The 135,604-nt window shown below is 48.8% G+C and overlaps 1 protein-coding gene across 1 annotated transcript; it reads left to right on the top strand.

Moving 5' to 3' along the window:
* Positions 1 to 32,427: 32,427 nt before the first annotated feature.
* WNT9A (Wnt family member 9A) lies at positions 32,428 to 84,267 on the top strand (the record flags this gene model as incomplete). Its single annotated transcript, XM_082302371.1, has 4 exons — positions 32,428 to 32,522; positions 68,964 to 69,223; positions 73,537 to 73,799; positions 83,794 to 84,267. The coding sequence occupies 4 exons, from the start codon at positions 32,428 to 32,430 to the stop codon at positions 84,265 to 84,267; spliced, it is 1,092 nt and encodes a 363-aa protein (XP_082158497.1).
* Between the last annotated feature and the right edge of the window lie 51,337 nt (positions 84,268 to 135,604).

Below are 135,604 nucleotides of genomic sequence, written 5' to 3'. Positions count from 1 at the left end.
AGGCACAGCCTGCTTTTCCTGCTGTGCCCAGAAGGCCACTGGGAGGCTCACTGGGAGCACTGGGAGCACCAGTAAACCCCCACCAGGCAGCTCTGCAACCCTCCCCAAAGCCAGCCCTGGTGTGGAACACCCAGAGCACGTGAGAGACCCAGATACCAAAACACAACTCAACCTCTTCTGTCTTATTGAGGGGAAATTATCCAAATGCTGGGATTCTGGATTCCTGGGAGCTGGGGTGCTGGAGGCCAGGCTTTGTCATGGGCCTGTTCACTTGTGCCACATCATTCTGCTTCCCTTTTTTCACTTTTAATGTCCCTGAAGACTGAGATCCATCTCAGCCGTGCCATCCCCACATCCAGGAGTCACAGCAGCACAAAGAGTGACGATTTGGGTCGATATCCACCTCGTCAGTGTGGGGAACGAGGCAGGAGATGGGCAGCACCTGGCTCGTGGTGTGACTCAGGGGCAGAACTGGTGACAAGGTGGCTTGTGGTGACAAATTCATGTCCCCTCGTGAAGACAGGCCCAGCCGGTTTGGCTGTAGCTGCTGCCCAGACGTGGAGCTTGGCCCCACGCTGGAGATGGGGTTTTTCACTAAAAGGATTCCACTTTGCCACCTCCCCCTGTCCAACCCTCCTTGGCTGCCCCCGGAGTCACGGAGACCCTAGAAACTCATCCCAGTGCAGACACCGGCCTGTGGAGGTGGGGTGAGGTCCTCCTGGAGCTGCATTCCTGTGTTTGGGATCTGCTCTGGGCTCATCTCCAGAGAGCTGGAGCTGGCTGAGATGCCCACAGGCCGTCGCCCCTTCCCTGGGCCCCGAAGAGACACTGATAGCACTGAGCAAATCAGGGGCAAATTTGGGCGCGTTTCTCAGCTCTTCAAAGAGACGCCCTCAGCTGGGAGGGGGCAGCAGACATGAAAGGGAACAGCAGACATTTGACATTGCCTGAAACACCTCTGGCTGTGGCCACCATGTGTCCAGGTTATTCCATGTGTGACTGGAATTTTGGCTGCTCCTGGATTCCCATTTAAAAATTTCTGTGTGAGTGTGTTGTCCTGTGATCCCAGGGCTCCTAAGGGAAGTGGAGGAAGGATAAAAGCACGAAATCCAGTGCTGGAATGTCCCCAGGAGGGCAGGAGGGATCACATCTTTCAGCTGGATGGAGGCAGAGCACCCAAAGAGCTGCACTGGGGTGCCCCAGACCTTTGGCAGAGCGGAGCGGATCTGCCGCGGGTGGTGACCCTTTCCTTCGGAATTTGATGTACAGGCTTCTGCTTTTCTGCCACCTCACCCTGGGTGGGAAAAATGTTATTTTGAGGAGGATGTTGTTATTCCCTCTCGTGTTTTGTGTGCCCCCAGTTTTTTTCCACGGGCGCCTCTGCTGACCCTTCCTTCCATTCCAGGCTCTGACAAACACGTCCTGGCAACCACGGAGTGCTTTAGGAGGGCAGTAGGTGACGAAGGCAGGGCTTGAACGGGTGGTGGTGGCTCTGCTCCTGCCTTTGTGACGTGCCTTTGTGCCAGCTGCATTCCTCTCCCTGGGATGGTCACTTCTTTAGGACAGGACACCTCTCCTGATAGGGCCTGAAAGACAGCGAGACTCGAGGAGCGATTTGGGGCTCTCTGCCACCTCTTCCTGCTCCTTTCCTCCATCTCCTGTCCCCCGGCCACCGGGATGAGGCAGAGCCACCTCCCCTGCCCGTGTCCCGCGGGAGAGGTGGGACTCTCACCCGTGTAGCTTTGGCCCACCTAGTGGTACAGCGGGAGAACAAACCTGGAGAGGGAAAAGGAGGGGTGAAAAACGCACCCAGAGCACGGGGATCTGCAGCACCGGGGCTCTGCTTCCCTTTCCCCACCCCAGAGGAGCTGGCAGGCACCAAAACAGGGAATATGTCCGTGCCCCTGGTGGAGACACAGGGCTTTCAGAGAACTGGTGGGTGGAAGGGTTGGAGGGACTTGCCCTGGAAGGTGGGGGGATGGACAGTGGGTGCTGCCTCTTCTCTGGCCTCCTCCGTGCATGGCCAGTGCTCTGGGCTGGTGTCACCAGGCAGCTCTTTCCTGTCCCCTGCCCATCGACAGTGGCGACAACATCAGCCCGGCCCTGACCTGCCCTGAGGCAGAGCAGCTTCCCAGGCAGGCAAAACATCTTCTGTTGGCCATTGGGAATGACGGGGACGTCACCCAAGTGTCCCCTGGTAAGTGACAGCAGAAGGGAACCGACCATGGGACTCCAGTTCTGTCCGACTGCAGGAGAGTTGGGAAGTCCAAGAAGTCAGTGCCACGTCTTTGTCCAGATAAACACCCCCTGTCCTCATCCCTTCCTCCCAAACCCACTGAGTTGGTCACTGCCATCCTTCACAAGTGTCCAAGGCCAGGTTGGACAGGGCTTGGAGCAGCCTGGTCTGGTGGGAGGTGTCCCAGCCCATGGTGGGGTGGGGGAAAACGAGGTGATTTTTAAGGTTCCTTCCATTCCTTCTATGATTCTGTGGCTCTGTGATCTTCTCCAGAACTTTCCACAACGTCTTGGGGTCGAGGCAAGGGGAACCAGTGCTTGGCTGATGGTGAGGGACACTTCTCAAGGTGGTCTCCACCAGCAAAGTCACTCTGTGGAGATCATCCTCTGAAAAACAAGTGCTGCGGAGGATAATTTGGGATCTTCCTTACAGGATGAAATTTGGGGAAAACCAATTTATTTTGAAGGCAAATCAGAGTCCATAAGGAGCAGTCCTGCTTTTCTGGCACATTGGGAACTGCAGAATCATAGAGGAAATCACCCAAAATACGACCTGAGGATCCTGATCAGCGGCAGTTTTCCCCTCAGGAAATCCAATAAACGCAGACATGACCCGAGCCCTGCGTGTGTAGTGTGTGTTTGCTCATGTGGAATTTCTCCAGGCCAGATTCAGATTAAAAACCCATTAATCAGCAATGGAAGCTGATAATCTCGAGGGCCCCAAACCTGCTGTGAAGTGTACAAACAACCATTCATAGGAGGGTGGGTGCCACTGACGGAGGAAATGAAATCTTTCCAAGAGAATAATAACATTAATAATACTGCTACTAATAAATGTCACCTGCTTGCTTTGAGAGAAGCATTTTAGGGTCAGGTGTTCGGGCTCCTGGTGGGGCAAATCCTGCATCCCTTTCTGGACACATCCCTATTGCCAAGTCTGAGCCTCTAAAGGGATGGCAGCTCATCAAAGGTGCACGTGCAAAGGGGCTCAGTTCCTTGGAAATGAAGAGACTTTGGTGAGTGGAGTGAAACATCCTTTGAGGGTCCTCGTTTTCTGCCCCCCTTTAATTAACTATTTCATTAACTACCTTTGCCTAAATGCCCAAAATCCAGAAAGCTCAAGTCCAGCATTAATTGGAATGAGATGGTTTTTAATGTCCCTTCCAACCAAAAATGTTCTATGATTTTATGAAGATTTCCTCCAAACTCACGCTTAGAATAAAGATTGGCTTTAAAGTTGCAGTTTCTTTACTCTGCTCTGTCTGATTTCGCTTTATTTATTTTGAGGGTGGAGATATACATTGGATTAGGGGGAGAAAAAAGAGAGGAAAGCCAAGTGTTTGTGAGACAGAAAGAACAATAAGAGGAACAGTTATTTATTAAATCATGGATGCACTGATGTTGAAATTTTCTAATCCCTTTCTAACACCCAATTCAAATCACTCCCTTTCAAAGGGCTGGCCACACTCCTGCTGCAGGTGCAAACAAAGGAAAAAACAAATTTAAAATTTAAACCAGAATTTGATCCCTTTGTGAACTCGCTCCTAACCCCCCTCTTTGAAACTCAAGTGATAGCATCGCTTGAGATGAATGTTGGGATTCAGCCTCGTGTTTGCAAATCAATATGCATTTTAAACAGGGATTACTCTGGGCTGCTGACAAGCACTGGACTGAAAAACTGCCCAGACTGGAGTGTCTTCTCTTCAGCCACAGAGCGAGTTAATTAAGATACATTAAAATCACTAATAGGAACGTGGGGTACAATTTGAGAGCACAGGAGCATCTGCAGTTACTGCCTGATATTGTAGCAGTGCCTTGGTCAAGGTCTTCAAACCTTTTAAATGGGTTTTAAAACTGCAGAGTGTTAATTTTTTTTAAGGTTAATTTTTTTTTTTTTGCATTAGTTTTTTTTTTTTTTTTTTAAAATGGCCTCATGGGAAATATCACAACGGCAAAGTTGTGGTGGCATGGTGCACCCACAGGACGGGCAAGGGGAGCTTGGAGGGGGCCAGAGCTCTGCCACGAGGTGGGAAATGGTGAGATAAGAAATAATGAACAACGAAATAAATAATGAGCAATGGAATATCTCCCATGCACCCCAAAATTCACTGTCAGGGGCTGGCTGAGGGTTGCCGGGTGCTTTGCTGCAGGAGACTCTCCTGCCAAGAGAAAAAGACTTCTTGCAAAATTAATGGGAAGATCTGCCTGCACCCAGGGCAGGAAGAGACCAGAAGGATTTGGCTGAGACAGTTAAAAAAACCCACAAAACCCCACCAAGGTGCTAAAACCTCAGTCAAGTGAGGTGTTGACAAAGGATCCCAGTTGATAAATAAACAGAAAGGAGCTCTCCCTTGCAAAGCCTGAATGACAAAGAGCGAGATCCAGGAGCTGGAGAGTGTCCCGCACCATTTTCATCACAAAAGCTGATGGTGGGGGGCAGGTTTTAACACGGCAACAAGTCTGACTTTCTCTCCCTTTCTCCCTCCTTTTTTTTTTTTTCCCTTTTCCTTTTTTTTCCCCCCCTGCCCCTCCCTCTTATAAACAGAGAGGACAAGAGGTCATATCCCCGGGGTTTAAAGAGCCACTTCTCCCCCCTTCCAGGGAGGGTGGATGTTCTTTCAGCCTGTTTACAAATTAGTCAAAGTTATGATGTCTTAATGCACTTGCCGGGTGGCCACCTGTCCCCAGCTCCCTTCTGGTGCCTTTACTTCGTGTGCAGGAGTGACACCTGCAGATGGTTTCTGGCCCAGCATCCAAATCCACGGATTAAAATGGGGCAAAACGCCTCGAGTCGGGTTCCTTGCTGCGGTGTAAGGAGTGGGGGAGGCCAGCGCCTGGGTCTGCAATGTCCACCAGATGATTTGGGGAAGGGCTGAGCTCCCAGGCAGGGACCTTGATGGATTTGGTGCTGTTCATTCCTAGGGCGGAACGAATTTAAGTTGAAAGAAGGTTTAGATTCGATATTAGGGAGAAATTTTGGGCTGTGAGGGTGGGGAGGCCCTGGCACAGGTTGCCCAGAGCAGCCGTGGCTGCCCCTGGGATCCCTGGAAGTGTCCAAGGCCGGGTTGGACAGGGCTTGGAGCAGCCTGGGATAGTGGAAGGTGTCCTTGCCTGTGTCAGGAGGGTTGAAACCAGAACACCTTTCAGGCCTTTTCCAGCCCAAACCCTCCTATGGTCCTCTGTTTCTACTGAGGGAATTTTGCCATGGAATTTGGAGCATTTGGAAGCAAAAGCTGGGGCTGCATCTCTCTGCTTTGCTCCCAGCCTCGTGTTTACATCACCAAAACCAAGCCCACATCCTCCCGTTCATCCCGCTGCTTTAGGAAGCTGTTTCCAAGCCCTGGGCACGAAGCAGCGTGGCTTTAGCAGCACGAAGTTCAGTGGGAAACGCTGCTACTGGTGCTCGGTGCACCTTCCCCCTTCCTCTGTGGGCTCCCTGATAAGGGCTGAGCTCCCTTTTCTCCCGGGGGAAAGGAGGCAAATGCACTAATAAGGTGTTTTTTTTTCCCCCTCCCCTACCTGTGCCCTTATTTTCATACAACTTAATCTCCCCGAAACTTTTATCTTCCTGCCAGCGGGGGCTGGGATTGGCCGAGGGGTTCAGAAGTTGGAGGGGAGGAAACGAGCGGATGGAGATGCTCGACATAATCAGCTAAACCAAGTTTCCCAAGGAAACCAGACTTCAAATGCTTCACAAGTCTTGCAGGAGCTGCTTACAAATCCCAGTCATGAGCCAGAACCCCCGGTGCCAGGCACTGCACGAACATATTCCTGCACACAATCCTTTCCCCAGGCCAGTGCTGAGGAGTTTAAAACGAGGAGTTTAAGGCACGTCGAGGTTGGCAAGCGCCCGCTTTTCAATATGAATGTGGAGCAGCTCCCTTAATGTGGGTTGGATTTGGCTGCAGTCTGCAAGGGAGCAGAGCTGGGCTCTGCTGGAGTTGGTTTTTTTCATGGGAATGGCAAGGAAATCACAGGGCTTGATGAACTTTGCCTCTTAACAGCCCTACTTGGCTTCGGTCCTGCCCAGAAATCCTGCTGGCTCCATGGAGTAAGGAGGGAGTAAAATCTGCAGGGCTTGGCCCCATTGGCAGCTATGTAATTCAAAAAAAAATTTTTAATAGATATATATATATATATATATATATTTTTTTTTTTAAGAAAAAAAAAGATTATACTCTGCAGGTAGAAAAAGTGCTTGGGTCTTCACAGGGCACGGGGTCACACACGTGCCATTGCTCTGCTGGTCTCACACCAGGGATGAGCTGGTCCAGAGTCTGGAAAATGCCTTTACTCACCAAGGCAAGTGTTAAATCCTGGAGCTGCAGTGGGACAAAAAAAGGTTATTTCTCCTTTTAGGCAGTGGTTGAGCTCCTGCAGAACTTCCCAGGAATCAGTGGACAGGAGGAGAAAGGAACTTCCGTGGCAGGAAGGGACTGCACAGTGTCGGGGATATTTGGGTGAGTTCAGAAGTCCTGGCTCTCCTGGGAGGATTTGGCCCATCTTTTCCCAACCCTGCTTTTCCCAGAAAAGGGAGTGCTGTGCTCCCATCCCTGAGTTTGGTGGCCCCACTGCCTGAACTGGAGCTGGATCTCCAGCCAGCGGGTAGGGAAGCCCTGCAGGCGGTTCATGGATGGAGTTCATCTCTGTGAGATGTTTCCCCATCCTCTCCTCACCTTCTGTCCCCCTCAGTGGACTCCTGGGAGCTGAAGTTGCACGAATCTGACTCTGTAAATTTGGAAGACATCAGGAAATTTGAGCTCCAGACATCAGGAATCAGCTCCTTCTGCCTCTGCTTCCTTCTCCCAGAGCTCATAAGATTCTAAGGAATCAAATACATGTGGAGTCACGAGTTACTTTCCAGTTTCTGAGCTTTTAAGAATAGGTGGGGAAGGGGGTTTCTGAAATGTTTTGCCCACCATGAAATTTGATGTATATTTGCACCAGAAGCTGTTGTGTTGTGAATAAACCCCAAAATACCATCAAATATTGAGGTATTTGGTAATTTAATTGAGAGATGCAGACATTTGGGGCCGCAGTGCCTGAAATGGAGAGACTGCCAGGTATGTTCAGGTGGGGTTGGCAAGCTTGGTCCTAAAGAACGCAAATTTTCTGAAATATTTTTATTTTTGGAAGAAAAATCACAGTTTTAATGACTCCTTGAAGCTCTTCTGAAGAGCAGGAGAATGAGGCCATTGGGACAGGTCCCCACCAGCTCAGTGTGACCAGTTAAGGGAAGGTGTGGAGGAGCTGCTGCTGCGAGAGGACAAGAAGCCACCTTGTCCAATTCCTTTTTGTCACATGTCCCCACCCAGGGGCTGCCTTCCAGCAGAACCTGGACACTTCCCAGAATCACAGCAGTTGGGGAAAACCTCTGAGATCATCGAGCCCAAAGCTTAACCCTGCACTGCCGTGTTCACCACGAATTCCCAGGTGCCGCTTCCTGCGGTTTTGGACGCGGCAAACCCTGGAACTCCCTTGGCCGTGAGGGACAGGGAATTTTTAGGATGGGGGGAGGAAATGAACTCTCGGGAGCTTTGCACCCTCAACCACCACAGCACAACTCCTGAGCTGGCCTTGACCTCAGGTTTTTAAGGTTTACCTGAAAATCCTTCTCAGGGCTGTTGTCCATCGTGGGACACCTTCCACTATCCCAGGGTGCTCCAAGCCCTGTCCAGCCTGGCCTTGGACACTCCCAGGGATCCAGGGGCAGCCACAGCTTCTCTGGGCACCCTGTGCCAGGATCTCACCACCCTCAGAATGAAGAATTTCTCCCTAATATCCCACCTAAATCTACTCTCTTCCATTTTGAAGCCATACCCTTTGTCCTATCACTCCAGGCCCTTGTAAACAGCCCCTCTCCCTCTTTCCTGTCACCTCCCTTCAGGTCCTGGAAGGCCACAATGAGGTCACCCCAAAGCTTTTCTTCTCCAGGCTGAACAATCCCAATTCCCTCAGCCTTAACACCAATAACATCCCAAAAAAACTACACCACCAAAACTCCCTGGAAGTGTGAAAACATCCAGCAAAGTGAAAAAAAAAAAAAAAAAAAAAAAAAAAAAAAAAGGCTTTTCAAGCTTTCTGTGTCATCTTGGATGTAGACGTGGCTTCTCACCTCCTTTAGACTGAAGGGTTGCCATGGACTATGAATATGGGAGGGATTCTCCAGGGTTCAGGGTGATCATGGCTCATGGAGAAACCAGCAGCTGGCCAGAATTAAAAAAAATGGCAAAACCAGCAAGAAACCCCTGAATTCTGCTGAGAGAAATGGAAAGATGAAGAGATGGGAAGAGCAGGAAAAAGGAAAGGAGGACCAGAGGGAAAATGCCACTTTCGGTTAAAGTCGAGGAAGAAGGAATCACCCAAGTCTTATTTGGTTAAAAAATAGGTGATGGACGTGGAAGCAAAGTGGTAAAAAAACCTCGTGATGGTTTAGGCTAAATTAAATTGGGGTTTAATTATCACTGTGCAAATGAGACTGGCTGATGTCACCAAGCACAGGTGGCAGGTGATGTTGCCTTTGAAGAACCCGGGTTGGTGGGCACCACGCAGGGTTTCTGCTCCAAAAAAAGCTGTGTCCTTGATGGACAGCTCCCTGTGCAGGGATGATCCCCCAAAAATAGAGAAATGGAGTCAGAATAGATCTAGGAAGAAAATGGGAATAAGGCTGGGGGGTACCTCGTGAGATTGGCTAAATGTGAAACTGTTCAGCTCCACTCACCCTCTGTCAAAACAGAAAAGGAAGAGAAAGAGAGGCAGAAAAGAGGAGCAGGTTAAAAATATCAGGGGCTCTTTGCTGAGGGGTGGTGAGTAAGAGCTGCAGACAAAATGAACAGCAGAGAAATCAGTCAAGAAGCTGTAATTTGTTCTGACTCACGATCCAGCCCAACGGAATTAAAAGCAATGAAATGAAAACCGGTCAAAGCAGCCACTTCTCTACAGATGGCTGATGATTAAGCCGAGCAACTCACTGCCACAAGACAGCTCGGGGTTCTAATAATAAAAGAACAAACCCCAGAAGCAGTGAAAAAGCAGTTTGATGCTTTGATAAATCAAATCATTCCAGATTTTGTTTTGGAGAAGTTTAATAACACCTCCAGCATGGCTTGGAGTCTCCGGGTTGGGCCTTTCATCCTCGAGGATGTCCAGCCTCAGGTTTGGTCCCTGCTGGGTGTGGGGCTGCTCTGTGATCCCAAAGTGATGGCACTCGATCCCAAGTGCCAAAATCACAGCTAAAATGCAGGAGATCTTGCAAATAAATATGATTTTCTTTCCCCCATGCTCAGTGCATGAGCATTCATTGGCCACCAGGGGTAATTATAGAATATTAATGGGTATTACACTCAAAATTAAAAACCCACATCCCAGATGAGCACCTGCTGTCCTGTGCCCATCTCATGGGCACCCTCAGAGAGGTCCAGTCTCAGCTTCTGTTAAAATCTTGGGGATCAGACCATCCCCCAAAAATTGCAATAAAATTCCTCCACACCTCAAAAATCAAAAATTAGAAAACTGACAAGACCAAATTAGTGAATAACTTGTTTTCCCCAAGGATTGTGTTACTTGGTGAGATTTGGGCGGGAAAATGCAATAATTGAAAGTCACATTGAGCCATATAATTTTGGAAAAAGCCTGATTTCTCACACTGTTATTAGGGTAGGCCCTTACAGTCCCAAGCACCATGGCAGCCTTGCTCTGTGGGACAGGTTGGGAATGTTTTTTCCAACTCCTCTTTGGAGTCTGATGAATTTTGAAAACTTTGTCTCAGGTTTTTCAAGAAAAACTTGCAGAATGGGAGGAATGTCCTATGACTGCGCAAAAAGCTTATTTTTAAGATGTTTTCCTCCCTTTTCCAGGGCTGTCTGCCAGGCAGTGACCACCACCATGGCTTACAGCGCTGCCCTTGCAGAGGAGATGGGGAGTGGGTCCCTTCCTTCCTCCTCCTCCTCTCCATCCCTCAGGATGCTTTAGCCAACACCATGGACAACATCCTCTCTGCTTCCCAGGCCCTGGGATGCCCACTGGGGATCCCAGAGAAATCCCACTGCTTGTAGAGCTGGGGAAACCAGTGCCAGACACCAAGGACCAATCCAGGAGAGGACCTGTCGGGGTCTGTGGATGTTCTGTGTCCAAAGGGGCACAGCCTCGCGCTGGATGTGCCTCCAGCACCTCAGGCCAGCTCTCCAAAGATGTCCAGGTGTGGACACCCAAGGAATGACGTTCCATGGGTTCTTCCATGTCCTGAGGCCCACATTCTCACAGGCGTCCCTACATCACCTGAGGCTTTTTTCCCCTCGGGATAAATACACGTGGTGAGAGTGCAAACATTGGGTCAACCATAATTGACCAGAGTAGTTGATTACCTCCTTTAATTGCTGTCGCAAATTAAGCCCAGTTAAGTGCTCTGCTTGGAAATGATCTTGTGGGACATCACTCAGAGCAGCAATGGGTCCCTTTCTGTCCTGGAATGAGAATTTTTTCCTCACCTTGTCACAATGTTAATTTTTTATTTTGCTGGCTTTTGTTATCATGGAATCCCAGAATGGTTTGGGTTGGAATGGGTTGGGCCCTAAAGACCATCCCATTCCACTCCCTGCCATGGCCAGGAACACCTTCCACTATCTCAGGTTGCTCCAAACCCCATCCAGCCTCGCCTTGGACCCTCCCAGAAATCCAGGGGCAGCCACAGCTTCTCTGGGAAATCCATTCCAGCCCCTCACAGGGAAGAATTCCTTCCCACAATCCCATCTAAATCTCCACTCTCATCTTGAAGCCAGTCCCCTTTGTCCCATCATTGCTTTGTGTCCCCTCTCCTTTTGCAAGGAGGATAAAAGTAGAAGTCATTTTATAATTGTAAATTAATTATGGGCAGGGTGTTTTTCCCCTCACTGTCTTGCAGCAGCGAGTTCCACCGATGAACAATGTGTGGAACACCGAAGCGTAGGAACATCTCTCAGGTAGGGATGGGAACAGCACTGAAACCTTTTAGCCACTGGCTCCCAAACTGGCAACCACAAACTTGTCCTTCTCACCCTTGGCTGCTCCTCACCTGTCAAGAGCTGCTAAGTGTAAACGGCCACCGCCATCTAGTGACCGTGGAACAGCTCCCAGCTCCCGAAAATTCCTTTTCTGGCTTGCTGAGGGGCAATCACGATGGAAATGAGAAATGAGATGAGCACCTGGCCTCAGGTGAAGAACCTCAGCTTAAACGGAGTCGCGGGCGAAGGCATTTTGTTGTCCCTTCGTCTGGCATTTCCGGAGCAGGTGGGAAGGGAATCTGAAGTTCACCAAAGCATCCCTGGATTTTTAGGGTTGGAGAAGCCTTCTAAGATCATAAAACCCAAGCAGTAACCCAGCACTGCTGTGTTCACCACTAACCCACGTCCCCACACGGCTTTTGAACACTTCCAGGGATGGTGACTCCTCCACTGCCCTGGGCAGCTGTTCCAGTGCCTGACCACCCTTTCTGGGAAGAATTTTCCCCTAATATCCAATCTACACCTCCCCTGGCCCAGCCTGAGGCCGTTCCCTCTCCTCCTGTCCCTGTTCCCTGGCAACAGAGCCCGACCCCCCCGGCTGCCCCCTCCTGTCAGGGACTTGTGCAGAGCCACAAGGTCCCCCCTGAGCCTCCTTTGCTCCAGGCTGAGCCCCTTTCCCAGCTCCCTCAGGAATTCTCCAGCTCCATTCCCTTCCCTGGACATGCTCCAGCCCCTCAATGTCCTTCTGGTCATGATAGGTCCAAAACTGACCCCAGGATTTGAGGTTTAGCCTCCCCAGGACTGAGTACAGGGAGTAAGACCTGAATAGCTCCTGTCAATGGTGCCTCCAACTACCGGCCCATATTCCCAGGAAAAGCTGTCCTGCCCATGGAGAAGGTGATTTGGGGGAGGGGAGTTATCCCTCTTTATCTGTTTCAGCTGCTCTGGTTGAGCTGAGCCACACAGCTGCAATAGTTTCAGTTATCAGAGCATTAATTAATTGATTACATTGATTAAATTAGGTGAATAAGTGATTAAATTAAAGATTAAATTAAAGACCACCATGTGGGAGGAACCCCCTGCTCAAAGGAGGGTAATTTCAGGGATCTGCTTCCCACCTATTCATCCTCCTTTTCCTGAGAGTTGAGTTCCTTCAGGATGGCCCCAAGCCACTTCTCAGATCCCAAATTTTAGCCTCACTCTCAGCAGATTAGGAAAATGGGCCTGGAATTAGAATTAGCCCTGGATCGTTCATGGTGGAGGCTGAAGTGAGTCGATGTCCTTGGGCTCCATCGCCCTCTGAGAAGCCCAAGCTGAGCTGGCAGAACGTTGTGCAGTCACCTGATACTGCATGGACACGGAAAAGAGGCGCATTCCCAGCCCTTCCAGGGACGGTATTTCACCCTACACCTGCACGCAGCCCAGAAGAACACAACGCAGAGCTGAGTGTGAGGTCACACGATGTCGGTGCATCCTCTGGAGAGCTCCCTGCCCAAAAAGACCCTAAAATCTGCTATTCTGCAGTGCCCAGCCAGAGATCCCCGGGCTGGAGCTGTGCTGGGAGAGGTCTCGTTTGCCAGAAGATGGCACTGGCTCTCCATGGAGCCGCCTGTGGAGCAGCAGGTGCATCCCAATCCATCCCAGCTGCTCCAGCTCCTCAGCTTGCCTTAAAACTCATCCCCAACTCGCTCCTTCCCAGGGATCCCGCAGGTTTGGGGTTTCTCAGGAGCCCCAAGGGCAGCTTTATTCTCACCCAGGTCCTGGAATTCGCAGCTTTTCCCACAGAGCGAGTGCAGACCATGCAGGGTGGATTCCTCACTTGTAAATGTATGGAAAAGCCCCTTTTTTTTCCTTCCTGCAGCATTTCGTTCCCTCGACTCAAAGCCTTGTTTCCCAAGGAGAAAAAGCACCTGGAGTAAGTGTAATCAGCTTGTAATCAGATTATTTTATTTAATTGCTGTTTATCTCTGCACTGGAGATGTTCATCTGCCTTTCCAGCTTCTAGAAGCCCACGGAAATCATGGGAGAAGTGGAAGACTGAGGGTTTTTATCTTGACATCAATGACCAATTTTGATTTTAACGCGCTTTGGAGCTCCCTGTGCTCCGGGTCGGCTTCTTGGCCAATAGATGGGGCCATTTCCAAACCCTCCACCTGGAGATCCCTCAGAGCAGCTTCTCCCAGTGCCCACAGCAAGGTGGCTCCGGAGTCTCCGGGATGAAGTTTCCATGGGCTGTGCTGAGGAAAAGGTGTCAGGAGAAAGGTCAGTGGAAAAGGTCTTGGAAAAGACCAGCAGGCAGGCAGGAGCAAGTCTCCAACAAATCCCGTTCCTCCCATGATGAAACCTGCCAGTTCTGCCAATAAAACCTGGAAAAACTCCCCAAGGGCAGTGTTGGTTCCTCAGAGGAGCAGCAAGGCTTTCCCAGCCTGGAGAACAGCACAGGTTTTCCCAACCTTTTCCACGCCCATCAGGACCATCCTCTCTGTTCCTGAACTTTCTGCTTGTGGGGATACAGGACTTCCCTGTGCCTTGAGAAAAGCTGGTTATTAATAATTTAGTGAGCCATGGCACTTTGAGGAATCACAGGTTTCCCAGACTGGGGATCTGGGACCAGCGAAGAATCCATCAGAAAGACAGAAAAAACCCAATTTTTTCCTCACATTTGGAAAAGCAGAAAAAATGGAGAAACACTTGTTGCAGAGGCAAATAAGAGCCCTTCTTTTACTCCGTCTTCATCACTTTTAATCCCTTGCGCCTTAAGACCTCAACTTGTAAAAAGCAAAATAAAGGTATTCAACCTTTTACAGCAGGAATTTTCCTGCTGATTAATAATCCTTAAATATTATCCAGTTGCCAAGTGGAAGGGAGCAGTGCTGGCACTTGCTTTGGCCTGCCTGGGACCATCCTGTGTGTGGATTTAATGGCCTGGGCCACTGAGTTCTTACTCACGTCCTGTGGGAAGGAGAGAAAGCCCCCAAACCAGAGTGAAAAACCCCAAACATCAAAGGAAAGCCCAGCAAGCAGCAGTTTTAGCCCAGGACAAGGCTGAGTCACGCAGCCATAAGCCAGCAGCACAGGTAAGATCTAGTCCTGGAGTTTTACAAGGCTACTGCCAGTCACACTTGGAATCACAGAACATCCTGAGCCGGCAGGGATCCACGAGGATCATGGAGTCCAGTTCCTGGTCCTGCATAGGACAACCCCAAAAATCACACTGTGGTTTAATAAGGGACCTCTAGGGAGAAAATACCCCAACTCTGCACCGTAGGAAAGGCTGTGTTACCCCAGTTCTTCTCTCCCATCAGTCCCCATGTCCTTCACCTTCTCCCAAGGCCAACTGGTTCACCCAAAACCCTCTTCCCAAATTTTAGGCTCCTCCTATTGCTTCAGGCCCAAGCACCGGTTTTGAGTAGCAAGGCCACCTTCAGCACCTAAACCTTCATTCACCACAAAAGCTGCTGCTGGAGACTTATCCCAGCGTTTTCCAGCTTGGCCTGCCAGTCCCAGGCTTTGCTGCAACTTGCAGGAGCACTTAAACTTTCAGCGTGGCTTTGCTTCAAGACAGGACCTGAAGGAAGGATGGACGAGGTCCAGCCTGTGCTGGAAGTGCCAGCGAGCCTTGGCCGCCTCACACATACTTTGGAGGATTTAAAACGAGTGCTTAAATGAGATGGGAATTACTTTTATCTGCCCAGCAGCCCAGGCCAGCAGGAACACGCTCCTGGGAGCTGCACACGCCTTTTTGGCTTCTGAGCGTGCCCCAGTGGAGGAACGCAGGGCACGTGGGATCCTCCCTGCAGGAACCCCGAGTGCTGCAGCCTCTCCTCCACGTGGGACCACACAGAGCTGGGGATGCCCACGGCAGCCCCTCCTGCTGCCACCGTGGTGCTCTGGAGACCCTGCCTAGCCCCGGCCTAACTAGGACGGGTTGGGACTGCAGTTAGTGATAATTGCAGAAAGATGGAATCATGGAATATCCTGAGGGGGAAGGGACCCACAGGGATCATCAGTTCAGCCCCTGGCCCCACACAGACACCCCAACAATCCCAGCCTGGGCATCCCTGGCAGCGCTGTCCAAACGCTCCTGGAGCTCTGGCAGCCTCAGGGCCTTGCCCATTCCCTGGGGAGCCTGGGCAGTGCCCAGCAGCCTCTGGGGGAAGAACCTTTCCCTGATCTCCAACCTAAACCTCCCCTGACACAGCTCCAGCCATTCCCTGGGTCCTGTCACTGTGACAGAGAGAAGAGATCGAGAGCTGCTCCTCCCCTTCCCCTCAGGAAGAAGCTGTAGCTGAATGATCCAGGCTGGTGGGGATCTCAAAAAGTGCCTGGTTGTGGATGTGAGACCCTCGTTTGGCCTGGAGGTGGGATGCAGAAAGAATGTGGGCATGGAGGGAAGAGAAGACCTGGGCTCATAAAAGGGGATTAAGAGGGGCTTGTGCGAGGTGATCCTGATGATCTTTGTGTTTTTCTCCCTCACTGCTCTTTGCCGGGCTCAGGCTCACATCAACAACCACCACTGTGCAGAGGAACCACAAAGTCTCTCAGCAGATCACCCCAAGGAGACCCCAGCACCTGCTCTGGGTGTCCTGTGCCTTGCCCAAGTCTTACCCACACCAATCACAAGTTTGAGAGCGGGGCCATGCTGAGAGCGGCCGAGTGGTCAAGGGGCCTCTGCAGGCGATTTGTGTCCTTTCTGTCACTTCTTTCCTGCTGAACCCAGCACTTGCCATGTGTGAAGCATCTCAGTGTGACAAAGCTGCACCTCCTGCACCCACAGAACCACCTGAAAATGGTCCCAGGACCTGGGACCCCACTGAGCTTGGGTGAGGAACCATCTCAGGAGGGGATGGTGGCAGGGGATGCTTCACTGCTCAGCCCCTGAACTGTGGCCTGCTCTGTGTGAGTGCTGACAATGATTTACAGGCCAGGAGAGCTCTGCATGCCCACACACACTGCCAGGGGCCAAAATGCCCTTGCAAACTGCAGCTACACGCCCTGGGAGCAGGGCAGGGGATGGGTTCTGCCTCTCCATCCAGTGCCACCATGTGAGAGGAGAGCAGATTGCTTCCCTTGTGCTCCTCGTGGAGGTCTAGGAACAACCAAAACAGGGCAGAGGAGGGTGGTGGGCACTCAGCTGCAGGAGGAACCTGGGGTGAACCCTGCCCACCAAACAGGGCATCGAACCTGCATCAGTTTTAGAGTATCTCACTGCATTTGGAGCTCAGGTGTGCCAGGCTGCTCACAGCACCGCCTGTGCTTGCCCAAAAACCCGAGGTCTGAGCCAGGATCCTGTGCAACTAAATAAACCAAGCTGGAGCATGGACAAAGCCCACCCAGACACCCCCACGGTGTCCCCGCTCCAAACAGGGGGGCTGCCCCAAACCGGCTCCTGGGAAATTAATTTTACCTTAAAATACTCTGGAAAAAAAGAGATCCCATCCAAAACCCCAAAGTATTCATATCCATATACAAATAGACAAACTCTACACCTTGCTCCAGATGTGCACAAGGTTCAGGCAACCACAAAAACCTTGGGAAAGTATTCCCAAGCAAAAACCACCCGACGTGTGACTCGTGCCCACGGCCCAGTGTCCTGATGTGACTATTTTGGAGGCACATAAACAAACCTGAGTGCCCGGCATCTCCAGCACACACAGCAGAACATTTTTCTGCTATCCTGGCCTCGGAAATGGATTCAAAAAAGCCAGAAGATGAAGGAGAGTAAAAGTAACGTGGAGATAAACTGGAAACTAGTGATCAGGGTGCCTCTCTGGCAGCTGGGGAAGGAAAGATGCAAATGCAGAGCCACACTTGGTCTGGTTTGCGGCTCCTTCCAAGGTCAAATTTCGCTTCTCGTTCCAGGTCCAAGCTGAGGGCATCAGGCAAAGATGTGCAAGTTATCCAGCCCCTTGTGGACCTCTGGGAGCCAGGAACCTCCCAGAACAAGGCTTTGCTGAATCCAGCAAATTCAGGGAAGTTTTCCTCACATTTGGGCCATTCCGTGTAGCTCGAGGGGGTCCAGACATGAGCAGGAGAAAGGCAGTCCAAGACCACTGGAGGGATTGCCCACGTGTTTGGTGAGGGGGTCAGACCCCCCCGGACCATAATGAAACCTTAGATTTCCTCTCACATGGAGACCCCAAATCTCAAATCAGCTGCCTTAGTGTTTAATGTTGTCCGAGACACTGTGGGGCATCGAGGACATCCACGTGAGCCCGACCTGCAGGACATCAAACCTCTTGGATGTCTGCATCCAGGTGGGAAGGCAGCTGGAGGCCGGTGGGGCATCCCACGGAGGATTTTAGATGGCAGGAAGTCGCTGTGGATAAACCCTACTGTGCCTCGAGGTGCAGACACCAAGATTTAGATGTTTCAATGTGCATCCAAATCCCACTTTTTCGAGGTTTGGAGGTTCATCCAAAGGCTTCCTGTGGCCAGCAGAGCTTTAGGGGCAGTGATGAATGAGGAGAAAACAGCCAAATGGGTGAATTTCTGGCAACTGGGACCTGGGGGTGCTTTTCCACCCTCTGCATCCTTTTCTTGGGCATGAGCTCTGGCACCAGGAGTCTCCTAAACAGTCATGAGCTGCCCTGGGCTGCTGCCAGATTCTCCTTTGGCCACAGACCTGAGAGCCCCAGAGCTCAGGTTTTATTGGGAAGTGATAAAATAAAACCATTTGCTGCAGGAACATTCAGAAGGGGAATCCCCAAGGATCAATGTCAGGAGTTTTACCCAAGCTGGTTTTGCAGGGATCACGTGGTCAAGAGCAATGGCTTCGTAAAGGACTGGGAGTTTAAACCCTGAAGCTTTTTATTTACCTGAAAATTAGTGTGGCAAACAATTTAGAGCTGCTGGAGAGAGAAACCTGGCTGGGGACAGACCTACTGGTTGCTTTTATTGGTTTGCAATGATCTGTGCTGGGCATTTTTGGGGATCATCAGCCTCTCCCTTCCCTGGAACAGCCAGGAATTTTTTTGTTAGGATGGTGAAAAGAAGACAAAAAAGCTTTAAAAGAGTGAAATGAGGAAACTGGAGACTGGCTACAGGAAGCAGCAGAGTGATCTGCAGGGAGGACTGATATAGAAACGACTGATGGATGGCCAGATCACAAATTTTCTGTACCTTGCAGATTTCATCAGCAGAAAAGGAGCTGGGATTTGAATTGAAACTGAAGTTCATGGGCTGGACCCTCGGAAAAAGGACAAGTGGCCTCACAAAATGTAGCTGGTCAGACTGGAGAAAGCTCCTGTGCCTCTCATCTGCTGCTCCATCCCTGGAAGTGTCCAAGGCCAGGCTGGAGCAACCTGGAATTGTGGAAGGTGTCCCTGCCCACAGCAGGGAGTTGGATGATCCTTAAGGCCCTTCAAACCCAAGCCATTCTGTGATTTTGTACCAGGCATTAATGTGCCTTTAAGGTCCTCCTCGGACAGGTTTTTCCTGGATTCCCAGTGGAAAACATCAACCTGGCAGCAAGGGCTTGAAATCAAAGGAATTAAAGCACAGGTGTCTTCCAGGGGATGAGATCCCAAAGGCTGGAGGGTTTGTTGGGATTGGATGGAGAGGAGCTGGGCACAAACAGAGGGGACAAACAGGCAGGTGTGGACTGTGTTTATTTTAAATAGGTTAATTTTTTGTGCTGGCAATGGTTTTTTGTGTTACTTTGCATTTCTCTCATGTCAGCTTTGTCTTTGCTCCCTTGTGTAAAATACCCTTTGTTTTTCTGCCACTTGCCGCGGTGAATTTTAGCTCCTGAGTGAGTTTTCTGGGTGTCCTGAGGTTCCTGGGGTTGGAAGCCAGGCTGGTGATTTCTGAGTGACCCCTCCACGCCCGAGCCCTGTCCCTGCTGCTGCCAGCCAGGCCTGCAGACAGGTCACACTAATGTTTAACTCCAGCCTGTGTCACTGCATTCAGAGCCTGCTTTCCCTCCCCTCTGGACAAGTTTATTCCCTCTGCTCCCAGCAGTGCCAGTGGATACAGTGACCCCATCACCTCTCGGTGTCCCCCACACCAAACAAGGCTGTCCCTCCACTGCCCTTCACAGGGCATCTTCTGAGAGCTCTTTTCATCTCAGCTCCTGGGCTCTGACCCTCTCCAGGGGGGCCACATCCTTCCTTGGAGCAGAAGAAAGGATTTTTGTTAGGAAGAACAGGTGGATTCCTGTGCTGGGATGAGGATGGGGTCCTGAAACAGGTCAGATTCAGGGCTGTGGGGTGAGAGGGCTCTGACTTCCTGTCCCTGAGCAGAAGAAAAGCCATCTCTGTTATCCTTTGATGGCGGATTTGCTGCGTTATCTTCCACTTGCAAGGTTGGATATTTCGGTCAGGGCAGTGAGATTACCTTTATGACTGATGGTTATGATATGGTGATTATGATTATGATGATTTTATGTTTTATTATTATCTACAGTTGTAATTATTAGTATGATTATTATGGTTATGTATTTTATTATATACTACTGTAATTTTTGGTATGGTTATGATTGATTATTATTGATGATGATGATGATGATACCAGATTAATATCATCATCTGCAGTACTGTGCTGTGGGCATTGTCCCACAGGCTACTCCAGGAATGCAGAAACCTCTGGCACAAGGGCACATGGAGAAGTTCCTGCCTGGACCCATGGCAGAAAGATCCCTGCCAGCTCAGGCTGGCTGTGTTTATCTCAGTCTAATTCCTCGAGGAGAAACATGTCCCATTCCCCCTGATTTTAGAACCTTCAGCACATTTCCCCCCCCCCGGAGACAGGGACTAATTCCTGCTGCCAATCCTCTTCTCCGGCCTGGTGGCCACGACCTCTCCCCAATCATCCTGTGCAACGTTTGCTGCTTAACAACAACAAAACCAGCTCAATGACAAAAGAATCCGGTGCTGGTGGAGCAGGTGGGGAGGGAACCTGCACTTCAAAGCTTACTCATCCCTGCCCTGGAAGGCTGGAAGTACTTCCCAACTTCCTCCGGGGAGGAACAAACACTCCAAGTGTTTGCAGACAATTCTCCTCTTGCCTCTCTCCTTCTGGGATGATGACAAAAAGTCAAGGCCGTCGTTCCTGGAGTGGACTTGAAGAGTGTTGACCCTGCTGAGTCACACGGATCTCAAGGCTGCTGAGGGCAGTCCTGTGTCTGCTCTCTCAGCCCTGAGTGGCTGAGATGTGACTTTTTCCCTCTCGGGTGTGGTTTCCCGGTGTTGGGCGGCCGGGCTGTGTGTTTTAGGAGATAGGAGAATTGCTATATCCTGCTCAGGGTGATGGGAATGGATCAAGGGGAGTTGTAAAGGACATGTTCCCAGTGTATTGGGGTGGTGTTTGCTCCTATCAATTCCCTGTGGGAAGGCACAGATGCTCTGGAACTGACCATCTCAGGGGAGTGAAGTGGGATGCTTAGTTTTGATTACGTGTGGAATCAAACTCCTGTCAAATTAGGGTGAATCATAGAATCACAGAATATCCTGAATTTGAAGGAACCCACAGGGATCATCCAGCCCAGCTCCTGGCCTCACACAGGACACCCCAACAATCCCACCCTGGGCATTCCTGAGGGCATTGTCCAAACACTCTTGGAGCTCTGGCAGCCCCAGGACCGTGCCCATTCCCTGGGCAGCCTGGGCAGTGCCCAGCACCCTCTGGGGGAAGAACCTTTTCCTAAACCCAACCTAAACCTCCCCTGGAACAGCTCCAGCCATTCCCTGGGTCCTGTCACTGTCAGAGAGAGAAAAGCTCAGTGCCTGCCCCTCCACTTGGGCTGAAAGTGCACATTTGTCACTGCCACACAGAGATGTTCCGGTCAGGATGAAATAATGAAGTTTGATATTTACTGAATACACTAAGGGAGAATATTTGACCCAGAGGCTCCTTCCTTGACACTGACAAACTCTGATTTCTCATATGGATGAGTCCAGGTGGCCAGGTAGATGTCCCCAGGGACACAGCAGATGTGGTGCTTGGGGACACGGTGCCAGTGCACCTGTGGCAGAGCTGGGCAAGTGGTTGGGCTTGATGATCTCAGAGGGTTTTCCAACCTTAATAATTCCAAGTTCTTCCAGGAATTGAAATAGTGAATGTCTTGGGGTGAGTTTATGATGTGTATCCCCTAGCACTTCTCTATGCCCAGAAATTAATTTTGTGCCTTTCTGCGCCTGTAAACTGACCCTGAGAGGGGGGAGAGGAAAAAAACCCGAGCAAATTTCTGAAAGCAGATGTTCAAGGACACGGACACACACTCCTCTGCATTCTCCTGCTGCAGCAGCAAGAGCAGAGGAAGCACCCTGCTTGCTTTCCAGCCAAGCTTTCGGCTCCTCTTCTCTGGAGGGAGACCGAGAGTTGAACTTTGTTTTCCTGGGACTTTGGCTTTTCCCTTCTTCTCTTCTGGACTGTTTCAACATCAGAACACACCAGGAGAATTTTCCACCGGGGCCCCGGAGGTGGGCCCACACCGACCCAGCTGCCAGGAGGAGGAGAGAGACCACACCTATGGAAGGACTCTGAAATCCTCCCAGGTTTCTCTCCACGGCGAGAGGTTTTATTATTTAGCATTGTTGTCCTTTTCCTGTGTGTTTGTTAAATAAATAGTTTTTTATCTCTTTCACTTTCCTCCAAGAAAAATTTCTTTTTTCCCGAACCTGGTGAGGCAGGGCTGGTTGTAACCTGCCTTCTAGCAGAGGATATTTTCCTCCAAATTTGTCCAAAGAGGCACAGTGGAGTATTCCATGTGTTAGACATGCCCAAGTGAGAGACACCTCCAAAATCACACCAGTGAGTAGAACTGGACCCCCTGACTGCCCCACAACATCTCTGATGGACCTGTTCAGGTGTGGGGTGTGATGTGCAAGGACTTGCAATCAGAGTAAGAGCAGATAACACTGAGACCCTGAGTGGTGATGGCCCTCAGTCTGACTCGCTGCTAGAAGAGTTTGGAGTGAGTTTTGCCCGTCAGCTCCCAGCCATTTGTGCGAAATCATCCCACCTGCTCTAGGGGAAGGTGCCCAGCCCATGGCAGGGGGTTGGAACTGGGTGATTTGTAGGGTCCCTTCCAACCCAAGCCATTCTCTGATTCGGTGATATCTGATAATCAGCTCATTTAACTCTTCCACAATCATGTGGGGTGGCAATATTGATTTTACGTGGATCTCTGCGTGTTTCTGCTCTACACACCTTGTTGCTTGTGCGTGCAATGTGTGTTTGTACAGACACATACGGATTTATGCGTGGTTTTGCTCACGTTGTAACCACCACAGCCTCCCAGCCTGGCACTTTCCCTCTCCCTCCGTGTCCCAGTGTGAAATCCTTTCCCTGCTCCCGCCGGGAAGTCAGCCTGTCACATGAACCGCAGGCCAGGAGCATTATCTGCCTGCCTTTCCTCGCTGAACAATGTGAGTAGATGATTAACCATTAAAGCAACACACTTTGCTGAGCCATTAACCCGAGAGGAAGGCCTCTGCTCCGCTGAACAATGGGTTCCACACAGAAACCAGCCCTGCCCGTTCATCCTGGAAGTGCCTCTCCGACAGAGCCGGCTGGATTTTGCCACAGAATGACTCGGTTTGGGCTCTCATGAAGCCAAGCCCGTGCTGCTCCCCACCTTTCCATCTGCCCCTGGAAGTTGATCTTGCCCAAATCCATGCTTTGGATCAAATCTCGGGAGGCTTAGGAGCTGCCACTCTTTTGCACGCTGCAGGAATGCTGTGGGGGAATTCAGGAGCTCCTAGACCAGCCAGATTTACTCATCTGGAGGCATTGGCCAAACACATGGGACGGAATTAATCATTTCTCTCTATCTAATAATTACTAATTAAAGCCTTTTTTGGGGATAATGGTGTTCCATCCCATCCTGGCTGCATCTGTCAGATTCATCCCCAACCAAACCACCACAGAATCACTGAAAGGCTTGGGTTGGAAGGGACCTTAAACACCATCCAGTTCCATCGCTCCTGTGTTTTAAAATCCACCCACTTCCACCTGGATGTGTGTTTTAGAGTCCATCTTTTTGTGTTTTAAAGACCATCTAATTCCATCATTCTCGTGTTTTAAAGACCATCCCATTCCATGACTTTTATTTTGGGCTCATTCACGCTCAGCTGTCCCATAATTATCCCCTGTCGTTCTCCTTGGCGGGTGCCACTGGAAAATCAGGGAGTGATGTGATAATACAAAGGAGGGAATTCTTCTGTTTGGATGTCATCAAAATCAGGATGTGACACAGAAACTGGATACTGCGATGGGAAGATTCCCTCTTTTTTTTCCCCTTCCAAGGCGGGTACATGGATACAGACTGGGGGGATGTTCTGCAATGGGTACATTTGGTACATGGAATATTCCTTTGGTCACCTCAGGCTTCCCAGGAATGCTGAAACAGGAAGTCGCCCAAAGGCAGAGATCCCTGGAGTTGCATTTGACTCGGATTTCTAAAGTTCTTTAGTACAGTGGACATGAAAGCAGAACACAAAAGATTTCTTTTGGGGCTGGGAAGAAGAGTGAAAAAAAGGGTGAAAATCCTGCATTTGGAGATCCAGTTTTGGGGTGATTATGTTGGTGCTGGGTTTATGGTTGGAGAGGATGATCTTGAAGGTCTCTTCCAACCTTGATGACTCTGTGAATTGAATTGAAACTTTGAGAAAAACATTTATTTGAAACAAATCAGGATGAACTCCCCTACATACCGAGCTTCATCTCTGCTTCCCCCCACAAATCCCTTGAAAAATTCCTTGTCAGGTTAAGCAAATATATGACAGCAGTCGGAGTTTGGGCCAGATCTGGAGCGACCCAGTCGGTACCTCTGGGATGAGTATCCTGCCCTGGAGTGTGCACATCCATCCCAGCTTTCCCCTGGGATGGGCCCTGCTTCCCACTGCTCTGCTTCCCAACCATCCACACCCCCCGCATGGTGATGTCACATCCCAAACACCCACCAGGCAACACAGGTGGGCACATCCAGCCCTGTGGGCACAGAAACCGGGATGCTCCAAGATTCCAGGGCTTCACGTTGTCTCCCGAAGTGGATTTGGTGTTGAGCTGAGGCAGATGACAAAGGGTGACAGAGAGCACAGAAGGCCCTGGCGACACTCAGATTTTCCCCAGCTGTGAGTTACCTGCTGAGAGCTGGAGGTTTTGTTCTGTTGCTTAGCTGGAAACAAGCAGGGAAGGATTTCAGGGATGTAGCAGGCTGGGATGGGCTTTGCCAGAACTCGAGCTGCAACTGGAACTTGTAAAATGATTATTTCAGTATTTTGGCTGGGCAGGGAGGCAAAACCACTGGCAGCAGACAGGTAGAGCAGCAAGAAAAATACACTCCACAATCGCAGAACGGTTTGGGTTGAAAGGGACCTTAAAGATCATCCAGTTCCACCCAGGGACACCTCCCACTATCCCAAGGTGCTCTGAGCCCTGTCCAACATGGTCTGGGACACTTCCAGGGATCCAGGGGCAGCCACAGCTTCTCTGGACACCCTGTGCCAGGGCCTGCCCACCCTCACAGGGAGGAATTTCTTCCCCATATCCCATCTAAACCTCCTCTCTGTCAGTTTGGATCCATTCCTCTTTGTCCTGTCACTCCAGGCCCTTGTTAAAAGGGATTTTGGATGTGACTTTTCTTTCAAAAGGCTCATTTTACTCACAGGAGCAGGGAATCACTCATAGGAGCCTTCTTCTAACTTGGCCAAAACCTGGCCGTGCTCACAGACCAAGCCAGGTGACAACACCCAGCTCCCAGACACTCTGGCTGGGGACCAGACAGATGACAACCTTCAGGACAATGACATTTCAGTTCCAGCAGGAAATCATAAGCCCAGTTTCAAAGAAAGCAAAACACGGTGAAATAAAACACTTTTATTAGCACGAAACGTCCAAAAAAAGTGAAATAACACCACCGGCATCACCCGTCCTCTAAAAATAAAAGCAAAGAGAGAGAGTTCTCAGCAGGGCTGGAAAATCCCCGACACGCTTTTGATGGGTGGGTTTGATGTTGTGGCTACAAAAATATTTCTGCTCCGTTTGTTTCTGGCTGTTTTGCAGCTGAAGGGTTGCCAGATCTCTTGGCTGGATCCCTTTTCCTTTGGCATTCCGTGAGATGGGATTGCTCATCCCAAAAGGCTTGGAGAGACGGTGGACTCGGGGAATAACTCCCCTAAATGTCCTAGAAATATCCCAACGTTTTGAGCCACAGCAACTGTCAACAATTTCAGAGAAATAGCTTAAAAAAACCCCCAAAAATTTCATTTTTCTCCAGAATTTTGGACATGGAATAGCAGGAGCGAGGAGCAGCATTTTTCCCATTTTTGTTGAAACAAGTGTGGCTGTCCACAGGATGGAGGAGCACGGGGAGGACACGTCCCTGGGGACTCTCCTGCCATCCAGGAGCTGCTGGGGAGTGGCTTTGGACAACGTGGGTCTCCCAAGGGACAGGCTGAACCCAAAAACAGGCAGGGGAAGGGTGACAGAAGGAAGTTTGGGTAGGTTTGAAATACCCAAAGCAGTTTGGTCTTTTTTGTCCTGAGGCTTTCCAGCAAAAAGTGAAACTGGAGAACAGAAAACGTCATTTTGGCTCAGCCTGTGACATCCATGGGAGCTCAGTTTTGTTCCCATCTGAGGGCATTTCACTCCACCCTTTCCAGCTTTTCCTTTGCACACAGGGATTTTAGTGTAATTTGCAGACAAAAAGGTCACATTTTGAAATATCCAAGGAAATCTGTTGATGTTTTGGACCTGCCCTTGGGAATACTTTCATTTTTTTCCCCCATAGAAGATTTCTCCCACCTTTTGTGCCGCCCACGGAATTTCAGCGTGGATTTTTTTGATATCTTCTCTTCCCTGCCAATCTCCATTCTCAAAAAATTCACTATTAAAAGACAAAACAAAAACCAAAATCCCAACAAAAGACCAAAACCAATCAACCAAGCAAAAAGAAAAGAGGAAAAGCACTGCCCAGTGCTGCTCCTCATCCGCTGTTTTTTTATGATTTTTTTATTCTTGTTGTGCTAAAAACTGATCAAACATCCCATGTCCCTTCCCAGTGGAGCCAATGGAGGGAGGATTTTTAATTGGAATCATTTTATCAGAGCAGTAATCAATTAGAGAAACTTCCGAAAAAACCCCACCAAACCCTGGTGGAATGCAGCCCCCACAGACAACAGGGATGGTTGGAAACTGTTACAAAAAATCAACCAGAAATGAATTTGTAGATATTTAAAGAGGTTTCTGTTACCTCTCTCCGAGGTGACAGCAGTGACCACAGCCAGGGACAGCTGAACTCCAAAAAAACCAGCGTCTACTCCCCACTTTCTACTCTTTTTTTCCCCTTTTGTTTCCTTTCCCTTTTTTCTCACATTATCTCATCTCTCCTCTCCCCTCTCAGGGAGCTGCTGTCAAGTGGTTTAATGGATGTTCAAGGTCAAAGAGCCTTGACTTGGGCATCTCCCTGGCCACTGCCATCAGTCCCTGAGAGGCAGAGGTGGGTGACCTGAAGGACAGAGGGCCAGGTCACCTGTCACCCTCGGGGTGAGTAAACAAGAGGTCCTGGAGGAGCAGAGTTGTCATTGTCCCCTACAGATCTGCAGAGGGCATTGGGATATTTACCCTCCCCATAACCCTTGAGCGTCCCTTGAGCGTCCCCCAATTCCTGCCCCCACAACCTCCATTTCTTAATTTCTCCCTTCCAGTCGCTCTCCTGCCACCTCCAGTATGTCCCCAGTAAGCCCAGGAGTGTCACAGCTGGGGAATGTTTCCGGGCTGGCACTATAATGGAATTAATCAGCTGGGAGGAGGTGCTGAGCTCACACAGGGGCTTCTCCCTCCCTGTGCACAAATCCAGGTCTGCCTCTTCCACCTGATTTTCATCAGGAAATGACAATTTTCCAACTGTCCTCACAATCCTTCAAATAATGGCTGGTTAATCCACGTGTTTTCAGAAGTGGGAAGAGTCCCAGCTTCCTTGGTGCTGCTCCTTCAGACCTAAAAAATCCCTCCTGCAGCTCTGCCTCACAAAACTCCTTCCTGAAGCGCCCCATTGTCATAAAGACAAAGACCTGACGTTGTGCTGGGATTAATTGTATTTAAAATCATTCTGGTGCAGACTATAAAGTCCATGATTCTCCATGAAATTACCAGCAGAAAGGTGATTTCCAGGTGAAGAATTCCTCAGAGGGGCTGTTTCGATGGTGTGGATGCAATGAAGAAAAAGCTTTGCAAGGGCAGAGCACGACTCTGGAAGGGTGTGCATGGAAGCAGGAGGCGAAAAAAAGTCCCTTTTTAGGTACTTTAAAAACTTATTTGCCAGCTCTTGGAAACATCAGTGAAAAGAGATGGGCTTGGTGCCAGAACAAAAGGATTGGAGCTTAAGAGAGGCAAGAAGAGAGAAAAAGAGGGTCATGAAGATGCTCCAAGGGCTGGAGCCCCTCTGTTCACCTGGCAAGGAGAAGGCTCCAGGGAGAGCTCAGAGCCCCTGGCAGGGCCTAAAGGGGCTCCAGGAGAGCTGCAGAGGGACTGGGGACAAGGCCTGGAGGGACAGGACACAGGGAATGGCTTCCCACTGCCAGAGGGCAGCGATGGGTGGGAGATTGGGAATTGGGAATTCCCTGCTGGGAGGGTGGGGAGGGGCTGGGCTGGAATTGCCAGAGCAGCTGTGGCTGCCCCTGGATCCCTGGCAGTGCCCAAGGCCAGGCTGGACATTGGGGCTGGGAGCAGCCTGGGATAGTGGAAGGTGTCCCTGCCCATGGAAGGGAGTGGAATGGATGAGCTTTAAGTTCCCTTCCAACCTTTTCATGCTTCCATGGTTCTCTGTGCAGCCACCTCGAGCTCATTTCATACAAAAAGGCAAAGAATTGGTGCTTCCTTCTGTTTAACTTGGAAGCAGCAGCTTCCTAAATTAGAGGGAAAGGGGAAAAAATCCTGCAAATCACCCCTTCCTCTTCTTGCACGAGGTACTTCCAAATTATTTTATTCTGTCTCCTGTAATCCACTGAGGGAGGGGATCTCTGGGGGGAGGGGGGCTTAGGGAAACCTCCACCTTGCTGAGATTTGAGGGGCCCTGCTGGGGGTCATTTTGACCAGCTTGGTGCCCTGGCTGATTCTGTTTCCACCAGATTGCCCCATTTTGAGGTGGATTTACAGAGGAGCAAGGGAAAATTGAACATGTGCAGCCCAATGAGCCACAGCTTCGGGTCCACAGATTCCAGATGGATCCCAGATGGATCTCAGAGGGCAAAGCTGGTGGCTCCACACCTTCTGCAGCAGGGGACACACTCAGCCTTACAACACCCCCATATCCCTAAGCCAGCTCTGCTTTGCATGGGAAGAGTGGGCTCCAGGATGGAAAGCTGCTCTCATTTGCTTTTTGTTTTCCATAAAACTGCAACTGGCTCCGGAGTCTTTTGTTCACTTGGGAAAGTGGGAAGGGGCAGGACTGGGGACCAGGGCCACACTGCTCCTTATTCCAGTGGTTTGCACCATCCAGAGCCCTGGGGAAGCCGGGATGCTCTCAGCATTCCAGCTGAAAGGAACAGGCGTGTCTTGAGCACAGTTTTCCCCCTCAGAATTATTGACCCAGGGAAGGGATGGAGCCGTAACAGCACCAGTAGCTGGAGCTCAGAGCTGTCCCCAGGGTGACTCTTGATGGAAAAGAAGCAGGAATGTGGCTGCCAGGCCATGTGTGGTCACTCGAAGGGAGGAAACACCTTGGAAGTCCACATGGTGGTGAAAAGAGTGCCTGGAAATGCAGGAGGCGGTGGCAGGGAAGGGTTGCAGCGTGATGCCAGTGGAACAGACGCTGTCCCGTGGGCAGGCGGCGTTCCCGGCCCTTGTCTGTTATTTCAGCCTCTGTCCGGAGGGCAGAGAAATGCCAGGCCCACTTCTAATTCAGGAAACCGAGGAAGGGAAATGTGAGTGGCTGCTCTCGGAGGCGATCTGCCGGGAGGAAACGCCGCCGGAGGCTTCTCAGCTATCCCGGGAACGGCCTCGGACACCCAGCGCAGCCCAGCCCAAGCCTGGTGAGGTCCCCACCTCTCGCTGCCGCGCTTGGGTCACTCCAACCTGGGAGTCGCTGCCAAATATCTGGTGGGGAATCCATGCAGGACTGGCAGTGAGGGATGAGCGGGATGAGCTCACGGGTATTTTCCTTCCCTCTCACCCTGCTGTGAGTCAATCGCCCCGCTGAGCTGGAGTCGCTGCCCCGGAGAGGTTGGGTTCATGCGGAGAGACCTCCATGGGCAAAATCCCGAGCTCTCCGAAGGGAATGGGGAGGGGAGGTGGAACCTGGTGTCGCACTGCAGAGAAAAAACACCTGGAGCAAAGCCCTAGGGGAGTCCTGACCAAACGATGTGCTGGGATTCCTGCAAAAAACACGTGGATGGGAGTGAGGGCTCCTCCGGCATGGGGAAGCCTCAGGGAGCTGAGTCATGGAGCAGGAAAACATGAAGTCACCCTCCAGAGCCTGATGGGGTGGGCACAGCAGTGCTGGCTGAGATCCTGTCACCTGAGCTGCCGTGAGACAGTGTCACCCGCAGGGCTGGGACACGGCGCTCACCCCGGCTCCGGGAGCGGGATGTCGGGACCCTCCGCAGGGTTCCAGACCTGGATCCTCACAGGTCACTCCCACAACCGCTTTGCGGGCAGGAGCTCATTCCGTGGGGTGGGGTTAAGGGGAAGACACAGGGCTTGTGCCGATGCCAGACCAGAGGTGACAACCGCTCTGGGTCTCCGTGTCCAGCATTATCCCTGCACCCGGCACCTTTTGATCCCAAAGGAGACAGTTTTGACCCTTTGGAATTGCGACTTAAACCATCCAACTCCTCAGCTGCTTCCCCCTGGCTCTGCTGTGTCTCCCCGGCTCTGCTGTGTGCCCCCCATCCCGGACAGAGAAATTCCCACTGCCAGAGCCGCGGCACTGCGCCTGTGTGGCACTGCCCTCTGCTGTCGGTGGCTGTGGGGACACCGCCCAAGGCCACTGCTCTGAGGAGAAACACCGAGATTTATGTCACCCGAGGGATTCCTGAAGGACCTGGAAGCCGCAAGGCTGTTCCAGGAGGATGCTGCATCCATGGGCCCCAGGCATGACAAGCACCAAAGCCCCAATGCCTGCTTGGGCTTCCCTTTTTCCCTGGCTGGAAGCAGAAGTGGGGACTATTTTTGGTGCTGCCTCACTTTGGAAAGAGTCACACACGCCCAGGGCATCACCCCGGATCCGGCACCTCGCTGTGGGCAGAGAAAATGAGTAACAGCGAGGGTCTCACTGCCTTTCCATGACCCACCGCTCTGCCTCGGGGCTGCCTGGAGGAACCGGAGTTTCCTTCCACGTGCTGGGATCACCAGCTTCTTGGGGATGTGAAAAATGACTCTTAAACTGCTTTTTTCCACCACAGAAACGCTCAGGCAAAGCCTGGCAGTGATAACATTGCTCGTCCTGCCCTCCACGTACAGCCCTTCATTGCCTTTTCCCAAGCTGGAAGAGCTCGGGTGGCAGGATAAGGACACCCAACATGACTCCAGCACTGCTCCTATCTCCCAAATTCTCCTCGAGAAAAGGCCTCTAGATGGGGCTTTAATGCAATATTGCTCTGGCCTCTGCCAGGCTGTGATGGCTTCTCACCCCCAGCACCCACGGGGGGCTGACTCGGTGCCACTTCACCCCAACTGCCGGGATAAGGAAATGGAGATATTCCCAGATTTTCCAGATACTGGTGAATCACGGATTTGAGGACGCTGGATTGGATGTGACACCCACCCCAAGCAAGTTTCAGCCCCCATCCCAAAGGGTGCTGATGCAGAGCCACAGTGGGAGCCCCACATCCCAGGTACGAGTGGATGTGGGAAGCTTTGAATGGTGCTTTTCCACGAGGCCGCTTTATTTTTTTTTTTTAATTGGCAAAAATTTGGTCAGGAACTGGGCTGAGATGTTTTATACATTAAAAGATAAAAAAAATCTTTCCCCTCCCACCCCCAAAATAAACAGAATCCACAAAGTTTGCACAATGCTGGGAAAACTGGAAATGCCCGAGGGCACGGTCAGTGGTGAGAATAAATTCACCGAGCTCCCAGTGTCACTCCAGGAGCTATTCCAGGACAAAAGGTTCATTGCCATTAAGCCATTCCTTGTGTGGCTCGTGAATTGGTTTGTCCACAGATTCTGGGGGTCAGAAACACCGATGACCCCACTCTGAGCACTCAAGCATCTTGCTGCTCATCACACACCCAAATGTCACCTGCTGGGCACAGCTCTGTGGGGCTGAGCTTAAAGCCCCGGGGATGGCGGCTTTGGAGAGCCCAGTGGTCCTCCTGCCTCTGTCCCCACAGGGACACGGGGTGGCTCAGCAGCGTGACACACGCACACGCTCAGGAGGGGAACCTTCCTGTTCTTGGGTGCTGGAATTACCTCCAGGATGACGATGGCAGTGACGTCGACAGACCTGGAAAAACGCTGCCAGCGAGCCCGGCCAGAAGGGTGACATTTAGGGCATTAACCACTTCCCACCCGGGGTGCTCGCTGTCCTGTCCCTGCGCTGCTCACAGCAGTGTGGGTGTGCACACGAGCGTGCACTGCCTGTGCCTTCCCACATCCAACCTCGGCACGGCTGTCCAGATGTGGCAAATCTACCCCTTGCACAGCTGCCTGCCCCTGGCACATCCAGCCCTTTCACGACTGCCTGACCCTTGCACAGCTGCCCACATATGGCACATCCACCCCTCGCACACGTGGCCCTTGCCCGGCCCCCACCCCAGGCACATCCACTCCTCGCACAACTGCCCTGATCCTTGCACGACCACCCATCCCTGGCACCCAGCCCTTGCACACCCCATTCTTGCCCAGCTGCCCACGCCCGGAACATCCGCGCCTTGCACACCTGGCCCTTGCACTACTGCCCATCCCTCGCCCAGCCGCCCACCCCTGGGGCACACATCCCTCTCACGACTGCCCATCTCACTCAACCCTCGCCCCCCATCCCTTTCGCCCCCAGCCGTGTCCCACCATCCCGGGATCCCCGTTTCCCCACTCCGCTGCCGGCCCTTCGCGCTCTCCCCGCCCCGCCGCTCCGTCCCTCCTCCCGGGGCGTGTCCCCTGGTCCCACCCCGCCCCTCCGCCGTGTCCCGCCCCCCCGGCGGCCCCTCCCCGGCCCGCCCCGCCGCCGGTCGGGCTCTCGCCGCCGGCCGCGCTATAAGAAGCGGGGCGGGCAGCGGGGCCGCAGCGGGCGCGGCGGGGGAACGAGATGAGCAGCGCCGGCGCCGCTGCAAGATGCTGGATGGACACGTCCTGCTGGGATGGCTCTCCTCCTGCGCGCTCCTAGGGCTGCTCGCCTGCGCCCCGCGGCCCTCCGCCGCCTACTTCGGGTAGGTGCCCCCGCTCCTGCTCGTCAACTTTTGCCCGAGTTTATTTTTTTTTTTTTTTTGATGCTGAAGAGGTTTTGCGCCTTGCCCGTCCCGCCCGAGGTGGGGATGCTGCCGTGCGCCTGCGGGCACCCTCCGTGCCTCGGTGGGCGCGGGCATCCCCTCCCGCGGGCGCTGACAGCCGGCCCGGGACAGGGGCAGCGACAGCGCTGTGTCCGCGGCTGTCCCGCGTCCCAGCGCTCGGAGCCGGGCGCCTGGAATCCCCTTGGATTTGCCAGTCGGGACCGGGCTCTCCGGGAGCCGCGGGTCGCAGCCCCCCGGGAGCTGCCGGGCTGTGCCCCGGGGCCGCGGGCAGGAGCTGCCGCGGGCGAGCGAGCGCTCCGTTCCCCCGCTCCCCGCGGGGGTGACCCGCACGGAGCGGACCTGTAGCGCACCAGCCGCGGGCTGTAACCCTGTAACCCCCGCCCTCCCCCAGCACGGGACAGCCCCAAAAAAACTCCTTTTCCCCCGCAATTTAAGCGCGTGCTTCAACACCGGGCGCTGGCGAGCGGGTGCTGCCATCCCGCCGGCGGCGCTGTTGGTTGTCTGGGCCGAGGGGTGCGCGGGGCGCTGCGGGGCCGGGGGCTCCGCGGGTGCGGGCGCTGCGCGGCCGCCGCATCCCCGGCGCTCACCTGTGCGCGGGGCGGGGCGCGGCCGGCAGGGGGCGCTCCCGGCCCGGCGCGCGCCGCGCAGGTGGATCCCGATCCCGATCCTGATCCCGCTCCCTCCCATCCCGACCCCCGTGGTTTTATCCCCTTTATCCCACTGGCCCGTCTCTGTGGGGCGAGCTGGAGGAGCCAAATCAACCCTCGCCCCGCTCCTCTTCAACGCCCCCCGCAGCCGCGTCGCGGGGCCTCAGCTCCGTGCGGGGCTTTCCCTCTGTGCTTTATGGGGTGTCGCTGCCTCTCATCCTTAATTTTAAACCATTTGTCCCAAAACGTTGTCGGTTTGAGAGGGGAGTGGGACGCGAGCACCTGTGTAAGAGGTTTTGGTGTAAGTTTACACAAGAGTGGTGATTCTTGCTTTTTTTTTTTTCCCCCGCCCCCCCTTTTATTTGGGATGTTGTGTTGTGACCACTGGTAGGAGCCACTGGACCAGCCCTGGAGAATGTTTTAGCAGACTTGAGGTTTTCCCCCCTTCTTTCCAGTAAAACAAATCCTGGTGTTGAGGCTTGTCCATTGCTTGTGGTCTGGCAAACTTTTCCAAACAGTGCTACTTACATCTTCTGTTTCCAGCTCCAGAACCGTTTCACTTCCTGCTGCTGGGGCTGGTTTTCTAAGGAAACAGCCTGTCCTGTGTGTGCAGGTTTTTAGGAAAAGCCCTCTTCTCCCTCGGCAGTGCACAGAGGGCTGTTCCCAGCCCGTTGGCTCGTGTCTGCCGAGGACCACCGGCACTGTGCAGCCGAATTGTGCCTTGGGGACTGACAGGCTTTGGAAGGAGCTTGGCTCTAACTCCCCTATTAATCCCTTCTGTGCTGGTATCTGCTCTGGAGCAGCAGGTAACTCATTCCAGCTCCTTCTGGGATTTCTCTCCTGGCTCATGGAGGTTTTAACTTAAGAAGGGACATCCTGAGCCAAGGGCAGTGTCTGTCTGTCCTGACCGCTCTGGGTTATTCTGTCTCTGTGCCGCTGCTGTTTCTGATTTGAGACTCCCTCCCTGGCAATAAGGAGGGGAGAGGAGATGCTGCCAGATGTGCACCCAGCCAGATGTGCGCTCCAAGTGCTGCTGGGCTGCCGTGGTGTGCAGTGGAGTTTGCTTATTCAAAGCATCCTTGTCTGTGGTTAAAGCCCCAGCGAAGGAGCAGCATCTGCTGCTGATCCCCTCTTTGTTCTTGCAAGAGGCATCGAGCAGAGGTTGCATTTGCTGTGCTGCTGGGGACACAGGGAATAGTCAGGGCTGAGGTCCTAGGTCCTGATAATCCACAGCGAGATCCAATAAATGTGTGTGGAAGAACTGAGCCTTTCTGTCCCTTGATAAGGCAAGAAATCCTACCTGGTAGAAGCTGGATGTTCCTGCAGAACTCGGTGGCTCTGCAAGTGCCCTGGGAAGGCTGGTATTGATCTTTTTTCTTAGGCCAGGTGCGTGCAGGAGCTGCTCCAGGTGAGGCAGCGCATCTGTTCATTCTGATAAACCCTTGCTAAAAACCTGGCTGCATCACCTGAGCTACAACACGCCCTCCAGGCAGGGGAAGGGATGCTCCTTTTGAGTCCAAGGCATCACCAAAACCACCTTTTGGTGGCCTGCTGGCCCCTCTGGGTGGTGACATCCCTGTCTGGAAGAGGTGGTGGGGCACAGAGCGAGGCTGTGCTAAACAGATGTCACGCTGGGGCTGCAGCTTGGCTGCTCCCTTCCGCAGTCTGGAGGGGGATAGGGACAGCTGTGGGTGATCCCTTCCCCCCACCAGCCCCAATGTCTTATTTCAGGGAAAGAATTCCGTGTCTCCAAATGTGCGGGCTGGTGGGGAATTAGTGCCCGGGGACAGAAATGGGGCATGGTTACACGATAACGAGATTGTGTCAGCATGGAGTTATGTCTGTGCCTGTCCTGGGGGGCGGCGGGAAGGGATGCTGGGCTGGGAAGACCACGGCTGGAGGCTGCTGCTTCCCTGGAAGTCTGGCTCTGGTGTTCTTGGAGGGATGCACAAGCAGCCAAGTCGGACAAGTGCCCTCTGGAAGCAGAGTTTGGGGGCTGTGTGTAAGTTAAAGCCTGGGCACAGGTGGAGCTCTTGCTGCTGTTTTGCTCCATCCCCAAGCTGCCTGACTGGGAGATGTGCTGAAGGTGATGGTCCAGGGAGGGATGGGCAGGTTTTCCCTTTTCCTGAGGGGAATTCTGGCAGCCTGGGTGTTGCTGATCTCTGTGGAGCAGGAGAGGAGCAGGTGCCAGCCTGGCCTGGAGCTGCTCCACAGGACCCGAGGTGATGCTGGTGTGCAGCACTGAGCAGAGCTGAGACCCTGCAGACACCTGCTCAGGAGGGGTTTTTAGGGGTTTGGCTCAGCCCTAACTCCTGGGAAATAGTTGGAGGAGCCTGGCTGCAGGGATGTGGTGATGCTACAGCTCCAAAGCCTTGTCCGATAAGAAACTTCTTGATGGAAAGGAGAAAGCGTGTCTGCAAAACTGAGCACAGCCCTGCTGGCTTGTTGTACGCTTAGAGCTGCATATCAGGTGACTGGGGGTGAATTTTGGGCTAGGATGGCTGTGGGAGGCTGTCCCAGGCTGAGCCTGCACCAGAGGGGGAGGCATTGCCTCGGGATCGGTGTCAGCCTGCTGGGATGCACTGGCTGCTCCAGAAGTGAGGCTGCTTTTATGTCCAGCCACGGCCTCTGCAGCTGGGCTGTCTGAGCACTAATTTGCACCATATTCCAACTGGCTGCTGGGGGGAGTTTGGAGCAGCCCCAGACTGCCGGGATCCCTGAGAAAGCATTGCATTTCAGTTTTCCTCCCTGCTCTGCTTTCCCGGTGCCTGACACGCTCTGGGCGTGGACACCGCCCCTCCCTCCTTTTCCTCTCTCAAATGTGGCCGGGGGTGGTGGAAATGCCAGAGCGGCATCTGGGAATTGTGTTGGGAATTGCGCCCTTGGGCTTTGGAAGCTGCAGATGACGGGATTAGCCATGCTGGGGTGACAGGCAGGCTGAGGAACTTCAATCCTGCTGTGTCCTGTGCTGGTGGGAAGGGAAACCAGCCCGTAGGAGCCGCTGCTTTCCTGAGCGGCCCGATCAGTGGATCTGAAGTGACCCGGGCCATAAATCAACCCCCCCCCTCTAATTCTGGGTGTTCTGATTTAGACTCTGATTCAGTTTTGCTGCACCTCTTTTTAAAAAAAAAAAAAAAATTAAATTCTTGCTGGAAGAAGTGTTTTTCCTGCAGGTTGGGATTTGCTGTGCTTTCCCTACAGGAGCAGAAGGATCCCAGCAGCTCTGCCCCCCTCTGCAAACACTTGTCAAGACAGTAGTAATGTTACAAGTGGCTCATGCTTACATAGTGTTTATATTGACAGATTGCAATGTTCTGCATAAATGTAACTGATCTGTCCCCTGCACGCAGGCAACAGGAACCCTCAAATGCTCACGGGGGGAGAGGGAGGGAGGCAGGGGAAGCATAGCTTGCCCTAATTTACCAGCACACCGCTCCTGGGAGCTGCGCTGTGGCGTTTGGAGTGTGGGAAGCGCGATGTATTTTTATTCCCTTTGGCAGGTGCAGAATAGGTGCCCTGCCCTGCTGTAGGATAGAAACCTCGGCGTTCAGGCTGTAGTTTTGTTAAGAGAGCCTTAGAAAAGCGCGGCTTGTTAGACTGGAAGGGGTGCTCAGGAGCTGTGAGCGCTCTGGGGTGGGTTCCTGAGCGGGGCGAGAAGTCACCGTGCGAGTTCCCGAGCTCCGTGTGGCGTCAGCTGGAATGTCACCTCCAATAAAAGCAATCCCACGGGCTCTGCCGCCTGTTTTTCCAGCAGGTGGGACTAACCCAGCCGTGGCAGGTCCTGGGTGTGTGTCCCTGTCACTGGAGGGTGGTGTGGGGCCACGCGCCGGCGGCCGCGGCCTGCGCGCTCCTCCACGGCGTGGCCAGGCCGCGGTGGCTTTGCAGACGCACCCGCCGCGCTCTGGCGTGTGTGAGATGGAGCAGCTGCTTCCCAGCTTCCCAGCACAACCCAAAAAAACAAAACCTGGCCTCGGCTGGCGGGGCAGGAATGCGGCACGCAGGCAAACACAGCTGGAGCGGCCGGAGGCAGCGCCCAGAGAAGGCGGCTTGGCCATCCCGCCCTGAGCGGTCCTGCCTCTTGTCCTGCCTCTTGTTCTGCCTCTTCCACACGGCTCTGCTGGGGTTAAGGTGCTGGATTTGGGGTTTTCCTTGGAAAACTGGAAGGGTTTGCCTGGTTTGTGTGGTTTTTTTTTTTTCCTCTCCCTTGCTTTTTTGGAGCTGGGTGAATTGTCACTGCTGCGAGTCCTGCCTGGCTTCTCGCCCGAAGTTGGCCTCTCTGGGTCAACTCAAAGCAGTGTTTAACCTCCATTTCTTTGGAAAGAGAACCCCGTGCCCAGAAGCAGCATTTGCTTTGTAGGCGCTTGGAAGTGGCCCTGGATTTGATGATGAGGTGCCACAAGGGTGGTGACAAAGCCAGGAACATTTGGAAAAACAGCTGTGCCAGGCCTGCATCTTCATCCCTGGGGAGCAGGATTAGTCCCAAATCAGGCTGGGAAGTACCTGGAAGCTCCTCCTGCCTGCAGAGGATGGAGGAGCATTAACTCAGGCAGGAATTAGTATTTTTTTGGCTTAAGTAGTGGATTGATTACATTGCTTGACATTTTGGAACCACTGCCTTGTGCCTCAGTTTCCCTCACCTGGGGCAGTTTCTCTCTGAACTCAGGTTAATGATGAGCATTGTTGCAGCCTCCATGTCCAAATACTGCATTTTTCTTTTTCCCAGAACTGTAAATGACACCTTGGAGGGGGAAGATGGCTTGTTAGGAGAATATTGAGTGGATACCTGGCAAAGCAGGAGGCCAGTGACTTCCTTTAGCCTGACTGGCGATGCAGAACCAGAGACCAGGAATCCACAGGACTCTGGTCTCCTGCTGAAAGGCCTGGTCAATGATTAACTTGATTTCTGGAAGCTGCTGACAACAATAAAAGGGAGTCCAGCCCCACAACCCCAACACAAAAAGCCCCTGAGTGTTTAATAATTAAAGGCCTTGTGCTTTATCGGGGTAATGAGAATCGCCTTAGGGCTTATTCAGTGGCAGGTAATTGAATTAGGCTGTGGGATCGGGAAGGGGGAGGGAGTTAAGTGGAAAGTCTGGAATACTGCACGGAGAAGCCTCCATGATGCTGCTCTGTCTGAATCTTTCTGACCAGAGCAAGTTTTGTCAGTTTTTTGCTGCTTTCTTCGTGCTTCTGTCTGGTCAGTTCACTGTGCTGGCAGACTTGGTGTAGTTGCCTCTTGGAGAACCGTGGAATAGTTTGGGTTGGGAAAAACTTTGTCGTTCCAGCCCCTGCCATGGCTTCCACTATCCCAGGCTGCTCCAAGCCCCGTCCAACCTGGCCTTGGACACTTCCAGGGATCCAGGGGCATCCACAGCTTCTCTGGGAATTCCATCCCAGCCCCTCCTCACTCTCACAGGGGAGGATTTCTTCCTAATACCTCCTCTAAACCTGTTCTCTTTCACTTTAAAACACTCCCACTTATCGCTATCTACCTGTGTAAAAAATCCTCCCCATCTCTCTTGTAGATATTCCTGGTCCAGGGGTGCTCCATTCCATTCCTTTCATTTAAGGACATGCTGACAGTGTCGTTATTCCTAATAAAGGTTGATATTTAAACATTCTTTAAGATTTTTTTTTTTAGTGGAAGATCTGGGTCAGAGGAAACTGCTGAACTTGAGATATCATGGAGGTGTCTGGGCAGCCAGTGGGGGTACTGGACCAGTGGACATCACTGGGGTTTCCATGGAGTGAGGCATTTGTGGTCCAGAGCTGCACAGGGGTGGTGGGACATGGAATCAAAGGTGGGGTTTGCCTTCCCTGTCTCCTGTTGCATCCCTGTGCCCTGATGCCTTCTAAGAGGGAGTTAGGTTGGAAGGGGATTTCGAAGATGTTAAATCAGACTATCCTCACTGGGGGGAGAGTTTTGAACCTCAGAACTCTGGGGTCACCAGAGGTGGGAGGACTTCTGCTGCCAGAAGCTCCATGTAGGTGCTCCCTGCTCCAGTTATGTGGAACAACGTGGCCCCTTCAGGGCTTGGATCCTGTGGCCACCTGAGTTCTGTAGAAGAGAAAGGGGTCAGCTCTTCCCTGATGTTTGAGGAGAGGACTTGGTGCATTAGAAGTGTCTTGATCTGCTCTGTTTGTGCCCCTGTGGTTCCAGCTGCCTCCTGAGAGACCCCTCTGGGGTGGGATGGCTCTGAGTTCATGCTGAAACCTTTTGTTAGACACAAACTTCCCAAGTTCCCAGCTTCTGGGGGGTGTTGGAGCAATCCAAGAAGTCTCCTGGACCTGGTTTTCCAGCCTCAAACCTGCTGAGCCTCTGGCTCCCCTCCACACTGCCGCAGCCCCTTCTCTCTGCAGCCAAAAAAGCTCTCTCGTGGCCTGTGCTGTGTTCATACGACTGGTTCCTCGGTCTGAGCACAGGACCTGTTGTTTGCACTCTTAAATGGTCTGGGGGGGCCACAGCTCCTCCTGCTGCAGAACGTGGCTGCAGGTCCTGGGCCAACATGAGCCGGGTAGGATCTGTTTTCCTGACTTTTTCCAGAGCTCAGGAGCCAGCTCAGGTCAAGTTGAGAGGACCCAGAAATTATTAGGATTATTCTTATGGAAAGGGTTAACCCTTTAGGAAGTTTTTTTGATGTCAAGATGCAAATTTTTTTTTCTCCTCTCCTGTTTCTAACTCTGCTTTTTAAGGTTCCTTCAGATGGTGGCTGTAAGTGCTAATGAGCCTTATCTCTCCAGATACTGTCATAAAACACACTTATGGAGTTTATCAGCTCAGCAAGCTTTATGTTTTATTGTAACGTGTGTTTGCACTTCCCTAAGTGGAACAGGGAGTATTTTGACTCCATGGATAAACACAGCAGTTACAGGGTTTGCTGGAGCTGATAGAAAAATCTATCCTGATTTTTCTTTGGGATATTTTTGGTTGTTTTTTTTTTTTTTTTTTAATTTCCCCTTCTTTTTTCCCCCTCAGCTCTTGCCGGGAACTCTTGTTTCAGATGGATTAGGCAGCTCCTGCATGTCGTCTGTAGCCTCCCAGTCCGGTGTGATCATAAATAATTATTCTCTAAGGTGTGGGGAATATTTTATTTATTCAGTTGCTGAAGGATTTTAGGGGAAGAGAAAATGACAGGTTATAAAATATTGAGCTTTTTTTTTTTTTGGGGGGGGAAGAACAGAGAAAAACATCTTTTCTCTCCATCCACCACAGAACATGCAAACTCAGCAGTGTCTTGACAGTAATGCTGAGTCTGTGCTGGCTTGGGATGCAGCATGGAATACCCAATTTCTGTTGATTCCCAATGAGCTGGATGGGAGTTGGCAGGAATTTTATGAGCAGATTCATTTGGCCTAGGTGATTAAAATAGTGTTAATTGGGAAGCCACGTGGTCGTTTGGGGTGAAACTTGCTCCGATTTCTGCATTTGCCACACACTGGATGGAGGAGTTTCCCAATTGGAGCAAAACTTTCCTGTCTTGGAAAAACTTCTTGGAGTCTTCCAGAGAGTGAAGCAGCAAAATCGGCCATGGAGTGTAGCAGGAGGTGGCTTTTTGTGATGTGGGGATACACATGATTTCCCCTAGACATGAATGAAGCACTGAAAGAAGCCCACAGGGATATCTGAGCTTAGCTTAAAACTCTTCCTGATGGTCCTGGCTGAGGCAATCCTGGGAGGAACAGGCAGAAGTTTAACCAGAACCTTGGTCTGCTGTTGAAACTGTGGAGCAGCCTCCCAGCACAAGGGGGTCAAGGCACTGTTGTTTTCAAGGCTCAAATCCTTTTGGAAGAGGTCAGTTGATGAGCAAAAGAGAGAATAGTCAAAAATGAGCTTATTTTGAAGTACATGGGCCTGTGTTGAGTCTGAGCCCTGTGTGATGCACAGGAGGTGACACAGGTGACAAAGATGAATTGTTCTGGAGCACAGAGCTTGACACTGGGATTTCTGCTTCTGGATCTTCAGCACCTCTTTGCTCTGGCCATGGAGACACCTTAGAGCTCCTTCCAGTACTTCAAGGGGGCTCCAGGAGAGCTGGAGAGGGACTTTGACAAGGGCCTGGAGGGACAGGACAAGGGGGAATGGCTTCCACTGCCAAAGAGCAGGATAAAATGGCATACTGGGAAGAAATCTTTCCCTGTGAGGGTGGGCAGGCCCTGGCACAGGGTGCCCAGAGCAGCTGTGGATCCCTGGAAGTGTCCAAGGCCAGGCTGGATGGGACTTGGAGCAGCCTGGGCTAGTGGAAGGTGTCCCTGCCCCTGGCAGGTTCTTCTCATGACTTGCTGGGGTTTTTGCAGCCTTCCCTCACCTGATCCTAAAAGGAACAGCACAGAGGCATCGCTGTGCCCTGCTCCTCGTGGTTTTCCTGCAGCTAATTCCCAGTGTAGAACTCAGTGGGAACCCACTGTCAACCCCTGCTGAGTTGGGGGCGTTTTTTTTGACTGTTTCAATATCCTCACTGTCACCTCCTTTTGCAGGTTGATTATTTTTTTTTTTAAAGATCGATGATCTGATGTTCAGTGTTGCAACAAAACAAAGCCAGGCAGCCCTGGGGGTGTGACTGCACTTTTTTATTTTTTAGAGATTGCAGCTGAAGATTTTAGGTGAAGGTGGCTCTCTCCAGAGGACCCTGTGGGGCTTTCCAGCTCTGTTTTAGGACCGCTGTCAACAAACACCTCTCTCCCTGAAGTGTCCGAGGTGTGAAGTTTAATTTTCTGGGCGCTGTATGGTTCTCCTTGGCTGTGGCTGAAGCTGAGCTTGGGGTGGCTTCGTTTTGCCCTGGTGACCACGCAATGCCACACTTGGGATCTGTGGGAGATCCCTGGCAGCTGCCTGCTCTCGGGGTGAGATTTTTGGAGTGGATTTACCGTGCGGGGCCTTGGTGCTGGAGCTCCTTGCTGGCTGCAGGAAGGGTCGCTGTGTTGTTTGCAGGAGCTCTGCCAGATTCCCAGAGGGGGAACAATTTTGTTTCTCCCCAGATCTTGCTCTGGGCTCAGTGTTTGCCGATTCCCATGGAAAACCAGGCAGTCGTGTCTCCCATGGGCACAGAACCTGTCCTACAGCGGAGGGGGGTGAGAGCTCATCAGACAAAGCCTTGAAAATTACTCAGATAATCAAAGAAAATGTGTTTCCACTCGGGTTTAAAAGAAAGGCCCCACTGTATTTTGGTGTTTCGCAGCTTCTCTACATCCTGCTCAATGGTATGAGGTATCCCAGCCCATCCTGGTGGGACTGGGAGCCAGCTCAGTGATTGCACTTGGGATGAGTGTCCGCCTTGGACTGGATCCACTGGTGTTGGCTGCAGGGCCTCTCCCAGGGCAATCCATGACTTCACGGACCTTTCCCAGCTCAGGAACATGGAGTTCAGCTGCTCTCCAGTGCTGCCCATCTCCTCTGACAGGAAACCCAATCCTGCAGCCCAAAAACCCCTCTGGGGACAGTTCACCAGAACTGATACTTGATTTGAAAGAACTGGCTTGTTTGGCTTAATCTTGACAAAATTCTTTTCTAGCCCTAATCCTCTCTTAGCGTAAGGTGAGATTGTGAAATACCTGGCAAACCTGGAGCTCAGCTCTCTGTCTCTGCATCTCTGGGCCTCTCTGCAATCCACAGGTGAGGGGGGTAGGGGTGTTTCCAGCCCCTGCCGAAGATAAATCTCCTGCTGGGAGCAAGCAGGGAGCTCTTTCCCAGTCTGTGGTTAACAAGTTGATCTGACAGGCCAGAGGTGAAGCAGCCACTTGAGCTGAATTACAGGCTCTGACCAAAGATCCAACACTTCCTCTGGCTCATTAGCACAGCTGTGTTGCATCCCTGGGGACTATTTCTATCTTCTGGCTTGTCCCATGTTGACTCTGGAAATCCGGAGGCTTAGCATGAGTTTGGAGAGAGGGCTGGAGCTGAAGAGCTGCCCTTGGGAGGGTGTGAGCTGCACTGAGGAAGGCTTTGAGCAGCCCCTGTGGTCAGTGTTACGAGCTGTAATGTCCTCACTGGTTTGTGGAGCTGAGGAAAATGGGTTTCCAGGCAGAGTCCTGCCTCTCTGCAAGGTGTAGGATGGATGTTGGGATGCTGCTTGGAGGGGAGTGGGGCCAGCCATAATTCCGCGCTTGCAGGATCAACAGCTCCCCTGAGCTTGCAGAGGGATCAGCAACCCTGAATTGATGTCATGGAGATGCTGTAAAAGTGACTGCAGTGTCCGTGGGGATTTTGTGTTCCCCGTGCACAGACTGGGTTCAGCAGGGCTGTCCCAGGCATGCAGGGTGGGAGGCAGCAGGGTAGGAGAAGGGCATCCTCCCTCAGCGCTGCACCCCTGGGCTGCTTGAGGCTCATGGAAAATCTGAGGCTGGCGCTGGGAGCAGGGAGCTGAGCTGACAGCCGGGCCTTGGCTGACTCACGGGGACAAAAATGCCTCAGTTTGGGACTGCACGGGCTTGGTGACCCCATTGCACGATGGCTCTGGGTGTTCTTTGCCAGGGGCTGGATGTTCCCCCTTACAGACTGGGGCAGAGAAGTGGGGGGTGACTCCCTCTGCTCCCAGAGGCTCCAGAGAGCTGGAATGAGGCGAGTTGCTCCGAGGGATGCTCTGCTGCTGCTGGACACATCAGGGGCAGAGGCAGGGATGGGTCAGTGGCCTTGTCCAGACAGCTGCTCCTCCCTCCCTGCCTGCCTGCCTGCCTGCCTGGGGCTGCTCACTCTGCTCCCAGAGCTCTCTGGAGGCTCCTTTCAAGTGCTTGTGATTGCAGTGGCTCTAAAGCTGGTGCCTGACCCGTCTGGATGTGTTCAGTTTTACCCAGCTGTGGGTGAAGGGAGCAGAGTTCACTCAGGATCTGCGTGGTTTTGGGTGCTTCAGCTGGGAGACAGGACTGTTCTCACAGTGAGCAGGCTCTGAGCTGAGTCAGGGATTTGGTGCACATCCTTTGGCTCTTCTTAGAGCCCCAAAGGGCTGTTGGACTATGGATTATATCTGGAAATGCCCTCAGTTCGTGCCTGACAAAGCAGAGCCCGCTGGGTTGGAGTTTCTCCTCCTGTTGCAGCAGTAAAGGGGATCCAAAGACAAATTTATGGGAGTCCTCCTGCTGACTTGGTGAGCTCTGAAGTGTTTAAAAGCAGGAAACACCAAGCTTCAGCTCATGAGGTCTGGCTGCAAAACAAGATGAGTGGTGCAGGCTTCACTTTCGGGGTGCAGCGTTGCACCTGCTCTCCTTTTCCAGAGCCTGGCTGGGAGATGCGTGGCTGGATTTGCAGGGCAGCTGCTGCCCTTGCTTCAAGCACCAGCCACACGTTGCTCTTGCTCCTGTCAGCTGCCCGAGCTCCTCTGTTTGTGTGTCTAAAACCTGAAGGCTGGGAGAAGGAAGAAACCTGACCAGTGCAATGGAAACCTTCAATTCCCCGCAGTCCCAGGAGGAGAAGAGCAGCTCCAGGCTGGAGCTAGGAATGAACTCCGTTTGTACACTGCCTCGCCTCTCCAGGAGGAGCAGCAGCCAGGAAAAATATCAACAGTTCCATTAAAAAGTCTGCTGGTTTGCTAAAGTAGTGGAATAAACATACCTGTAGGTAAAACAACCCGAACCGCACAGGAAACATTAACGGGAGCGAACACACGCAGCCTCGCTGCCTCTCCCTGTGGATCTCGCCGGTAAAAAACACTGCATCCATGGCGATGGGGACATCAAACAGCAGCTGGGGGGATTATTCTTAGCTGGGGAAGAACTGCCTTGCGTGAAACAGGGGCTCGGTGCTTTCCTAGAAAGGCTCAAACCTGGGCTGAGCCTGCCCTGCGTTGCTGCCTGGTCAGGGGCGGGGGGCTGGAGTGAAAATCAAGGCAGGATGTGGTTTGGGGTGATTGGTAGCCCTCTGTTTGATTTTTTTCGTTGCCCCTTCGTGGCTTTCTGATCCCTGTTTCTGTGGGAATGGTGTGAGGCTGACCTGCTTTTGCTCTAACCAGTGGAAAGTGGGAAACACCCTGGGAGCTCGCAGAACAGCGGGGTGGGTGTGGTAGCGCTAAGTGGAGGATCCAACCACCCCCAGCCATCAGTGTGGGGTGGAGCTGGTCCCTTCCCACCTGCACAGACCCCAGATGCATCCTCTGACCCCTTCGGGACAGGGGGAATGGAGGCAGACCTGTATTCCGTGTTTCAGTGAGGGGACGTGAGCCTCGAGCGTGGCTTGAGTGGGAGATGCTGCCAGCACTTCTTGGAGCAGTGAGCTGCCCATAAAACCCAACTTCCCCTTGGCCATGCCCAGCAAATATGGTCCGCCCAGCAAATCCGTGTGGAAAATGCCTTTGGTTGCAACCAGATGGCACCTGTCAAGCACAAGGAGACATTTCTATTAGTGCTCTTATTGGAGTGTTTTGGATCCCTCCCAGGCCAGAGCTGTCCTCCCCGAGGCAGATTGATGGGATTATTGCATGCTAGAGACAGTCCCAGTGCTCCCAGGCCTCATCTGCACAGCCACTTAGCACAACTAATCTGAACTGACTTTTAAAGTGGATTAGTTCAATTACTCTTAACTAGCCCTGGTGGAAACACTCTCCTTGGGGATTAAAAATCGTTAATTCACTTTAACAGACTTGATTTCAATGCAAAGCAGGCTAAACAGGAGACACTCCAAAACTGATGTGGTTTAACCACCCCACTTTGCATTCCTGGGCTCGATTCATTCCAGTTGAGAGTTGCTGGAGTGTCCCCTTACGGGTGACTAATACAGGCAGCGTCTCAGATAGAGAGCTGCAAACGCTTTACCTCAGCTGATGTGTGAACCCGCTCCTCTGAACACCTCCTGCATCTGCTGAGCCACTGCTTAAAATCCGTGCTTTAGAGGTGTTTACTTTCCTTTAATTTTTTTTTTTAACTTTTATTTTCTTTTCCTGATGTTGCCTTTTTTTTTTTCTCCCCTTTAACTCTTCAAACCAAGCTCTTTGCTTTTTTACTTAAAAATGCAGGGCAGGGAGCCACACGTCAGCTTTTCCCTGCTGTCCTGAAGTCTCTGGATGAACTGGGAATACTTGACCAACAGCACACTCCTCCTACAGCTGAGGAGTTTCTCTCCAGTTGAGGGTGAGCTGTGGTTGTGAAAGAGTTTTTGGCCTCTGTTTTCCTGAAGTTTGAGTGAAAAACAGTCGTTCCATGTGGTGCCCTGGATAATTCTTGCTTCGGAAGGAGCTGGGTGGGACAGGGCTTTTCCTCTACACTTGAAGTGTTGGATGATGTGGGTGTGGAGGAAGAGAGGGGAATCCTGCCAGTGCCAGGGAAGATCCCTGAGGGGAAAAATGATCATGACATTATTTTTTTTCCCTTCATGCTGATGCTAAACATTTTCACTCTGAAGGGGAGAAGAGGTAGCACTGACCCCCTCTGCAGATGGGGCTCTTCACTCTTGTCCTCATGCCTACACCCCATTACCCGATCCAATACCAGCCTGACCCCTTGCCCTTCCCACGAGACCCCTGCTTTGGATCCAGATTTAATCCCTGAGGAGCAACTTCCAGCAGATTGTGGAGGGAAAGGTTGCTTGGCACAACTTTGCCACCTTTCCTGGGGATGTTGGCCGAGGAGAGGAAGGGTTAAACGCAGTGACCGAAGCGAGTGCCAGCATTGCTCTGGGTAAGGCTTCTCCGGCGTGCCAGAGCAAGGTTTATTTTACTAACAGCCCTGTGTAACTTCACCCTCCCCTCCTGCTTAGGATATTTCAGCTCCTCTCCTTAGTTCAGCATCACTTCAGACCTGGGGGAGCAGTTTGGGTGGCCACAGCAGCAGCTGGCAGCCGTGGAAGGATTTTTTTTTTTGGGGGGGGGGGGGGGGGGTTGGAACAAACCCTGAGTTTCTTTAGATTGGGTTTTTCACGGCTCTCCTGAAGAGTCCCCGCAAGGCTGTGGAGAAGGGAACAGACACTGCACACAGGCAGGACATGGATGCTGCTGCTGCCCTGATGTGCTGGGGCTGTGAGACCTCTCTGTGCTGCAGCTCAGAAATCCCTCAAAGGCCCCTCTGTGCTGCCCTGCAAAGGCTGTGTCTCGCTTACGGCTCTGCCTGAACCCTAAGCTGATTTAATCTCCTTTTCTTGCCACCAAGGAACTCCTCCTTCCCTTTCCACAACAGCCCAAGGACATCACCAAGCTGCTCCTCAGTCCCTGGTGGCCTTCAGGCTTGGCTGGGAGCTTGGCACAAGCAGTGACAATGTGGCTGCTGCCGTTGTGCACTAAATCTGGTTTCTCTGGTGGAGTTTTCTGGGGCGGTGATGGAAATCAGTGGCCAGATTTGGGGAGGTTTTTTCTTGTGCTTATCATGGAATGGGTTGGGTTGGCAGGAACCTTAAGGATCATCCAGTTCCACCCTCTGCCATGGGCAGGGACAGCTTCCACTAGCCCACATGGCTCCAAGCCCCATCCAGCCTGGCCTTGGACATTTCCAGGGATCCAGGGGCAGCCACAGCTCCTCCACCCTGTGCCAGGGCCTCCTCACCCTCACAGGGAAGGATTTCTTTCTAACATTTAATCCAAATCTCTATTCTTGCTCAAAGAGTACCCTCAGAAAGAAATACCTTCTTTAATTTTAATTTTTAATTACCTGAGCCAAGAGCTCTGCCTCCTGAGGTTTTGGTGGCAATGCCTGGTGAGTTTAGCACCGTGAGGTGCTGCTGTTTTCTTCTTTAAGGCACAAGGCTATTAACTTCATCTTTAGTGTCTCTTAAGACTTTTTTGGGGACAGTTGCTCTGGGAAGTACTGAAAACAAAGACTGTTGAGAACACATCGATTTTGTGTCAGTGTCCAACCTGTAATTTCACTTCTGAGAAGACACTAAGGTGTTGCTGAGAACTCCTTCACCCCAGGACAGGTTTTTATTTGGGAATTATGCTGTCTTCCAATCTCAGGATCTATAAAGAGGTGCATTAATACGTCCTGCGAAACCTTCCCCTCTCTTAGGGATACCTGGGGGGGACCCCCGTCCTTGGAAGTGTTTAACAGGTTGGATGGGGCAGCCTGAGATAGTGGGAGGTGTCCCTGCCCATGGCAGGGGGTGGAACTGGATGATCTTTAAAGTCTATTCCAACCCATTCCATGATTCTCTGCCTGTTCCAGGATAGCTTTTTGGAGGCCTTTTTGAGGTCAGGCTGATGAAGTTTGAGTTTGTGACCATCACCTAAAGAGGGAGTCCAACAAGCTGCCTTCAAGGCAGGAATTGCTCACATCCAAGAGCAGCCCAGTGGAGTTGTCCATCCCTTGTGGCTTCCTGGGGGGATTGTAGAGCTCCAGAGATGCTCTTGTAAGGAGTCAGGAGCGCTGGGAACCTAAATGCAAGACCTGGGAGCTGCATTTTAGACCCACATTAAAGGATTTCGCTTGCAGTGCCCCTTCTTCCATCGTGTGTTGCTGTCACCATTGGGTGGGGGTAAAGGATCTGCTGGAGTGGCCCTAAAATGGCTTTTCAGTCAGCAGAAGATACCTGGCAACACCTAAACTGATTTTTTCCTCCCATAAACCTTAAATCTGAGAGATCTTGACCCGTGCCATTCATGGGATTGGTGAGGTTTTCCTTATTTTCTGTGCAAGTTGCCCCCTTCTTTCTACTCCTGCAGCTTTTCCACAGGGATGGAAACTCTCTGCTGCAGGAGAGCCTCAACTTCCATCTACAAAAAGGAAATAGTCAGTGTCAAAATTGGGAGTAGTGGATCAAGTGAGATGCTGGTGTATGGATTTTATGGCTTTTTGTGGTTTCAGGTTGGGAGGGACAAACCTAGGAAGGTTTGAAGAACCTAAGAACTTCTTGAGTTCTTGGATCAAGTGGTGGTTGGGTGGAGGAGCTGAACAGAATTAAATCTGGGGTAGAATCACAGCTGCTGCCACGTCCTCTCCCTGTGACTTTGAGGACCCAAAGGAGAAATTTCTTTTCAGTGATTTGGAGAACATCATCCTTCTGTTTGGAATTACCGGGGAAGATGTTGGCCTCATCTAACTGGACAAGAGCTTGGTCTGCAAACTCTTAAAATCACTGAAAATCTCTGCTGTGGGATTTATATACATCCTGCTTAATGGGTTCACACTGGAACACTTCTTGATCTCTTGCTGCCCTGTTTTCAGCAGCCTCTGGGCAACCTGAGGGCCGTTGCATTTAGATGCCAGGATAATTTGGTAAGGATTTGTCCTTTTTAATGGTTTCTTTCCCACCTCACTCTTTAAAGCTGCTCTAATTCCATGTTGCCCTAATTGTGATATGCAAACTTTAAAAAGAAAATCGCAGCCAATGTACTTTAAGATCCTTTTGGGCAAGCAGCCCCCTACTTAACGTGATAAATTTGGACAGCTTTTCTCACTAAGGAAAATAAAAAGCTTTCCAAATCAAGAAAATTATATAAGCAAATCCGATGAGTGTGCTCTAAAATTAAACCTGCCTCACAAGCTTTGGGACCTTTAGTGTGGAACCAGTGCTGGGGGTTTTGTGGTGTTTTTTGGTTGGGGTTTTGGTTTTTTTTGGTTTTTTTTCGGAAGCTGTAAAACCTGGCTGGGGGATGTCCAGTGGTGTCCTGACTTTCTCTCTGGTCCACCCGTCCATTTATTATGACCAAATGTGGAGGAACATAGAATTATCTGGGACCATCCTTGCCCACGACCCACTTCCCATCATCCTAAATGAGCCACCATAGGTATTGGCACAGAAATTTTATGGGAGCACTGCTTGACTTGTCCTGTTCCTTCGTGGATCTCCTGCCATGCAGCATCCAGAGGCATGACTGTAGAATTGCAGTATGGTTTGGGTTGGAAGGGCCCTCAAAGGCCAACTCATTCCAACCCCCTGCCATGGACAGGGAACCTCCCACTCTCCCAGGTTGCTCCAGGCCCTGTCCAACCTGGCCTTGGACGTTTCCAGGGATGGGGAATCCACAATGCCTCTGGGAACTGCAGTGCAGTTGTAGCTTGGTGTGGATTTTCTGTGCTGGAACAGAGTTGTGGTGTCTCATCATCTGTGACCCAGACTGTCTGGTGGGAGCTTCCTAAACCTGGAGCTATCAAACTGCAATGGGCACTCTACAAATGATAATTATTCCAGGATGAAGGTGGGATAGAAAGGTTTTACTGGTCACTTTTCCATAAATCCCTGTCTTCTCATTCCATGTGCATTGGGAAATTCCCTTTTCTTGTGGCTGTCTTCATCCTCCCTCCCATTGTCTCACCTAAACTCTCCTCCACTTTGTCCAAGGTGTGTTTTCCTGTGGCACGTGGCCAAAGTTGCTTTGGAGACCTTCATTCCCTTGGAAGAGCTCAGCATTTTCCTCCAGGAAAGCAGTAAACAGCTTCCTCCTGATGGAAGTAAGGGTCCAGGCACTGATCTCCTCTCTGGTGACCAGTGACAGGATCCAGAAGAACAGCAGGAAGCTGTTGAAGGGTTTAGGTTGGAGGTCAGGGAAAGGCTCTTCCCCCAGAGGGTGCTGGGCACTGCCCAGGCTCCCCAGGGAATGGGCACGGCCCTGAGGCTGCCAGAGCTCCAGGAGCGTTTGGACAGCGCTCTCAGAACAGGGTGGGATTGTTGGGGTGTCAGTGCAGGGTCAGAGCTGGACTGGATGATCCCTGTGAGTCCTTTCCAACTCAGGGTATTCCATGATTTGAGCATCTCCATGAGGTTTCCCTGTTGGGACTGTGGTACCAATGCCCTCCCAGGTTGGAATGGGAGGAAGGAAGATCCTCACCTCTGCATGAAGTTGTTTTCTCCAGCCAGAGCACGAAATTAATTGACCTTCTTGGCATTTGTTCTGAGGGGTCTTTGAGCTGTTGATAGCCTGGGGTGACCTTTAGGGGTTCATGGCACCTTTCCTGGCCAAAGCCCGAAGGAAACACCTGTAAAACCTCATCTTTTCACTCTGTAGGACCTCACGTTGTGCTCTTAGTTCTTGCTGCCCCCACCAGCTGTGTCGGCTCGGCCTCCCAAGGTGTTTCCATGCGGGGAAAATCTCCCCTGATCCTGTTTGACTCCTTTGTCTGCAGCCTGGGGACAGGTTTCCAGCAAACACACGGAGCGGTTGTTAGCGTTGCTATCCTTTCCCGCTCTTGTTCTTGGCCCTTGGTCTTCCTGAGCTCACGCAGCCAGGAGACACTGAAATCCCGACTGTGCAGAACACAGGATGGATAAACATCTTAATCTCACGGATCCCTCAATCTAAATGTTTTCTGGGGCCCTCCTTCAGGCAGGATTAGCCGGGAAACGGCCTCCCAAAGGTCGTAGCCTTGCTCTGACCCGCGCTGCCGCTCAAGATGCTGAACGTGTGTGAAAGCCTCAGCAAAAGGCCTGAGATGCCATCACTGTTCTCCGAGGCTCCGGGGAGCATCTGTGTGTCCTCTTGGGCTTTGGGCTTTGGTCTTGGAGCTCTGCCTGCCCCTGTTAGCCATTGTGATAGCGTTGCCTGGAGCGCCCAAATGTGACATGTAGCAACTGGCATTTTGGCTACACTTAAGTGTAAGATTTTTCCAGTGTAGGTTTATATCTGGTTTGTTTTTTTTTTTCCCCCCCCCCTCCCTTCTTGCTCAAGTGTGTGCACATTACTGCTGTGATTTATTTTCAGGCTCCAACTTGGGTTTTATCACTTGAAATGCTTTGGAAACTTGGAGGGCTTTTTTTTTTTTTTTTAATTAGCAGCAAGGCCCTCTTTACCTCGGAGGAAAATTCCAGGGTGAAGAATGCTTTTGATTCACAAAGAAATTAGCCTAGAAAGGTTTTCCTCTTATCTTTGTGTTCTTTGGGCATTACTTTCCTCCTCGAAGTTGCCATTTGCTTTGCTGAAGTTCACTTTGCTTCTTGACAGCTCTAGAATGGATCAGGGTTTGTTACCAGAATGTCGAAGCCCTCAACATGGATATCCTTCAGCAGAAAGTTGGGTGGAAAGTCACGATCCAGGGAAAATAGTCTTGAGTTCTTGCTTGAAGTGACACAGGATGGAAGAAATTAATACAAAGAGTGTTTTTGGTGATAAACAGCAATATTTTTGTGCTAGCATGGGTTATTCTTGTTCCCTTCATCCTGAGACCTGTAACAATGAAGTAAACATCTCCCATCGTTCCCTCCCGCTGAAATGTCTCTCCGTGATTCTGGTTTCAGTGTTTTTCATTGCTCCAGCCGCCTGTGAGCCATACGTTGCTGGGGCGCTCTCAACCACTGCTATTTTGGGGCTGGAGAGGGGTAAACTGGAGGGATTCCTTTCTCCACCACCAGGAAAACAAACGGCACCCTGGGGATTGTGGTGGAGCAGGAGCTGGCAAAGCCGGCGAGCTCCTGCCGCTCTTGTTCCTGCGGTTCAGGCCACGGCATCGCTCGCGGGGTTTCAGGGCAGTGAGGTGTGAGATCTGCGGGTTGGTGTCCCTGGGGATGCAGGGCAGGGGGTGCTGGATCCTCCCCAACCCCGGGGAGGGCTCGGGGGAGGTTTGGCAAGAGGCTCTCGCAGGGATGAGCCACCAAGGCTGGGGGTGGGACAGGGCTCTTGACATGGGGCCAACGGGAAAGTCTCGGGCTCAGAGAGAGGGGCTGGGGAATGTGATCCTGGCTCCCAGGGAAGGACGTGGCCAAGTTTTGTCACAGAGCTTTTGGGTTTCAGCTGCTGCTTCAGCAACGTGGTCGTGCAGGATTTGCTTGAAAAGCTGGGAATTCTGCTTCAGTTTGTCCAAGAAATCAAAGGGAGAGCTCACCCTGGGGTGCTTAAACTCCAAACTTCCTTGAATCTCCTGAATTTCCCTTCAGTTTACATCCATACCCTTCCTTTTAGATGTGTTTTGCCACAGGATTCAAGGAAAAAAAAAAAAAAAAGACTCAGGCGAATTTGGAGTGCAAGCAGGGCTCAGCCAGATTTTAACTTCTTTTGCCCTGAATTGTCTTCATATTGAGTGGGCAGCTCTGGTCCTGCTTATGCTCCCTGCTGGGAAGATTTATCCACAGGCAAGTTTTTCTTTAAATTTTTTAAACTGGAAATACAAGTCTACTCTTGCTTCAGTATCATTATTCATATTTCTTTGAGATTTTACTCTAGCCGATCACCTTTGTGACACTTGGAAATCCCTTTAGATCTTTCTAGGTTTATTTTTTTAATATGGGTTGTTTTTTTTTTTTGGCTTATTAACTCTAATTCTGATAGGCTCCATGTAGCTGTGCCCTGTATCCTCCTGGGAATAATGACTCAGTCTCCAGATCCACAGAAATAGGTGGGATGTGGGATTTGTACAGCTAAGCCCACGTGCATTTTGCAGACAGATGGAAACTCCATTTCAGGCTGGGGCTGCTCTGGTTGTGATTAGCTCTAATGAGCATCTGTTGATGGAGTAGTTCAAGAGGGGTTCTCAGTGTTCTTTATCCCTGCTCGTGTTGGGATATCAAGAGCTAAACTGAAAAGGGAGGATTCAGGTTGTTTGTGAAGACTTCCAGCAATGATGTCTTGCTCATGGGATATGCCCAATGGGGGGCTTTAATTTTTATTTCCCTTGTTGTCGTGCTTCCCTATCGGACAAATTCCACCTGCATTGTCAAAAATACTCACTTTTTATTTATTCATGCCCCAGGATTTCCCTGGTGTGTCTGTACCCCCAGGTATAGGCTGGACTTCCCTGGAATTTGCTTGTCCCTTGTAGTGCTGGACACAATTCCTGGCAAATCCATGAAAAGCTGAGCGTAGCCACCAAAGTGCATCTGCAGGTGAATCCAGCTGTAATTTGTGATTCCGTGCCAGCACCTCAGGTATCTGGAGACACCTTTTACTGCACAATTACTGCTAATTAAGAGTTCCCAGTTTAATTTGGGAAGCTCCAGAGGAGAACTGTAGGAGTTACCTCAATCATCCTCTCCGTGCCTGCGCCCTGCCATGGAATTCTGTCCTGTGCTTCCATGCGAGGTTTGTTCTGCAATTCCTCACCTCTTCCACTGAACAGGCAATTACTGAATATTTCTTTACTGTTCTCATTAACTGCCTGGCCCCAGGGCTGATTTAGAGCACATTATCCATGTTCTGTATTCCATGGAAAACACATTTGGGTCCTCGTGGGTGTTTTTAAGGTGCTGTCTGAGACACAGAGCTCAGAGAAAGCTGTCCAGAGTCCACTTTGCCTCCAGCATCCCTCCTGATGCTGAAAGTCAGCTTTCCTTTAATTACTTTGGAGTACTTGGGATTATTATAGGTCATCCCATATTTAGCTGTCACACCAGGGAAACCTAAAGCCTGGAAAATGAGGAATGCTGATGACTTGGGAACAACTGTGAATGTTCTTTCCCTGAATTTGCCTTTTATTATGGCACTACGAGCATGAATTTTAATTCCCAAGAGTGAGTTCGTGCCTCCTGTTGCCCCACTGCCTTCTTTCCCTTTAGTTATCCTGAGGGAATGAGGACAAGATGGGAATGTGGAAAAGGATTCTGCTCCCTTGCAGAATATGGCCATTTTTCTATTCTTTTAACTGGAATTGAATTTCATACATGGAGTTATGCTGATGTTTCCTGGCCCTGGAGTTACTCAAATACAGGTAATTTTTATGTAATGGTTTTGTTCCTTTTGCTTCTTCCACTCCTACTTCCCAAAGGAATTCACAAGGAATAATTTAGACACCAAACCTTCAAATCTCTTCATCTCTTTCACAGATGGATTCTGTAGCACTCTGGATTGCAGAGAAATTTAGGGATGTAGATAATTATTTCAAATGAGATGTCAGCTAAATGCCTTTGAATCTTAAAAAAACTGATTCTCGCGGCTTGGATTGGGAATGGATGCTGTGTTTTCAACACAAGCAATTTATGTTGTGAGGCGGAACGTCCTCTTGAGTCAACGCTCTGTGCTGAGTGCAGAAATTGCACCAGTTGTCTTTGGCTCTTTCCAGTTGGCTTTTCCCAAATGTGTTGATTATTGGGATATCTCTCAGCTGGGACTTCTGGCCTCACTGTAGTTTCTCACAGACGAAACCTAACGCCCTCCATTCAGCTGCAACTCAACAGTCTTTTTAAAGGAAAAGATTCAAACCCCATACTGGAGATGTTTTGGAGAATAGATCCTCCCCCCAACCCCCATTTCTGAGGTCTAAAGAGTCAAACTGTTAAGGCAAAGGGAAATCATAGAATCACACAATGGTTTGGATTGGAAGGGACCATAAAATCATCTCTTTCCACCTCCCCTACCATGGGCAGGGACGTCTCCCACCATCCCAGGCTGCTCCAAACCCCATCCAACCTGGCCTTGGGCACTGCCAGGGATCCAGGGGCAGCCACAGCTTCTCTGGGCACCCTGTGCCAGGGCCTCACCTCCCTCCCAGCCAGGAATTCCTTCCCAATACCCCATCTAACCGTGCCCTCTGGTAGTTTGAAGCCATTTCCCCTTGTCCTGTCCCTCCATCCCATGTCCAAAGTCCCTCTCCAGCTCTCCTGGATGGCTTCCTTTAGGTATTAGAAGCATTTTCCTTTTTCCTCAAGTTCTTTGGGACTTGGAGGTGCCCAGTGTGGGATATTGAAAGGACACAGTGTTAGAGCATGGCAGCTTTACTGATCCCTCAGTGCTGTTCAGCAGGTGAAGACACATCATCGTTTTTCTGGGTAACCCATGATTTAGGAACTGCCTTTCTGCTCCACTGTTTTTCTGAGCTTTTGCTGTGTGTTTTAGGAAATGGGAACTCGCACAGATTGTTCAAAGGTCTTTTGGGGTAACTCTAAACCTGTGGACCCTCTTTCCATGAGAGTTTTTCCTCAAGGTACTTCCTAGCAGGTTTTCTTGCACTTTTTAATGAGAATTGAAAATGTTTCTCCCTTTGAGGCACCAGGGAAGAGGGATGCAGGGATTGGCAGAGGAATAAGAGTGTAGCTCTGCTTTTGTTGGGACTTCCTTCTCAAGCATGACCAGCTTGCAAATCAAATGGTTTCTTTACCTGCTCTGCTGCTCCTGAGGTCACCTTTTTTTAGGCAGCGGTTGTAACTCGAGGCTCGCTCTGAGCTGGTTCTTGGAATTGAAGTGAAACAGTCCCAGTTTGATGAAGGATGAGTCTCATGGAGCTGGGGAGCAGCTCTCAGCTCGATGAATATGGATGCAGCTGTGGCATCCCACAACTCCACATCCAGCCCTAAAGCCAGGCTCTGTCCCCCCCCCCCCCCAAAAGTAACCCGAAATCTCCCAAAACACCGTGAGGAACAGCTGCCACATTCAGGGAGGATTGGGCTGGCACAGCACACAGTGACATAATATGTCTTTGGCCTCTGTAATCTTTTACCCCTTCCACCATCCAGGCACACAAGAGCCGATTCAATTCTTAATCTTGGTGTAAGGAAACCACCTCGTGGTTTGTGTATTTGAGTTGATCTAAATTGGGATGGCAGGAGCTCTTGAATCCAACAGCTTTAGGCTATTTTAGGTGGTGAAAATCTGCCACTGGCACTATGGCAGGCATTTATAAGTAACAAGCTAATTATGTAAAATGCACACTGTCCACTTGTTAAGATCTTCTTAAAGTTTCATAATCTAATCAGAATCTGCTAGGTATAACACCTGGCTTGTTGTCCTTCCCCCTGGCTTTTTAATGCCACCTTGTGGGGTGGGTGGGTGATCAATACAGGAAGGAAATGCTTTCCTTAATACTGGTTGGTGGAGTGTGCCCCACGTGCTGCTTTAATGCAAGGCACAAAGGATTTTCCTTTTCATTACTGAGCACAGATGCATTGCTTTGAAGTGGATCAGAGAATCAGAGGTTGGGTTGGGTTGGAAGGGACTTTAAAATTCCACCCCCTGCCACGGGCAGGGGCACCTCCCACTATCCCAGGTTGCTCATCCAACAGGCCTTGCACACTTGAGGGATGGGGCAGCCACAGCTTCTCTGGGAAACCTGTGGTGGTGCCTTATAGGGAAGAATTTCTTCCTTGTATCTAATCAAGATATTTCCTCTTTTAGTCTAAAACTCCTGCTTATCCTAGCACTGTATAAAAAAAAGGCTCTCCCTCTTTTTTTCCCATTTTTTTATGGGTGCTATGCAGTCCTGTCTGCTCAGCAGCACTCACAGAATAAAACTGTAGCTTTCCCTGGCCTGGAGTATTTTGGTTAATGTGGCTCTTTGTTCAGACAGACTTTATGTAGTATAAAAAAAACCCAGGCATGTGCTGAACTCAGCAAGTATCCTGAGGGTGTTCACCTGAAGTGTTGGCCAGGGTAGGTCTGGCTGAGGTCCTTGCCAATGTTCTGTAGTCAAGTCACATTCAAAAGGTAGCTGAAGTCTGTTAAAAACATCAATATTGGTCTGTTTGTCCCCTCTGATTCACCCCTGTCACAGCATCTGCTTCCCTTCCACCAAACTGGGTGTGGATCCAGCCCTTGGAGGAGGGTGACGCCGCTCCTGTGGCACTGTGGGACACGGGCCTGTGCTGTGGTGGTGAAGGACCATCAGGAGGTTGAGGGCAGATGTTCACACTGTTTGTTCTTTCCCTTTTCCTCTGCTGGGACAAGCTGAGGTGTGGAGGAGCAGGGCTTTGCGGGCTGGGGGAGTCCCAGGGCAAGAGCAGCTCTGGGGGGGAGGGCAGGGAAGGAAGGGCCACGTGGTGCCCCTGAATCTGGAGCCGAAAATGGTTTGTGGTGTTGGTGACTTCCTGAGAAGCTGCTCCCGGGTACAGCAGCCAGAACTGGTGGCTTGTCCTTATCTCAGTTTGAAGCCTTGGCCAGGGCTGCTTTGTTTAGCTGGAGATTTGACCATTAAAGTCTCATCTGAGGCTTGTGAAGCCTCAAGACTGCAAGGCTCCTTCAGGAAGTCATTCACGAGACACCTTTTGTCATGGGATGAGTTTTCTGCAAGAGCCTTTGGGTGTCTTCCTGTGGAGTTTTCTGAGGAATCAACCTCTGTGCTCACAAGTGATTCCCACAACCCGTGTTGGGGCTCCGGATGAGGATGAACTTCCACCACCCCATCACCCCAATGCCTCTTGTGCATCCTGCTCTGTCCAGTGCCCTGAAAGTTTGTTTTTTCACCTGTTTAGTTTTGGAACCTGCCACGAGGATAATGTGACATTAGAGTGGAAAAGCTATCGGGGCCATGCAGGGGAGGAATTGCAGACCCGTAAACTGCTCCTAAAATAGCTGAGATGATGTGTCAAACCGCCCAACCATCCCAATCCTCCACGAGCTGACCTCCCAGGGATATCCAATAGGGGCTGGTAACATTGTGAGGGGAGGGGGGCTGACCCCCCTCCTCCCTGAATCCACATGCTTGTTTCTAGAAGTTGTGATTTATCCAGAAGTTGACCAAGAGCCAGTCTCTGCTTCCAGCTGGGACCTCCAGGTCCTGGATATAAAACAAGGGCTCGGGAAGGAGGAAGAAGCTCATTCTCCAGCTGTTTTTCTGTCCCAATGAACTCGATGAGCTCTTTGCACTCGCTGTGCTTCCCTCAAAGGTTTAATTTCATTTGTGTTGTCTGGAGAGTAAAGTTGACTTTCTCTTTAGCTGCTGCGCTGCTGGAGCGTGTGTGTGCGCACAGGGATATCTCCAGGCAGCCAGGGAAGCTGCTGCCTTGGCTCCAAGGAGTTTCTTCCCTGGCTGCCAGGCTCTGTGGTCTGGGCAAGGGCAGCTCTGTGGCCGCAGCATCTGCCGGGAACAGATGGGGCAGTGTTCGGGATGGACGGCACAATTTATCCCACAGATGGGATAAGGCAGGGACAGGCCCACGCCAGGTCCTGCTGCTGCAGAGCTGGTCAGCCTTCACCGTCCAGAGTGGACAAAAGGGCTGGCTGAGGTGTTAGGGAGACAAACGGGAATTCAGTGGGAAGTCAGATGCATTCCCTGGCAGTGGGAGAGTGACACTGACACATGGCCGCGGGAGCCGTGCGAGCCGTGCCCACAGCCCGGCGTGCCCGGGGCTGCCGTGGGTGGGAGCCGTGCTGGGGCCTGGGAGGGTGGTACTGGGATTGCTCCAAGTCCCAGTGTCCAACCTGGCCGTGGACACTTCCAGGGATCCAGGGCCAGCCGCAGCTTCTCTGGACAACCTGTTTTTTCACCAGCCAAGAACTTTTTTGTAACACCTCATCTAAATCTCTCCTCTTTATTTAAAACCATTCCCCCTTGTCCTGTTCCTATCTTATTATCTGTCAAAAGTCACTCTCTCTCTCTCTTTTATAAGCCCTCTTTAAGGCCCCAATTGCAAAAACATCCATGTGGTGTGTGCTTGCCACCTCTGGGGCTGTTCTTGCTGCCATCCGAAGGGTTCCAGAGCGCAGGCAAGTTAAATGTTAAACGTCCAAATGCTGTGGCTGGAGCAAGAAGCATCTTGCAGGTGGCTGGGAACACAACAGCTGCCATATGGGGTCAAAACAAAGGTTTCTCCAGCCAGACTTGGACCTCTGAGGGATCCAAGGAGAATTGGGACCAGTGCTGTGGCTCCTGACGTGTCCTGCTCGCCCCTGGCAGTCCGTGGTTCAAAGGCTTCCTGAGCCCTTGTGTTTCATCACCCATCTGGATGAACCTCCCTTTCCTGAATTTGTTTGATCCCTTTTGGAGTCTGTTCATCATTTTGGGCTTCACAACATCCGGAGGCAGTGAGCCTTGACGTTTAATGATGTGCAGTGTGGAAAAAAAAGGCTCTGTTCTCAATGTCTGCCATTTATTATTATTATTACTATTTTTTGAATGCTGTGCCTGGTCTTGAGTCAGAAGGTCTGATCCCTGCAGTGCCCTGAGCAGAGTTCTCCCTGTGGAGCTTCCAGCCTTGGCTGGACCTGCAGGATTTGGTCAGGCCCTTGTGGCAGGAGCTTGAGCTGTGGAGAGCCAGAAGGATGGGCCGGAGGTGCTTCAGGAACTGGCGTTGCCCTTTTTGAAGGAATGTCCTTGCCCCCTCGGTGATGTTTCCCCATTCCTTCTTGGTAAACCTGATGGAAGAAATAAAAAGCAGCATCAGTGCAAGAAGCATAAGGAACGAACATTTATGGGGTTTTGGGGTGCCTTTGTTTAGGTTTCAAATGCCAAATATCCTTTGTTCTGTGCAACTCTTCCCAGAAAAGGGAAGCTGGTGAGAAAGACCATGAACAACTTGGATTTTCTTTGCTTGGAACAACAACAACAACAAAAAAAATCACTATTTCTGCAGGTTTATAGATGACATTTTGGCTTCTAGGAATTTGGGATTTGTGGTAGGAGCAGATGGAACAGTTTCCATCTGGCTCAACTTTGTCGCAAGAAAATCAGGCCACTGAGCACCTGGGCCACTTCCTTTGGTCTCCTGTCTTTAAAATCTGGTATAAATACCTCTGCTGTGTTCTGCCATGTGATCCATGACCTTTGTGGTCCTTTCCTGGTCCTCAATCCCACCAAAAACTGCTCAAAACCAAGGCAGGGATGATCATGGATGTTTTCTGTAAGTGGCATCTAGAAATGTCCTTCATTTTCTGTGTCATTTTAGGTTAAAAATCATTGACTGTCTTGAGTTGGAAGGGACCTGCAAGGATTGAGTCCAGCTCCTGGCTTTGCACAGGACACCTCAACAATCTCACCTTGTGCCTGAGAGCATGGATTTCTCTAACCCTATGTCAGGGATGGAGCTGAGATCCTGGGATGAAAGGATATTCAGTAGTGTAAAAAACAAACCCTAAAACCCACAAACTCTTCCCCCCTCCCCAAAAACAACCCAAGCAAAAGCCCCAATATTCTGAAAATCTGTCTCTTTCTGGTTTTTGGGGTTTTTTTTTCCTCCCCTCTAGACCATGTGGAGTTAATGGGTTAAAACAAACTTTTTATTTTCTTTGGGTTAATTCTTCATCTTCCATCCCACTGCTCCCCATTTTCCTGCTTTCCTGCACCAAAACTCCCAGCTCCATGTTGCCTACGCTTGAGTGGGCTCCAGGCCAAAAGAAATGATGCTAGGCTAAAAAAATGAATTAAATAAAAATAAGCAGTGGCTGGGCAAGGAGCAGGGGCTTGGATTGGGGGTCCAGGAGCTGTCCAGCCAGGGAGGGGACAGTGTGGGGGGATAACTCCTGGCACAAGCTGCCAGGGGCAGAGCTAATGCCTCTTAAATCGAGAGTGAAAGCCCCTGTTGCTGCCTGGCCTGTGCATTCCATTGGCACCGTTCGGTTGAAAATCCTTTGTAAATCTCCCTGATTTCTGTTTCATTCTTGAGAGGATGAAGGGGAGAGGAAACAACCTTTCCCTCGCCACCCTCTTTCTCTGCTTCTGCTTGTTTGTGGACAGAGCGCATTGTTCCAGGGGAATTAGGTCTTCGGGCTGAGATGTTTTCCCAAAATAAAAAGGTCTTTTGCTCTGATGGGCTGGAAACTTCCTGAATGCAGTTTGGTGTAGGGAGAGGAGTGGGGAAAGGGAGAGAATGACTTCAGCCCTGTGGTCCAGATGCACCACCAAAGACCCAAAATTGATTCTTTCCTCCGCTGTGGGATCTCTCTGGGAGGTTGTTCCCCCATCACTGGAGAAGGGAAGGCAAATCTTTCCTTCCATGAGCTGTAATTAATAACCTGTGCAGGTCTCCTGCTTTGCAGGAGTGGAGAATGCTGCAGCTGCTTCAAGGAATTTCTTGTGATGCTCCTGATTGCCACGGTGCCAAAAGAGCTGTTCCTCACAGCACCTTGATCCCACAAAGTCCTCTGCAGGAATGGGAACATCTCCAGCCCTCCCCAGCTGAACTGAGTCATGTCTTCCCTGCTCATCCACTGAGAGATTTTTTCCTTTCTATATTACATGCCAAATTTTTTTGGTAATTTGTCCAGGGGAAGGTGAGGTCCTGCTTTGGCAGGAAATTGGATGGGAGTTTATTTACACGTGCAGCAACCATCCTGTATCTGGGAGAAAACCATCCGTGCCTTGTCCCATTCCCAGAGAAATCCCGCCTGGACTGATTGAAAAACCTGCTGGTTGTTGGAGTCCAGTGCTCTCCTCAGTGCAGGCCTGGGGAAATTCCTCTGTGCTCAGCAGCCTGGGAGACTCTTCCAGCTTCCATATAAGCTTCATCTAAGGCGAAAATGGTAAATTCTGTGGTGACACCCAAAATGAGCTTTGGGATCAGAGTGGGTGCTGTGAGTGCTGGAAGCATTCAGGAAAGCTGTGTTAGGAGGGGAAAAGCTGGAGGTTTGCACCGTTGGATTATTTTGTCCAGAAGCAGCTGTTGTTTCCCCTTTTGCTGGGTGCTGGAAATAACTCCTGATAGGACCCAAGATTGTGGCAGCTTTGTGTAGAGCGGGGCCCTTCCCTGTCCACGTGTCCATCCTAAGATGCTCAGGGAGGAGGCTCCAGGAAACCACGGTATGGATCTATCCAGGCACGGTTGAAGAAAGGCTTGAATGATTGAAACCTACAAGAATCTGCAGCCTTTTTCCCTAAAAAAACCAGCCCCAAAATTCTGTTTGAGCAGATTCCATCAGGAATCTGATGGAGGCTGGTGCTTCTTTCCCTGGTAAGTGGGATCTACTGGGTTGGAAGTTCCCCTGTGCTGTAGCTTTCACCCTCTCTCTCCTCCTCCGTCCCATCGCTCAGAAGCTGATCCAAGAACCTACAGGCATTTCCCTCTATCCCTAAAATCCCGGAGCCTTCCCCTTGATGAACCCATCAAGCACGTGCTCTCCTTTGGAGCAGGACTGTGGGGTTTGGCTGCTTCCCACCTGGATACTGTGGGGTTGGAAGGCCCTATCACCCCTACTTCGTGTTTTTGGGAGCGCGTCGAGTTGTAGTAGCTGCTGTGTTGGAGGCTGTGACTCGTGTAAAAGCTGCAGCTGAGATTTGGGTGCTGCAGACTAAGGAGGAAGTGACATTTGAGAGGTTGTCACCTGAAGAAAGCTCTGGCCGGTGTTTGCCACACTATTGAGAGGAAGATAAGGATCGAAACAGCCATTGGGGCATAATTGTGATGGGAATTGCTGTGCTCCTTGCTGGAGTTTCCAGTTGCTTTGTTTAATGGTCTCCCACAGCCAGGCCCCGTTGCTCAGGGACAATGACAGGGAGAGGTGAGCCCAAGAGCTGGTTGGGAATGGTCCTGAGGGAAGAGAACTGGCACGGTGGAACTTGCAAAGATGAGTTTTAGCAAAGCTGGGTTTGATTTCTTAGGTGGGGTTCAGCTGTGTCTTGTAAAGCCCTGGATGGTTTGGATTTCCTCAGGCTGGGAAAAACACCTTTCCTCCTGTCACCTTCATTGACCCTCACGATGTCACAGCATCCTGTCAGGAGATCATTGAGAAAATTACACTGGGAAAGGGTTGAGGTCAGAGTGGAGAATTGTGACAGAACAATCTTTGTGAACACTTGCTGAGATGTCATTTTGGAAGCCTGAGGTTTGGAGAATCCATCGCCTTATTTTTATGTAATCTAAGGAGAAATGGGATATGTTCGAGTTTAGAGTTCCTGTGGGCACTTAGAGCTGTAAACACTTAAAAACCCCAACCAGACAGGGCAGAATGAGGTGGTTGAGTCTTCAATGGCCAGCTCTTCTTCCAAATACCAAATTGTCACCACTCGCCCTGAAATTCAGATTTTTTTTTTCTTGGACTTTGGGATTTTTCTACTTCAAATATTCAATAGCCTTTGTGGGAGGGGGAGTGGGATAAATCAGTTTAGGAAAGATTCATGGTGTGGGAGTGCAATGGTGGGAGAGAGAGAGAGATCAACTGGAGGTTATTGGGTGCAAAATAAAATAATACAGGCCTGGTGTCCAGCATAACTCAGACTCCTTGAGTAGGTTAATTTAGCTAATTAACTTAGGTGTTGTAGTGAAGATTCATGGTCAAGTTGTCAATTTTCCGGAAGCATTTTTAATTATTAAAGGAAAAATGGTGAAAAGAGAAGAAAAAGTGACACTGATCGTGCCATAATCAAACCTCTCCTGATGGGAGAGAGTTTTTAAAGTCCTTGCTAGGAGTTCCAGAGACAAACAGGACTCTCAGCCTTTGCTGCTTCTTGATAGTTGTTTGTTAAGTATTATCACAGAAAAGGAGCCACTAGTGTGATCCAGACATAGCACAGAGCAGGGAATACAGGAGAAAGTCGAATTATCAAGATTACACGGCCTTTTTAAAGGTAAATCAACCAATGGTTACTAAAAACGTACATTATTTTTACTTCTCTACCAATTATTCAGTAACACAGCCAGGAACTGTGGAATCCTTTGTCCAATCATCCCAAACTACTTTTACTGCAGAATATGGAGTAGTAGTAGAAGAAGGAGAAGGTTTGGAGAACAACAACAATCCTCCATTTTGATGTTTTTTGCTTTTATCTGTTTACTACATTACCAAACCCAAAACCTCTAAATTTTTCACCCAGTCTTACATAGTAGTCTATCACCTAATTTACACTAGTTTAGTTTCTAGTTCTTTTCTAATAGTAGGCAGTTTTTTCCAAGGTTCGAGGTCAAAAGCTGTGTTGTTCAGGGGGTGAAACCCCTCAAAGCAGGCAGAGAAATATTCTCCGCACTCTGGGTTCCCACAAAAAAGGGCTGAAAGTGTGGCAATACCACAGGAAAAAAAAATCACGTGGAAAATGATACCAGAATTAATTCAGGCATCGTACAGATGGGCCAAAGAGACATTTCCTAATGCAGGAGGAAGCTCTGGGACAGGGATGGGATGCAGTATTTCAGCAGGCCTGTCATTCCAGGTGGGAATAGCAGAGGCCTTTCCCTGCAGGAAAACAGCTCGCCTTGGATCCCGTCTTTGCTGGCACCTGCCAAGGAAACTCTGGAGCGCCTCGAAAACGAGGGTGCACTCACAGGTCTGTGTATGCACCTCATCTCTGCCTCCTCCCCCTCAGATCCTCATCAGGAAAGTCCCCACTTCAACGAGGGAAAATCCAGGGGCACTGATGGAAGTGTGAGCTGATGAGGCCATAAAAACTCTTGACTTCGCGACGAGGAGGAAGCAGGATCTGTCTGGAATTGCCTCTTGGAAGGCCAATAATTCCATGGTGTCACAGATAAAACTTGGCCACAGATAAAACTTGGGGTTATCGGTGGGAGCTGTGCAGTGGCAGCGGCTGTGCTTGGGATCTCTCCCAAATCCCGGTGACTGAACTCTGGGAAAATGAAGGAATTAGCAGTGTTTGAGATGCAGTTCACAGCTGAGGAAGCTGAGTGACACCAGCAGCGTGTGTGCAAACCAGATGGGTTGAGCTTCTTGCATCAATTAATGATAAACTTTCTGATTTCCGGGCTTCAAACTGGTGGAACTGGAATGGGAATAGCACAAATGATGCTGCAAAGGTTCCTCTCAGCATGGTGGGTGTGGCACAGGACAACCAGGTCCTTCCTGAGATTTGGATGTTGCACTCGGAGCAGAAGTTGGGCAAGATTAGGCCAAAAAACCCCATAGAATATCCTGAGTTGGAAGGGACCCATGAGGTTCATCAAAGTGCAAAATTCTGAAGCAGAAATTCAAAATTCTGAATTCTGTAAACAGTCTCTTGACTCTGTAGGTTCATGTTGCTCTCAGAGAGGCCGGAGTTAACTTCCAGAGGGGTTAAAGCTTCCTGGGTCGTGTGCCATGAGCTGTTTGCTCACTCTCCAGGTTCTTGGTGGACACACACACAGAGTCCTTTGCAATCTTGGGATCTAGCTTAAAATGGTTTGGGTTGGAAGGAACCTTAAAGATCATCCAGTTCCAACCTTTTTCCACTTAGAGGTGCCCACTTATCTCCCACTCAGCCCCTTCTTGGAGCAAAAGAACACAACCATGGGGTTCTGGCCGGCAGTTGAATCGTAACAGTTGTGGCTTGGGCGTGTAAAAAACAAAAACACACACACCCACCCACCCCCCTCCCCTGAAACGTTTCCTTGGAAAGAACAGCTTGGCCTTTGTGAGGAGCTGAGAAAGCGTTCGACTGACACCGTTGCCTTACAGGACCTCACTCAGCCAAGGTTGCATAAAAGGGCTTTATGGGATTAGAAAGGTTCCATGCAGCGGGAGCTCGGAGGCAGCGTGTCAGGTGGGGCAGCTCTCCCTGGCTCTGCCTGCGCTTTGTTATTGATGCCACGCTCTGGAAAGTGCCACCTCACCCCCCCCAACCCGCTCCCAGGGCCTCTGGAATGTGCGCGTGGAGCTGAGGGCCCCCGGAGGGAAAACGCGTGTGTGGGTCCGTGTGTGTGGCTTCTGCTCTTCACCTGGGGGAGTTTCATTGCTTGCTGGCCAGGGAAAAACCCTTTCCCCCTAAATTTCCTCCTTGTCTTGTTCCAGGGATGCTTCTGAGCAGTAATGCAGGCGGTGATGGCGGGTCGCTGTTCGTCACGTGTGTTCCATGGCCCGTTCTTCCACCCGCTGGGGGAGAGTTGTGGCACTGTGCAGCAGCAGGAATCCTATTTCCTACCATCTCCCTGTCCCTGGATCTTTATTTTGTGTGTGTTTAGGTGACTTTTAGTGGAGATGCACATGATTGGGCTGTGCTGTCAGCAAGTTTTGGATCTGGGGGAAACTGTAATTTGAAGTATCCCAAAGCCAAGCACCTGAGGGGGAAAGATGGGAAGAGGGTGAAAATCACCCATTGCTCTGCAGAAATCTTGGCTGTAGGAGCAATTCCTGCATCCATCCTCGCTCCAAGAGCCATCTGCTACAGGATCCTTGGAGCTTTTTTCCAGACCGTTTAGATGAACAGTCCCTGCTCAGCTGGAAAGAAAAAATGGGGAGAGGGAGCTTAGAAAATGCTGCGATGCCTCCCTCTCTCTCCTTTGCCAGCTGAGGGTCTCTTGTGCCAACCAAAGTTGGCAGGAATTAATCTTTCGAGTACCGTGAAGGCCAGGAATGAACGTCCTGGAGATTTTGTTCCAGATCTTTGCTCCAGTGAAGCTCAGGCTGAGGCACCTCTCTCATGAATGAGCCTCCTGGGAGCTTTGGCTAAGGAGGCACCAGGGTGGGGTGATGTCCCCTTTCCTTGGGGTGCAGCTGCAACAGACCAAAAATGAGAGGGTTAAAATATGCTTCAAACAGACCTTGCTGTTTAGCCTTTTGGAATTTTTTTTTCAATTATTTTTGGGGGAGCAAAACTTGAGGGAAAATATTTTTCCATGTTTCCCACAAATCACTCAGTGCTTTTATCACTGCAGGTTTTTTCTGGAGGTGTCAATACCTTTGAACGTAACTGAAGGAGAACATTTTCCTGCCCGTCTTTGATCTAAAACTCCCACCTCAGCCATTTTTTTGCTCTCTCCAATAGGGAGCTGATATTAAATCCCCTCATCAATGCCTCAGTGATGATTGGATCTGTACTGGATGTCCCTGGCTGGGACTCAGGTCAGGATTTTATGCCCATTGTGCCCCGAGGTTTGGGAGTTAAAGCATCCTGAGCGCCAGCCCTCAGGAGCTGTGCTCCTGGCAGGATGCATCCCACTGATTAGAGAGAAATACTCCTTAAAAATAGCCAATCACTGCTCCTGAAGGACAGGCGGGGCTTTAAAGGGTTCCTGGGATCTCAGCAAAGGGGGTGAGCGAGTGCTGCCCTCCCATTCCCATCACCCCATTTTCCCCCGTGCTCCTGCAGCAATGGAGATGCCCGAGCCCCCCAACCCATCCCGCGCTCCCCAGCGCAGGAGTGCAACGTTCCAGCGTGTTTCCAGGTCTGGATTTCAGCCATTCTTCCTTTTTGGCTGGGGAATGTGTCTCCAGGTGCTCTGCAAGCCCGGATAGCGATTCCCATTGACTCTGTGGACTGGCACCTGGCCGGAACAGGGCAGAGCCAGGAGAGTGGGGTGCAGCAGCCTGGCCAGCACAGCTCTCCGGAGCCCAGCAGATGTTCCTGCAGCCTCTCTGCGCCCCGGGGCCGATGCCAGCCTGGTCCTTTTCCAGCAGCTCGTCACTTGACACCGGGAACAGTCCGCTGGCATCTTTTGTTGCACATTGTGGAGTCAAGGACCTTGTGCTGGGAGAAGGCAGGGGAGGGAGGGGACAAGGCAAAGGGACACGAATTTCCTTCGGGTTTTGTTTTTTTTTTTTTTTTTAGGTTTTGAGCTTGTTCTGTCTTGTAAAAGCTTTTGGCAGCATCTCCTGGAAAGTGTATCCTGCTCTCCAAGCTCAGGCTGCGGCTCGCTGGGTTTTATGTCAGGATCTCTTCTGCTGAGGGCAGGGTGGCTTTCTGTGCTTTCTCAGGGTGTCTCTTGAGCTTTGATGGGACAAATCATCCTCTGTCCCTTCCCAAGCTGGGTTCTGGCTCTGCTTGGTGTGCTAAAATGATTTTTTATGTTTATGCCTAGGACAGTGACAGTGGTGCTCGTGTATTTTTGCCAGTTCCCCGAGTTCATGCAGTGAGGCACCTGAAATGATTTCTTTCCACTTTCAGTTTTAAACACAGTCCTATGGTGGAGGTGGCCAGGGGTTTATGTCCAAACAAGCTCTGTGCGAGCTGGTAGGGAGCATAAATCCAAGTATTTCCTCTTACATTTTCCCTGCTGCCACCTTGCACACGCACCGTGAGGAGCCTCACTGTAAAATCACTGCTGGCCCAGACATGAAGTCCACAGTGCTCAACCAGGACATCCTGATCCCATCATTGACCCTATTTCTACCATGGGCTGGATTTCCTAGAATCCCAGAATGGTTTGGGTTGGAAGGACCTTAAAGACCGTCTAGATCCAAGCCCCTGCCCTGTGTGGGGATGCCACTTGCTAGATCAGTGTCCAGCCTGGCCTTGGACACTTCCAGGGATGGTGCAACCACAGCCACTCCGACCAACCTGTGCCAGGGCCTCACCATCCTCACGGGGGAGAATTTCTTGCTAGAAATTTTTGTTTTCCCTTCGCTCACCGCAGTGCCCCTCTGTTTCTCGGCAGGCTGACGGGGAACGAACCCCTGACCATCCTCCCTCTGACCTCGGAAATGGAGGAGGCGGCTGTCAAGGCCCACTACAAGGTGTGTGACCGCCTGAAGCTGGAGAAGAAGCAGCGCCGGATGTGCCGGCGCGACCCCGGCGTGGCCGAGACCCTGATGGAGGCCATCAGCATGAGCGCCCTGGAGTGCCAGTACCAGTTCCGCTTCGAGCGCTGGAACTGCACCCTCGAGGGCCGCTACCGGGCCAGCCTCCTCAAGAGAGGTGAGTCTGGGGGTCTCGGGGGGGTCTCTGCACCCCACTGCGCTCATCTCCTTCCCTGGTGGTCCATCTGGGGTGTCCTCTGCTGGTGGTGCTTCCCCCGAGGTCCACAAAGAGCTCTGTGCGAGGCTGGAGCTCATCCCTGGGAGGGCGCAGCAGGCAAAGAATGTGCTAATGGGGGTAATTTATGGGCTTGCCCTGCCTGCTTCCCACTGCTGGCCCTGGCTGCTCTCCTTGGAGGCTGGAGGTGTTTGTGCAGGTCTCTGCAGCCAGGAGCTACATTTTCTCCCCATTTCTGCTGGAAGTCGAGCTGCTGCTGGAGGAGAGGGTTTGGAAGCTCTCAAAGCAGTCCCCTCTTCCTTTATTGTTTTATTTATTTATTTCCTATTTATTTTCCCTATTTATTATGCCGGTCTTTCAGGAAAGAAGTTGAGAAAAGGCCATTTTAAGGGAAACAAGACAAACCAGACTGTTCTGTGCTGTCCTGTTAGAGAGGGCAAGGGGAGCCCTGTCATAGTACCAGGCAAAACCTGCAAATGTTTGTGTCCTGTTACTGGCCTGGATGTGAGCAGTGGGTGATTCCCACACCTTTTCCCAGCAGTGCAGGTGGAGATGGCCAGAAATGAGGAGTATTGGGGGTTCAGGTGGTATTTTTTCTTTTCTTTGTGCTACCATGTCTAGTCCAGTTTCCTCCACCCTCCCTGTGAAATCCAGTTCTTATTTCCAGGCTGCAGCAGCATTTTACAGACAGCATGCGAGAGTCTCCAGGGCTTTAGTGACTTCCAGGAAGTCCCACACTCAGCAATGGGCCTGGACCTGGAAAAGCCAGGGTGTGAAGTCTTTAAAGATAAGAGCAGAGGTTTGCAGGGCTAATAAGTGAGGAGGAGTAATTCAGAAGCACCAGGGCTTAACTAATGCACTGTCACTGACTGGTGGAAACAAGGAAAGTCCTTATGAAACCCAAGAGGTCCAGCCAGAGCTGCAAGACATTTAAAAATATCCCTGCATGCCAGAGGAGTCCCTGGATTAGTGGTGCCTTGGGGAAGCCAAGCACTTTCTCATGCTGACACCTGGAGGCCACAGCTCGTTCCTTCAGACATGCCTGTCCCCTGGGCAGCCCCGGCCGAGGGGCACTTCGGAGCAAGCTGGAGTTAAAACCCCACGGAGATCCCCCCCATCCCAGCCCTTGTCAGGGGCCTGTGTAATAAATGAGAGCTCTGAGGGCTGCAGGGCTCTGCTGCTGTCTCATTCCCCCGTGTTTTATATCCCTGCAGCATCTCTGCCCTCCCCTGGTGCCATAAATCCTTCAGGTACTGTTGCCGTGCTGTAACACAGTGCCCTGTAAATCTTCCTCCTCCTCTCCAGGAGCTGCTGGTTCCTGGTTCAGCACTGCTGCAAGTGACACCTCAGGGCAAAGGCTCCCATGTATCACCCCACTAGGACACAGCTTCCCAAATTCATCGTTGAGGGCTTGTTTCCTCCCCTCCAGGACCACTGCAGGGAGAAAGGAAAAAGGCGGGGGGAAAAAAACCCCAAACCACTTTTTTTAACTTAGAAGTTTCTCCCTCTGCTTTTACACTTCGGTCACCAGACCAGCCCTGGCTGCTGGTTTGCAACTTGGGCTGATGCAGCCTCGTTTCTTAAAATAACAGGGGATTGTTTGAGGGACTCGTTATCCTCTTTGGATACCCGTGCACAATTTTGGAAATGGCTGAAACTGGATAGCCAGGCCCAGCAGACTGTCAATGCACTGGGGCTTAGAATGCCTGCATTGATTTAAAGCTCATTATCTTGTTACAAAATATCTTGGTGCAATCAAATAGTGCGTGGTGGAGATGGCTTTAAAACCTGGCCAGAGCCAAATGTCACATGGAGCTGGTTGGGAGCTGCCTGGGGGTGAGATGATCCCTGTGCTGATGGGCACAGGGAATTTGGGAAGCTTTCAGTGATGGAGAGCGGGAGGAGCAGAGACAGAGCTGATGGAAAGGGAGAAGCTGGCAGATGAGCTGCTCCTCCTGGCTTTCCATCAGGCCTGGAATGCGTAGTGGCCACACGGCGCTGACTTTCTGCTGGGATTCCACAACCACTCCAAATTCAGAGCTTGAAATCAGGAGGGCTTCAAGCAGGGTGGAGATCTGGGCTGCCTAATTAATCAGTTAAGGCTGGTAGCTGTGAGTTAAGTGTGTAAGGCCAGCTTGGATGGGGCTTGGAGCAACTTGGGATAGTGGAAAGGGTCCCTGCCCATGGCAGGGGGTGGAACAAGATGGATCTCAAGGTCCCTTCCAAGCCAAGCCATGCCATGGTTGCAGTGTCTCAGACCTTCAGAGCAGGGTTTGCACAGCCCACCCCACTGAGGACTCTGGCACCTCTTCATTCTGTGTAGCTGTGGCGTGAATTCTCCGATCCAGGAGCACAGAGGCTTGGGAATATCTGTGTTTGGTAGCGGCATCCCTCTGACAGGCATGTGGGCACTCTGACCTAAGGTATAACCTAGAAAAAACAGTTTGCAAAGGATGAGAGATGCTTAGAAGGCATTTTCTACCCAGAGGAGTCAGCTGGATACCCATGAGTTTTTGGTGGGTGAATTAAGTGAAGACTTCTCTCACCACTTCCAGTGAAGTGTTTGCAATGTTGAAGATGTTTCTGGGGTGTCAGAGGATGTAGTCTGACTTCAGGGAGAAGACAAAATTTGTTATTTTAACTCTCACCACCCTCTGCGGTGTCCTCAGTGAGTGTGGAGTTGAACCTTTTTGTATTTTAACATTGTTTCTAGTGAGGAAAAGATTCCTGTTCTCCTTTTCCAGGTGAGCAGTAGAATGATTGGATAATTCCTACCACAAGCTGGGAGGAATTAGAACCTCAGAACCCTTGGGAGGACCAAAGCTCAGTCTCCTGGGCTGGATTTTCATCAGCCTTTCCTGCTCCTGGGAGTGTTTTGGGAAGGCATACTCTGGGAATGGCCACATGAGTTTGCTTGGTCTATCATGAACCTCCCAAGGAACAGTTCCAAAAATGACCTGGCAGTGTCTCTGCATGTCCTTGGTTGACACACCAGCTCACAGATATATCCCCTACTGTCACCATCCACTTGTGTTATTTTTGAGTGGGGGATTTCTTGAGTCCCATCCAAACCCGTTCTGGAATTGCATCTCAAATATGCAGTCGTTTATGGCTTCCATAGCTGGAGAATGGGCAGCTATAAATACTGCCATGTTTGCTTTTTATTTCTGGCTTTTGTAATTTGGATTGGAACCGTGGCTCCCTCTGGGTGTCAGTTTGCCTGGCGGGGGAGTGGATGCTGTCACATCCCTGCAGGTGAGCGTGGAGGTGTAAAGAAGGGCTGTGCATAGAAGGTTTGAGGTGCAAACTGTTTTTTTGGAGTGAGGTGCTGTGTCGGGTGACACATCTCCTGCTTCCCAGCCCACAGGTGCCTTCTGTCAACAATTCTGCTGGTCTGGAGTAGGACCTAGTGACTTGTTTCAGGAGGAGAGGGAAGAATGAGGAGGACTGGAAGTCTGTGCTGGGTTCCTGCTGTTTGGCATCCCCTTGGTAGCAGCACTGGGACCTCCATGTCCCATCCAGCTCTTCATGGAGTCAAACAATGCTTTGGCTTTGAGGGAACCTTAAAGCTCATCCAGTGCCACCCCCTGCCATGGGCAGGGACACCTCCCACTATCCCAGGCTCCAAGTCCCATCCAGCCTGGCCTTGGACGCTTCTGGGGATGGGCCAACTCTTGCTCAACTCTTTCCATTTTCAGGCAGAGACTGTCCGTGAGTGACAAAGAGCGACAGCCCCCGAGATGGCCAGATTCCATGGGCATTCCCGACTCCTGGCTTCTGCCACCTCTGTCCATCATTCCTTGCCCTCCCCATGTCCTCTTCGCCATCAGTGATGCACACAGAGCTTGCTGTGCTTTGAGGGTGTCAGGAGCACAGACCAGGCTTTTCCCCGTGGTGCCCAGCAACAGGACAAGAGGAACGGGCAGGAATTGATGCCCAGGAAATTCCACCTGAACTTGAGGAAGAGCTTCTTTCCTGTGCAGTGACTGAGCACTGGAACAGATTGTCCGGAGAGGCTGTGGAGTCTCCCTCACTGGGGATATTCCAGAGCTGTCAGGATGTAATCCTGTGCCCTGTGATCTGGGATGGCCCTGCTGGAGCAGGGAGGTGGCACCATATGCTCCAATGTGGTCCCTTCCACTCTACTATTCTGTGACACAACTCACGCTCTTCCCACAACGGGTTTTGCCTCCATTTCCTGGGTTTTTTTCCTTTCTTCAAGCTGCAATTAGAGCCTCTCCCTCCTGTCCCTGCAGGTTTTAAGGAGACAGCCTTCCTGTACGCCATCTCCTCGGCGGGGCTGACCCACGCCATGGCCAAGGCGTGCAGCGCGGGGCGCATGGAGCGCTGCACCTGCGACGAGGCCCCCGACCTGGAGAACAGGGAGGCCTGGCAGTGGGGAGGCTGCGGGGACAACCTCAAATACAGCAACAAGTTCGTCAAGGAGTTCCTGGGGAGGAAGCCCAACAAGGACCTGCGAGCCAGGGTGGACTTCCACAACAACCTGGTGGGCATGAAGGTGCGTTGAGGGCGGCGCAGGGTGGGGAGGGGGTCACACCGTTGTGGGGTTTTGGGGGTAATAATGCTGTTCTTGGGTGTGGAATAGGAGTGTTGGATGTGAAATGAATGGAGTGATCCTCCTTCTGGAGGGGAGAAGTCTGAGTTAAGGGATTATGCCCTGTTTTTCACTGTGGCTTCAAGAGTTGTGCAAAACCGTTCGAGAGGGAGCAGAGGGAAAGAAGTGGGACTGTCCAGGTCTAGGAAATGTGAGGTGGGGACAAAGATGCTGGTTTCCCACAGGGAGGAGAGGGTTTTACACCACAAAGGGATGGAAAGACAGGTTCCTCAGGCTCACACGAGGTAGGACACGGAGGAAGGGATTTATGCTGCCACAGCACGTCCTTGAGGGATGCTTCTCTTTCAGCAGTTCAGTAGAGCGTGGACAGCGTAGCATCTCCTTGGCCAGGTTTCTTTAAAACTGGCTGGAGAAACACCTGGCAGAGAACCAGGGTGGAGAGAATAATTTCTGGTTGACCTCAGACCGAAAAGTCCCTTCAGTTTTGTCTTCTGGCAGAAACCTTCCGTGTCACCTAGAGCAGAAGACACTGCTTGGTTGTAGAATCCCTTTTTTTCTTTTCCCATCTTTATCCTCTCTTCCTGCTCTTTACACCTTCCGTGAGGCTGCCTGGGGCCTTCCCTGCAGGACTGCCAGAGTTCAGGAAGCATTTGGACAATGCTCTGGGGCACACGGTGTGATTTTTTGGGTTTGTCCTGTGCAGGGCCAGGCTTTGGACTCGATGATCCCTGTGGGTCCCTTCCAGCTCAGCATTTTCTGTGGCTGATGTAAAGGACAAAGTGTCTACAAGTGCTGGGTCATCCCAGCAAGGGGGGAAAGGAAGGGGCTTTCCACCTTCTCCCATAATCTGCTTGGCCGTACCTAGCCTAGAGTTGCTCCTACACGAAAATCCCTCAGATTGGCCAGCACAGGTGCTTAGGATCAGTGTTTCATTGCACCAACCTCCGAGGGGGACATACTGTAAGGCCAGAAATAGCCCTCGAGCCTTGTTATTGTCTGTGTGATTGGATGCAGGCTTGGGGCTGGGATGGGGGACCTGGGTCTCCAGTTTCCCAGGCAAATGCAGCCCAGCCAGTTGTGCATTCTAGGAATGGCCACCCCAGCTCAGTTGTTGCTGTGTCTATGTATAAAATGGCATTCCTCGCAACGGAATTGGGGCATCGGGGAATGCCACCAGCCAGGGCTGGCCAGCAAAATGTCTCCCCCTCTCCCCACTACCAGATGCTCCTAGACAGCACTGAGATCAGGATTAGAAATATCCTGGATTTAGCTGGTGTCTGGTTCTGGCTGACAGCTTTCCTGCTCTGGATTAAAGGGCTCAGTGTCTCTGAACTCCTGTGGCAGCTCTTTGACGTGTGGAACGGGCTTTGCAGGATGTGATGGAATTTGTTTCAATCCTTGCGTTGGTTTCTCTGTCTCAACCCTTCCTTTTGGGGTTGACTGTGTAGCAGATGGGACTGGCAATGGAGAAGGTGGCCCAGGGAGGCTGTGATTCCGTGCTGGATGTTTCTGTGAGATGTCCTGGCTCTCCTCTCCTTCCAGAGTCACACACTGCAGTCTCATCAAAACCTTCAGGGCTGTGGCTTTAGCTGCCACTGGCAAGTTCTTGTAGCTCCATGAATATCCACCAACAGTGGCGGGGCTAAAATACCTCCCTGATGGGTTTGGCCCAACTCCCAGTGTTCCCAATCCCAGGAGCTGCAGTCAGGATGACCATATGGCTGCAGCCACTCCTGCAGTTAGGATTTGTGTCCTTAATTATCATCTGTGCTCTACACTGCATGACTTTGAGCTAAACAAACCCCAAGGATCAGCAGGAGGGATTGAACCTTCCCTTCTGTGTCCTGATCCTTGCGAGTTAGCTCCCAGGGGAAGATGCAGGACTCTCCAGCATCCTCTGCCTCCACTTCCCTTGGCACAGGCGGGCTCTGGGCACTGGCAGTGGTTTCACAGTGTAGTATCTGCAGCTAAACAGCTGAGTAACAGTTGTGACGGTTGTCCAGACACTGAGAGCCCTCCTGGCAATCCAAGTCACAGACCTTTGCTGCAGGTCAGTGATCCAGCGTTCCTATTTTCGTCCACCCACAACGTGTCTGCCGGGTTGGGATTGCTGTCTGACAGCTTTCCTTTGCCTGTTTGCAGCAGCAGTTGAAATGATTTCTCTGCTTGTGCTGCTGGAATAATTCATTGTGCCATGGCGTGGTTGAAAGCCAAGCCAAGCAGCCCACCAGGTTCACAGCACCAGCGGGGAGCCAGCCAGGGAGCAAGGGAATGCGGAGAAGGAAGCTTTCAGGAGGGTGGTGGTTGAAGATCAGGAGAACATGCATCTGTATGGTCGGGATACGTGGCCCTAAAGCACTGGCACAATTCGCTGTGTCGCTAAGATGATGACCAGAGATGAGGATCCAGGCTGACTTTGTGACTACCAGGTCAAAGCTTGCAGTGCTTGCTTCAGATTCCAAAATGCTGGAACCAGTTTGAAGCCTGAGCGCTGGCCTTCTTGGTGTGGTGGATGGATTGTCTTTGGCACTGCTTGCTCTCAGGTGTAGATTAATACCAGGTTTGATCTCTGTCCTTCCTCCTGGTCCTACTGGGAGTCCGGGGATCAGAGGATGAGAGTTGCTCAGCAGACATTACTGTGTTCCTGCTGAGTTTATGGATATTTTTCTCGAGGAAGGTAGTGAGTTAAATACGATTTTCATCATGTTTTGTTTGTCTTCAGAGAAGCTGCTCGCCAACCAACTCGTGCCGTAAAGACTTTGCAACCATTGGGTAGGGTTTGCTCACCCAGTGACTGCAGCAGTCTGAAACCACTTTGGACTAACCTAGAGTGGTTATTGGAAAACAATAACTCATCTGGATTTGATTTGGGGTGGATCAAAGGCAGTACAGGAGTGCAGACAGCCTTGATTTGTGCCATTTTGGAGCTGAACAGTTTGGAACTGGAGCTGCTGCAGTGTGTGGATGTGTGTGTTCGCTGCGGGAGCGGAGAAGTCTCTACTAAAGATACAGCACAAGCTTGGTGGTCCCTCACTGATCCTTTACATGTCATTTTTCCCGTCTAATTACTCCCAACCATGGCAAAACACACAAATAGTCCCTTGAGACCCAGCAGAAAAAGGACCTGTGCTGGACTGACTAATTTGGCAAGCACCCCTCTCCCCTCCTGATCACCGCAGCAGTTTCTCCATGGTGTCACACCGGCAAACAATCCCTGTATTTCTACGAGGGTGACATTATCCTATCCCGCCTAGTTTTAGTATCTTTTGGTAGACGTTCTCAATTATGATTTTACTTCTGCTTTTTACAACCTTGATGGGCTGCCTGTAATTTTGCTGCCACCAGTGAAATAACCACTGAACATGTTGTGCCCGTGGTGGCTCACCACGTTATATGATATGACCTCAGTGGTTAATGAAAGGGCGAGCTTGTCTAGTGTGAGGATGAGGTAATTAGACCAGGACTTCTCCAGCCTTCTCTTTATTGAAAAGCAGGAGCTCTGAATAGACCACTTATTAAAAAAGCAATTTCCCTTCCTTTGCCAGATCTACTCTCCCTCATTCAGCCATTCTTTCCGAGGGGTCTTGGGTGGAGAGGGTGTTTTGGGGGGAGATGTGTGTGTGGAGGGGATGGGGGAGAAGTCAACTGTATTAAAGGCCCGTTGCCAGCAATGAAGTTTCTGAGTTATATTAAATGAAGCCCAGGCAGCCTCGCTAAAGCTCTCATCTTCTCTCCATCCTCCCCCCTTTTCCCCCTTGTACACACAAGTGCAGCCCTCTTTTGTAACCCATTAATGAAAAGGCGGAATATTAGAGCACTCAATTAGTTCCACTGGGCTTGAGTAAGTGATGTTTTAATTAAATTTGCCCAGTTTCTCAGCGAAGTATCATTAAACATGACTTTCCAACTCCCTCTCTGGAGCGTTGCTAAGTTTCTTAATCCCAGGAGTGCTGACCTCTTCCAGAGGTATGTCTGGTCAAGCATGTCTTACAGATCCAAGGGGCACAATTAAAGGGGGCTGCTGTTACCCTAGAAAAAAAGAATTATCATGTTCTCAGTGCCTTTTCCCTTCATCCTTCCAGAACGAGGGACGCGAGCCTTTGCCTGAAGTCTGGCTATAACCACAGCTGTCTCGAGAGTCGAGAATGTTTAAGGCAAAATTATGGGAAGGCAGAAATGGAGAACAAGGTCTCTCTCTAAGCAGTTTCGTGCTTTGAAGCTGGCTCCTTTCATGAGGCTTCCCTGTGTTTTTGCACAAGATGTTTTGGTTTGTGCAGACCATGTGTTTCTGAAGGATCATGGAATCCTGGAACGGCTTGGGTTGGAAGGGACCTTAAAGGTCGCCAACCCCCTGCCATGGTCCTTGTCACTCTTGTAGGCTTCAAGTCCAGACCCATCCTGAGACAGCTACACCTGAAACCATCTGGGATGCTCTGGAGAGGATAGTGGGAGGTGCCTGCACTTTCCCTTGCTGTTGACTTGCTTATTTTGGAATTCCATGTGAGGAATGGCTTTCCCCCCCCCAGGCGGTGCTGGCAGGGATCTCTCTGGAGGGCTGGAGATGCGCTCTCCATATCAGGGAGATGTTTGCCCAGCTATCATCTGTCTGAGGAACTTCATGGGCTATCACATAACACGTTATCAGAGCATGCCACCCTCTTCATTTCTGGAGCTCCGTTCGGCAGAGGGGGGAAATTGAGACCCAGAAAGATTAAGTGACTCCCTAAAGGTCACACACAGGCGGAGGGAGGCACAACTCTCCCGTTGCAGAGACAGTGTTTACAAGCACTGACCATCCAGTCTCACACAGTTCCTACTCATTAGCATGATTCCAGCCGAGCTCCAGGTTTTGCTGTGCCCTCACGGTGTGTAATCATTGCTGTTTTGGAGCTTAATCCACTTGGTTCATGAAAAAAAAAAAAAAAGACACAAAGCATCCTTTTGGGCAGCTTTTTAGGGATGTGTTTGCAGTGAGAAATGGGGCATCGCATGTTTACCAAGGTACAAATCAAACCCAGCAAATAACAGCCTGAGAAGAGCTCTTAATGTACAGATCAGTTTTCAGGGCCACCACTGGTATTAATTGCTGCAGGTTATGACAGGTAGGAATGCCCAGGCATGCTCTCTGGATTTTCCTCTCCTTTCAGGCTGAGATTGGCTCAGCCAAAGCCTTTCTTAGGTCTGGAAATCAATACTCTGGAAAAAAGTTGCTTGCTGTGTCCCGTAAGTGATTGCAGTTGGTTGTTTATGTGGAGCTTTTTTAGCATGGGAAGCATGCTAGGAATACTGAGCATGGGGAAAATACTTCTGAAGTTCTCAATTTTAAGTAGGGTTATGTTGTTCTATGCTTAAATGTTTGTATTTTAATACCTATGTCACTAAAATATGAGTGTTCCTATTTTTTAAAGAAGGAGGGGTGGTGGGAGGGGAAAACTGTTCTGAAAAAGCAGGTTGAGAACAGGCTGAAAAGAAGGGTTTTTTTAACAAGGTAAAAGGAAAACTTGTAACAATCTGTGAAACTTTTATAATCCAGCCAATGGCACTGGCCAGTGTGAAGGGACAAGTCTGATCTTCTGGTTGTGTGTGGGGACCGTGGCTGCTGTCCAAATAAACATTAAAACTTGAGCTGAGAGAATGACTAAGCCTATTTAAATTGAAGAGGGCTCTGCGTACGGGGGATGGAAGGGATTGGATTTGTGGGGAAGCATCCCAAAGCCCTTTCCAAAGCCAGGCAAGGCGAGGGCAGGCTTTTCCCTGGATGAGCTGCCTCCGAGGAGGGTTTGCTGCCTCCTCTGTCCCAAACCATAGCGAATGGTTTGAAGCCTTGGAGCCGCAGCCCAGCCATGACGACAGCGGAGCAATAAGCGAGGAATTCCCACGGCTGGGTGTCCGCCCTGGCCTGCTGCTGCCCAGACAAGAGTTGTCTGAAAACCACCGCCAGAGCCCCGTGACCCAGCTGGGAATGAATGGGAATCCTGTCCTCGGCGTTTCAGCTAAAACACTGAGAAATTGTGTGTTGCAGCATGTCTGAGACTGATCATGACGGGGGCACTTAGTCTGAGCTTCGCAGCGCACCATTGTTGGGAGGAAGGATTACATGTTGCATAGCAATGCTCTGCTGTGATCCCTTTTCCCCGTGGCTCCTTGTAAAGCCAGTTGGGAAGGCAGTCCAGCAGCGCTATCTGATTTCCTCCGAGCCGCAAAGCCCAGGAAAAAAATGGTTCTGTCTTGCTTTGTGTTTTCCTCATTCTGCGTTTGTCAGTATTGGGTGCTCTCACAGCAAGGTCAATGGGAATTTGTGTCCCTAAGTCAAGCTAAATAGCTCAAAAATCCTTATTTTCCTCCCAGACTGCTCTGTTTGAGGCTGCCAAACCAGGTGGTTGCTCAGAGGAGAGTGGGAGGACAGAATTTCCATGTGTGATGCCGTCCCTGACCCACCACTTGTCTTTGGCTTTGTTTTCACGGCAGGAGCTCTCCACAGCACACGACACAAAAAGGATGCTCCTTGTTGCTGTTACTCCTGACTTACTACAACCCTGCTGCTGTGTGGTAGCTGTGGAGTTGGGGCCATGGGGAGCATGAAATATTTTGTGGCTTGGATTGAAGCTGAGCCATTCTGCAGGTGGCCACGTCCTTGGTGTAGATGAAGTGATTATTCAGTGCTGTGTTCAGAACAGGTGCAGCTCTGTGTAGGATGGAGGTAAATCAGGCTCTGAACTGTGATGAAAAGAAAGCAGGAGCTACTACAGCTCTTGAAATCATGATTTTACATGGTAAAACCTTATTCTTCCTCATGTACCCAAGAGTTTCTTGGGAATAAAACCCACATTATTCTATCCTGGAAGCCCCTCCAGGTTTGAAAGCATGATCCAGACGTTTGTCCCAGGAAGCAGCCAGCAAAGCTTTCTCCAACACTGCTCCAAGCAACCTGCTGACTTGGATCAGTCTTGCTCTGCTTCCTGAAGAAATGAGCTGGATTTAAGTGTCTCTGACAGGAGCTCCCAACAAGAGGAGGAGAGGTCGTTGTGGAAGCCGGGGAGCGGGACGAGAACCAGAAGGGTTTTGCCAAGATTCATTTTGGCTCGTGGGTGGTTGGGGCCCGGAGGCAGCAGTTCCCCATCACGCAGCGCCTCGAGGAGCTGCAGCGTGACTGACAGCAGCAGGGGAGGCTGCCTGGGCAGGGAATTTTTCTAGGATTTTCACTCTTGCTGCCTCGTAACATTCTTGAGCCCTTCCCGGTCCTTCCAGGAGAAGGTTTACGGGGCGGTTGGGATGCACCGTGCTTGCACAGCAGCCATATGAAAACCCACACGCTGGGTTTCATGAACTGATGCATTCATGGGGATGGGGACAAGGGAAACCTTTGATGCTTTGGTCCACCGGTTTGTGACACCAGAGCTGTCCCAGCCACTGCTTAACAAGGAGATAGAAACGAGTCAGGGAAATCCAGACTGGGATTCGTGAGGGACTTTGAGTCCAGATGAGGAGAAAGAATTAATCTACCTAAATATACTTATTAGTAACCATTGGGAGACCTTTATGCTGCTGGAGGGCCAGCTGTTGTGAGGAGAATGTTTTGAAGCACCTCAATTAGTGCAAGGTGGTGAGATTTGGACACCTGAGTTTCGCCCAGAGGGTGGGGTTCTGCTCACAGAATCCCCTGGAACTGAGGTGCTTCTATGTGAGCTAGGTCCTCAGGCTCCTGTTGGTGAGGGAGATGTGCTCAGCACAGTCAGTGGAGCCTGGAGACCTGTTCAGTGGAGCAGGTGTTTGCCTGACTGCAGGGTCCTCTCCTGCTTTGGCTCCCCTGACTCTGACAGCAGTTCCGAGGTGTTTCTCAAACTGAGGTGTTTAAACTCAAGTGTTTGCCTGGGTGAGGTCAACCCTGGCTGGATGGTGTGCTTCAAGTGCCTAAACCTACATGCTTATGCCTGACTGAAGGTCTTCTGCCATCAGCCAGCTGCCAAGCCATCGGGATCAGGTTTTCCAACACGTGTTGGGCTGTATCCCCCAGCCCACGTGGATCCTTGGCCACAGTGCTCCTGCAACGTCAGCTCTCCTGTGGAGCTCAGGAGAGGTGGCTCCTGACGAGAATAGCACCAGCTCCAGGTTCCCTTCCTGAGTTCCATGACCCTGTCTTGTTCAGTCAGCTCCAAGTCCAGGAGCATGACTAGAAGCTGAGCCAGTTCCCGTTGGTTTCTTGCTTTCCCAACTCCTGTACAATGGGGGTTGTCTCCTTTTCCAGGTGGAGCAGATGCAAATGCGCTGGGGGAGGAGGAAGGGTTGAGGAAAGCCTGAACTGATGAATGACTGCAGTGTGCAGCCCTTTCCCAAGTATCCCAGCAATTTCTGCCCGTTTTGCTGATGGTGTGGGCATGAAATCAGGTGGAGGAACTTTGTTTCACACGAACTCAGCTCTCACTTCTGGACAAGCAGTGAAACGGGACTTTACACAAGGGAGGGCGCGGGTGAGGGTTGGGGTTTTTCCCCCCCCTCGGTGTTGAAATGTGTTCTGCACGCTTTTGTCTGACATTGTGGGATTTCTTGTGGACTTGGCGAGACACTTTGGCACACAAAGCGTGACAGCCCTTACCCGAGCCATCCCAGCTGAGCACTATAACCAGCAACACATCTCCCCCTGTAACCCGTCACCGCTTTGAATGCTACTGTGTATTATTGGATTGCACTTGCAAAGGTCTTGGCTGTCCCAGGAATGAAGTGTGACCATTGGACGGGCTCTGCTGAAGGCTGCATTATGCATATTGTCTTTCTAAAAATGTTTCTGGAATATCACAATTGGGCCAGGCCCCAATTCAGAGTCCATGACCTATTGCATGGTCACACATGGGGCTCGGCAGGATTTGTGCAGCCAAATAATTAAGGACTGGCTGGTCAGGAAATGGACTGGAGCCAGTCCTCTGCTGTCAGGAGGCCACAACGTAGGCAGATGCCATCACGGGCATGGGGAGAGGTTGTTTTCTTCTTTTTTACATACCGTAGATGCCCAAAGGAAGGGCACTTCCAACAGGACCTTGTCAGGACCCAGCTCTGCAAAACAAACTCTGTTTTCACCTGGCTGTTTTAAGGGGTGGTTGTACCTTACCCATTTAAAGTCAAAATAAAACCTAGTTTTGGGGAGGGGGCAGGGAGGGAGAATTAGAAATATAAATTTGTGTTTATAATCTGGACAAAATGTGGGGTATCTGTGGCTGTCCAAATAACATCTCTGCTCTCGTGTTGCCCATGGAGGTATCCCAGGTGTAAATCTCTCTCTGGAGAAGGGGAGCTGGAACATTCCAATGCTGTTTCTAAGGAGATGGATGTGGCTTTGTGCCGTGAAGCTTCTTCATTGCAGCTTCTGAACTGTACTTCATTGATTTGAAAAGGATGGGATCCTTTGTTTAGCATCAGTCAGTTGATGATGCTAAACAAAGATTGCTTCTGCTTGTACCTGGGTTTGGGGTACTGTGGTAAGGAGAACGTTCCTACTGTCCACGCTCCTGTTCTGGAGCATGTGCCACCCCACCCCTTCCCACCAAACCAACTTCTTCCACTTTTGTTATATCTTATACTTACTATTGACAAGGATAAACAGGTGTTAAAATATGTATTCATCTCTTAGTTGCATCACAGTTTCAGATCTCCACATACACAGTGAGTGGCAGCACTGGACAATCTTTGTACACCTTTGTAGTATCATTAATTAGCCAATTAAGCAAAGGTCTTGCAGGTAAATGTCATGATCGGTGAACTAAGAGCCTTTTGAAATAAGTATTTCCTGTAGGATGTGTTTTCCGTCTGCTTCCAAAAGATACTTTTTGTATTGTCATCAACTTTGTGTCCCTGAAGCGCCTTCTAGAAAATGTTGTGTTTTACTTGGTGTCTTGATTTCTTCTGCCATGACTGATTCTCTTTGGGGCCGTGTGTGTGTCTGCAGGTCATCAAAGCCGGCGTGGAGACCACCTGCAAATGCCACGGCGTGTCCGGGTCCTGCACCGTCCGGACGTGCTGGAGGCAGCTCTCCCCCTTCCACGAGATCGGGAAGCAGCTGAAGCAGAAGTACGAGACCTCGCTCAAGGTGGGCAGCACCACCAACGAGGCCACGGGGGAAGGCGACATCTCCCCGCCTAAAAAATCCATCCCCGGCCACAGCGATCAAATCCCAAGGACTACGGATCTCGTCTACATTGACGACTCCCCGAGCTTCTGCCTGATGAGTCGCTATTCCCCCGGGACCTCGGGACGGAAGTGTTACAAGGACAAGAACTGCGACAGCATCTGCTGCGGCCGGGGGCACAACACGCAGAGCCGGGTGGTGACACGCCCGTGCCAGTGCCAGGTGCGTTGGTGCTGCTACGTGGAGTGCAAGCAGTGCACCCAGAGAGAGGAGGTTTACACCTGCAAGGACTGACACGACCTGCGGCCTCTGCTGCACGGCCACCCCCGGGGATGGGCCAGCTTGGAGAACTGCCTATGGAGACAAACAGGGTTTGATTGACCTTCTGGGATCTGGAAGCTGTGTTGAGACATAAGCACTTTGTAGGGTACAGGTGACCCAGCTGTGTTGCTGTTTTGGTTTTTTCTGTTTTGTTTTGTTTTTTTGTTTTGTTTTTCCTGTAGACTGAATTTTCATGAGGTCCAACCATGTGGAAATAAGTGCCTGTCACACTGGGGTTAGACACCAGTTGACCTTCACCTTTGTCGTCTACGCAGTTTGATGGATCATTTCTCCTTGGAACATTGTTTCAGCCATCCTCCATGAACTCCTGGGCTAAGATATTCCCTTTGGCATAAATATCCTGTACTTCTTTATTCTTGGAGCTCACCCAACTGCTTAGAGAGCTGAGCAGATACAAAAGATCTTTCTGCTTTGAGCGTGGGAAGCGGCCACTTATTTCTCCTAGAACTGGAGAGGGATTTATAGGGAATGATGGGTTCTTCCAGTGGAGTTTCTGCACATGGAGCAAACCAGGCTCTGACAAAGAGACCCGCTGGGAGCATCAGCTCTTTAATGACAGCTCCGTATCCACGTGCATTGTCACCAAGTACAGCTCGAAAACGTTGGGTCCACCACGTTGCAGATGGAAATAGATCCAAGAAAAGAGGTTGGGAAGACAGCAGAACACCAGACGTGCCTGTCCCATTCAGTCCAATCCCATGTTCTTTATTTAAAACAATTCCCCCAAATGCAGGTTCTTTAGCACTATCGCTGTCTTAAATTTAATTGTTTTTCTTTTTTTTTTAACCACTAGATACTTTTGTTTCATTTTCACTTCGCGCATGATTTATTTTTCTCTCCTCTTCCCACCTCTTGCTGATGGAATTCACCCTGTGGTAACTGCTTCAGAAATCTCAACTGAAACTTGTTGAGTCTTACGCCAGCTGAATTTGGACGTGTTTCTCTTGAGCAGAACAAGAGAAATCCGAGTGCATCTTGGAACCCGGGGCTGTCTTGCGTTGTGGAGCAGCCGTTGTGGCCTGGATCAGACCTCTGGAGGAGCTGACTTTTCTTTCCTAGGTCATCATTCCATTTACTCTAAACCGTGGCAGTGGTACATGACACAAGCTGTATGTAAACCCTATGACCTTAAGATGATTTTTTTTTTTTTTTTTAACCACTAGATCGAAAACTGTATTTTAAAAACACGTCTGCTAAATCCTACCAAACTCGTGGATTTGGAATAACCGATCAACACAGAGACAACCTGAGAGAAGCCAGAAATTTGACTGCAGGGCTTGATCACTCCAACGCTGTGAAACACATGGCAACCTCCAGCATTTCTTTTTCCCTGGGAAGAGGAGATTTACAATCCAGGACTTGATGTGCCAATATTCTTCATATAAAAGTGGATTGGAGGCAGCCAGCGAATGCCTGAACAAAACTTTCTGAGGAAAAAATGGGGAGCAGAGGGTGTTTTGTTTGATTTTTGGTAGCAATTTTTTGTTTGTCCAGTAGTAGCAATTTCCACCAAGTTTCTATAAGCCATTGATCTGGTGTTCAAAAGAGGACATTTTCAGCCAGTAGTAAAAATTAGCAAAACGAAATGAGAGCAATTTCCCAAGATGGACCATTCTTTTTCAAAGTCTTTTTTTCCTTATTTTTATTTAATTTTTAATTTTCCCCTCCCCAATTGTAGCCACTAATATTTAAGCTGTTCATGTGCATCTACTGGGAAGAGAAAAGCTAGATTTTGGGTTTTCTTGGTAACAAGTACCTGCAGTCCAGCCTGCCTCGTTGGCATCAAATCTTGAGGTGGGGGCATGGGGAGGGACAGGGTGTACTGTTTAATAGCACCATGGTCCTGCAAAGTGAAGCAAAATGTCTCTTTTTTGGTGTTTCTTTATTTGCTGTACAATTCTGGAGGTTGGGATAATGCTGGAGGAGGAGGAGGTGGAATCTACACATGGAATTCCCACCTTCCACCCCAGCAAAGCACCGGGAAGGTCTCGCAGCTTTTGGGAAAGTCACCCCCGAGCAGTTTATCTAATGGTTTAAAAAATAAATTGCCTAGAAACCTATTATTCAGTGTGTATATATAGATATATATACACACCCTGACACATAAATATATATATATATATAAATATTGAACATTTATTTATTGTAAAGCCCTTCAGAAGGACCTTCGTATGGTTTCAATGTGGTATTGTGTTAATTCTCTTTCTCCCTCTGCCTCTCTCTCTCACACATATGTGCAAACTCACTGTTACATTTTTGTGTGTGCTAGAATAGCTCTTCCCCTCCCAAGTAAAGCCAGATCCAAACCTGCTCAAAACAGGAATTTTGAGGTCTGAATTACTATTTCTGGTTCCATTCTTTTTTTTTTTTTTCTTTTTTTTTCTTTTTTTTTTTTTTTAAAAACATCTGTTCCTAATTAAAGGATGGGCCGCAATTTACGTGCATTATTATTATTATTATTAATTATTATTATTATTATTGTTATATTTAAACCATGGGCCTCATTTTCCTCCTCTTCGCTGGTGTCTCTGTCTCCGTTGACCTCGCTGGAGTAACTCCACATTGCACTGGTGTGAGAGGAGAGTGAGTCCCTAGAAGCAGAAGAGGAGGGGAGTGTTGGCATGGATATCCTGGCAGAGAAAATGCCGGGATGGGATGAGATGGGATGGGATGGGATAGGGAAGCTTGGTGTGTTTGGCAGTGTTGGGGAGAGAGAGATGGGTGGGAAATAAGGCAGATTGTCCAAGCTTGACTAGAAGGAAGCAGCAAAGAGTGAATGAACTACTGAGTGAAAGAGCTCTTCTGTGTATTATAACTCACGCACTGAAGCCTGGATGCTTTCTGTAAGTATTTTAAAAAAAAAAAAAAAAAGACAAAAAAAAAAAGACAAAAAAAATTAATAACAAAAAAAACCACCACAAATTGTATTTATGTTCATGTGGATATATTACTTGCCTGTTATATATTGTAAATAGCAAGGTTTATTCTCCTGTGGTTAAAAAAAAAAATTATAAATAACTAAATAGTAGCGAGGCACATGTGTTAAATGTATAGGCAGTGTATAAAATATACTAACACTCTGAAATCAGGAGAACTTGTCTTCTTGGCCTTTTGACCTAGGGTGGTAAAACAAATGTGGGTTATTTTTCTTCTCCCCCCTGCACCATGCTGTGGGTGTGTTTTGGGTGGGGGGTCTTTAGTTCCAGTGTTTTCCAATGTTTGCCTTATCGTCGAAGAAGGAATGGGGGGAAAAGCCTCCTTTTGGAAAAATCCAGTGGAGCTTTAGTAGGAGCTGGGAGAGAAGATGTCAAACTATCTCAAAACCCTTTGAAGTGCTAGGCCTGGGTTTTCTGATGGTGAGAGGTTTGTTGGAGTTGAATTAACTCGTGGAGTAGGAACCTTGTCCTTGTGCTACTCCATCCACAAGTCTGGAAAACCCTAAATAAGAGACTGGGAACTCCTGTATAAAACAGGTCCTGTAAAACCTTTTTGTCCCAGCTGGATTAAACTGGATTTTTCCAGAGGGGCTGATTCTGCCACACCATTGGATCTCCAGTGCAATTCAATGAAGTTGCTCAGTTTTGTAAAACTATTTCAGCGGTGCATTTGGGTCCCTGAACTTTTTCATGGTGTCATTTCATATCTATAAAAAGAAAAGTGCAAAACAACTTTCCCCCTTTTGTTGTCCCCAGAGAAACAGGATTTTGCTCAGATGTAACTGGAGAAGGATGGATGGGTGGAGGGGAGATCTCTGGTTCCTGACCCCCTTTCACCCCCTGTCCCCCCACAAGTGTCAAAGTGTTGGTTCTCCTAAGCTGATCCAGCCAGATCAGTTTTGGGGTGGGGGGGGGGGGGAGGGGGTGCAACCATTATTTATATAACTTTTTTATTAATTTTTTTAAAAAGAGAAGCTAGCTGATGGAAGAATATTTTTATTGAATAGTGCATTTTAGTTATGTCAGAAATATAAAAAAAAAATATATATAATATTTTTGTAAACAAGGCAAACTGAAAACGTTTGCTGTTTTATATTAGAATTTTCTATTAAAAGAAATAAAAACCCACAGAAATAATTGTTGCACCCGTCATCTGTTTTTTAACAAGCTTCTATTCTGTGTGACTGACTCATTTATGCCGGATGTGGAGAAATGCAAAACAAGTCCTAAACATTACGTTCTCCTTATCTTCCAGTTATCAAAACCTCCAGTTGGTGAAACAAGCAGTGTTTAATCAACGGGGGATTTTTAATTATTATCATTAGTAACACTAAAAATGAGTTATGAAAAATGAGTAGCTTGTAATGGAAATATAAAAAAATCTACCCCAAAATATCAAGTTTATCCTTTTTTAACTGAACATCCTGATTTGGAGATGGGTCTGGATGGAGGAAATCCCAAATGTATTTGCAGTAACCGGGGATTTGCCACTGAGCTCAGTTGGCCTGGGAAGAAACGACTCTTAAAAGGTGGTTGGGGAAAATAAAACCATAATCAGAGTACATGGGATGGTTAAATGAAAAGGACCAAATTCCAGGCTTGACCCAACACAAGCAACTTTTATCTCTTTGAATGGGGCAGTGTGAACTTGGGGAGCTGGGGATTTGATCTGCTGTGGTTCAGGAAGTTTGTCCTTCACCTTGGGAAGCAGGGAATGGTTTATGGGCCCCCTGTTTTCTAAAGGAACTTCTGGGATTGCTGGTTTGGAGACCTGAGCAGGGGCTAAAATAATTTCTGAGGAGTTTTTGTTGTCAACCAGCCCGTTGACATCTGCCTTCCTTCAGCCCAGGTCTGGAATTCCTTTGTCCATCGTTTTTTAGCTGCCCTGTTTTAGGGAACATACAGTCGGGTGCTTTGGCTGGGGTAGGGTTGGATGAGACCCCAGATGAAGGGACAGATTTCTCAAGGGTACTTTCATGGAGTAGATGCTGCTTAAGGTGATTTTCTGGTGGATTATGGTGCCTGTGAAAAATTCCTCAGTTGATGCTGCAGTAAAATCCGGTCTGTTCCATACCCGATGGAACAGGTGCAGTAAAGCTCCTCATTCCCGGTTTATCCAGCTCTGCGGGCACATCTGCTGGGTTGAGTCTGGCTTCCGTGGCCAGCTCATCCTGGATTTCAGTTTTTAGGATGCTAATTAGGTGATGACTTTTAGAAAGTGACGTTTTCCCACAAGAAATCCAAGATACGGCCTTTCTGGACCACATTGCTCAGTATGGCACAGGATCAGGTCCAGAGGAATCATGGAATGTTTGGGGTTGGAAGGGATCTTAAAGATCATCTCACTCCAGCCTCCTGGTTGAATCTGGTCAATCTCTGGCCATGAATATTACCATTGAATAGCTTTCAGATTTCTTTTTCACTGACTAACATTGGATTTGACCAAATCATTTACAAGTTCCACAAACAGAATATTTCTGAACAAACCAACCACCAAAAAAATTTAAAAAAAAAGGGAATCTCGAGGTTTTGTGGGTGGGGAGGAAAAGAAAATGGATTTGGCAGCACAGTGTACCTCTGGCTTCCTGTAACTGCAATTCCTCAGGTGCAGGGAGTGAGTGGGGTGTGAGACCAGAAGTGACTCGGACACATCGAGTTCACCTGTCAGGGGAAACGTTGGAATTCTGCCTTTTTCTCAGTTGTTGCTGAGTTTGTTCAGAAATGGGGAAAATCCTTCTTAGCATTGGGCAAGGTGAGCCAAAAGGACAGGAGATCCCTCCCCTCAGGAATGTTGGGAAAGGTGTTGGCATTGATGTGCCATGGGTCTGGAATCATCCCCCCTTAGACAAGGAGCCCGTGGTCGGCAATCAGTGGAGGCACCTCTGGGAGGTGCTTGGCCCATGTGGAGGTGCCAGTTTTCCCTGCTGACAGTAGAAGGGGATAAGACACCCAGATTGAGAGAGGTGGGACTGAATTCAGGAAAATCGAGATATATGCGGATAATCCTTCCAGCTCCCCTTGGGCACGAACCCATCTGGAACAGCCACCACCAAACCAGCCCAGGAATTTCCCTTGGACCACCCCATCTTTAACAATTTGAAGCAGGAATGTAAAGTCTAGGATTTGTTTTGCACACCTGGGATGGCATTTCCTTTTAAAGGGAGGTGGGAATACTAACATGAAGGATTAGTATTTTTCTTGTTTTTCTTTTTTGTTTTGTTTTGTTTATTTTCCAATGTCTTATGGGAGCCTAAGTTATTTTTCTCTACCTCATATGTACAGCTTGTAGGTATAAATCTGATTCTGAGTGACTGTTGAGAATGTATTTAAGTTATTTAACATCTTTGTATAACAAAAAAAAAGAAAAAAAAAGCCAGAACAAATGAAACAATAAATGTATTTTAAATTATACTTGAAGCGTGCACCTCTTTCTTCACATCTGTTGGGAAAGCCCGTGTCCAGTGGTTGTGGGAGACCCTTCCTTCAGCCTTCTTCCTGAACATAAGCCTGGCCTTGGGGCTAATTTAAGCCCCAAAAGTGGTGCCCTGAGCTGCAGAAATGCCTCTCCATCCATTTTACGTGTGTTAGACAAGCTCAGGAGGCTGAGGGACTCCATCGGCTTCCCATGGGATTCCATGGCCGTCACACTTTGCTGGAGAAGTCAGGATACCTTGGCACAGTGTCACTGTCAGGATGTGATTCCAAAATAACTGGCTGGAGCTCAGAATAGGTTGGATGTGGCCAAATTTAGTCTGGGTGAATGACAACAATTAAAAAAATTGTTGTTATCCCAGGCTGCACATCAACTTGCTTGATCAAATGTCCTTTTCTTCACAGTGGATCCCTGGAACTGTTTAGTTCCTCAGAGTCATTGCAGCTGAGCTTTAAATTACTGATTTGGGAGGGACCCACAAGGATCATCCAGTCCAACTCCTGACACCCCAACAACCCCAGCCTGGGCATCCCTGGCAGCGCTGCCCAAACGCTCCTGGAGCTCTGGCAGCCTCGGGGCCGTGCCCATTCCCTGGGGAGCCTGGGCAGTGCCCAGCACCCTCTGGGGGGAGAACCTTTCCCTGATATCCAGCCTAAACCTTGGACCAAGATGATCTTTAAGGTCCCCTCCAACCCAGACCATTGTATGATTCCATTACTTTGAAAACTCTGACTTGCATTTCCAAAGGTTTTCCCAAAGTCCCTTTGGTTTTCCGATTCTCTCCTTCCCATGTACACAAAATTCTTGCATTCATTCATTTATTTTACCTTCCAGACTCATTTCCCGTGGTGGGAAAAGCACCCTGGCTTTTAATCCACCCTTTCAGAGCTGGTTCCTTTCCACAGAATCAGCGCTGCTCATCCTCAAACAGAAATGCTGATCTTTATCCAGGACCGTGCTGCTGTTGGGATGGCATCCCCCTCTTGTTCTCCTCACAGATTATTATCCACCCAAGGAAATGTTTACTAAATCAGGGGAAACTCTGCACAACCAATGCTCCTCCTGCTTTTGCTTTGCTTTGTCCCTCCTTGTGATGAGAAATATCAGCTCGAAGCTCTGTGGAACCAGGCGAGCACTTTGGTGTGGTGGCCTCTTAACCCCGTGATTCTGTATGTTCCCCTGTTCCCTCCCTGGCCTTGGCCCCTCCCTCGGTTTCTCCCTATTTTCTCCTGTCCCCCAACCCCACCCAGGGACCGCCCCTGGGCCCCCAACAAAAGCACCTCTCACCCAGCTCGTGCTGTCTCTCTACCTCTGAACAGCGCGGGGACAAGATGTGGTTAAAGCCATCTGAAACCCTCCTGAGAGCCCCTTCTCTGCCTTCTTCGCCATCCACTGCATTGTAATGCTGCTGGCTGCTGGAGCCAGATCCGAAATGGACTCTGGAATGTGATTAATCGCATGGCCCTGGGAAACCCTTGCTGAGCTCTCAGGGAGCAGCAGCCTGCTAGGCAGAGTCCAGTGGTTACAACACTTTGGTCCAGGTATTTTTCATACAATCATGGAATGGTTTGGGTTGGAAGGGAGCTCAAGGATTATCTAATTCCCATGCCCCTGCCATGAGCACCTTCCACTAAACCAGGCTGCTCAGTTTTTAAACCAGAAGAGCGGATGACTGGAGATGATGGGATGGGAGATGGATCTGCCTCTGGTTTGCTTCCCACCAAACCCTGCAGGGACACCCTGCCTTCTTCAGCTTCCCAACTGACCTCCCATTTACACTTCCTGGCAGTTGGGTAATGGGAACTCGCAGGTTTGGAACCTCACAGGCAGCCTGGGCAGCCCCTTAAAGAGCTGCTAATGGGAGTCGTAAAGCCGCAGGAGCCGAGGATGTGGCAGCGTTTTGACAGCTGTTCCCGCAGAGGAAGTGGGTGAAGCGAGAATGCATTGTAAGAATTTGGGATTAAAACAAGTATCAGATGAGACACTTCACCTCCAGAAAAATAAAATAGGTTTCTTGCCCCCTCCTTCTCTCCCGTTGTTTTCCTCAGCGTCACTGTGATGTCTTGAAGGTGGTTTCAGCCTGCAGCTGTGGATGTGCTGAGCAAAAGGGGAGCATGAGAAGTAAAATCCAGTATAAACAGAGGTGCCTTTAGCTTAGAAAGAAATAATGACTTGCCTGAATCTCTTACAAGCTTCCAGCTACACTGAGGAAAGTGTTTTGTGTAGAATTGTTTGCTAGGAAACCAATGACTGAGCACAGGTGAGTGTTGAAAAGGATGTGACCAAAAACATAGAATGAGGGGAAAGAGAGAGAAAAAACAATGAGGGGACAAATTTTATACAGAGCGGCCTCTTAAACAGGCATGAAAGACTAAAATCTGACTGTTATTTGGATAAAAATAAAATCAATTGCCAAGAGATGAGATGGAAGAGTCATGTCCCAGAATCACAGAATGGGAAGTTGGAAGGGATCAGCTCTTGCAACCCCCTACCATGGGCAGGGACACCTTCCTTTAGACCAAGTTGCTCCAGCCTGGCCTTAAACACTTGATATTGATTCATCATCATCATCATCATTAACATCATCATCATTAACATCATTAACATAGCACAAGCTGTGTAGTGCTTTTGAACATCTCCTTTTAGAGGTTCTAACTGAGGTGCTTAAGAGACAGAAGCGATGCCTGAACTTTGTCAGTCTAAGTAGAATGACAGACACAGGGCCAGAGAGATGAAAGAGGGTCAGAAATGAGACATGACTTGGCCAAACTCATCCTTTACTTCCTCTGAGAGCTGGGCCTGGGGCCAGGTCATAGGAAGTGCCCTCAATGCTGTTTGAGATGCGGGGGGAACCTCAGGTGAGCAGGACAGAGCCCCAAATCGTGCCACATTTCAGAGTTCACATCCTGCCTCTGTGCTGTGGGATGTGGATGGGAGAGCAGCAGGATTTTCCTGTTTCCCAAGGGATTTTCTTCAAGCTGTCTCTCCACTTTTGCCAATGGCCAGCCCTGCAGTGGGAACCAAAGCTGGAGATGTGTGACTTCCTCGTGTGCTGGTGGCTCCAGGTTGTAACTGCTGCCGAACGCAAAATGGGATGTCTCCCTCAGGATCTGGGATATCCAGGCAGTGGGAGGAGTTGCTACTTGGAAAAGGTGAGAAGCCATTAAGCCTTCTACATCCTCTCCTAAGCCATCTCTGCTTCTGTTCCCAAAAGTTATTGTCAGCACAGGGAGTGGATTGGACATTTGGGCTACAGTTCCATGAATTAATTAAACGTAACCCTCATGCTGGTGCCGCCTGGCCTAAACCAGCCCACATCCAACCTGTGAAATATCCCGTGCAGTGGCCGCTGAGCCTACGTTACAAGGGACAAAGAGAGTCCACTGGCGGGACAAGTCCCCAGTACCAAAAGGACCTGCTCAGGTTAGGGTGACCCGAAAGGCTTTTCCCAGGATGCTCTGTTCTGTTATGTTAACCTACCCCAGTCCTGCTCCCCTGGTTGGCGCATGGCCCCTCCACCCTCTTGCTACCTTACATGTCCCATTTCCTAGAAACTTCTCCACTCCAGGTTGCCCCCATTGGCCTTTGCCCCTCGCCGCTCCCCCAGAGCTTCCCATTGGCTCCCATCCCCTGGTCCCGCCTGTGCACCGCCCCCGTGCCCTCAGATCGTTGGTCTCTGGCGCTCCTTCTGCTCCTGTACTTAAACCTGAGCTCTCCATTGTTCTTGGTCTTCGCCCCAGTCTCCTTCATGGTGTAGCTGCATTAAAGAGCTCCTGTGGAACTCCACGTGGGGACCCTTCCTGCCTCTTTGCCGTCGACCCCAATTACTGAAGCCATCCGTGCGCTTGTGCGAGCACACGCGTGTGACTGTGTGTGGCTGATCCTGCTGAGCGGCTTCGCTTTGGAGACGCTCTTGGAAGATCGCTGCACCCTGCACCACAGCACAGAAGCCACAGAGAGCCCGGGATAGTGATAATCCTGGCCTTCCAGAACAAGGTGGCTCCATCCAAAATGTCTCCTGGGAACGGCCCTTAGCCCATGCCAGCTCCTGAGCCATGCCACGGAATTACTTGGGAGCGTGCTTTTACCGGAGCCAGGAGCACACCAATAATATCTTAGCAATATATTTGAGCAAGTTCCAGTGCCCAGGGATGCTCCTTGACACTCTTTAAATGGGCTAAAATCGGTGCAGAAATTCAAGTGCTCTGCAGATAACCCTCACAAGCCCACATCCAAGCCTGAAGTGGTTTGGGTTGGTTCTTTGATTCTGCTGGTGGAAAAAACACATTTCTGGAAGGTTGACCTTCCTGGTTGGACTTTAGGAATTTTAAGAATTAATTGAAGGAATTAGAGCAAGAAACAAGTCCATGGAGCTGCTCCAGCATGTCAGCCTCCAGCTACCCCTGAAGTAACGGTGAGTAAATATAATTAGACCTTACAAAACTCATAAATTTTTGTATAAAACATGGCCAGACCTTGAAAAAAGCCTCAAATATAAAATAAAAATATCAAATGCTAAAGTGGGGGTGATCCATTTGGGGGTTATCAGAGGGGACAAATTTTATACAGCGCTTCCTCTTAAATAGGCGTGAAAGACTAAAGTCTGACTGTTATTTGGATAAAAATAAAATTAATCCCCAAGAGATGAGATGAAAGTTCATCTTCATTTCACATTCCCAAGGACTGAACAGCCACAGCTTCCTTTAATTATTATAATGAGGTTCCTATATAAGGAATGCAGGAGGTGCAACCTGCACCTGGGGTTAATGGGGAGAGAATCGTGGGAATCAGAGGGAAGTGGTGTCTTTCATCCTCCTCCTCCTCCACTCCTCGTGCCTCGGGTCGTTGATGTGTCTGGTCTCACACTCATTTATTTCTTTCTTTGTTTGGAAATTGGTCGAAAAATGTGCGGCTGTGGCGCTTGGGGTGTGGTTAAATGGTGAATGCGGCGGTGCTGGGTTAAGCTGGACTTGATGATCTTAAAGGCCTTTCCCAACCTTAATGATTCCATGATTTACGCTCCCATATCCTATAAAGTTAAAGGCTGGTAGCATTCCCTGCAGAATTCCAAACTCAGGCACTGATACAAAATCTTCTTGACTCAATAGACAGACTCTGATGGGCTCTGATCAGAGTGTGAAATCCCTCATCCACACAACTAATGTTAGAATATCAGTTATAAATATAAGAATTCAAGTCCAGAGCCTGCTTTTCAATCCATTTCCCTCCTCTCCTTCGATGATGATCTCCCCAGAATGGCATTTCTGTCCTGGCTTCTCTTTCATTCCTGGCCTTCTCAGCTTCCTAGGGTGGTGTTAATTTGCAAGGTGCTAATTACGAGGGCACTCAGCATAAATTAACACTTATTACTCCCTCTCACTTGCATGGAAGAATCTCTTAAAGGATTAGGATGGGTTGGATGGGGCTTGGAGCAACCTGGTCTGGTGGGAAGTGTCCCTGCCCATGGGACAGGGATGATCTTTAAGGTCCTTTCCAAACCAATCTAGGATTCTACTTTTAAAAGCTTTCCAGGCCTTTCAGGAGGGCTGAGGGAATAAAATGAAAATAAAGTAGTTGGGCATTAAGGTGTTGACTAAAGGGATCTCCAGCCTTAAGAAATCCCCCCAAAATCTGCTGGGAAATTCTTCCAGTTAACCCTGCTGGGTGATTCTGACAGCAGGCTCTGCATGTCTGAAATGTCACTTATTTTTGTAAGAATTAAGGAGGAAAAAGTGGGTTTGATTACTTCTAACGAGGTAGCGCTACAATTGTCATGGACAGAGCTTAAAAAAAAGGTGTAAAGAAGACATCTGAGACACTTTGCCTGATTTGGTGTCTTGGTTAAGACTGGCCAAATGTCCCAAACATCAAGGCTGGTCTGGTATCGTGTTTTCCATTTCTACCTCTCTCTTGTTCCTCTATTTGTTGTCTCCTGAGGCAAGGGAACTTCAACAGAACTAAAGTTTTCCCTTCCTCAGGTGGGAATGACCTCACCTGCACCTGTTTTCCTTTATAATTCCTTGTGACAGTCGCTGGGACACGAACCCAGTTCAGAAACCACAAGGCCACTGTGACGAGGGGCTTTGTTCGTAACTGAGTTTTACTTCTGGATTGCATTTGCTGCTAACTTTGAATTTTCTCTCTTAAAAATCCTACTTCTATCGGCTGCCATTTTGAAATAAAAAACCACAAAGAAGCCATTCCTAGCTTTTTTTGGATGCTCTGGGCTAATGGTGGCCTTGCCCAAACCATGGTTGGTTGAGTCTTCCTTGGTTTGTTGTGGCAGTAAACTGGATTTTGAGTTGAAAGTAGGATATGCAGTGGGAGGGCTTTGCTGGGGAGAAGCTGAGCTGAAGGTTTCCACTTTCAGTCATGGTTTGAGGCTGCAAAGGTGGGAGAAGAGGCACAGGTGAATTTTTCTGAAGCTTCAGTATGGTTTGGTGACAGAAGATGAGCTGGAACGGATTATTTCAACAGCGTAAATAGAACCTTGGTGAGAGTGACTACAGAGGGTTGGATAATGTTTTGGGTTGATTCCTTTTTATCTGTGCAAAAAGTGATTTTTTTTGTTGCTGAAAAACTGAAAAAAAAATAGAAAATGCAGCTCTGATGCCTCAAAAATCAGAGTTCAATTATTTCTATTCCCACTTTCTGCAGTGGTTTGGCCTCCTGGGCACACCAGATTATCCTGATGCATGGAATGTCCCCTCCATGGGAGATGAACTGGTCAGGAAGTTTGGGCTGTGTCTCAGAGCAGTGACAAGAGATATTTGAGCTGTAATTCTCATTAAAAAAATAAAAAGAATACTTTCAGTGCATGGAAGTACAGAGGAAAGGATATCAGGGAGGAAATCTGAGGAAAATAGCAATATATTTCTTGAAAATCAGAACATATTTTATAACAAAAGGTAACTTCACTGCAAGAATTTATGGGAAGTTTTGGGTTTTCTGCAGATAAGAAGTTCCTCAGAGATCGTCAGGATAATACTGGACCTTCCTGATCCAATTTCTTGGCTCCTGTTGCTGAAATCCCAAGGCCACCTCACCCAAACCGCCTAAATTTTACCTGAAAGTCACTTCACATCTGAGATGTGCTGCAGCACTCTCAGAAGGGGAAGGTTGTTTGCGTAAATCCATATTTCATTTTTATTTTTGGATTCTGTATTGTGGATTTCCGAGAAATCCAGAGCCAGTTCTAGCAGGTTAAACGCACTCAAAATGCAAAACAAGCAGCTGTGTGGGAGGCTTGTTAATTTAAGTATTCGGGAGTTACAGAACTGGAAAGATATTTCCATAATTTAATTATTATTCATTTTAAATTAGTTATCATCATTTTTAAAAATTCTTTTTATTTTCTATACAAATGATCATTCTGGAACAGTCTTGCTTTACACAGGGCTTTTAATTCACTATTTTAAGTATCTGTGTGGAACATTTGAGGTAGGAATCACTAATGGAGGGAATGCGATACCGTTATTCCTGATTATTTTGAGGAAAGAAAAGCATAAAATGGGAGTAGGATCAAAATGAAACCTTTTTACTAAATTCCAATTGTTTCTCCCCAATTCTCTGTCCAGCCTGGCTCCCACCTGAGCTGTAGCTCAACTGGAATGGGAATTATTATGACTACTGCCAAATATCCTTGGGAATTACCGAGCAATTCCTGACTTCCCTTCCTTGGTTATTTCCAAGCATTTTGTTTTATTCTGGAGTTGGGGGAGAAAGCGTGGCTCTGACACTTCCTTCTTTAGGCTGGGAATTCTCTCCATGCTCTCCCCTGCCCCAGGGAAGCGCCAGCTGCGCGTTCCATGTTCCATCCTCAGTGCTGCTCCTCACACCGGCACCTCTCCCTTCCCACAGGGATGTGCCCGAGAGGGTGGAGGACACAGAGCAGCAGGAAACATCCCTGGAGATCCCAGTGGGTGGGGATTGTGTTGGGACATCTGCTCTGCTGGTCTCCATAGGGCCTTAGCTTAGGACATTCTGGGGTGATTTATGGAATGAATGGGATTCCATGGGATGCAGGGTTTTTGGAAGCGTTGCCATGGCTTTTCCTCCCTTTCCCACACTTCCTGATTCCATATTGTCTCTACAGCTTCATCAGTGCCTCCAAACCCGGAATTAGCCCCTATAGCTCCTATAACTCCCTACAAAGCCTTCACCTCCCACACCCTGATGTTTTCACACCAGTGACCTCAGCTCCTGGCATGTGGAAGCCAGGGGAAGATCCCAAATGGATGCACCCAGCATTCCCAAGCCATTTGCAGCAACCATAAATAACAGTGTTTGGAATCAGCTTGATGATAGAAGTCAAAGCATTGCATGTTTGGGGCTGTCGCATCTTAATTAGCCATGAGCCAGGCCCAGGAATTTTTGCCAGATCATGATTTTTGATTAACCCTGATGTTTAGAAATTAGATATTTAATATTTAGGAAAAAGTTGGGACTTTTTCGTGATTCCTTTTTTTCCCCCTCGTGTTATTTTCTCAGGAATATATTCTGTTATACATATTAAAATAGCAAATTTCTAGCACACAGAAAAGAAGCTGCAATTTATTCCTGCTTTTAGGGAATGCTTTGCATTTCCACAACTACCTGGATCTTCTCTGCAATCTTCTTTCTTCTTGGTTTCTTTCTCTACCTTTCTCTTTTTCATGTTCTTTCTCTTTTTCTTGGTTTCTTTCTCTACCTTTCTCTTTTTCATGTTCTTTCTCTTTCCTTCTCTCAGTTGGTAACAGCAAAAACCAGACAATGATGTTGTTGCTGCTGTTCTAATTGTTGAGTCTGAAGATATTTCTGTTTAGGCCTGGTCTGAGCCATATTTTGGACCAGGAACTGACCTGATCCTGCAGCTATTTTAATCAGGATTTGGTTTTTTAAGTCGTTCAAAGGGCTTTGAAGGGTCCTGCACTGATAACAGTGTTATCTCATGGTGTCTATATCTGTATCTTATCTTTTTACAACCCCTTATCATTACGGTCGTGTCAAATACACTGATAAAGCTGGAGTTATCTGCACCAGCATGAGGCAGAGGTGCAACCTTCACTCCTTCGTCTGGGAAGCAAAGAAGGACAGGTGAGACTCTTGAGATTGTCTCAGAGGACACGAGATGCCCAGTTGTGGGCAACTGACTTCAGTCTTGGGCCTCCTAAAGGCCAGTCTAGGAGATTTCATTGCTCTAATCCCACTTGGAGAAGACTTCCTGAATCACAGATTATCCTGAATTGGAAGGGACCCATCAGGACCATGAAGTCCGGCTCCTGGCCCTGCACAGACCATCCCCAAGAGTCACACCCTGTGCCCAAGAGTGTTGTCCAAACTCTTCTTGATGGTCTTTCAGGTCAAGAACAATTCTGTCCCAAGGGAAGTTTTGGGAACAGCTCCAGCCTCAGGCTCCCAATGCCTTCTTCCCAAGTTCCTTCCTCCCAGCTTTGACTTCCCCATGGTTCTCACCACGGGCAGGGGACGGGGACTGAATTTACTTCCTTGGGCAGTGAAGGGTTGCTCCCACCCCACAGGTGGATTACTTACACATCAGTGCCACCCAGAACGAGGGACACTCAGCAGCAAAGCAGCAACAGCAGAAACAATCCCTGTCCCCTTGGAGCCCAACCTGATGACCACAGCAACGGCCCAAATGTCCTTTTTGCCACCAGGTGGAGCTGGGAGAGAATTCCTTGGAAGGGGCCAGCTGACAGCACCCCAGGATGAATGCTCAACCGAAAAGAGGAATTTTTGTTTGTTCATCTGGTTGCTTTCACTGCTTCTCCCAGAAAATTCTTGTCTTTCTTACAGAGAAATTTCCTCACGAAAAGCAAAGAAGGGAAAATCGCGGATTGTTTAATTTGCAGTGAATGAACTCCTGTATGGCTGGCTGGAACTCGATGACCTTTAGGATCTCTAAACCCAAAGCACTGTGGGATTCTCGGGTTCTCTGGCTGACTGTTGGCCGGGAGGAACGGCGGATGTAACGCTGCCATCGTTTACCTCGTGTGTGACTGCTCGGTCGGTGTTCACTCCTGCCTGTGGTCACCTCACAGCTCAGGACTCTCCAGGCTGGCTGGGAGCAAGGCTGGCTACAAGCTGTTCCCATGGAACTTCTGTCCCCACCCTTTGGTGACTGCTCACAGAGTGGCAGCAGCGCTCCTGAGCATCCTCCTGGTTCAGCCCTGGGCCAGTGGGTGTGGAAATGCTCTGCCCTTGCTCTTCTCCCATCCACGAGAGGCTCTCAACCCCAGGAGACACTGAGGCAGCTTCTCCCACCCAACAGCTCATAGGAGCCACTTCTGTAGACAGGTGGGGTTGGTCTTTTCTCCCAGGTAGCAAGGAGAAACCTCCCCACCACCAGCTCAAATGTCCCTCACTGGGCAGAGAAGAGAAATATTTTCCCAGAGTGTTCACAAGACCATGGAAAACCAGAATGGTTTGGGTTGAAGGGACCTTAAAGCTCATCTCATTCCACCCCTGCCATGGGCAGGGACACCTTCCCTTGCTCCAAGCCTGTCCAGCCTGGCCTTGAACACTTCCAGGGGCATCCACAACTTCCCTGAGCAGCCACAACCCTCACAGTAAAGGATTTCTCTCTCTCAATTTTACTTACACCCAACCAGGGTGTTCCTAGCCTCTCTTTTTTTTGTTTCCCCCAGCTGTGCCATTCCTTCCTCAAGCTGGTTTATGTCTTTTCCATACACTCGGCATCTTTCACAGGGCTGCTGGAAAGGCTTTGCAAGCTCCCATGGAGGTACCCTAGGTCATAAAATTCATGTTACTGAATGCTGTGCAAACAAGTGAGGTCACCCTGTTTAGTAAATCTGTTTTTCCCCCGACTGAGGATAAAACCATGTTCTCTCAGAATGCTGGAAAGTCTTAACACCTTCCTTTTTTTTCCTCTCTTTTTTTTGCTTCTTTTGCTCATTTTCAATTCCCTCCGTCGGTTCCCCTTGTGAGTATCCCACCTATTTATCCAATGCTGTTATTGTTGTTGGATAACTGGAAAAGATCTGCCTTTGGTGAGCAGTCTCCCAGCCCACAATGCTGCCTTTTTCTCAGCAAAGACGCTGAGGATCACTAATACCAACTTTATTTTCCTTGGCACTTCCCGGAGCTGGAGCCACCCAGCCTTTCCTTGCCGAGTGCTTCTTAATCAATATTAAAGGGCTGACAGTGCAGGCAGCTTCCCTCTGCAAATAATTATTAATCAATGGTGTGGGGCTTTGGTGGGGAAGGGAGTTCAAAAAGCCTTTAGGATGGGAGGGTGCCTGAATTTGGCCGAGGGGATGGGTGGTTATGTCAGGTATTGGTGTTTAGATTAGGTAGAAAAAAGGACGTTTTTTACAATGAGGGTGGTAAAACACTGGCACAGAGAGGTGGTGGATGCCCTATCGCTGGAAACATTTAAGGACAAGTTGAATAGAGCTCAATTTAGTTAAAGATGTCCCTGCTCATGTCAGGGAGGTTGGAGTAAATGACCTTTAAAGGTCTCTTCCAATCCAAACCATTCTGTGATTCAAGAATCCACCTCAAGCCCAGACTTAATTTGAAATTCTGGAGTAGCTCAAGCTGTATATTGACATTTCTTTAATTTAAGCAATATTTAGGTTCTTAACTGAATCAATATATTTTGAAAACAAAGAGTATAAGAATTTAAATTCTGAGAAAATAAAGAATTGGCTCTACGTAAACACTGCTTGAATTTAGTCATATGTCCTGCACTGCTTATGAATACACTGATGAAAATATTTAAATTCTGTCATTTAAAAGGATTCAATTCCAGTATAATAATTTTCTGTGAAATGCATCTTCTGGGAAAGAAATAGTTATGCAGTTGAAATTTGTGGAGCGCAGAAACAAAACCCTCTTTGCAACCTTGATATTGGAAAGCCCTGCCTGCGAGCCAATGGGAAATTTTCTGCAGGAATGTTTTCCAGTTGGAAAAAGCCAATTTGATAAAACTGATATGGTTCGTAAACAGCAATTCTGACAAGCTTTCTTGAAAAAGAAAAGTTTGGGTTTTCAGTTTCAGGAAGTGGTTTTATTCCTATTTTTTCTTTAGATGCTGCAGCGTATTGTTTATATAAAAACAATGAACCCCAACTCAGTCCCAGATTTTGTCTTTATGGACATTTATATCAACTGCAAGTGTCCTTTTCCCTCAGAGCCCTGTTTAGTAGGAAATCTTGAAAACATTGTGCTTTCCTTTGCATCCAGACTGGAAAGATATTTGAAAGCATGGGATTTACCACAGAATGGAAAGCTGGATTCCGCTCCAGCTCCGGCGCTCACAGGTAACGGGCGCGTTACGGTGCCTTTTAAAAAGGATACGGGACCAGATTGTGGAAAAGCCTTTCCAGGAACGTGGTAGAACCCCCTGTTGCTTGAGGAATGTTAAAGCTGATTTGACAAAGCCCTGGGGAATATGTTCTTGAGGGCAATTTGGGATTGGCAGGCAAGTGGACGGGTTGCCTTAAGACATTCTTTATGCTTCCATGAAGGGAGGACAAAATGTTTATTTTGGTTTCAGGGTTTAATAGGTTTGGAGATATTTCAAGCTACTGGAGGCTTCAAAATTATTCAGCCCAGAGACTTCTCCATAGGTTTTTATTTTTTTTTCAGGACTAAGAGCAATCTGGGCAGTAACAAAACTCCAGCTCTCGACACAAAACCTCTCTCGTGTCACAGCTGGGGTCAAAAAGCACTTTTCTACCTGAAGAATGAGGTTTTAGAGGGCAAAGTTTTCTCCTTCTGTCACTGCACTATTAAATTTCCTGGAACCTTCAGTCAAATTGACTTGGGAAAAGTTCAATCTGTGAGAAATAAAATTCCTGAAATGAATATTAATTCCTCAAATGAACATTAATAGTTGTTTTCTGCAGTAGGGCGAGTGTCTCATGTCCTCCTCGTCTCCGTTTCCGTTGGCTGTTGACGTTTCCGTGAGGCTTTGCAAGGAGCCGTGTTTTCTCCAGAATGTGGAGACTTTCTTGCCTTTCAGTTTTCCAACTGCACGTCAGGGAGCCAAAGTCCTTGGAAATGTCAACTCCAAGGGGAAACAGGTGATGTGAACTCGCCATGAGTAAGGCTGGAGGGTGGCTGCAGGAATATGACATTCCAAGAGTTTTACATAAAAATGCCAATCTGCTGGAGCATGAAATGACCCTGCCGGTCTTTTTTTTTCCCTTTTTCCCTTCTTTTCCTGCCTCTTTTAATTGTGTGTGTCCTTTTCAGTGTGCCGTGGGTTGTGTGTTTTGGATGAGAAGGAACCTCCTGCTCTCTCGTGTGACGGGATCCAAGGATGGGCCCACCAAGAGCAGATAAAACCTCGGGAAATCTCCGAATCCAAGTGTGAGTCACCAGAAGAGTTGATTTGAAAGGACAGCTGTACTAACATTGACTAAGATGCCTATTAAAAATATTGGCAGCCATGGAGGGATCACTCAGTATTTGATCATCCATTTTGGAAATTAGTAAAACAATCCACAGAGATTCTGAATAATATTTTTCATGTCAAGATAAGAACTTTTAATTTGTGGGCGTTTTTTAGCATTTTACGATTTCCTCCCAATTTGACTCAGGAAATCATAGAAACACAAAATACTCCTACTTTGGTGGAACTGATATTTGAAACAAAAACAGAAGCCTAGGCTATGTTTGGTGAGCCTAATTATGATTTTCCCCCATGATCCATTATTCTCTTTATTAGCCTGTGACAAACTGCCTGAGGTTTCTGGGAAATGAGTAATTAATTCCATGCCCTCAGGGGCTCAGTTTGTGTGTGGTTTAGTGCCTGGGTAGTGCACGAGGTTTTGGGGGCAGTTGGAGCCTTTCTGGGAAAATCCTCAGCGATGAAGATCCCTTTCCCATGGGACTGGCCGGACATTGCAAGATCTGCTCCATCCCTCAAAGCCCCATGTTCAGGTGTGGGTTTGGGACCACATCGCAAGGTTGGTCCCTGTACATGGCAGTCGTAACCCTCTGGGTATTTTATCCCTCAGGAATGCCCAGGAATGTGTCCATTCATTCAGAGCATCAGTGCAGCCAAGATGAGGGGCAATGCTGATCCTCAAATCCTTGGAAATAGGGAGCTGGTTGTTTTTCTGTGTGATTTCCATGCTGGGATAAACCTGGTTCCTCCCTACATTGACTGGAAATGTGGGGAGAGGGGTAGGATGACTTTGGTGAGGAAGGACCCACAGCCAGATTTCTGCAACCAGGATGGGCTTCAGGAAGGGATTTTCCTTGAGTTTCCTTCCAGGGAATCCCAACCTTCAACCTTTGTCAGTCAATCCTTCCTACTTTCCCCCCTGATCCCTTATCCCTTGCCAGAGTGGGATGCAGCAGCGCAGCGGCTTTGCTGTTTACTCTCTCCAGAGATGGGGATAAATGGCAGCACTGAACTCAGTGTGGAGACCTCTTGGGAACCAGGGAATCATGGAATATCCTGAGTTGGAAGGGATCTGTAAGGATCATCGGAGTCCAGCTCTGCAGATGGAACATTTCTATTTTGGCCCACATTTCCTCAGCCCTCTGCTGTACTGGGGGTTTGGGGGAGATATCAGTGTTGCTTTTGCTGCTTGTTGCAATAGAAATGATCATTTTGATGAGAACAAAATTAATTTTTACTATGGAAATCTTCTTTAACTGAAGTTTTAACTGAAGAGATGAAACTTGTATTTCTTGGGGTTTTGTTTCTTTTTGTTTGTTTGTTTGTTTGTTTGTTTTTTTATTTTCTTTTTATTTGTTTGTTTGAGGTTTTGTTTTGTTGGGGTTTTTTTTCTCCTAAAGGAGAGAGGGGCGAAACCTCTTTGCTTTTGTCAAGGTTAACAGTTGGACTTTATGATCTCAAAGGTCTTTTGCAACCCAAATGGTCCTGTGGTCTTGTGATTCTACATTTGTGTGAGCCTGTGTGCAAATGAAAGCAGAAGGTATAAAGAATACAAGTAGGAAAACACATTTTCTTTCCAAGTGACGTAAATATGCTACTTTCTTAAGAGCCTTCATGCATTTTTCTTACCTCAAGACAAAACTGAGCTCCCTGAGCACTTGTTAAAAAATAGCAGAGACGTGGAGGCCCATGGGAGAGCAGCCCAAGAACTGGTGCCAGGAAGAGTGTCCAAGGATATGCTGAAATTGAAATTCAGATTGAAATTTAGACCTCTCATGTCCAAGATGAGATGCAGCCTCACACAGGGCAGGTGCTGGAGGCACAGTGATGGTTGGTGGTACTCATGCCATGACAACAAAACCTGGGTTATCTTACCTCCCAATAACTCTTTTCTTATCTTATCTCCCAAAAACTCTTATCTTATCTTATCTTATCTTATCTTATCTTATCTTATCATCTTCCAATAACTGATGTTTTCCAATCAGGCCCTCAGTGTCTGTACGTAAACTGTGCCATGCAGTGGTCCTGGTGTTGTCCTCCCTATTCCAGAGAAGAGGATCAAGGGACAGGAGAGATTTCCATCCATTCATTGCCCTTGCCTGTGCTAATACTCAAGGAAAACCCCTCTTTCACCAGAGGTGAGTTACACTGCTCTGAATCAAGCCAGGCTCTCAAAACCTCTCTCCATGAATCCATGTGTTACAAGAAGTGGGGGATCTTCTGCCTTTCCAACCTTTGAAGAGAACGGGAATGACTGGTGAAGGAAACCAACGAAAGAGAAGCAGAACTTCATCCCTCTCCCCGAAGTCATCCTCCCTCTTGCCGCTGTGGTACTGGGTGAAATTTGGATTTGTGCTACTCCCTGATGAAAATCCACTTTCCCCCCATGCTCCTGTTGACAACCTGCCAGGAAAGGTTATTAGATACCATCCCTAAAGCCTGTGCACACTGACCTGTTCCGAGGGAATCAAATGAAAGCCTATTCCCTCCCCAGCCTGGGCCCACCCAGGGAGAAGCAGGCTGGTGGCTTGACAAAACTCGGATTATTCTGTCCAGAAATCTGCACTTTTAATGGATTAAACATCTCTGTCTTTTGTGGTTGCCTGCTTAAGAAAGAAAATCATTACAAGAAGAAAACGTTGAACTGGTGTATATTTTCATCTTTTGATTCAGAGTCATTTTTCTTTCCCCCCTGCCTTCCTCCTCTCCTGCTTTTCTCCGTATAAAGGAGTAAATTTTGCCTCCGTGATATTTCTTTGGCTGAACATGATTCAGCACCGCTGGTGCTCTAAATCAAGGTAATCAAAATAATCCTGTTCTTTTAATCCAGCCACTGGACCCAACCCTGTGTACTACATATATATTTTTTTCCAAAGGTTTGGCTCTGACATCACTGAAATATTGCAGCAAAATATCAGGAATAAACCAGCATTGTTCGTTCCTGCTTTCATCCCCAGCCAAACACCCGCAGCTCTCCACAGGCCTCAAAGAAGACCTGGCTGCCTAGAAATGCCCAAGCAGGATTCCTTCTCCAGTGCTGGGCTGCTGCAGGAAGAGGATTCATTAAGGGGAAAAGCTGGAATTAAAGATTCCAGGAGAATTGTACAGAGGGAAAAAAAACCAATGACAACAACACCGTAACAAAAATCAAAGAAGATTCTGGGCCACCTCTGGGCTGATGTCAACCAGCAAAGTTCTAACAATGTCCAAAGCTATCTCTGTTTGATCCAGATGGAGATTTCACCTGGGATATTCCATCTGAGGCTCCCGTTTGCAATGCAAGGATGTGGAGTCAGTGATGGTTTTCCCCATGAAGCCCTAAAAATGAGCTCCTGCGTTCATTTTCTCCACGTCCCCTGAGCTCTGCTGATCCACCCCAAGGTCTGCTGTGCTCTCTCCCCTCTCCAGCCCACCCAGGCTGCTGTTGGTCACTTCCATGGGTGGGAACAGTGGTGGTGGAATGGATTTGCTTCTTGAGCGACTGAGAGGCTGATAAGGAGTGTGGGAACTCCACCAGCAAGGCGGGTAATACCTGATATCGCAGTTTTTGATCTTAGCTTGCACTCTAAATCTTCTGTTTGCTGTGTCAGTGGCTTTCTCCTCTTGCTTCCACAGCTAAACCTCCTGGAAAGCAGAAGTTTTCAGCTCAGATACAACATTTAATCCCAACTGTGTTGTTTAAAGGACTAAGCTGACATCTTTATATTGTGCCAAAATGGATTATATGAGGAAATTGGACAAAACTAAGTATCAGTGTAAGATTCCAGTACTCACTGGAGATGTTCCCAAGTTTTGGACCTTCTTTTTTAGGAAAGAAAACACCTGCTGCCTTCCATGTGACCACTACAGGTGATTACCGCTGTTAAAAATAGAAGCTTTGGTGCCTAAATCTTAAAATGCAGAAAATTATAGATATAGATGTACCTAGATCCACAGCTTCTGAAAATTTTATGCATGTTCTTCCTGATTTTTTTTGAGGATATGCAGTCTGGAAATCAGCATGAACAGTTAAATTTTACTCCCACTGATATCAGGAAGGCTGCATCAATTCCTTGTTTGAAACGTTGGCTCTGGGAAGTCGCTAAAAGTTCCTGGGAAGGAACCAGCTCAAAGTTTCAAGGAATCTCACTGAGAAGTTATGAGTAACAGGAAAAAACCAAAGGCCAAAGCTGGCTTTCCAGCTAACCATTTATTTTCCCAGAGAAGTCCCTTATTAATTTTTATGGCACATAAATACCAGAAAACGAGACACCATTAATTAGTGACTCGTTTTGGTCTTCGTACTCAACTCGGTTCAATCCAAGCCAAACGGGGATTTTTTTCCTTTAATTTTTTTTTTTTTAAGAGTCAGAGAAAAGTTCATATGTGGATAGACAGATTTTGGTGTTTATTTGATTTTCTGAGCACGTCTGATCCTAATTTAAATTAGCACAGTTTTCTTTTTATTCCAATCACTGGGACCCTCTCTCAAAAAACATTTTTCTTCACTTCTACCCCAAATATTCCGGGACGCTCATCATGGTGCTTTAGGGATAGATACAGCACCTGGAAGAGTGAATTTCTGAGATCTTGACCCAAAATCTATTGGCTCAACAGATGCTCTTGCACGGATATCCATGGGCATCCTCAGGGTGATAAGAGAGCCCTTTGGGAAGAGCCTTGCTGAGATGGATGAGTGTTGGATGTGCAGTCCCTCTCAGCCAGCATTCCCACTCCAAAAGGAGGAGAAAAAAGGCAGGAGATGATCCCCAGCAGATCCCTGCCCTGGATCTGCACAGAGGGCTCTAGCACAAGAAGAACTTTGTCGGCCAGAGTGCCACCAACAACATCTTCCTCCTCTGATAGAGGAATCCTTGGAGTTGACCTTCATCCCTCATCTCACAGAGGCTGTCACCCAGAGGAGGATTGGGATGGGCCCCTCGTTGTAATCCAGGGAGACAGATTCCCTTGACCCTGATCACCTGGAATTTGAAGACATCCCTGACAGTCCTGACCAATGTGCAGTTTCTCTTTGCTCTCAGTTGCTGACAGGTTTTTTCCTCATGTGGAACTTGTTTAAACGCTTCTATGAAAGACCCATCCTGCAAAAAAATTGCAGATTATCGCACCAAGAATCTACTCTACGAAATTCCTGAACCTGAGAGGATTTGAGTGCAATGAGTTATTGGCCACTGGCGCTGGTAAAGGATGATGTTTCTCCGAGCCTGCATGTGCCAGTATATCACACACAAGTCTGACTTTTAATCTGTTTGCATTTTGGAGACGTGCCTTAGGTGCTGTGGTAACCCTTCTGTCTCCAGGCTGTGTTTCAGCAGGACTTCCAGAGGTCCACAGGAGGTTTAGAAGGAGCATTCACTGAGCCTCCAGCACCTAAACTCACTTAGATACCAAGAAAAAAAGTAATATCTAAATATCCAAGCCCAGTTTGGTTTGAAAACCTTGGAGATTGGATTTACTGGTGAGATCACACCCTGTTATGTCTGAACAATACATCCTCAATCCAAAGCAACAATATCCTCCTGCAGAGACCAAGCTTTGGGTTTGTGTCAAGGTCTCATGGCAGATCCAACACTTCTGCTCCAATTCCCACCAAGTCAGGAAAAGAAATCCACCTTACAAGGTGTTTTTCTGTATCCTCTGCTGTCCCACTGGATGAAAGATTAGATTGGTTACACCTCATGCTGGTGTGAGGTGTAAAATTCTTTCAAAATCTCTCCATCTGGAACAGATTTGCTTCATTTGGGGTGAGGGTATTGCTGGAATGTGACTGGTTCCAGCTGAGAGATGAGTTACATTGATCACTGCACAGATGGTCCAGCAGCCAAGCTACAAATTTACCTTTCAAATAAACAAGTCCTCCTTTTTTAATTTTTTTTTTTTTTTGATTACACAAAGGACCTCTCTACCTCTGTCAGCTGGAGGAGTGTGCATGTTTAGCTTGAAAAGATGGGTAAGGACTGAATGTTTCAAAGATTTCTTCATGCCCCAAAAGGAGGAGGTGGGAAGGAGGTAGAATGGACTTTTTCTACCTCACCCTGCTGTGGTTTCATCTCCAGTTCTGTGTCCCACCTCACTCCCAGCTGTTGTGCAGTAAAAGCATCATGGAACATCCATCAACCCATCCATGTCATTGTTTGCTTATTTTTGACCAATAATTATTAATCAGAGGAACTAGTTCCAGAAGCCACTATAAATCAGCGCGAGAAGAAACACAGTGCACTGGAAGCTTTTTGCCTCCAGGCTCTGCCAACTCTTTGGGACGAGAAGGCAATGTAAAAAGTGGAGATCTGGGTGTTCAGACCACAGAGCTGGGAAAATGGAGTTGTCTGAATGCAGGGTGGTGAGAAATGGTGTGAAAATTACAGGTCTGAGACTGGAGCACAGCTGTGGAGCACCCAGGGGTATGTGCTGCTCTGGCTTTCTGCTGTTCTTGGCTCTCGTAGTCCCTCTGAAGTGGCAGAGGACATCTTGAGAGTCTCCGTGTGCCACATGATCCGTGTGCTCTGGGAAAGCTCCACGCAGGAGAAAACTCCATGTTTGCTCAGGAGAAAACCTGGAGGTCTTGGAGAGGCCGAAACTCGGTGTCATTCAGGGGAATTCATTCCCAGGAGTTGCCTGAGTGGAGCCTTGGGAAAGGCGCGGGTGTGTTCAGGGTATTCAGAGGGGTAAATATTCTCTCTGGGCCCTTCTTGCCTTCTCTGCTGTTCCACCCCAGTGCTGGATAATGTGTGTGGGCATGGAGAGCTCTTCCAGAGGCTGGTTTAGAGCTCGGCGCCTTTAGCGGTAAAACTGGACTCATTTTTTCAATATTTGCCCGAAATCACTGTTGACGTTACAGTTTAACTGAAGACAGACTCACTTGTGGCTTAGGAGATGTAGGTGCAAGTCCCAAGTGGGATTCTGGACAAGCCACTTGAACCTCCCTGTGCCTTGGCTTGTTGTTTGTTTTTTTTTTTTCTCAGAAATGAAATGTTTTGGTTTTAAGCAAAACTGTTTTCCCCTCTTTAAAATGTTTCTCCCTCCCGTTTTTATATTTCAGATGGAAAATTTCTAAAAGTTGGGGCTTGTTTTGTTTTGTTTTCCTGGTTCCAGTTCCTGTTGGAGAACATTTTTTTGTGGAAAACACAACTTTTCCCATAAAGTGTTCTGAACTCTACCAGAGGAAAGCACAATATGAGTTCTATTATTCTTGTGGTGCAGCTGGGGTCAGGACACATTCACTGGTCACGTAGCCTTACCCAGTGTGCTCTCCTGGAATGGGAATGCTGATGGGAGAGGAGCCCTCAAGGACATGGTTTGGGGTTTCTTGGGTCTATTTGCTCTTTAAACATTTCTAACCTCTTCTTAAATGCAGCCTTCTGCTCCCTTTTTTCAACTGTTTCCAAAGGGAGTCATCCCAAATCCGTTCCTCAAGAGTTTTTTTTCTGTGTGGAAGTACCACACACAGCTCTCCTTACCCTCTGTTACCTCTCCCCCTCCCCACTCTTCATCCTCTTCCCCGGATCCCTCCCAAACACTTGGGCTTGGCTCATTCCCGAAGCCAGTTTGGTTTTCCTTCAAGGAGCCTTTCCGCAGCTCCTGTTGCAAACCACACATTAGCAAAGCAGCGAGCTCCTCCAAGCCTCTGTGCTGTTGTGAATCCAGGAAAAAATAATAAAATTCCTCAAGAATAACAAACATCCTTCCCCCTCTGCAGACCTGGTGAAAAATCAGGATGTTCCCATCCCGAAGCAGGAGTTCATCAGGTCGGCATCCCTGCAATCCGTGGCGTGAGGGGGATTTTCAGGGAGCTGTGCCACAACACTGAACTCTTTTACCGACCCATTGGTGGATTCACTGTCTGGTTTGGAGCAGAACCCACGACCTGGAAGGGAATGTTTAATTTAAAAGGGAATCTGGAGTTTAATTGTCCTTTGGTTTTGGCTGTGCTGTGAGCAAAGCCCTGGTGTGCGTCTTGCGGAAAGGGAGCAAACCCAAATCTAGTCAGGGCTGATTTGCTTCGGTTTATTTTGTTTCATTCGCATGAACGTAAACCAAAAATGGTTTAAAAGTGGGGTGTCTGAGCAGAGGAGCCGGAATGTGATCAAGGAGAGGGACTAAGGAGTGATTTTCCAGCAGCTGGTGACGATCTCTCGGTGCGTGTTCATCCCCAGCTCTCGGATCTCCAGCCACAACCTCTGCTTTCTCACTTGCCCCCAGACATGATGGGGAGTCAGGGCTCTAAGAAAGACACGAGGAGCCTCCTTGAGGCTGCAATAATGAACTCTAATTATGAGTTGGATGTCTGGGTTTCTGCATGGGGATGTATCGGTGCAGTCATCTGCGGAGAGGCAGACTGGAAGGCACACAAAACGTGTGGGATCTGCCGCTGGCTTTGAAGAGAATTCTGTAACTTCAAAAACACCGTAAACTTTCCCAAGAAGTTAATCCCCTTCCTTACCCTCTCTCTCCCCCACATTGCTTGAATAACATGAATCATTTCACCCTGCACATGGCAGATGAGGAAATTTTCATCTTAAAGCATTAATTTTCTACTGGTTTTTTTTTTTCCTAGAACAAAGTGCTATCAAACTCAAGTTGTTTCCACATGATATTTCCATCTTTTTACATGAAAAACAAGCGTCCAGATTAAAACCTTTCAGGAGCTCAACAGCCACCAAGATTCTAACAAATTGTGTCACTGTTCCTTGCTTTGTCACTGCTGCTGGTATAAAAGCTGTAAAAAAATAACCAACCCATGGTCAGTGTTGTGATGTCCCAGTCTGCACCACTGGGAAAGGCTGTGCTGGAAACATCACTAATTTAGTTTTATTTTATAATATATATATTATAAATATTATTATATTATTATAGTATATATATTTTATATCATCATAATGATTAATAATATAATTAATTATTTGTATTTTATTCTATAGTATTATATTATTATTATATTAATTTTAGAATATATATTTTATAATACATATTTTTTAATAAAATATTTTTTTTTTATTTTATAACATGTATATTTTATTTTATAAAAGGTTTTTTTATAAACTTTATAAGAAGTTTTTTTTTATACACACCAAAACCTTGAGATGTTCTTCAGGTCACAGGTATCAGTGTTGACTCCCAAATGTGATAAAGTCCCTCCTTTCTTCTTCTTTTTTTTTTGAGTGTTTGTTTTTTTTTTTTTTGGCTGAGGTTTTAGTGCTTATTTAGGGTTGCCTGTTTCTCCTTGCTCTGCCCAAATCCCTCTTTTTCCCATTTCCTTGTTTATGCGTGCAACAGTACCATGAAGCAAGACTTCCAATGTTCAGACATGCATGGACTCATCAGAATCTAACGTCCGTGTAATGTACACAGAGGGAAATATTTTAGGGAGATAATGGGGACAGAACTGGCTTGTCCTGAGCAATGTCACCCTTTGGGATGGATTGGTGGGATGAGCCTGTTTGCTCCCTGGACACAGGGAGAGGTTTGCTTGTCTTCCAGCATTACTGGTTGTGCCACAGAGAAGGATAAATTTGGTTTTCCCACTCTTCATCCAGAGGGAAGGGCTGTTCATTCAACGTTAGAGTGGTTTGGGTTGGAAGGGACCTTAAACATCATCCCATTCCACCTCCTGCTGTGGGGCAGGGATACCTCCCACCAACCCAGGCTGCTCCAAGCCCCGTCCAGCCTGGCCTTGAACAATTCCAGGGATCCAGGGGCAGCCACAGCTTCTCTGGGAACCTGTGCCAGGTTTCTTCGTCTTTATAGTGAAGAACTTCTTCATATTTAATCTAAACCAATCCACCTCCAGCTTCAAATCATTCCCCCTTTTCCTGTCACTCCAGGCTCTTGTCCAAAGTCCCTCTCCATCTCTCTTGTAAGCTCCCTTTAGGCACTGGAAGGGGCTCTAAGGTGCCCTGGGAGCCTTCCCTTCTCCAGGATGAGCAGCTCCAGCTTTCCCAGCCTCTCTTTTATCACTGCCCACCTCATGTCCAGCTCCTCCCTGGCTCTGGCTGGGGCAGCCTTTGCCCTGCCCCCACCTCCTGGGTGATAAATGCTTGATAAGAGTCATAAGCAGATGAATTTTGGGAGGGTGTGGGGAGTGATGTGAAGCCAAGGAGAGGAGGTGAAATTCTCATCATGATAAATCACTCCAGTTCTCCTCTGTTTGTTGGAAATTTCTGTACCTCCCCAGAAAAAATCCACCCAAATCTAATTTTGTTCCTTTTTCTTGCCACGTCTCTGCACCTCCCTTGCAGTGACCTCTGTTTCCTTTGGAGCAAAGGCATTTTGCACAATGAGTGGTATTTTCTCTTCTACCCATCCTTTCCCCATTTTTCAGCCTGGAATGTGGGATTAGGTGTTGTAATGTGGTGTTAGGAGCCATAAAGGTCAATATCCTGCTTTCCAAAGTCACTCTTAGGCTCACAAGGCTTTGTTAATGAAAACCCCATAACCCTCCCTGCCCTGCTTCCCTCTCCCTCCTGAATAAAAGGATTTAGGAAACAGGTCAGGGTGAGAAAGGGGGAGGAAAATAATAATGATCAATAAATTAAATAAAGACCAAGCCTTGTCCTGCCACACACAGGAGTGAGGAGCCCTTTTGCATTTGAGCCACCCAGCAATTACCAACTAATCCACTGGGCAAATGCAAGATGGTGCCTCCAGCCATTCTTCCTGGCCCCGCTGTTTTGTGTGGGGAATGTTTGCCGACTGAATTAGGGAAGGAGCAGAGAAAATACCCTTCTTGTTTCCCTCAGGGCAGTGGAGTGGCTGCACAAAGCCTCGGGCTCTTTGGGCTGCAGCTTTGGGAGGTGGAGGCCACGGAGCCTTGGGATGTCTGGGAAGGCGGACGGAGTCACGGTGCTTTTGGGGGAAATTCCTGGGTGCACCTTGGCCCCCTCTCTGATAGGGGAATGAATCGTCTGCAGTTTCATCTGCCACTGGCCACGGTTCAAGGCAGGCTTGAGAATGAGTCCTGTTGGGAAAGAGGAGGGTGGGGAAGGCGGAGGTGCCACAGCCATGAAAGAACCTTGCACTGTAACTCGGGGCTTTGGCTCTGGAAGCTCTGGCAAGGACAGGTGTTGGCATGGGGAGGTGAGTCCATGCTGAGGGCCATTGTCCTGCTCCCTGGGGGTTTTGGGAAGACTGAGGCTCCTGAGCACCCAGGAAGGATGTGTGGTCTTGTCCTGATTGCATCCAAGGTTGGAATGGCTCCTTAGCCATCCTCTGCTTGTTCCTCCTCACTCTGCTAAAGGAGCCCTCTCCTAGGAAGGAGGACTTCCACCGCCCTTTGGAAAACAAGGTCCTTCATACCTGTGCCTGAGCCACACGGGAAAACAAAACAGGTTGAATTTGGAATTACCACGAGGGTCTGAACAATAGGAAATGGAATACAGGGCCAAGTTCAGATTTTCCCTTAAAATCCGTAGCTATAAATAGATGCTGTCAGTACTTTTTGTTTTCTACCTGGATAACTGAGAAATTTGGTATTTCTTTGTCTAAAGTCAGCTGAACTTTTCAGGAAGCCAAGGAGCTCCAAAGGCAAAGAGATAGGAAGGAGGGGTGGCTTCAGAATAAAATTTCTGCTTCATCATAAATCCCAGAAATTGGTCACTGACTCTGGTTTGCTCATCCAATCTGTTTTCCCAAGCACCAACCTACAGCTTGGGAATATTTTTTAGGCTCTGATGGGAAATTTTTACCCTGAACCTGACAGGGTCTAAGGTAGTATCTTCCTGAAAATCAAAGAGTTTTTCTGTGGTGAAATGACATTTTTCCATTGGAAATATTTTCCATCAAAAACAATAATGCAGGAGCCCTTTGGAACCAAGCAAATTCCCAAGCAGTCTTATCTGAGTGGCATTTACAGGTGAATCGAGCAGGATTTTCATGCTCCAATAAGAAGTTTTGATTCTGCTGGGTCAGAAATTTTTTGAAGGGAAAATTTAAAAGAACCCCAAATCTCCAGAGCATTATAATGCTTTGGTCTGTTCAGGTTATTTCATGAATAATTTCATAAAACCGGAACACTCCTGCTCTGGACTAGGTAGCCTTGTGCTCGTTATTTTGAATTCCTATAAAATTCGAAATTCTAATATCCAAAGATGTCCCATAAAGTGTGAGAATGAGCAATTGTAAGGAATTATGCTGATATTTCAGGTTTTTTGCTTGCTTCTTTTCTTGGTTATGGTATTTTACAATGCAGAATATGCCCTGAGGTTATAATTAATAATCTCAGCACTGATTTCTAGAGCTGTGCAAGTGATCGATAAAGCAGTAGATAAATAAATCAATATCTTGATTTATATTGAATAAATCAATAAATGAATATATTAGAAATACCTGAGATATTAAGAACATGTCCCACAGACTCCCATCTATCACTGTCCTGGCTTTTTTGGGACTATCTGTGTAACTTTATCCATGAGAAACAGTCCACAGTAACACTGAGTTACAGGAGTCCTGCTTTACACTAAGTTTGGATTGAGTTGGAATATTCGAGAGGGCTTTTTTCTTGCTCAGATTTCCAAAATCCTCCTCAGCAATCTGTTGGAGGCTCCACTCTGTGTATTAAAAATAAGTTTAGCACCCAGCTCAGCAACTCCAGTGAACTGCAGAGGTCTGGTGGGAGTAACAGCATTTCTCCTACCCAGCCATGGGAAGTGCCATAAAAAGTAGGGAGAGTTTGAAATGAAAATCCGTGATTGATGGTGCTCACGAGGGCTGTAGAGCCAGAATTGCTCCAGTGTTCATAAACTGAGGACATTCCACTCAACAGCTCCGAGGAAAGGTGTCCCTTTGACACTTTGGCTGTCCTCCAGCTCCAACTCCATCAAGACCTCACACGGGGCCACCGAGAAGCCAAAGGAACACGGAATAACCTGAGCCTGAGGCCGTGGCGTGGCAGGACCCGGAGGAATGGTGGAATGGTGATTAGTCTGGGAGAATGACTCGTTTCCACGAGCATTGCGTACAGAGCACGTCTGTGAGCTGGATGCTGTTGGGAATGTGAGATTAAAGTCCTGCACTGGTGGCTTGGAGACCTTAAAGCCTCTGATTAAGTCCAGTACTAATAGACCACAGCAAGAAGGAATCTCCTCCATCCTCCCCTGCTCGGGTTGATCCAGTGCTGAACGGAAGAAAAAAACCCTGACGTTGTTTTTCTTAATTTATTCTCTATTGCCTGTCTTGGATCCCCTGGCAAGGGCATAAGTCAAATCCTGTCAGGGGTACTAATTGGGAGAGCAATAACTAAAAAATTACTGCTCATCTACAGACAGCAGAACTTCCTCCCAGATCTTTCATCTCTTCCAAATCCTGGATTTTACGCAAGACCTGATGTGGGTTATTCACTGTTTTTCTCCTTGGGAATTTCCAAGGGACAACTGAAGATGCACAAATAATTCCAGCTGTGATGGACCAAGGTGAAGAGGAAGGAAATAGAATACACCATATTTGGTCTTCACAGCAGATTTTGCAGTGGTTTTTTTTTTCATGGCTCATGGATTCTAAGGAGACATTTTTGAATCTGGACTTGATCCTCCTAAAACTGCAGCATACAGGAATTTTATGGGAGTGTAAAGGGGATCAGAGGGCACAGTGAGTGTGCCATGGTGTTACCAGCACCAGGAGATCTTGAGAAAGGGTGGCTTTGTGCAGCACATCCTGGTGATGGTGGACGCGCTTTGGCTGGGGTGATTTTAGGAATGGAATTGTAGAATGGTTCGAGTTGGAAGGGATCTTAAAAATCATCCAGTATTGTATTTGTACTTTTGAAGGTTTGTGTTTGAAGGGAAAGGGTGTGGAAAGATCCTTGAAGAAGTCCAAGAATATGAGCAGGAATGGCTCATGGGGCACAGCTTCCATCAAGGGCCTCTTCTGCTTCTCCATCGTCCAGGTTGGCTCCAAACTCTGCATGTCTTTGATCCTACAGCAATTCCCAGGTGCATCATCACCCAGAGACAGCCCAAAGCAATTCAATGAAGTAATTAGCATCGTTTTCTGATCACTTTATGTGCAGCTCAGCACAGGCTCAGCAGTGTCATCGTGGATGATGGGAAGAGGGCGGTGTAACCTTTGCTTTAATCCCAATTGATCCCACACTCCCCATAAAACATGGAATTTAAGAAATTACTCTCAAGAACCAGCTCTAAGTCTAGTTCCAGCCTTTCTTTTGGGTTCCTTGTTTTGCTGCTTTGTTTTTTTTTGTGTTTCTGATCACACCCAGTGTCACTGAGCTGGGATCCAGCTGGGAATTCCAGGGTTGGAGCTGGCCACTAAGAGAATTCCCTCTAACTTGCGATTGCCTTGGACAGATGGCTGTGAAGGCAATGCATGGAGTCTTCCAGGGGTTACTTGTCTGGATTACACCTGGCTAGAAAGAAAGGAAACGTCAGTGTTTGTTGTTATTCCATCTGTGGAGATTCTGAGAAAGGGTCCCACTACTGACAACCAAGCGGTGCCACCTAAGAAGCTGGATCCACTTCTATTGTGGAAAATAGAAAATACCCTTCTCCTGTTTTGTTCTAGTTTGGAGCAGCCTGTTTTGGCTGCAGTAGCAAAAGGCTCCAGAGTGTTGGTGGTGACTGATGTGAAACGAATTTGTGGTCTCAGCCCATTTCCCAGGGCACTCAGGGGCTGTGTCATCCTTAACATCCTTAATTGTCCAGGGATTCAGCAGAGAAGCCAAACCCTGCTCTAGTGCAGGGGGTTAATTAATGGTGTTCTGCAGGGCAGGCGCAGTGGTTGGGAAGTGGGAAGAGGCACGGCGCTCTGACCCTGATTAAGTGTGGATTTGTGGAGAAGGCCATCCCCATTTCTGAACCTCGAGGAAAACCAAAGCAAACCAAATAAAGGAAAGCAAAGAGAATCACAGAACCATTTTCAGCTGGAAAAGAGCTCCAAGATCATCAAGTCCAACTGTTTCCCCAGCACTGCCAAGGCCATGACTAAACCCAGTCCCCAAGTGCCGCATCCACACATATTTTAAATACCTCCAGGAATGACTGCTCAACCACTTCCCTGGGCAGCCTGTTCCAGTGCCTGACAGCCCCTTCAGGGAAAGCATTTTCCCTGATATCCAATCTACACCTCCCCTGGCCCAGCCTGAGGCCGTTCCCTCTTCTCCTGTCCCTGTTCCCTGGCAGCAGAGCCCGACCCCCCCGGCTGCCCCTCCTGTCAGGGACTTGTGCAGAGCCACAAGGTCCCCCCTGAGCCTCCTTTGCTCCAGGCTGAGCCCCTTTCCCAGCTCCCTCAGCTGCTCCTGGTGCTCCAGCGCCTTCCCAGCTCTGTTCCCTTCCCGGTACATGCTCCAGCCCCTCAATATCCTAAATAACTTCCTTTTCCCCTTCTCCCACCCCATGGCTGGGAAGAGGTGGAATGTAGCTGTTCAAGCCTGATTTTGGGTATCACCCCAGTCTGGGGTAAGTGTTTTATCCTCATCCAGATTTGCCCTAGATTTACCCCCCAGGACAGCTGAGGTTGGATTTTATCCCCTGGTTCTTTGGATGGGTGTAGTTAATGGCTGGTATCCCCAGGCCACTTATGGATTGTGATTGGGTTTTAGGGAAACCATAGGATTTAGATGATAGAATCAATGGTTTGGGTTGGAAGGGACCTTAGAGGTCATCTTGTTCCATTTCCTGCCATGGTCAGTGACAACACCTCACTGGCAGCAGCGTTTCAATCGTCAGGATGGCGGAGCTGGAAGTAAAAGGTGGATTGGGATGTGGAGGATCTGGAGAGTAGAAAGAGGAAAAAAACAAGGCAGAAAGGAGGCAGGAATTTCTTCTTTAGCGTTGATCTGAGTTGAGGGATTTGTTGCTTTTTGCTAGAACTCCTGACTCCTTTACTCCAAGCCCTGTCCAACCTGGCCTTGGACACTTCCAAGGATGGGGCATCCACAAGCTGTGTTCCAGGTGCAGATGATGTTTGCATTGCATTCATCTTGGAAGGCGTTGCACCCCTCAGCCTACAGCCTTGTAAAGACAGAGGTTGGGAACATCTTTCCTTTGGCCCAGATTTTCCCAGGAGCTTTTCCAAACAATTGAAGTCAGTGTTAGTAATATTCCCATTCTTCCACTTACAATTTGATTTATAAGGAAGATAAAGGATTTAGTGCACTGGAGAGGCTTTATGCTTCTCAAGCTGGCACCACATCCTTCTGACAAGTCAGGTGTCTTGCCTCAGTTTCCCCCATGTGAATAAAGTCTGTCATTCCTGGTTTTCTAACATCCATGATTTTAAGGACCTTTGCTTTATCGTCCGTAGCAGCTCACCTGGTGTGCCAGAAGCGTTTCAGGCCCTCAGCACTCCACACTTCGTGGTGACAAACACATGGTGGGCAAGAGCACTGAAATTCCAGCAATTTAGCTGACTCCTGTGTCCTGTCCCATTATTTCAGATTTCAGGAGTCATTGCTCTGCTGTTTAGCACTTTTATAATAATCCCATCCCACTGGGTGCCAAAGGCTCCCAGCCAGAGATTTCCAGTGGAAGAAAGGAGACAGTTTGACCAGGACAAAATCAAACCCAGGACTCAGCCCAAAATAGAGTCGTATCTATTTTGAGAATTTGATTTCTAGTTTTAATTAAGGACATCTTCACATGGTCAAAGAGCCCTGTGGCTTTGCAGCAAGTACAGGAGGTTCTTGGTTCAGGGGTTGGAGACCCGACCCCTCTTCTGTGGCACTGTGGTGGGATGGGGATGCTTTCAGGGAGAAATCATCCACACATCCCGAGGGCGCTGGGGTTTGTGGTCTGGCTCTGATCACCAGAGGCTGACTGGGAGGGGGAGAAGGGTTTCTGGGATGGTGTCATGAAGGGAGGTGGGACGGTGTCACCAAGGGAGGTTGACAAGCCCTTTGTGACATGAATGAGGAGGGCAAAGTGATTTGTCAGAGCCTTGGGACAAGGGAGAGTTGAGAGGGATCCTTTGTGTGGTTAAATGCCAGCCGGGCTGGTATTCCAGCCGGGAGGTTATTCCGCCTGGGAGGGAACCCAGCGGCTTTCGGAATGTCCTGTGACAGAATCCACGAGTCATCTGCTGCTCCTGGGAATGGCCCTGCCGCCCCTGACTGCAGCGCATTCCCGCGGGATGCAAGGGATATAATCCCTGGATCCCGGTCATCCCTGCAGAGGGACAGAGGTCGGGGCTGTGCTGTGTCACTGCCGTGGGGGGACAGTCTGGGGACAAGCAGCACACGGAGCCAAAGGCTGAGGATTTTTTGGGAGGGAAATACCCATGGAAGCAGCGCTGGAGAGGGGAGGCTGAGGATTTTTTGGGAGGGAAATACCCATGGAAGCAGCGCTGGAAAGGAGAGGCTGAGGATTTTTTGGGAGGGAGAGAGCCCATGGAAGCAGCGCTGGAAAGGAGAGGCTGAGGATTTTTTGGGAGGGAGAGAGCCCATGGAAGCAGCGCTGGAAAGGAGAGGCTGAGGAGCTGTGGCAGCGCTGCCGTGCCTCTGCCAGATGTGGCTGGGATGGATGCAGGGGCATCCAGCTGTTGCTGTGCTCGGGAATGCTCCCTCCAGCTGTTCCTCCTCACCGACACGGACAAACCCAGCCCTCACCCTCCAAACGGATCAATATTCCCTGCTTCCAAGCCCCGTTCCTCAGGGCCCCTTGACCAGGGTGGCAATGGGGAAATTAGCAGGGTGGATGTTTTGTTTAATGATGAGGATATATTTGTATAATGACATGTTCAGGTCTCAAATAATGAGCTCAGATTTTTCTCTTCCCCCCCCCTTCTCCTTGCTTTCCAGGGAATGCTGGCAGGTTTGGCTCTGTGCATCATACCACAAAAATCTCACTCCTCCAGAAGAGGGCTAATACACGGAGGAGCTTTCTACCAGGCTGATGTATCCCACATGCTTTCTATCTCAGCTTGGATTTCTTTAGGCCAGACAAAAGGATCAAAGCCAGGGAGGGGCAGGGCTGGGGGGAGCTTTAATCCTTGCAGACGTGGAGAGCAGGGCAGCGGAGCAGGGCTAGAAAGGCTCAGACGTAGCCAAATTTAAGAACTGGTATTTATGAGCTGTGCCTAGAAATTGCCTCTGAGGATTGCAGAGCAGCTGGTGTCCCTTTCAGCTGACATTTGTACGGCTGGAACACAGCACAGGCATGAGCTGGGAAGACAGATCATGGACGGAATTCCTGCAGGAGCAGGAAATCAGTGTTGTGTGGTCCAGGTTGCCTTTTTATGGGTTTATGTCATGTTATCTGCATGAAGTTAAAGCAGGTATTAATCCCAAGGCTGAAATGATGCTGGAATGGGAGTAAATTTAAATGTCTTCAGCTAAATCAGCCTTCAAGGGACACCAGAGAGGCTCTGCTAAGGGTGTCCACCTTCCAACAGGTGAATATCTGAGACTCTGCTGTTCTCCAGCTCTGAGGGTTTCCTGCAGTCCCACCCTCCATTTGGATAAATTACCTGGGAAGGAAAACCAGCAGAATTCCAGCAATAGAAAGGAGGATGTCTGTAGGAGGAGCTACCCAAGAGTAGTAATTTAAAATATATTCCAGCTCGCAAATATCTGAAGGATTTTTCCAAACATAACTCACAAGGTTTTCTGTGCTTATTAAATGCTCGTTAAGGAACTGCACCGTGCCTCGTCCCTGAGTTTTGACAGGGAGTCATTAACACCCACTCCGTAACATCTCACATTCCTGGCTCTGGATTTTAAGGTGTTTTAATGTACTCAGGAGACTCCAGGAAAGAAGAGAAGCCGGTGACAAATGAACATCATCCTAGTGACACACATGCCCATCTCCCATAACTGTCCCTCAGTGAGGAAATCCATTTTCTCAGCCTCTCAGAAAACCAAACCACCAGGTTTTATTCTGCCATGTGAGGGTGAAGGATTCAGCAATGCACTGTTGTCCCCAAGCCAGCAATGAGGTGACATTGCCAACAGGGGTTGGGAAAAGACCCTATTTCCTTTCAGTGTGGTGGGTTAGGAGTGTCCCTGCTGCCCACAGATGGCCAGTAGCTCTTAGACCGGAGTCCGTGTCTTTGAATATCTTCATATAACATGGGATTTTATCCTGTGGATGCACTGGATCATCTCCAAGTTAGGATATTCTTCCTGAGTCAATATAGGAATCCCCGTCTCCAAACCTGCCACCAGACATTATAATGGGTGTCCCAAGGGTGGGGAACCTGGGCCGTGGCACGGCCAGCCTTCAGCGGGGTCTTGTCCCACCTGGACAGCACTGGAGGACACCCAGCAGATTCCATGGGGGGTGTGCAGTGGCCTTTGGGCTCAGGATCTCCTCATTCCTTGGCTCTGAGAGGGATGATCCCTCTCCATGCCAAAGGGCCGCATTCCCCCTTGCTGGGACACCCTGGATGCAGACAGGATAAGAATGGACAGCAGACGTGTGGAAAAGTCCTGCAGGTCTCCTGAGCTTTGGGCTGCCTTCTCCTTCTCCATCCCTTCACACAACAGGCACCTCTCCAGCCCCTAGATTTAGATTTAGATTATTTTTATTTTAATTTTTATTATATATTTATCTATTTATATATCGATTTTTATATTTATATCTATATTTATATATTTATATTTATATTTATCTATTTATACTTATCTATTTATCTATTTATCTATTTATCTATTTATATATTTATATATTTATATTTATGTTTATAGATATATCTGTATTTATATTTATATTTATATTTCATTTGTGCCACTTTTACTGAGGATGTCAGGTTCTCTGGACCCCAAATCAGACTTGGCAAGTCCAAGAAGACAAAGCCAGGCTTACGTTGACATCATGGAAAGAGGGAAAGAGAGAAAGAGGGAAAGAGGGAAAGAGAGAAAGAGGGGAAGAGGGAAAGAGGGAAAGAGGGAAAGAGGGAAAGAGGGAAAGAGAGAAAGAGGGAAAGAGGGAAAGAGAGAAAGAGGGGAAGAGGGAAAAAGGTTCTGCTCCACCTCCCCCCCTTCAGCCCAGGCCAGGTTTTACTGTTCCTTGCCGCTTTATTTTCCTTGCAGAAAGAGCTGGAGAGCTCCACGAACATTTTTGTTCCCTCTGCCCCTGCCTGGGTTGGCAGGAGGGGTTGCTAAGCACTCATTGTGAGTGTTTGTACACACTCAGCACCAGGTTACCACGAAAATTTGGGAGTCACCCTGGAGGTGACGTTTTCATGGATACAAGGTGACTCCCTGAGCAGTTTTCCAGGGGTGCAGGGAAATTCTCGCTCTTTGCAAACGTTGATAGGATTTTTTTTCAGATAATGCCAATATTTTTGTTGTTCTTATAGCCTGCTCTATGAAAAGATGCCAGCAGGGATAGGGAAAATCCTGCCTGGAGTAAAAGTGGGAAGAAGCTGTGCTTTCAAGTGCTGCACATCATTAACTAAATTCATTTGCATCACCCAGGGACAGGGAGGGGGCATGGAGTGAATTTATCCCTGCCATTTGTTTGGAAATGGGGAGTGGATGCAAACCAAGTCTCTCTCTCGGGTGCTCTCAGGGTGGAAGAAACCAACACCCCCCTCCCGTCCAAACCTGACTCCAGTGTTGCTTTCCAGGGGTGTCTCACCAAATCTGGAAAATCCTAATTCCAGTGTCCTTAAGGGCTGGGCTTGGAGATGGGAAGGAATTCTTGAAACACAGGCTCCTGGAGCCACGACGGGGCTGAGTGTGAGAGTGGTTCAGGGGAAGTCTTAACCAGCGGGAGGGCAGAACAACAGCCCTGGTGCTGTATCCTGATCTTGCTTCAGTGGATTTACAGCTGGTTCCTTTCCTGGAATGAAAAGATTAGGATCGCTGGAGCTGCGTGTGCGTCTTCCAGCGAGGAGAAGTAGGTATGCAGCAGCTGTAAAAATAAAGAGCCCTCTCAGGCCATCGTAGTAAAAAGCTTTGGAAGTTCTTGAAGGTGGGGTGGGGTGGGAAAATCCTCAAATTTCCTACCTTTTCTTCTTTTTTTTTTTTTTTTTTTTTTTTTTTTTTTTTTTTTTTTTTGGTATTGTGAATTTCAGCCTGCGAGTTTTGAACTTGCTTTTAAAGAAAAGAAAAAGATTTACATGAAACTGGGGGGAAGGCTAAAAATTGCAAAAAGGTTCCTAAATTTCCTTGAACACTCACAAAAATTGGTTTATTTTTGTCTCTTTTGTCTCATTTTGCTGCCTTTCCCAAGAGCCCTGCTGGTGCTGGAGGGCCCTGCTGCAAGGAACCAAGGCCACAAAACCCGATGAGAGGAATTCCAGAGAAACTTGACAATATTGGACTGTGTGCTTGGTTATGTGGTTAGTTCAGCTTGTATCCATGACTTGGGAGCTGAAAGCCCATGGGAATCATGGAGAGACAATGCAGGTGACCAGGGATTCACCTGTGACTGAACTTGTGATTTCCACTGGAGGAAACAAAAGTGGAATCACGGAATCATTAAGGTTGGCAAAGCCCTCTAAGGTCGTCACCCAGCAGTGCCAAACCCACCACTAACCCATGTCCCCAAGTGCCACATCCACAGACCTTTGGACACTTCCAGGGATGGCTTTTATCTCACCATGGTGAGAGATGACACCAGGATTTACTGGGTCTGAACAACTGGTAACCCAACACCACCACAAACTCCCCTCCCAACCCAGATCCAGGATCAGAGAATCAGAGGATTCTCCTACCTGGGGACGTTCCCAGCCCATGAGCTCCAGGGAATGGGATGGTGCCTCCATAGCTGCCAAGCAATGTGGGTTTTCTCGGGATAAGCAAACCATGGTGGTGTCCATCATTAATTTGGTGTTTTTTCTGGTGGAATTAGGCTTTTCTGGAAGTGAGAGCTCTCCACCTAAATGCAAATGCTTAATTCCAAGCCCCTGAATTTCCTCATTTGCAACCAAAACCAGGGAGGAACTGCAGGGAAAGTAGAGTGAGCTGAAATGGTTTCTTCCCAGAGATCATTTTATGGAAATACCCCTCTTGCCTATGAGTAAGTGAAATCTGCCAACGTCTTTACACACCGAGGTGAAATTCTTAATTGTGAACTCGCACGCTCATTTATTCTGCTGAATTTTGATACCCTTGGGCCTCTTCTACCTCTTTGTGTACCTCTGGATGTGCCTCTTTTCTCAGGCACATGTGGTAATTCCTTCCAGGAAGGTGCTCCTGGCTCCGAGCTCCATGAGGCTCCACGTGGGCAGGAGGCCACCACAGCACGTGGCACATTTGTTCCTCTCATCTTTGGTCCATTTATTTTCTGGGAATGGAGGCCTGATATCCTGATACCCAAGTACACATCCAGAACCCCTCCTGACTTCCAGAGACAAGTGCCATCTTCTACAGGGAAAAAAATCCTAATAACACTTAAGGAAAGCTGCCCTTGGAAAGTTTCTTGCTGACTTGTGTCAGCAAGAAATCAGTTTATTTTGGGAATTTCCAAAAGTCCATGTTAAAATTCCTCATTCCTCTTCTTACAATGATACTAATCAACATTTACTTTAAATACAGAAGGACAGTTCTGGAGTTTGCACAATTATTTGTTGTGCAAAGACTTCCCCCCCCTCCTCTTCCCCCCCCACCCCCAATAATTTTTCACAGCCCCTCACAGAATTTGTTGAGCAACCCCTGAGATTCGAGGCTGGTTTGGACTCAGGCCTAGAAAACAAGCCAAGCAGGATAAATAAAATAAAACATCTGGATGTCTAGCCATCGGAATATCATCAGATATCCTCTGATTCCGAGGGTATCTTGTGTATGGAAGGTAATAATCTGAAGCATTGGGCTGTTCATAACACATAACTCTCTGAAAGAATGTGGAATGAGACACGAAATAATGTTGATCTGTGTTGATTGTCTCGAAAATTTACTGTGGAAAATCATGAGGTCTGTAATGAATAGTTGGATCGCTCGAACAAATGTCTGTGCCAATAAAACCTAAACATACATTTAAAAAACAAAGATAACAGAAGTCAGTCTCGCTGAGCAGAGATGGAGGGAACAATGTGGAGGATAAACACTGTTGAAAGGGGGAAAAAGGCAAATAAGGTTCTAATTAGGGGGAGGGACTGAATAGATTACACAGAAAAAGATAAAAGCAAGGAAACCTAATTGGAAACACAGCAGTGTGGTATCAAACCATCCAAAATATGTTATCTGGGACAAGTGGGGGTTTGGATCTTTCCACAGCGAGGAAAAAGGTTGATGCTCTGGAGTTTAGGAGACAGGAAGCAGAGAGAAGAAAAAATATTAGTCAGGACTAAAATGCCCATTTCCCAAATTGAGAAAGGCCATGCGACCCTTCCCCCATGTGGAAAACTGGAATTTCTTCCTGAATCCTCATGGAAATACAAGAGCACGGAGTGGTGTTCCATGTCTAAGGTGTCCAACAAAGACCTGCAGTTTCTTCAAGTCTTTCAGTGCTGGTGAAAATGAAACCCCAAAGTTCAGCCTGGTGACTTCTCCCACGTCATCTCTCCATGGTGGCCCAGGAACGAGGAGAATTTCCCTGAATTTGGCCAACCCACTGAAGATGTTAACTGTGGGCTTTATGGTGTGGAAGCAGGAAGCATCCATGAGTGTTGGTAAAAATGGGATGGAGGAAGACTTTATGTTCAGTTTGGTGTTTGAACAGACGCCTTATCGAGGGCTTTGAGGCTCCTTTTGGTACTCAACTCTAAATCCAGGTTCTGAGGAAGGCCGGGACAACTGAAGGAGCAGGAAATTGCTCCCCTGAGGTTATGGCACCTATGTTTATCTTACGTGCTGCAGCTGGAGGCTGGAAAATGTTTGTTCTCTGGAAAATGTTCATTCTCTGGAAAATGTTTGTTCTCTGGAATATGTTTGTTCTCTGGAATATGTTTGTTCAACCCCCAGTACTCTGTGGAATTTTCCTCCTTGGTGTCCTCGTTGTCAGCTTCAGAATAAAAAGCACAAAAGAAGTGGCCCCCTTTTCCCCAAATTCTTTATTTTTAAAGAAAAGGGAAGCTGCTAGATCTTGGAAAACTCTGGTTAATACTGTCTGCCTTTCCTCACTTTCTGTCTCCCAGGGTTGTGATTTCCCTGAATTAAGGCTCCAACTTTGAGTTTGGATCCGTTGAGAGTGAGCAGAGGTTCATGAGACCCCCTCAGGTGCCTGAGTCCCGCAGCAGTGGGTTCTTCCTTTGAAGGGCCATTCACAGCTTTGAAAATTTGTTTTTTAAAAGAGAAAATCCCTTTTACAAACGTCTCCGGGCAGGATTGGTTTGGATGCCGGGCAACGCTGGGCAAATTCACCCCTTGCTGAGGATTCTCCTCATGGATTTGGCTGCTCCCTTTCCAACCAGCCCTGCCAGGCAGTGCCAGCTCCTCAGGAATTTCAAACACAGGCATATTTGTGGTAATTTCTCCTTATTTCATATGGCCTTGCTCAGCAGAACTTGGAACATGTTGGCCTCGTGGATTTCTGGCAGGAGGCTGGAGAGCTCTGATCCCTCTAGGAACAGTCTGTCTGTCTGTCTGTCTGTCAATTCTATCTCTATTTTAAACAAGCTCAGCTGTGCCCGGGGTGGGAAATCTGCCTTTGCTTCTCAGGGATCCACATCCAGAGGTGCATCCCCTCACTCAGGAGCAGCTGCCCTGGTTTTCCTGATTTTCCCGTTTATTTTAGTAAACTGGGATCATCTTTGTCATGAGTCCCCTTCAACCTGCTCCATGGATAACTTCTGGAGAGAAGCTGCCTTGCACTTTTGATCTCTTAGAAAGGAAAATAAATTACAAATTTTGAACGTGGCCTTTGCCTCCGCTGTGCTATTCGTAGCAAAATTGTCACAGATGCTTTTCACTCCTTCCCCCCTCTTCCTTTTTTTTCACCCTAAATCTTGATGAATAAACAGACAAAAAGAGGACAATCTTAGCTTTCCCTGCTGTGTTTTTGAGGGTCAGTGAACAATTCAAACTTTCCAGCACAGTTCACAGCACCTTTGGGGCTGTAAAAAGATCTGACTAATAACGTGGAAATAAATGTTCATGGCTCTGTTTGCCCCATGATGGCACCAAGTGACCCAACCACTCCAGAGCTGACCGAAAAACCCAACGAGCCAATGGTGAAACATCTCTAAATAAGGAGAGAAAAGACGGATTCTAAAAATGAACCTTGTCTCATCTCAGCATGTGGGAAACTTTTGAGGTTATTGCTGGGGGCCAAATATAAAAAGCAGCTCTCCATATGTTCTCGTGATAGATTTGAAGCAGGGGACCACGCTGTGGTTGAGGTTTGCAGCTCAGATATGGAGTGATCCAGTCGCAGAAAAATTTGGCACAGCAGCCAAAGGTCGGGAACGGCGGCGCAGACACAAATGGAACGTTGGGAGGCAGGACAAAGGTTAGGAAGTAGCAAAGGGATCAGACAGCCTCAGGAGCAAGACTCGAACGCAACGTCTGGAGTGACTCATCCATGCACTCTTCCCGGCAGGACACGGGATGGAGTTTGGGTTTAGATTGGATATTAGGAAAAATGTATCCATGGAAAGGGTGGTCAAGCATTGGACCACGCTGCCCAGGGAAGTGGTGGAATCACTCCTGTCTCTGGAAATGTTCAAGAAACCTGTAGACAAGACATGGTTTATTGGTGGACGTGGCAGCGCTGAGGCAATGGTTGGACTCAATGATCTGAGAGGTCCTGTCCACCCTTCATGATTTCGTGGTTGTCCCCTCGTGGTTCAGCCCCTCCAAGCTGAGTTTTCCTGGGTTCCTGGTGGGAGCTGGCTTGGTTTGCCAGGCTCCCTCCAAATCCCTGCGTGTGGGATCCTCAGTCACCTGTACTGGTGGTCTTCCTTTCCTCCCTCTGCCAAGACAACACTTTCCCTGGAAGCCAGAACATAGCGGAGGGAAATTCACATCAGAGGAGGGTTCAGCTCACCTCGTCCAACCTCTTGCTCAAAGCAGGGTCAGAGATGAGGAGAACTCATGGCCAGTGAGAGGTTGGGTGGGATGAGCTCCAACTTTATGTTCAGTTTTTGTGAAAGGACGATGAAAAGGGACAAAGATTTCTTATCATCTTATCATCTGACATGAAGGAGAGCCTTTCATGAGTCAAATCGGGTGGCATCCCACTTGTGACCCCCAGCCCTGGGACAAGCAATGATGTCAGGCTGGCAGAATTCCTTGGAACCGCTGGAAAAGCCACTGGTTTCAAAATGACCCAAAGCTGTGAAGAAGAGCCCTTTTTTCTCTTGTTCCAGGGATTCTGAATTCAGCATAGCTCATCATTGACAGGGATGAAATCAAAAGGCGGAATTCTGGAAGCAGAATGACAGATCCAGACCTAAATTAGAGTTAAAGGACAGGGCTGGTGCTGAAGACAACACTGGGTAAGTCTGGGTGCTCTAGGAAGTGTTTTCAAGGTCTCCACTGCTAAAAAATTATGGGGTTTTTGTGGCTTGTTGCACCCTCTGAAGTGTGCAATGGCACCATCCTCATTCTCCAAGTGGGAACTGGGGCTGGTATAAAGGAAAGGAGGTGTAATGTTCATTTCAGTCAATAACATCCATCTAAATGAGATCTCTTATATAAATTAGTCTATTATATTGTTTCATTTTTCCCTTTAGAGGGCAAATTAACTGATTCCACAGGAATCTGTCATAAATTAATCTTTATCAGAGCATCCTTCTGAGGATTAGGAATGGAAGAGGGGTGAATCAAAGTGAGCTGAACACTTCATTTCAGAATATTACCTCTGATTTGCAAACGTGTTTTGCTGAGAATTCTTTTTCCTACATTAAAGCAATAATTTACTCAGCGATAACAGTGGCAGAAACCTCCAAATTAGTTAATTATTAGGGCTTGGACACTCCAGGTTCTGATATAAACTCATTTTCCCCTTTGAAGCCTGTAATTTTTATTCTCTGCTCTTGATCACAGGCTTCTTGCTGGGAGCAGATGAGGCTTCAGAACTGGTTACCAGGCTTAGTGTGATGGGTGCTCTTAATGACTCCTGCTCAGTGATTTTTCCACCTCTGTTAACTCCACTTGACGTCCTGACCTGCTTCTCCCAGATCCACGAAGCTGCCACGTCTCCTTGGATGTCTGTCTTTGCACAGAGCCCTAAGATTTCTCTGAGGCTGAGTTATCAGCTGGTTTTCATCTCATTTCAATTTTTTTATTATTAATATTCCCCCCCTCCCCCCCCACCCACCCCCGCTTTCCTGTGCTTTTGTTTAGATCCAGAAGAATCAGTAAATATCCCAGCAAAAGGCATTCCTGGAAGGTTGGGGTGCATGGAGCCACACGAGCCATTAAAAGTGTCTGCAGGGCACAGTTCCCAGGCCGTGGACGTGGGGGTGGGATTTCTCTCATTTTAATATCAGATGTCTGCAAATCATTGAGGTCTGTGCAAGTCACTCAGTTCTGCCTTTACAGCCTCCAGACACCCCTTCCCTCCCCAGCCTCCAGATTTGATTTCATTCAAGGCCTCTATAAACCGGTTTAAAAGAAAAATAAAAGAGAAGCAAACCAACCAAAACCACCCCAAATGGGTTTTGCTTTGCAGCAGGTAGACTTTGAAGGCTGTCAGACAGGGCTCTCTCTGGGCATCTCAGGGATTTTTAAAATCAATTTTACTTCCAGCTGCTCTCTCCTCTCCTAAGTTTTCCTCACCAGAGACTCTCTTAACCCCAGCCCATTCCAGCTGACTTCAAGCCCTGCAAGTCAAATAAAGAGCAGCTACACTTTCAGCAAAGTGGGGGCAGTTCTGGTTTAATTCAAAATGGAAAGCCAGGTGCTTTAAGTGCACTTTGCAAGAGGGGGTTAAGTTACAAAAATAAACTTCCTCGCCCTGGCACAAGCTCGTGGAGAAGGAGCAAAAGAAAAATTATGCTCATCCAATTCTATACAGCTTGGCAGGAGATGGGAAAAGCAGAGCAGGGTTTCTAGGAAAGCTCAGGGAGAGTCACTGCTTAGAAAGCTGATCTGGTGAATTTTGCTTTTTACTTTTTTTTGATTTTTTTTCTTTCCTGGATTCTCACAAAACCACACAGGCCAGGAGGGATTGACTGCAGTGTCTGCCGCAGCGCACCGGTCCAGAAAGAAGCTTTGTGCAGATGATGCTCTGTGTGCTGAGCGTTTCTGTGGCCCTGGCTGAAGAGATAAAAAGAAAGTCCCCAAGTGCAAAGAGCACCAAAATCCTCTTAGAAGTTCCAGCCACGTGGGAAGCCAGACACAGCCCGTGGATGTCTTTATCTATGCTGGCAATTAAAAAAATATTTAAGTTATGACCTTAAAATGAGAGTCAAGTCTCTCCAGATCCCTTGGAAAGACAAGGATTGGATTGGGAGGTGTGAAACCCATCCCATTCCACTTTTCTCTCAAGCTCTTCTCTTCCTGCGAAGCATCTGGACCTTCTCCAGGTGTCCATGGGCCTGGTTATCCAGGAGCACTCATCCAGGTCTCTGCTCCTGCTTCTCCAAGGAATTTGGTGCGCACTGATAAAGAGGGTTGGGATCTTTGTGGGATTTTGCTTCACATCCCTGAGCGCTGCATGAAGGGGTTGGGACTTTTCCTCTCGTACAGGCATTGACTGTGATCCTCTGGAATAGGTGAAATCCAGGGGAACAAGGATTCCTTGAGCATTTTTTCCTTCATGACCCCGTCAGCAAAATGGAAACTCACAGAGAATTAATTTCTGGATATTTGATATTCAGAAATAAGTACGATGTGGATAAATCAGCAAATGCTGAAGTTTAAAGATAGCTCTGCACAAAAATAAAACTTCATGGGTGCTTTGGTTTTCAGGAGCATCTCAGGTGGTGTTGAACACCTTTGTTTGGGCAAGGGAATAAAGGCCTTTAATCACCATGATCAGCTTGGAGAAAGGGGGAATGAACGTCCCTTTAAAAAAGCTGGAAGGTTTAAAATTGTTCCAACATTTTGAGGGCCTGACCATGCCCTCAATCCCACTGGGAAGATGGAGCAGTAATCACAGGATTTTTTCACTTGCATATTCCACATAATGAAGGAAAAACAAGGTAAGAGCACATGGATACAGCCAGAATGGGGAAATCCAGGGACTGCAGGAGTTGTTGTCCCAGTCTTTACCTGGAGGGATTTTTAGGCATCCCTCGCTGTGGAAGGCAAGTAAATAGGAGGAAACATCAGGCTTCTTTTAAAAAGAAAATCAAGCCTTAATCCTCAGAGGTGCAGAAGAAACCTTAAAGAGGCAAAATGGCAGAAAATTCCAGTATGAGAAGGCAAATAAAGAACCTACATTTATTTTTGCAGAAGTCTGATGAAGTTTAAGTCCATAATAAGCCCGGGGTGGGAGGGGGAAGGCAGCAAAAGGGGCTGACTCATGTTTTTTGAATGTTTGGGGTTAGCACCAGTGTGTTTGGCGAATTCTTCTGTGTACTTAATATGTGTGAAGGAAATTATAATTGGTCCATAGATGATTTGTTAACTAAAAATAGGGGCTAAAGCTGTAAAAATATTTGTAACATAAAATTTCAGCAGCTCTTCATCATTCTTTAGCGCTTTCCCCCAAACACGTTGCGAACTATGGGGTCTCTAAACACCTCTCCAGGGTAATTTATTGGAGGGTTGATGGCAAAGCTGAAGATGAATTTCAGCACTTGGGGTGAGATCTGCAAAGGCAGCTGAACCAGACGAGGACCTACCAAGGTTATGGAGCAACTCCTTCTCCATCACAGCGTGGAATTCCCTCCCTGACCTCGGTGTTGTCACCCTGCCAGCATCTTTTGTGCCATTAGAAATTTTTATTTCTGAGTGAGGGAGCAGCAGCTGAGGTTTGGTTGTCTGGACAATCTCCCTTTGGTGTCCCCAAAGCAAGAAACTCATCCCAGGATTTGCTACTCACCATTTTATCTTTCCAGCCCTAATTTTCCGTGCCGTTTTCGTATTTTGAACAACTTTCTGCCCATGTCTGGCCACTTCTTCCTTTGAAAAACTAACGAAAAAAACTTTTTGGACACCCCTTTTTCATGCAACCCAAACAGGAATGTTCCCAGATGTCCTCAGCAAACTTTCCATGAGAGAGGAACCTCGAGTGAGTCAGCTCTGTGTGGTCTCACTCGTTACGTGGCACATCACCTCATTTTTTTGGGTACACATAGGGAAAGTCACAGGGTGAAGCTGGAATTGATTGAAAGTCCAGTTGAACTTGGTGGAAAAATTCCTCTCTTGACCTTCCCAAGCTTTGGCTGCTTTCCAGGCTCATGATGTTCACACCTCCTTAATGCAACCCCCGGCACTTGAGTCATGTCGAGCTGGGGCGGGGGAAATGTCAGGTAATGCGGCCTCAGCAGCCACCCTGGAGGGGACTCAGCTTTTCCCAGCTCTGCCACACTCCAGCCTGGAGTTTATGACGTGCTCCTTGTCCCAGTGCATCCCAACCGAGCAGTGGATTTTACTCTGCCTGGGATGGGAGATCGCAGAACGTGAGCTGCCCCCAACACCTCGCCCTTGACCTCAGCCTTGCTCCCGCTCCTCTCCACGAGCTCTGCCCCCTCCCAGCCATGCTCCCCCCTCCTCTTCCTCTCCCCAGTCCCATGACAATGCCGTGGCTGGCTCCAAAAATCTGTCAGCTGCAGTTCCTACTCCCTGAAATTATGGCCGATGGTTTGAGGCCTGCTCAGTGTTACCTCCCTGTCACTTCTCATTTTCCCTTTATTAATAGGTGGATGAACTTGAGCAAATCCCACAAATTCCTCTGCTTTGCTCTTTTTGCCTTTCCATCTCATCTCTCTTTTGCTGCTCTGCCCTCTCAACCAACCCCTTCTCCCCCTTCACACCCAAGTAAAAAATCAAGATTAAAACCACTGTCCCTTAACCAGTTTTCACGTGTGTGAAAACAATCTTCACACCAAGGGTATTTCTTCTTGCAGAAGGAGTGGAGAACTTGGGAGGCAACTTATCTGGCAATGGGAACACCCTGCTAACAGTCAGCTAATTTCATTTTTAATTTCAATCTCCACAATGGGGTCATGAAGGCAAAAAGATGAAGAAATCCTTGTCCCCCTTGCTGTCACCTATTCCATAGGTCCAGAGCAGATGCCTGCACCAGAGGAAGACACAGCCTCCACATCCAGCATTCAGCAATGGAATTTTTTCCTTTAGGGGAATTCTGCTGCTTGAAGGCACTGGATTGAATTACAGGACACATCTTTACTTGGGATGAAATCAGAACTTACTTGGATCCACATGACCTGACAAGCCAACCCTCACCTATCCGGGTAATCATCCATCCGTTCCCTCCCTGTATTGCCTGGGGATGTCCAGCATGGTCTGGTTTGAGTAGAACTGTGTGACTGATGTCAAATCATAGAGGAGTAATTTGGAGGAGAGAAGTTGGAATCGTGGATGAACCATAAGCTGGTTGTCCCATGGATGGAGTGGCACAGCAGTGTGGGAAGCCAGTGTCCAGCAGTGCTGGAGTCAATGGTTTCCTGAAGTCAGAAATCACAGGAAACAGCAAATTCTGTCCCAGATGGACCCAGGAGATTGTTTGGTGTGACCCTCAGGCTTTAAACTGAGAGTAAACAGACATTTCATTAAATAAAAAAAGTTACTAGGCAAAAAATAAGAAAATAAATATTTTATGAAATAAAAAACAAATTAAATAAAAAATCCCTCGCGTT

This window comes from Coloeus monedula, assembly GCF_965178545.1.
Source record: "Coloeus monedula genome assembly, chromosome: 1".
Taxonomy (NCBI): Eukaryota; Metazoa; Chordata; class Aves; order Passeriformes; family Corvidae; genus Coloeus; species Coloeus monedula.
Note: the sequence above shows the minus strand (reverse complement) of the source record. Positions and strands in the feature narration are given on the sequence as shown.